General features: G+C 50.6%; 4 protein-coding genes and 1 long non-coding RNA gene across 11 annotated transcripts; 2 read left to right on the top strand and 3 right to left on the bottom strand.

The window, feature by feature from the left end:
- Nucleotides 1-18938: 18938 nt before the first annotated feature.
- Nucleotides 18939-92955, bottom strand: CNGB1 (cyclic nucleotide gated channel subunit beta 1; the record flags this gene model as incomplete). Its single annotated transcript, XM_082370226.1, has 33 exons — nucleotides 86678-92955; nucleotides 84046-84103; nucleotides 83668-83740; nucleotides 82732-82852; nucleotides 82585-82630; nucleotides 82355-82391; nucleotides 80668-80743; nucleotides 80429-80468; nucleotides 79894-80110; nucleotides 78693-78768; nucleotides 77381-77417; nucleotides 71506-71668; nucleotides 70378-70528; nucleotides 69707-70296; nucleotides 63436-63529; nucleotides 62735-62771; nucleotides 53914-54076; nucleotides 50895-51002; nucleotides 48304-48461; nucleotides 46680-46835; nucleotides 45329-45537; nucleotides 44245-44295; nucleotides 43903-43989; nucleotides 41946-42010; nucleotides 40960-41082; nucleotides 35079-35220; nucleotides 34151-34310; nucleotides 32231-32328; nucleotides 32051-32134; nucleotides 28937-29055; nucleotides 28518-28664; nucleotides 21807-22023; nucleotides 18939-19265 (listed from the first exon to the last, which is right to left on the bottom strand). Coding segments are annotated over exons 1-33 (4383 nt in total), but the record flags the coding sequence as incomplete, so codon positions are not given.
- A 206-nt stretch (nucleotides 92956-93161) lies between these two features.
- Nucleotides 93162-109091, top strand: SPMIP8 (sperm microtubule inner protein 8). The gene is given in 6 exon segments (XM_082369119.1): nucleotides 93162-94410; nucleotides 97734-97795; nucleotides 98016-98190; nucleotides 98618-98679; nucleotides 98807-98860; nucleotides 98863-109091. Coding segments are annotated over 6 exon segments (678 nt in total). The 5' UTR covers nucleotides 93162-94187; the 3' UTR covers nucleotides 98965-109091.
- Nucleotides 109092-109149: 58 nt separating this feature from the next.
- On the bottom strand, nucleotides 109150-111989 carry ZNF319 (zinc finger protein 319). Its single transcript, XM_082368951.1, has 2 exons — nucleotides 111562-111989; nucleotides 109150-111289 (listed from the first exon to the last, which is right to left on the bottom strand). Exon 2 carries the CDS (start codon nucleotides 111036-111038, stop codon nucleotides 109281-109283), a length of 1758 nt encoding a protein of 585 aa, XP_082225077.1. The 5' UTR covers nucleotides 111039-111289; nucleotides 111562-111989; the 3' UTR covers nucleotides 109150-109280.
- Nucleotides 111990-114370: 2381 nt separating this feature from the next.
- USB1 (U6 snRNA biogenesis phosphodiesterase 1) lies at nucleotides 114371-134433 on the top strand. Of its 7 annotated transcripts, XM_082369072.1 has the most exons (8): nucleotides 114371-114510; nucleotides 115381-115547; nucleotides 117348-117531; nucleotides 128147-128200; nucleotides 130524-130629; nucleotides 132189-132272; nucleotides 133326-133426; nucleotides 134071-134433. In XM_082369072.1, exons 1-8 carry the CDS (start codon nucleotides 114413-114415, stop codon nucleotides 134090-134092), a joined length of 816 nt encoding a protein of 271 aa, XP_082225198.1. In that variant the 5' UTR covers nucleotides 114371-114412; the 3' UTR covers nucleotides 134093-134433. The 7 variants fall into 7 exon arrangements, with proteins under 7 accessions (XP_082225198.1, XP_082225199.1, XP_082225202.1 ...); XM_082369073.1 differs by lacking the exon at nucleotides 128147-128200; XM_082369076.1 differs by lacking the exon at nucleotides 132189-132272.
- LOC309617210 lies at nucleotides 117539-132180 on the bottom strand. The gene is made up of 3 exons (XR_014237798.1): nucleotides 131697-132180; nucleotides 127625-127783; nucleotides 117539-118394 (listed from the first exon to the last, which is right to left on the bottom strand). It is a non-coding gene; the product is annotated as an uncharacterized lncRNA (long non-coding RNA).
- Nucleotides 134434-140237: the final 5804 nt, after the last annotated feature.

The following is a 140237-nucleotide window of genomic DNA, read 5'->3' as shown; positions in this document are numbered from 1 at the left end:
CGACCCTCACCTTCCACCTCCACCCACCAGCTCTCCTGCCATCCCTTACCTGCTCTGGTTTTTCTTTTCTTCCTTCGTAGCACTTAACACCCCTGACCTGCCGAATAATGCACTCATTTGTTGTGCCTGTTGCTCATTATCTGCTTTCCTCCGTGAGACAGAGTAAGTCCCATCACAGGTGAAGCTTTTTCTCTATTTTGTTTCCTAGTATATCTCAGGCAGCTGGACCGAGCCTGGCGCAAGGAAAGGGTTCAGTAAATATTTGTGAAATGAAGGGGAGGCCCTGCAAAACACAGAATTTCTGCTAAACAAAGATGAGAAAGAGAGAAGAGATGTTTTGGACTTTCCCGCCCCTCGGGGAGATGAGATGGGAAGAGGGAATCAGGGAGGGGCTGGAGAGAGCACGCAGGCACCCCCCTGTAGCCACTCATAAACCTATGCCCACCCCCACCCAAACAGAGAGGGGAGGACCTTGACCCCTAAGGGCTGGTGGCTGGGTGGAGGGAGACCTCCACCCCTGTCCCCGGGTGGAGCTGGGTGGTGGGGACCCCCCCCCCATCCTGGGTCCTCAGCTACCCTGAGAGCACTGTGACCCTGAAATCAGGCAGAGAGGAGCAGAGCTGTAGGATGCCTCTTTCCCTACCTGTGGCCTCCCAGCTGCCTCCAATCTGGTGGTGGGCTCTTCCAGGCACTCAGCTTTCTAAATAGAAATATCGACTGCTGAAGAAAGCAAAGGGTTGAGAGTGATGCTAAGAAAAGCAGCCTCTGCAAATGCTGGAGTGTCAAGTTCTGCTGGGACACCTCGCCACCAGGCCTACAGAGGACGGCACTGCTCACCCCACACAAGTGCAAATTCAGTCTATCCTGGCCCCGACTCTTTAATGAATCTGGTCACAGCCTGTCCTCCCTCCTCTCTCTCCCTCTCCATCTGGGTGTTAACAAGAAAAGCAGATTAGAAATGTCGCTTCCATGGCTGGTTCAAAGCTGCACGACCGGTCCACGTGCGTTCCATGCCAGCAGGTCTAATTTCCTTCCCCAAAAAAACACTCAGGTACTGGGTTTTGAGAAACCTTCTACTTATATAAATTTTGTGAGCTCGACTATGACCCGGGGTAACTCTTTTATGAGCAAAACCAAGAAATGACCAATAAAAAGGAGTTTGTTTTCCTTTGTGTTTGCAAATGGAGTCCGTGCATGTCAAACACACACAGGGCTGCCCAATTTTCTATTATAACTGGGGGAGGTGAGTCCTGTAAGGGGATTTGCAGATGGTATGGGTGAATGAGAGAAGATTAAGACTTCTTTTTCGCCATCTTATTGTTCAAGAGTAAATACTTTTAGGTTAAGTCCTAATGCTAGAAGAGTCCTTTGCTAAACAATTTTTAAATACTCTGAAAAATTATTATTGGGGCATCTTTGTTGTTAATTATAAAATAAATCAGAAGCCAAAGTTTTATTATCAGTCCATTATTTTATATCGAATGCCCTGAAATTGCTATGCGTTTTGAGGCATCCACTAAAGCCATAAGCTCATGTTATCCACATGGGTGTTCATTTGTTATTATGATGCCCTTGGGAAGTAAGAAGTGTCCCGGAATGATTGTTATGTAGTCATTGTTTTCTTTAGCATGAAGCTGGAGGTGAACAGGAGTGATTTAACTACAGAAGGAGGACCACACAGAGAGCTGAAATTCAGGACCAGCGTTAAGATGCCTCATGAATCTCATTTTCAGTCCTGTGTACTGACCACTAACGTGTCTCTAATCAGAAGCCCAAGGAATGACCACATCGTGTGTTTAACAAAAACATTTACCACAACTTAGGACTTCCTGCTTGTGATAACTTTAGCCGGGCTTAAAGAAAAACTGCAGAGGTTTATATACTTTTCAAGGTATTTCTGTTAAAAGAAAAAAAAAATCTCAAGAATTTAGATTCCCTGGAGGCAGTGACCTTAAACTCTATTTTGTTTTCAACGCGGAAAATAATCACATAAAATTAAGCTTTGCGAGAACATTTCTACGATGATTTAATTTCAACTTTTTCTCCCCTCAGTGAAACATTAACCCTAGAATCCTAACAATATTCTCTCTTTAGATGTCATGACAAGTAACCCACTTTTTAAGGGCTTTTTAATAAGCAGTCAGCAATAGTGCTGAGTGATCAGATGGTACGAGGAATTAGCAGAGAAGTTAGCAAGAAGCTTTAGAGGTTTACACCTGGAGCGCCATTAGTCAGAAATTGGGCCACACTGTTGGAAGCAAAAACCCCTTAACCAATTGGAGACACTTAACCATAGAAGTTTCTGGCAACTGGTGATCTCAGAAGAAAGGGTAAGTTGTAAATAAGCACAGCAATGAAACCCAGTTTTCACACATCAATTTATTCCCTACAGACCAGTTTAATCGAGATGAATTACCTTGTAGATAATGACAATAGAAGTTACACACAACAGATCAATTGAGATCAACTGCTCTGTGTGTGTATCTGTGAAGGCACTTATTTTGTCATTCCCGGTGGAATTATCTTAAAGCACTTAGTCAAGCGCTCGGTGGGTGCTCAGTGGAACTTCCTGAAGAATCTGAAAGTCAGTACAGTCTATTAAACTACAGAGTTATCGCCCTGTTTTTTAGGAATGAAAGACATAAACTCACTGCTTCTAGAGCAGATGTTGAGTAGAGGCGTTTAGGATGAGTGTTTAATGTTCTTCACAGCACGATGCTAAGACTCAAAGGATTTCCAGTGGTTCACTCTTGTTTGTAATGTGAAATTTTTGAAGAAACTACTTTTCCTCTGCCACTTAGTAGTGGTAATCTCTGAGCAACAAGCACACTGTGAAAATACCTGGACAAACCTAAGATATATGATTCCTTAAAGAATGTCATCCTCTGTGCTAGACACTCAGCAGGATACTTTCAATGGAGAAATTCATGTGCTTCAGTTGTGGGAAATTTCCTGTGTTATTTCTTTGCTACTTTCCTCCCCTCCATTTTTCTTAGTTCTCTCTGGAATTCCTTTGGGTCTGTTTTTTTAAATTTCTGATTTGATTCTACCTTTCTATTTTTCATCTCTCTCTCTGTTTGTTCTAGCTCGAGAAATGTCCTCAAGTTTATCTTCCAACCCACCTACTGATTTCCCCCTCACATTATATTTTTAATTCCCCAGAGGTTTTTGTTTTTTGAATATTCAGTTTTAAAAGAACATTTCAAGACTGTATTTGCATCTCATCACTCTGGGACTATTAATTATAGGGTGTGTTTTTTCTCTCTCTCTCCCTTTTCTGCTGCCTGGATTGTCTGTTTTTTCTCTCTTTTCTCCTGTTTGTTTTATTGCGGTATCTGCGTTTCAGATACAGACTTCCTGTTAGATTATTCTTGACTTTCTGTTTATATTTCAGGATGGAGCCCTACAAAGTCAATTGGAAATTGCTGTATGGGAAGAGCTTGTGACTGGAGGACTTCCTGCAGGGGGATGGAGTGGGGATCGGGACCTTTCACTGGAGGGCCTCCATTGTCAGTTTCATTAGGGCCTTTCTCTTGAGCTGGTCAACTTTCCTGGAAGTGAATAGTCCTGTCTCCTGCCTAGGTTGGATAATAATCCTGGCTACTGATATTCTGAGACCTAAGAGAGGAAGCAAGGCCAAATGTCTCATTGTTCAGAGTCAGAGTCTCACTTGATCCCTGTTTTGGGTTCAGTGCCTCAACAACCCACCCCTCTGTGCCAGGTGTTTCCAAGTCCAGATTCCTTGACATCTTTTGTCTGCTGTTGTTTCCTCTTCTATTATCTTCATCCTTATGTGTTTTTACTTTTCAAATCCTTTATAGTCATTTCATTTGGGTTCAGGACAGAATGAAAATAAATGCACATGCTCCAGCCTCCAGGCTTAACTAGCAGTCCTACTCATTCATATTTTACTTCAAGAGGTTTAATGCAAAGCACATTCATAGTAGGATCAATAGTTGTTCTGTGAGCTCCAATGAGCTCAACTGGGGGAGAGTAAAGAAAAACCATATGGTGGGGACTTCCCCGGTGGTCCAGTGGTTAAGAATCCACCTTCCAATGCAGGGGACGCACGTTCGATCCTTGGTCGGGGAACTAAGATCCCACATGCTGCAGGGCAACTAAGCCAAGTGCCGCAACTACTGAGCCCACGCACTCTGGAGCCTGCGTGCCACAACTAGAGACACGCCTGTGCACCTCAACTAGAGAAGCCCGCACACCGCAACAAAGAGCGCATGCCAAAACAAAAGATCCCGCGTGCCGCAATTAAGACCCGACGCAGCCAAATAAATAAATATTAAAAAAAAAAGAAAGAAAACCATATGGTGAAAAGATTTCTACATTCCACTGAATCTGTGGAACATCACATTGCAGGTGGCAAGAACTGTGGTCCAAGCAGCTGGCACTTCTCAGCAGACACACATGACAACGTTCACGGCAGTGTGGAGGGGCAGGAGGGCAGAAGGGTGCCATGTGATCAAACAAACCCTCTCCTACAGGTAAAATATTTTCAAGCTCAGGGAGTAGGAAGACTGGTCACTAATGTGTTTAGACAATCAAAAAGTGAGGATGAGCTTCTGGGTACAAATCCCGGCAGAGTGGGCTTCCTCACAGCAGCCCAGGACTGAGAGTTCTTCCGTTCCATATATGGCGGCTCCTTCCCACCCTTCAGCTCAGGCGTCACCTTCTCAGAGAAGCCTCCCCTAACTGCTCTTTCTAAACTAAGTACTTGTTCAATGTATACGTGAATGATGAAGCGGAGCCCATAACCCGAGTTGCAGTTTCCTCATTTGTAATGGGGAGAGTCAACACTCTCTTTAGACCTGCACGGAGCCCCATCGTGTGCCGGCACAGAGTGAGGTCTGGGGGCGCAGTGGGGAGCCAAAGAGGAGAGCCAAGCGGAGATTTCTTGGCAGGGGAGGATCCCGGAGCATTAGAGACAAAATAAAAACATACCTGACACGTGGTAAGCCCTCAATAAATGGGAGCTTTTATTACCTCTTAAAGAAAACCCCAGACTTGGAAACCTATGTAAACAAAACAAAGAAATTATCATATGCTTCAAACTTCGAAAGGATCCTCATTCTACCCAGGACATTGCTGTACCTCTCTCTACTCACAGCACCCCCAGGCACGTTTGAAATAGGATTCAGTCCACAGGATTGTTAATTTGGGATGCCAAGAGACCTAAATAGCAATAATAAAAGTTATTACTGCTTGAGTAGGACAAGAGGAAAACAGGATGGTTCTGGACTTGGAATTTCTTTAAAAGGCCCTCCAGGGAAAAGCGACAGCTCAGGGCCGACCCAGAGCAGCCCCCCAAACTCTGCCGTTGCACCTACAAAGAAAGACACAGCTCCCCAGCAAGCAGGCCACTTCGGGCTGGTCTTAGTAACGATGGGTCAGGAGAGAAAGACAATGCCCTCAGCCATCATCAATGGTGGCAGCCCGAAGAAAAGTGCTCTGGTGGAAACAGAATTTGGACAAATAAAAGGAAAACATCAGTGGCATGATCCAGAAGGGGTGGAGGATGGAGATGGTGGCAAGGAGAGGTCTGTTTCGTCCTAATTCTAATCAGTCGGCGCTGAGGGAGGGGGATGGGGAGGTGTATTCATAATCCTTTTAAGTCAGGTGGGAGGGTTGCTCTCCAGGAGGATTTTCTGTACTTCAACTTGGAATGCCACTGAATTGCATTTTAAAAATAATTTCCAAAATGTTATCCAAGTAATATATGCATTTAATTAAAATAATTTCTTCAATGCTTTATAAGTAATTCAAGCACCAGAGTTGTAACAACCCTCTAAGGATATGGATTACAGGCCCAATCACTGTTTTTCAAAGAGAAGACGGTCGCTTCCGGTCCTGAAATCTCCCTCACACGACACCTTCCCCGGCCAGCCCTACTGCCACCCCGACCTCGCGCTACTCTGTGACACCAGCCTCCAACTCTGAGGCTTCCTTGCCTCTGGGCTTCCAAGCAGCTGCCAGGGTGCTCTTTCTGGAAAGCAAATCTGTCCATGCCATTCTCTGAGCTCTACTCTTTCCTGGGCCGTCCCCACCAGATAAAGCAAACCCCTGAGTGTAACACCTCAGGCGAGGCCTTCGGAGGCCGGTCCCCTCCTTCCAGGATTGCCAGCTGTTCCTCTGCCCTGTGCCCTCTGGGCATCGGCCGCAGCAGCTGCTCTCCAGCAGCCTCTCCTCCTTCGCTCTTGCTCTTCTCTGCCTGCAAGGCCCTTCCTTCCATTTCTCAGCCTCCATGACCCTATGTGTCCTTCAGTCTCTAATGTTCCCTCACTGAAATCTTCCCTTTAAATTCCTCATGCAGCTGGTTGCAGATTCCTCTAAGTGACCAGACTGTACTCTCATCACCTCTGTTAAAGCATCTTTGATTTAAGGTGTGATTTTTTTTTCTTCATTTCTATATTCCCTAAGAGGATGTGAGTTCCCAGGATCCTTGTCTGATTTGTCTGTTTTTAATTATTGCCAGTGCCTGGCACTGTGCAAAGCAAAAAGCAAGCATTCGATAGCTGTTTCTTGGATGAACGAATGGATGAATGAATGAATGGTACCTGGTAAATGATACCTTGCAGCTGCCAGAATGCTCTTTCTGCGCAGCAAATCTGACCGACTCACTCTCTGAGCTTTATTCCTTCCTGGGCTCCTTCTCAGGTGATGAGGTTACAGTGGGAGCTATTAACAAACAGGAGGAGGGGGGCAGGGGGAGGAGAATAAGAAAAAGGGGCAGAAGAGGGAGGGGGAGGAGGAGGAGAAGATGAAGAAGAGAAGTCTAGGGGACTCTGACAAATTGCTTATTTTCACTGAGTTTCAGTTTCCTCATTTGTAAAACGGAAGTGCTGCCCGATTACCTTTGCAGGGATCTTCCTGTTCTCAGGTTCAGCCCTCTTGACTCCTCCAATAACTATTTTCCTGAGTCTCTGGCAGCTATAACCAACTAGACGGTCTTAGCACCATCTAGTGATAAACAGGCACAGCAGCGGTGAGGAGAAAGGCGGAGGGGTAGAGGATAGATGGGAGAAGGGAACCTCAAGCGTAGTTATTTCATGAGCCAGCAAGAAATGAGGCCAAATGTGAAGTTAAATCAAGAGGCCTAATTTCAGTGACTTTAAGTCCTTCAACCTGGTGATGGAATAACTAACCTCAGAACACATATGAAGCAGCCAGTTAGGAGGTCTGAAACGTGAAGACGACAACAAAACAATTCCTGAGTCCTCCTGTTCTTTTATCAATTTTGCTGCTTGTTATCCTAATTAAATCCTTACCTTGGGAGGAAATGTACTTTTGAAGCACCTATGGTGTAGAACTCTAATAACTCAGTAAAACCACACACTAAGTATTTGATTTAAAATGTACACATTTTTTCAAATTTCGTTTTTTACCTTTATCGGAGTGTGCTAAGAAACGTTAAAAATCCAAATATTGCCAGTTAACATTGTAGAAAATATTAGGGACAATTCTGAGAGAAGCAGCAAAACAATAGAAAAACTCCAGTGTCTAAATAATGCTCATGTGTAAGTTCCATTAAAACGTACTGACCTAAAAATTTTATTAACCTGATATTCGATTTCTAAATTAATTTCTAGTTGCCAAAAACAAGAATCAACCAACCAGCTGCACAAACACATAAAACATTTTTTAAAAATTGAACATATACTGAGGAGAATGACACTGAAACAACCCTCTGGGCAAAGCAAACATTTCAAAGGATAGGTATTTTATAGACACTTAAGAACATTTTAAAGGGTAGGTATTTTATAGACACTTAAGTATATAAGGGCCCTTGAATGGGGAGGAGAGAAATCAGTCCTACATTTAAACCATCTCTTTAGAGATGGGCGATCCCATTGTAGTGTGTAATTATACTTGCAAATAATAATAACCTATATCTGCAGAGCACACTACTTTATAAACCTGTTCTTATTCATCTTACCTCATTGCGGTCTGATAGCATCTTGCTAACTATTGATGAATACATTACACGGGCAGAAATTATTATTGCATGCATATAGTACGACATTGAAACTCAACCATTGCACTGCAGTGACCATATTTTGCAAACCAAAAATAAGGCCACTCGTAATGACAAGAATGTATGTGCCCATAGAGACAGAGGGGAAACTGGAACTGCCAATACACATCACCTGCAGATTACTGCTTTCTTGGGAAATTCATAATCTAGAAGTGTTAAAAGGCAGAAGCTACAGAAGGAAAACCAGTCAGTCTCTTTATGACTGGAATCAGAATCCAGTGGGTAGGTCTGGGAGACAGCTTTGAAGGAAGGGCATTAACAACATAAAAGAATGTAGCGAGTTATGGATGATGGACTTATGAGACAGGTCTGTGCCTGATTTCTATATTTCACCTGCCATTAAATGCACGCCTTAACCTGTAAGCTTACCAGATGTACCTCGTTTATGCCTGACACAGTTACATAAAGGATGATATGTTTTCTTTGGATCAGCTCAATTTTATCTGACAAATTCAAAGAGAGTTTCAAACATACAGAGCTGAAAAACAAACTTGCCATAAACAAAATATTTAAATTCTAATAATGCTTAAATATGTAACCAACACCGTTGAGAAGGCCCATTTGCCCAGTGCAAAGCGTCAAAGCCAAACAAGGAAAACAACTGCGATTAATTTCATGGTGATTTAAAATATATTAGGTTATTGTGAACAACTACCCTCTGAACTGGCACCCATTGACATGTAAATATTTCTTATTCTCCACCCCCCATTTTTTTCCATCCTGAAATTTCATTTGGAAATTGTATATCCATAGATGTCACAGTCATTACCTCTTCTTTGTTGATAAGGGTGCTCTGCTTAGAGGTTTTTATAAGAGTTATTTTTCCTGTAATGAAGACTCAGCAATTCAAGCCTGTCTTTTCAGCTTGCTGCATGTAAGTGTCCCTTGATTAATGGACATGTCAACTCCATGAGCTGATCTCCGACAACAAAGGCTCAGCTGAAAAATGTCACTTCTTATCCTGGTTGCCCGAGCACTTCTGGTTTCCAAGTTTTGTGCATATACCAGATGTACATAGTATTTCATTCTGGGTTTTTTTTAATAATAAGGAAAGTTACATTCAAGTAGATAATTGAATTATTTAATTCAATCGAAATAATTTCTTTTGTTCAAATTGAGCGCTTCATATGATGGAGGGTTTTTTTTCCCCTTTCCGTGTTTTCACTACTATCAGCTGAACTGCTACCTAGCCATTTAAATCAATGTATAGATCAATATAAACAACATTAATTTTTTTGCTGGATTCCTTCTGGAGATAAAGCCTTGCAAGAATAGAATTGTTGGAGAGGGGGAAAAAAAATAAGTCCTTAAATAAAAATATTTTGCTTTAGTAAGTCAAAGGCATAGAATCAGTTAAAAGCTAAGGCTGTGTGCTTAGTTTTGCTTGTGCTTTCGTGTTGCCAGATTCCATTTCAGTGGAAGAATCAGAACTCTCAGATTATAAACGAGCAGAATTATGGGCTACTCCAAGCTTCTAGACAGACAATATTCTTGAAAAATTACATAATTTGGGGGGATAGAAACATACCAAGGGAATTATGAAGACAAGTAGTCCCAAAGTTATATAAACCACTGGACTACCTCAAAAAATGTATTCCACAATGTGAATAAAGGAAAGTACCAAATGCCATGCTGGGGCTCAAAGAAAAGAAGGAAAGCAAAAAACTCTTCTTTCAATGCCTGCAGGGGATACATATAAAATGCAGACCTCAAAGGAAACAAGGACTGGAGTATGGGTCCATGCGTACATCATTTCCATAGCCATAAAACTCTAAAAGGTTATAAAATAAGAAGAAAGGGAATGTAAACCTAGAGCCCAGATGGCTGGACACAGCATCCAGTGGAAAGGAAGCGGAGGGTGGCATTCCAGGGCTCGCACACGAGGATGAGAGGGCTAAGGTGAAGCAGGGATATCCAAGTCACACAAATACCAAATCTAAGCAACATCGAGCCTAAAGATCAAACACCCAATAAAGAACCAATGACAGGGACTTCCCTGGTGGCACAGTGGTTAAGAATCCGCCTGCCAATGCAGGGGACACGGGTTCAAGCCCTGGTCTGGGAAGATCCCACATGCCGCGGAGCAACTAAGCCTGTGTGCCACAACTACTGAAGCCGCGCGTCTAGAGTCCGTGCTCCGCAACAAGAGAAGCCATCGCAGTGAGAAGCCCGGGCAACGCAAGGAAGAGTAGCCCCCGCTTGCTGCAACTAGAGAAAGCCCCCATGCAGCAACGAAGACCCAACGCAGCCATAAATAAATAAATAAATAAATAATAAGTAAAAAAAAAAAAGAACCAATGACAACGCATGGGGCACTAGCATTCTAATGGCACTGAGATCAGCAGTTCTGTGCTAAGTATGAGTAATAAAACACTCAACTGAATATAATATAGGAAAGCCCACTGAAGATCCCACAAATATGCAGCTTACTAATACATAGGATTAAAAGAGAATTAAGCAAGCTTTCAGCCGAAACCAAAGTTTGTGATGAAACAAAACATTAAAGAAACACATAAATTTTCTATAGCTGACCAGTTCCTTATTTTGTTATATTTTTTTCTAAAAGAGTAATCGCCTCTTCTCTTAGATATTCTGCAAACATCAACAAGGAGTTGCTGAACAACTCCAAATCCCCAAGCATACATAGCTTTGAGTGCTGTCTGTTAGTTGTGTCATTCAACATCATAACATTGGCTGACAAATTAAGAGAAGTATTCTTTTTTTTCATGCTAGCAATCTCATGCAGATATTGTTAGGGTTCCGCTATTAAACATGGGTGGGTGCCCATTGATTTCCTTCTAAACAAGTCTGAGAGATGCTGATTCAACAAGCGTTATTCTTTTTTCAGTTTATTGTTTTCAGGGGTATTACTCATATCTGGAAGAATTATCCCAGATTGCAATGGATAATTCAAATCTGAATCATACAAAGTTTCTAATCTCCTTTTTTAGTCTTCAAAAATTTCTTTTCCATAGACATCATGTAGTGATCCAAAGGAGTAATTTTAAAAAGGATCTACCTACATCTTCAGGTCTATCCTTTGAAGTAAATTTAGATTCTGATAGAATGCAAAGTATTATTTTTTGGTACAAACTTTTGTGGCTCTTCTTCCTGGTAGCTTTCTTTCCTGGTGGGTGTTATTAATTACAAATTTGCCCAAAGTCATCCAATATAGTATCCTCCGTGGAATTCAGGTCAATCTGACTTTAAAATGTTTTAAACATGGAAGTTTTCAGTATTATCTGAATTATTCATTTGGACCTGTCTGGGAATACTTCAAGTTCTTTTTTCCCTTTCTTTAAGGAGGAAAACACTTTGGGTTTCAGAAATCTGGAAATGTGAAAGGTGGGGTTGACCACCCGCAGTCTGTATGCATGTTTTTATAGAGACTATGGGGAAATAAAACTTCCCTGAATTTCTCAGGGAAAAAGCCCTGGCCTCCTGAGACTCTTCACATACCATGATAATTAGATCTGTAGTCATTTGTCAAGTTAATTGCTCACCTCTGAAAGGATGATAAAGTTCCTCTTATCTCAGGGAGAGGCCAAAGGGCTCCAGCTGGGCCCAGGTCCCTAGGTTAAGCCCCAGGGTGCCAGAAGACTCCAGGGTCATCTCCCCAGGTATTTACTTCAAAAGAGAAGTTCCAGAACTTGGAGACTGTATTAGACAGTAAAAGCAGAGACACTGACGGCTGTCTAGCTCCTGGAAAGACTATTTACATACCAAAGGGTTGGAGTTAGGTTTCAAGCCCATTTAAGTTTTCCAAGGAGAGTTTCAGAAAGGGAGGGGGATAGATAGTAACCTCCTTCCTTTTTTTAAAGCAAGGAAACATTATTTTTCCTTGTGCCTAACCTGTGGAGTGTCCAGCTACTTGCATAGGACAACTGATTCCTGGCCAGAGGTGAGGCCTGGTGTAAGTGAAGGTGATGCACTTATTATTTAGTTTAAAGTAATTGATAAGAAATCTGGCTCTGAACCAGAACACCTCATGTGTGCATTCCAAAGAAAATTAATAACAATCAATATTAAAAACCAAGCAAGCACTGACAAATGGTTTCCCAACTGGGACAGGTTCTTTCCCTCCTCCTCCACCTGCTCTGGAAAAGGGAGGGAGTGGGACATCCAAACAAAAGCCGAGGCCTGCCTTTCCAAGCTGGGAGGTGCCAGATGCCTGAGGGCCAAGGTCAGCCAGCAGTGGAGGCCATGGCCCTTGTTTACAGTGCAGGAGATGTAGGTCTCTGCCAACTGGAGTCCCCAGATAAAATTCAGGACACACAATTAAATGTGAACTTTGGATAAATAAATAATTTTCTAGCTTAAGTATATCCCAAATATTGCATGGCCCATACTTACGCTAAAAAAACAAAACAAACAAAAAAAAAACAAAACAAAAACCTCCTCTACTCATTATTTATCTGAAATTAAGATTTGACTGGATACCCTGTTTTGTTTTGTTGTTGTTGTTGTTGTTGTTTTTGGCCACGCCCTTCAGCTTGCAGGATCTTAGCTCCCCAACCAGGGCTTGAACCCAGGCCATGGCAGTGAAAGCACTGAGTCCTAACCACTGGGCCACCAGGGAATTCCCAGACACCCTGAATTTTTATTTGCTTGATCTGGCGCTCTATTTTGTGACCCCTTGTGAAACCGCACACCTCAGATTGGGACTTGAACCCAAGGTCTGGGACTTGACCCCATTGTCTTTTAATTAAAATCACTCACCTGATGTCAGGACTTACTGAAGTTCAGATTCTTTATGTCTCAGTGCAGAAGGAATTCGGCAAAGGCAAAGGGATAGGCAAGATGTAGATTTATTAATATAGGACACTTGTGAGGGATACAAGTGAGCAGGCAAGGGGGGCTCTGCCCTGGGTACTAAGTGGGAAAGCAGGTTTATTTAGGGAGATACACACTCCATAGACAGAGTGTGGGCCATCTCAGAAGGCGAGAGGCCCTGGGAGACAGAATATGGTCCATCTCAAAAGGTGAGAGCAGTCCCGAAATATGGGATGGTTAGTTTTTATGGGCTGGGTAATTTCATAGGCTAACAAGTGGAGGATTATCCAACTATTTTGGAGAAATGTTGGGATTTCCAGGAAGTGGGCCACTGCCCACTTTTTGGCCTTTTCCGGTTAACCTCGGAACTGTCATGGCACCTGTGGGTGTGTTATTTAGCATATGCTACTGCATTACAATGAGTGTATAATAAGGCTCAAGTTCTACTGGAAGTTGAATCTTCTGCTATCTTGGGCCTAGTAGGCTCTAACCAGTTTTTGTCATATCCTCAACGGCTATGTCATTCTTTTAAAGGTTGTGTCCTTTCCCTCTTCCCTCCTGTCTCACTTGGAAATAGCAACACCTCATGCCCATTGAAAGAATGAAATAAAAAGGGCACTCAAACCTTCTTTCTGAAGGAATGGTAGAGGAGCTTGTGCTCAGGTACTGAATCTAGGAAATGTTGACATCTGTAATTTATGTGTTATGGACTGAATGTATTCCTCCCCCTACCCACGCCCCACCCCACCCCGTCAAATTCATATGTTGAAGCCCTAACCTCCAGAGTGGTTGCATTGGGAGATGAATTTCTCTAAGGAAATAATTAAGGTTAAATGAGGTCATGAGGGTGGGGCCCTGATCCAATAGGACTAGTGATCTTGTAAGAAGAGACACCAGAGAATGTGCTCTCTCTCCACATACACGGAAGAAAGGCCTTGTGAGGACGTAGAGAGAAGGCAGCCTTCTGCAAGCCAGGAAGACAGCCCTCGCCAGAAACCAAACCTTGATTTTGGACCTCCAAACTCCAGAACTGTGAGAAAATAAGTTTCTGCTGTTTCAGCCACCAGATGGTGGTATTTTGTTATGGCAGTCCTAGCAGACTAAGATAATAGGGTCACAATGAGCTTATTAAGCATCCATTGACTCTTCTTACAACCCTGGGAGGATTGTTTTATTCTTCCAGCTTAGAGATGGAACTCCTGAGGCCTGGAAAGTGACTAGAACAGTGCTTGGCACATAGAATTTTTAAAAATGTTTTCTGAATGAACAAAAGTTACCCTGCGGAAGTCACACTGCAGTTCTGTGGCAGAGGCTGGACGGTGGCTTCAGGGGTCCTTTCTCTTAGCTCTTTCTGTCTCTGCCAAGGTGCTGATTCCCTGAGGGTAAATCCCTTGCCTAAGGTTTGGATTTCCTCATCTCTAATTTGGCTATAATAATTCCCCTCCTAGAAATTCCCTGGCGGTCCAGTGATTAGGACTCAGCAATTACACTGCCGAGGGCATGGGTTCAATTCCTGGTTGGGGAACTAAGGTCCCACAAGCCGTACGGCCAAAAAATAAACAAATAAAATTAAAAAAAAAAAAATTCCCCTCCTGATCTGTGCACAGCAGCATGGTGGACAAGACCACCTGAATGGAAAAGCTCTCTGGAACCCATGAAGCACAATCACCTGAGTTCTTAGCGCTTCATTGTAAAAGAAAACAATGAGAGTCAGATCAGTCTAAAGGATCATTAATGAGGAGGGGTCTGTCCCAGGGGTCTTAGCTGTTGTGTTCCTCTTCAGGACAGGGAGGGAGCTGGGAAAAGCCTGTGGGGAATAAGCCTTGATGCTCTGTTTTGGGCTGCACCCCATAGGCCTATGCTTGCCCACCTTCAAAACCAAAGAAAGAGCCCAGAGTCAGCAGCAGAGACATCAATGGTTTAACGGATGGGAGAGCTTACGTGTCTGAAGCAAGGTCCTGGAGCAACATCCCACTGTGTGCAGCCGCAGGGCAGGACATGGTGGCCGTCTTCTCTCCCGGAGGAGCGGGAGAGGGGAGATTACCAGTTATAGGGGAATTGATGTCAGGTGGGCTCATTAGTTACCAGAGAAACCAGCAGAGGGGCACGCCCCTCACGGCCCCTTTGATAAGAACAATCATTAGCTGGGGCCTGGGGCAAGTGGGCAGGAAGGTCAGTCCTGTGAGTGGGGTGTAGGTGACAGGCACTGGTCGGGCAGGGGATATACAGAGAGCAAGAGAGCAGGGCTTCCCTGGTGGCACAGTGGTTGAGAATCCGCCTGCCAATGCAGGGGACACGGGTTCGAGCTCTGATCGGGGATGATCCCACATGCCGCAGAGCAACTAGGCCTGTGTGCCACAACTACTGAGCCTGCGCTCTAGAGCCCACAAACCACAACTACTGAGCCTGTGTGCCACAACTACTGAAGCCCGTGCGCCCTAGAGCCCGTGCTCTACAACAACAGAAGCCACCACAATGAGAAGCCTGCGTACCACAACAAAGAGTAGCCCCACTCGCCGCAACTAGAGAAAGCCTGGGCACAGCAGTGAAGACCCAACACAGCCAAAAAGAAATCAATAAAAATAAACAAATAAATTTATTTTAAAATAAATAAATAAACAAAGATGGTGACTAGCACGGGGCCATGTGTGACTGCACAAATCACACACCCATGAAGGCCCTGGGCCTGGCTCACAATGGAGTGACCGTTTCAGGAGAGTCAGCCTTGGGTGGGTGTTTCAGGGTCTGTTTTTGTATGAAATTGGATTAAAGACATTCATGAATGGTGGGGAAGGTTGTGATTTATATTGTTATAATTCACATATGTCCAGGCTTTTATACAAACTATTAGTTAAAGAGCAGCGAAAGAGGTGATCACACCCCATCTCTGTGTATAACCCCAGGCAGAGGCAGAATTCAGAGAAGACAGAGCTCTGAGGGGGCTTCTACTCTATCCCAGACAGACTAAGCGGGATGGCACATCGGCTTTATTTCTTGTGCCCATTCAGACTTGGCCGTGCCAGTCTATTATTTGATCATCTCAGTGGCCCTGTACGGTGCAATGTATTATCTCCATGAGGTCACTGAGGCTCAGAGAGGTCATGGTTATCCGTGGTACATGGTCAAGCTGGGATTGGAAGCTAGGCAGTCTGAATCCAGAGTTCGTGTATGTCAGCACTCTGAACTGGCAGCATTAGAACAAGTCTAATGAGATTGAGGAAACTGTAAGCTGTGGGCTTGGTAAAAGGGCTGTTTTTGAGGGACTTAGACTCCTAGGGGTGGTTTGATAAGGGATATCACTCCAGCAACAGAAATGCAGGATGGATTATAGCCTCAAGGATGTCAATAGGAGATCAGCTAGGGAGGCTGAGCCAGAAAATAAACCTAATTTTTCTCACAAAAGTGTCTGTCATACTTGGTCAGTTTCTGAAATTAATCCACTAGCCAGGAACATTTGTCTAAATACTTTTAATTAAAATGCATTATAATAGGATGAAAGCCAGAGTACAAGTACAGTATTCATGTTTACTAAGAAAACGGATGAAAATATTCCCGATCGCTGAATACATTTGGATAATGAAATTGTAAACAGCTTCTTGGTTTTAATTTTATTTAAAATACTTATATAGTTAAAAAAATAACTTGCTGTTCATTTTCTACCAAAATGCAGGAAATGTTGAGACATTTTAAATTAGTAGAGATTCAACACACATAAATAAAAGTCTTGTTTCAACTGCAGAATGATAATATTCCTGACCTGTACCACCCATATCTTGGCGATCAACCAGTCCCATTACATTTGGGGAATAATGTCAGCCTCAAATTCAATTTATCTAATGTCCAAAGTTTGTGAAAGTGTCAAGTTTTATGAGATTTCTCAGTGAAATTAAGACACTGCTAAGCTCATTTCAAAATCAATTTTCTTTCCAGGACAATTCTTAGGAACCTCAAGAATCTCTCACTTTATATAATAAACAGTATACATTCAAGGGTTGATATCTAAAAGAATAAGTACATTTACATAAAAAAGATTTCTTATTAAGTAGGAGCTCACAGTGAAGGTGTCCTTGAAATATTTTGCCATCTACTAAAGGGCAATAAGTTTACTTTATTGATATATCTGAACTACTTGCTAAAGATGGAAGCATTCTCTATGCTTCGGTCATAGAACATATAGTACAAATATGAAAATGAGGAATGGGGATGGTAAAGAAAAAAATTAGCCAAAACCTCCATACTTCTCTTATTTAAAAAGTGTTTACCAGTGAAATTATGTCTGTACAATATTTTTTAATTACAGCATTATTTTTAACAGCATAAGATTGGAAACAATGCAAATGGCCATCGATGGGACAGCGGTTAAATGTTATGGTACATCCATACAATGGACTAGATTGCAGTCCTGAAAAAATAAGCACACCCTTTATGTTCTGATCGGAAACAATCTCCAAAATAAATCAAGTGAAAAATAACAGCAGCTCTAGTATGTTACCATTTGTGGGGGGAAAAAAAGGAAGGAAACAAGAATGAATTTACATATTTCCTTGTGCAAGCTTAAAAATATCTCTGAAACAATAAACAAGAAACTGATAACAGTGGTTGCTTCCAGGAAGGGGACCAGGGAGGTTGGGCGTCTGTAGTAGGAGGGAGAATTTTTACTGGATATCCTTTTGTACACATGTAAACATGTTATTACATTTAAAAATAAATAAAAGCTTTTTAAAAGGTCAAATAATAACATTGCTCATCACTATATTCAATATAATGATTACTCCCATCACATGATATGTCATGGACTAGCTGAATCTGCTTGTTACCCTGGGATTTGAAAATGCTTAGACCAGTCTGGGAATTCCCATATTGTTTACTTCTTTTCACAGGGGAAAGGAAAGTTCTGCTTTAGTTGAATGGATAAAAACACAACTTTGCCAGCCTTCAAAGGCCCCTTCAGTAGTTCACAAGGTTCCTGTGATTTTATATGAAATGGGCAGGACTGGAATGCCAGGTCTTTTGTATTCATCGTTGCTGATGGAAACAAATGGCCTAATACTAGTTTTTGTTTTTAATCACTGAAGAGCCATTCAGTATGCAAATATAATCCTCTCAATAAATATTCATTTCACCGAATGACTCTTTTTCCTTTTTTTTTTTTTTAAATTATAAAAGCAACACGACTTGATCTGAAGAAACCTCAGAAACTTCAGTGATGTCGGCCATGAGACTCCACCTTCTAGGCTTAAAGGAAGTTACTACCATCCTCTCTAGAGCAAGGGTGTAAAAAGCAAGTAATAGATTAATCCCTGCTGAGGAGGCTTGGGTAACTGGCAGAGCAGGTGCTCAGAAGCGCTCAGACCCCTTGCCAGTAAGCCGTTTCCATTGTATCTGTTCTAAGATAACAGCATCACTGAGAACGGAATATAGTCTGGGGGAAGATAAGTACTAACTGCCCTAAGGAGCACCGCGTTCCTCATGTGACTGCCCAGCAAACAAAAACAGCATCGGACCATGGGTCAGATGTGCCGGAATTCCCACTTTGTCAAAAAAGCAGCGTAGCTGCCCTCCCTTCTGCCGGAAAGGTTTTCCATTCTTGAAATGTGGGAGACAAATTCCTGAGGGGAAAAGCCAAACATTCAACAACCGTTTGCTTCTCCAACAAGGCTTCCCATGTGTTGAAGCCCCGCAGAAAAGTATTTTGTTCTTAAAAATAATAACAGGCGGGGTGGTGGGGGGAGGTAGGGTTCTCTAGTGACGGTGGGAACTTCGGGGCACAAACACTATGAAGTTTGTTAATTTCAAGACCAGCCCTGGGAGACAGAGAAGCTGACATCAGGGCAGGATCGCTGGCTGAGCCGCTAACTGAGGGCAACTGAGACCACTACTGCAGACCAGCGTCTTGGCCTTCTTGCGGTGCAGGGACTCCTGGCTCACGGGGAGCAGGAGAGCAGGGGAGCGAGGGGGCGGGCGGGGCGCACACCTGCCGGGTTGTGGCGCACTAGCTGCCGCCTCTCTATTCCTCCTCCTCCTCCTTTTCCTCCTTCTTCTCCTTTTTCTCCTCCTCTTTCTTCTCCTTCTCCTCCTCCCCCTCCTCCGTCTCCTCCTCCTCCCCCTCCTCCTCCTTCCCCTCCTCCCTCTCCTCCTCCCCCTCCTCCTCCTCCTCTGTCTCCTCCTCCTCCTCCCTCTCCTCCTTCCCCTCCTCCCTCTCCTCCTCCCCCTCCTTCTCCTCCTTCTCGGGGATCTCCACCAACAGGATCTGTTCGCCGGGATCCGCGCCTGGGCTCATGTGGATCCGCACCGAGCCCTCCTCGGGCCAGGCCGCGCCCCCCTCTTCTCCCTCGGACCTCCCCTGGGATGCAGGTGGCAGAGAGCCTGGGGCTGGGGTCTCCGGGGCCGCGGGCTGTTTTGGGGTAGCTGATCCCGTCTCTCCCGCTGCATCTTCCGAGCTCCTGGCCTGGAATCCAGAAAAAGTGACTCGTGAGGCAGAGGGGTCTTGGACACTTCACAGTTCCCTCCTTCTCGGACCCCTGGGACCCCTGAGGAGGAAGACAGCGCTCCGAAATCTAATAGCTGGAAGGTTGGGCGGAGCTGCATCAGGGTTATGTGGTAGAAACAATATATTACAGGGAAGTTTAAGGATTAAAAGTCCCGGTAGGATGTGGTGAAGCTCTTTGGGATATTTTAGGTCTCTGTGGAGTTGCAGGGCTGGAAGCCGGAGTGAAGTTGCAAGTTCAAGGGCAGAGCCCCATCAACGGTCACTGAGCTGTTGAGGGAAGAGAGGCTGTGACCAGGAGGGAGCGCCACCAAAGCCTCTGCAGAGCTCAGCCGGCCTGCCCTGCCCGGTTAGCTGGGATGTGAGCTCCCTGGTGAATGAGAAAAAGCTCTAAGCAAATACTAAGTTAAAGGCTGATGAGGGCAGGAGCAGCTGCGGCCTGGCCTGTTTCCCGGAAGGTCTCAAAGGTTGAGACACCGCCCCCCTCCCCACCGGCGGAAGAATGGGCTGGGTACCACTGGCATTAGGCTGAGCTGAGCCCCTGTGTCTGGAGACTTGGTGGGTACCTCCAACCTCCAGCCTGCGGGTTTCCCATGGATGGGGTTCCTGTGGGTAGAATTAGGGAATTGGGTGAAAACCCAAGCCTTTGTGGATACCCACGGCCCCTCCTGCTCTCTCTGATGTCATCTCTGCATGAGAGGAAACTGGGGAGGGAGCAGCCCCCAGAGCAGGAGGCCCAGTGGTCTGTAGGGAGTTTAAAGTGAGAGCAGTCAGCGTGCTTATGAGGAAGTCAGAGGGCGCTGAAGGAGGGGAGTTGGGTGGGGTGGGGGAGCCAAGACACTCCTAGATCCCACGGCAGCACTGTCAACTCTGACAACACACTTCCAGGGCAGGATGCCCAGATGGTGCCCATTATGGGGTCTTCTTAAAGCATCCTGCTGTGAATGGAGCCAGAAGGATCATGGGAAGTTTGATCAAGTGCTTCACTGTGTTTAAGATGCTTTTATAAAAGTATCCAAGGTATCCTGCTTCATCTCTGCTACCTCATGTGACAGCCAGGAGTAATCTGGGTCCCAGGTGGTCCTGGAGGAGATTCCCCAGGACACAGGGCTGGCAGTGACAGAGTCAGGATTTGGACCTGTGTCTATAGGTTGCTATTTAAGAGCTCCATGCACTCTGCCTTTCTGCCCTGGTTGTTCTAAAATTGCCTTTTATGAGAACACACGTGCAAATTTAATTCACATCTCCAAGTTGCCTGGGTGAAGAGCTAATACTTAGAAGCAACAAATCCCATTTCAGATAAAACCTTCCACTGTACTGAGGACATTCTCGGAGGTCATGTCCGCTCAGCCCGACACACCAGCCAGCACTAAAGACCCCAGCTTGCCAGCTCGACCCTGCCCTTGACAGTTTGTGAGCCAGACAATCACATCTGTCCTCAATTTGGGGCCATCGGTGGATGCATCTGGAGAATGTCTTGGAACCCTGGGTGACTTTGGTGTTATTCCCCAACTCCTGCTGTCAAATGACCTCTGGATGGGTCTCCTGGATCAGCCTGCATTGAGACTGAGTTCACCAGGCTCCTTTGATTTCTGTCATGTAGACTGCTGTCCCCTCCCTCCCTGAGCTTCTGCCTAACCCCACCCACCCTTTCCCAGCAGCCTCCCTAAAGGACAGTCATGAACAACCATAATTAGTGCAATCATTCTAATTGGCATTCTTGGCATTAGTCACAGAAAAAAGTCCCAGAACTAAGTTAAAAATTCCCTTTAGATTTAGGGAGTGGGGACAGTTGGCACCATGCCTGTCACCTTGGATTCTCCTTTCAGATCTTTTAAATTGTCACAGACACAACATTAAATATGAGAACATCACTGTGGTCTGGGGAGGGACATTCCCTGGCCACACCCACTGCTCCTACCTCTGCAGCAGCAGCCGGCTGTCCATTTGGGGGAATGCGCCCACCCCAATCCCCACCCTCAGTCCAGGGATGGGCATATGAGCTGGTCCTCCCCAGAGCACCACACTGAATGGCTCAGGAACTGACATGTGACCCAATTCTGTCCAGTGACTATAAGCCCTGGGACTTTTTGCTGGAGCTACTGAGAAAGAGGTACTTTCTTTCTGTGGGAGTTCCTCAGCCAGGAGGATGTGATCTTGGGGGATGTCCTCTTAAGCTCTTGGGGGCCTGCCTGGGAATGGAGCCATCCCCAAGGGAAGCAAAGGTGATAGAATGGCAGAACTCATCCTACTGGCATCATTTGAACTTTTAGATCCAGACTTGCCTGAACTTTTCAATGACTTGCTCCCATAAATTCCCTGTTTTTTCAAGCTAATTTGAGCTTGCACTGTCACTTGCATTTCTGTCACTCGCAACCAAATGTATCCTGACTGATAGGAAGAAGGAAAAATAGTCCCTAAAATGGAATGCGTGGGTCCCTAGGCCTTTTTCCTGGCACGTGGTTGAAATGGACCAGGTGGCTGTGTCTCCAACTGCATTACCTGTTCCAGCACCTGCTGCTGTCTTGCAGCCGCCTCCAGCGCAGCCAGCTCCTTGAGTCGCGCCCTGAGGTGGGCAAGCTTGCCACCTTTGGCCCCCTTGGCACCCATCTTTCCTGCTGCAGCCAGGGCGGCACTGAAGAGCTTGGGGGTGCCTGCCCGTGGAGGAAGGATGAGTACACTCTGCTCCTTGGGCTTGTTGTTATTTCTCAGCATTCTCCTGAAAGAAAGCAGCGTCCGCTAACATCACCAGCAAGCTCTGGGAGAGAATGAAGCCTCATTGGTTCGGGCGGAGTCCTTTAGTTGAGTTGTGTGATGGCGTTTGTTTTGACTAACAGTTTTTGAGCTCCTTTTCTGAGCCCAGCACAGTGCTGTTTGAGGCACCACATCTCACTGGACAATCAGAACAACCATAATGATGTGGGTCTTATTGCCTGTACCTTATAGAAGAGGCTCAGAAGGGTTAAGTGGCTTTTCTGAGGTCACACAGGAAATGATGCAGGATACTTTAGTATACGGAATCAGAAATAGGATGCCCAGATGAAAAAGAGCCCGAGCTTTCTGCTTCTCCTTCTTTTGCTTCATTGTCATTTCACCATCATCACCATCACCAATGTGGACATGAGTATCTGTATGTCAGGCTCTGTGCTCAGACCTTTACAGGCAGGCATTCTTTGGTGACCCCTGCGATCCCCCTTCCTGGTGTTCACACCTGTGTGTGACCCCCTCCCCTTGGGGGTAGTGGGACATGTGACATGCTTTCAACCAGTGGAATACAGCAAGGGAGATCAAATGTCATTTTTGTGACTGTGTCACATAGGATTGTGGTCTCTGTCTTACAAGGAGACTCTCCCTTGCTGGTTGTGATAAAGCAAGTGGCCATGTTGGGAGAGGCCTACATGGCAAGAACCTGAGGGCAGCCACTGGCCAATGACTAGCTAGGAACCGAAGCCCCCAGTCCCACAACCACAAGGAACTGAATTCAGTCAACAACCATGGGACCTTGGAAGCAGATCCTTCCCCAGTCGAGACTTGAGACGAGACCCAGCTCTGGCCCACATCCTGATTACTGCCTTGTAATGGATGCACCTAAGCTGTCCCCAGACTTCTGACACGTAGAACCTCTGAGATAATAAATATGTGTGGTTTTAAGCCACTCAATTTGTGGTAACATTGTTACGCAGCAATAGGTAACTGATATGCACTTTAAGTCTCACAGTAATCCTTACAGGTAGGTCCTATTATTCTCCCGCATTTCAAATGAGGATGTGGACGTCTAGAGGGGGTGAGTAACTTTTCCAAGGCCACACAGCTAGGAAGTGGCAGAGCTGGAATTCAAACCCATGCCTTTGACCCCAGCACCCCAGGTCTTAAGGATTACAAAGCAGTATCATGGTCATTATCTTCTTGGACGCTGACAATACTCCATGACCTGGAAAGGGCTGGGATTACTGTACCTAGAAGGGTTGGGGAAACTGAGGCTCAGAATGGGAGGAGTGACACGCCCAAGGTTACAGGAAGTGGCAGAGACAGAATTACAACCCAGATCCAATGCAATATACCACCCTGCTTCTCTAAATAAGGAGAGAATTTTCCATCAAAGGGAGCCCCAGCCTTTTATAAGGAATTCTTCATACTACAAATACGTGATGAGTGGTTTGGCTCACGAACAAATGAGTTTCCCTGCAGTCTAGCAGGTCTAGACGACTAATTGGCAAATTCATTCATCAGGGTTCCGGCCAAACTTGTTTGTTTAAAAATGAGGCCATTACTGGCTGCTTATCTAATCAGAGGCAATGGATTTAAATTGTGCATATTGATATTAATTGCCCAAGACTTACATTTTCGAGCTGGGGCTCCCCCAGGAGACCACAAACATGATAATTATCAGAGGCCTCTGCCAAACCCAGCACTGTCACCTGTGTTATTTGAGTCCATAATTCACAGCACGGCAGTCCGTGGGAAGGCTCAGCGTGGTACTCAAATGACATGAAAGAACCATCTACAGGGCCTTTGCTGATCGCTAATGGCTATCTCTGTTTTGAAACACTGAGCTGACTTCTGGGACATTTCCAGATTAAGGAAATGTATCCTCATTTTCAGATGACATGAGTTTCACTATAATTACTATATAATTCACCCCCGGAGAGAGTGGCATGCATGAGATCTTTTTGCCCCATTTCTCGGAGTGGCCAAGTCAGAGAGTGAAGCATCTCACTTCTTTGGGGCCTCAGGTCCCCCATCTGTAAAATGGGGCGCTTGGACAGAATCTCAGCAACTCAGACATCCCCAGGCCCTGTGGTTCTCAGACCCATATCTCCTTGGATGGGCAGAGCTCATCTGTGATCCCCTGCCTCTCTCCTCAAGCTTGCCTGTCCAGAGAAGCAGCCTCTGATGAACCGTGCCACGGCCCACCAGCCCCTCCTCCTTCCTCTGGCTGCCTCACCCCAGCACACCGCAGGCGCGGCCAGGAGGCAAGGCCTCTTCGGGATCCCGGCTGACTTGCTAAACCCACACCTAACCCAGCCGGAGGAATGGGTGACAGCTATGAGCGTGGCTTTTCTGAGCCATGTTCCTCTTGCAGGGGGCAGGAAGGCAGGGGGAGGGGAACCCGGTGCCTATTCTCAGACATAAGCAGTCAGTTCTCATTATCTGCGGTAGTTAAGTTCTGTAAAGTATCTGCAGACACGGAATTAGTGACTACTGAGCCATGGCTTCTGGGAGAAATACAGGATTCGGTTATGGTGAGCCTCTTGACACATTTTCATCAACTGTTCATTACATAATCTTGTCTTGTGTGTGTTTCTGTTTAAAGACATCTTATTTAATATACATCATTGATTTGTTTACAATGAATGCATGGCTCTCTAACTCAGAGAGCCCCTGCGTGGGGCGACACGAGATAGCACTTCAGCACTACACCTGGGGCCATTTCAACAGCAAAATCACCAACAAAAATCACAAAAATGTGAAAAACATGCTACATAATGGACCACACAAAGACACCTGTTTACAATATGAGCTGAAACAAGAAGGCAGACCGTCACCTTCTTCAGCTTTAGCTGGGAACGTGCACTTTAGGTGACTCAAATTTTCGCCTCTGGGCACACGTCTGCGTAAGCCTTTGAGTATTGATTTGGGATTACAAATAAATTTAGTGAGTAGGCGAATTGCAAGTATGGAATCCGTGAATAATGAGGATTGACTGGCCATCCCTGTCCCTCGGGACAGTAGGGGGAAGTGGACAGACTTGGGGGAAAGATCAGGTAGACCAGCCATTGGAAGGGCCCCATGGCTTCTCTGAGAACAGCCAGGTAAGAAGAACTACAGGGCAGCTTCCTTTCCTGGGAGACCCCAACGCCTTGTCTATATTATGCTCTAAGGCCGACACTGCATCCACTCACCTGGAAGCTGCCAGAGGGATTCTGTAAAAACTTAAGTCACAGTAAGTCACTCCTCAGTGTAAAACCCTGCATAGCCCCCATCTCCCTCAGAGTAAAAGCTAAAGCCATTGTGAGGCTTCCCCTACAAGGCCCTACCCAATCTCACCCCCTACACTGCTGCCATCCCATATCAAGCTACACTCATTTTCTTGTTGGTCTCCATGTAACACTCAGTCTGTGCCTCCTTGAGACCTTTGCACATGCTGTTCCCTCTGCCTGGAATGCTTTTCCCTGCAGGCAGCTCCCCAGCTCACTCCTTCACTCTGGCAGGTCTCAGTTGAAGTGCCACATCCTGAGAATAACTTTTCCTGACCAACTTATTTCACATAGCTCCCTCCATCACCTCTATCTCTTCGTGTGGCTTTATGTTTCCTTATGGCCTTTATCCCCAGCTGACACATCACATAGTCATTCCTTTCTCCATTGTTGGCTTCCCTGACTAGAATGTAAGCTTTGTTTGCTCCCTCCTGTGTCCCCAGGGCCTTGAACTATCAGCTCAATAAATTATTGTGCTGTATGAATGGACATGGTGAGTTTGTTCCCTTTATCATGACCACTCTCTGTACAGCTTATTTACAGTGACTGAAGTGGAAAATATGAATATGTGATAAAAGGCAAGGGACGAAATACCAGATAGGTGGGTTAAAAAGGCTTTATCCCATGGGAAAATTATAGAGAGAATTTAATGGATAAAGAGGAACAATTATTATTATTAACATGTATTGAGCTCTCCTGTGTGCCAGGCCCCCTGCTAGAGACATTCACATACACTATTTTATTTAATCATCTCCACAACAAAGTGATTACCCTTATTTTACAGTGGAGAAACTGAGACCAGAAAAGTAAAGTAACTTTTCCAAGGTCACACAGCCAGTACTGCACATGGACAGGACATGAGCCCTGTCAGCCTCCCAAGCCTATTGTGCATTTTCTACCACATCGTGCTGCTTCCATCACTCAATTTAAAACCTGATCTTAAGTGTTTGAAAGCAAAAAACTGCTTTTCTTAAAAATTACCTATTCCAGGGAATTCCCTAGAAGTCCAGTGGTTAGGATTCCAGGCTTTCACTGCTGGGGGCCCGAGTTCAATCCCTGGTTGGGGAACTAAGATCCCACAAACTGCACGGCATGGCCCCAAAAAAAAAAAAAAAAATTACCTATTCCCCAACAATACAAAATACAGATGCACAAGGTTATTCGTTGCAATACTATTTATAATTGCAAAATATTGGAAATAGCCTAAATGCCCATTCAAAGGAATGCTTTGCAGTTGTCAAAAGGAATGAGGAAGCTGTCTGTGGACTCAGTGAATGCTTTCTGGGATTTCTCGTCACGTGAGAAAAAGTCAAGTGCAAAAGAGAATCTGCAGTGTGCTATCCTTTGTGTAAGACAGAAAGGGAAATAAGCAAATATTCACAGATCTGCCTATTTTTGCAAAAGGAAACACAAGAAGAAAAAAGCAGAAACTAAGGAGATTAGATTCCTGTAAGGGGTGGGTGACAACAGGTGCGGGGAGTTGGGACTCTGAGTGCGCTGTTTCGTAGCCTCTGCCATGTTCATGTTCTACGTATTCAAACCACAAGAAATCAACAAGGGTCAGTGTGGGGGAACCCTGAAATGGAATGCAAACTGAAACACGTGAGCCTAGCTGTATTTCAAATGAACCGAACAACCACAGTAAAGGGAGGAAGACAGAGAACCAATCCAGATAACCTTGAACACAACACCTACATCATGGGTCCTCAGGCTAAAGACAGAAAGAACTGCTCTCTGCTTAGAAGGCTTTCTTCTTTCCAGTAGTATGAAATAGGAATTCTGGTGCTACTTTCTCTATATTGTAGGACTGAACAAATGAATCAATGTAATGAGGATAAAGGGAGTCAAATTTCTCAGTGTTGGAGAAGGAATTTACAAATATGGAAAAGGAGATTAGAATGAACTCTGTGACGTTGGATCGAAATTGTTAGATAGGTGGAAATAGAGACAGAGATATACAGAGATATAGATAGACACAGACAAAAAAATAGATGTTGATATATATGTATATGTATGTGCATATACATATATGTATGTGTGTGTGTATATATATATATATATATATATATATATATATATTTGCATTTATACATACAGGTGTATATGTGGATGTATTTCCCAGCTCTGTCCACTGTGGAGGCCTAGTAACACCCCAGTAGCAATGAGAGCACTTAGTACTCATATCTTAGTTTCTAAAAACCATTCCCCTCTAAAAGGAATCAAGCCTCCTTGGAGAAACGGCCATTTCCAGGGATGCAGCAGGGAAAGTATAAGATGAATCTACGGCATCTTATTGTGCCTATAAGCAAAAAAGTGCTAAAATATAACAGGGATGTAACAAAAGTTCACTATATCCAGCCTAAAGAGGTGTCCAGTGGCCAATGTGGAACAATTTAAGCATGAAAATGATGATTGTAACAGGATATTCATGGAATAAAGCAAATCCATACCATTATAAATAGATAAATGAATAATCAAATAAATGGGAAAGAAAAGAAAGTTCTTCCTTACAGTACATTGCTAGCTAATAAATGTAGAAAGCATGACAGAGTTAGAAAATCACCACTTTGCAACCATCATGGCAATCATTGCAAGGAACCTTCAATGGAGGTTGAAAGTAGTGAGGTAAAGTGAGATAAGGAACAGGAAATCTACATCATCTCAAGGTGACTCGCCACTCATTACTTATTAATTTCAAAGGGAAAAATAATAACTTGAGAGTGTGGAAACTTTAACCAAGTGATCAGAATAAAAAATCATCAGAATAGGGAGAAAGCAGCCTCTCAATATACTGTACTGAGAAGGACACAACATCACTTCTGAGTAATTCCTGCCCAAAATGCAGAACCTGAAGGTAATGATGAGAAAACATATAAACTTAAATGGAGGGACATTCTACAGAATAACTGGCCTGTCCTCTTCAGAGAAGTCAAAATCATTGAAGATAGGAAAAGGAAAATGAACTTTGATCCCAGATCAAAGGAGACTAAAATGGCAACATCATGCAGTGGGGGATCCAGGAACGGAAAAGAAGAAAAGAAAAGCTATAAAAGACACTATTGGGATGATGAACAAAATTTGACTACGGATTAGGGATGAGATAACAGTATTGTTTCAATATTGAATTTCGTGATTTTGAGAAAGGTACTACAGTTATGTAAAAGAAAGTCTGAGTCCTTAAGAAATGCACACTAAAGTATATATGGATTTCTTTTATTAAAAAAAAAAAATGTACCTGGCCTTCTTCCGGAGCAACTTCTCAGACTCGGGATAATGCACCAAAATTTCATTCAGGTCCTTCTTATCCAGAATGAAGAGGTTGGTAAACCCGTGGGCTATCACGTTAGCCGTGCGCCGGTTCCCGCCCCCAACAGCCAGCAAGCTGGGGCAGAGAAGGGAGGGAGGTGAGACCCTTAGGAGGCTGCAGTTTTGATCACACTAGCATCTTCATTTTCCCCCCTGCCTGGAGCATCACGATGGCCTCACACGGGTGCGAGCTGGGCCCACCTTGCGTATGTCGGCAGGTGCGAGTGCTGCATGCATGGCGGTTTCCTCAGACCCACCGAAGGGCCCTTGAGGACGTGGTCCCACCCACTGGCCATCCCCCCCTTCCCCAGCCTTTGCCGAGGTCCCCTTGTTTCACCCCGTTCTGACCTTATTTCTCCAAACACAGATCCAGCTTTCAGCGTCACCAGTACGGACTTCCCATCCGGGCCACCCAAGACCTGCACCTGCCCCGCCTGGATGATGTACATCTCCCGGCCTATCTCCCCCTGAAACAGAGAAGGGGGCGAGTCCCTCTGTCATCACCAAAAGCAACCACAGAAGCAGCAGGGCTGGGCCCAGGCGCTGGTGGCACAGTGCAGAGGAACCTGGGCTGGGATCGAGCCCTCCTACCGACTTGGTACGTGGTGTAGAGATAGTCACTTCCGCTCCGGGGTCTCAGTCTCCCCACCTGTAGATTGCAGGATTACGGTGGGGAGTTAGTGGTGTGATGGAAAATGCTAGATAACGAGGCCCAGGTGTAGTGGTATTCAGTAAATTTCCAATTATACGCACCCATGGAGGACCCAGAGGCATGGAAAAGCTCACAGTGGTTCATACAATCAGCTGATACCTGTGCCTCCCCCATATCCTATCAGGAGCTTGGGAGGCATTTGCTAACTGAAATAGGAATGATAACAGCTTTAATACGAATGTCCAGCATTACCTAACGCTTTTCTGTGCCAGGCGCTGCTCTAAGTGCTTTACATGACTGAGCCTGCTTAGCCCTCAACAGCCCTCTGCAGTAGGAACTCTGCCCAAGGTCACAAAGTTAAGCAAAGCCGAGCCGGGATTTGAAATCAGGCAGTCTGGTTTCATGAACCCAGAGTTCATGGTTGTTATGAACCCCCATTCATATGTTGAAATCCTAACCCCCGGCTCCTCAGAATGTAACCTTATTTGGAAATAGGGTCATTACAGATGTAATTAGTTAAAAGAAGATGAGATCATACCGCAGTTGGGTGAGCCCCTACTCCAATAGGACTGGTGTCCTTATAAAGGGACATTTGGGCACAGAGACAGGCACAGAGGGAAGACAATGTGAGGAGGCACAGGGAGAAGGCAGTCATCTACAAGCCAGGAGAGAGGCCTGGAGCAGACCCTTTGCTCACGGTCCTCAGAAGGAACCTACCCCACTGACACTTGGATCTCGGACTTCTAGCCTCCAGAATTGTGAGACAATACAGTTCTGTCATTTAAGCCATTCCATTTGTGGTACTTTGTTATGGCAGCCCTAGCAGACTGATACAATGGTCTTAATCACAAATTAAACCAAATGAATGAATGAATGAATGAATGAATAGTTTGCTTCGGACTAGAATCAGAAATACCCAGTCTGCCAGGACCTTCCAATCCTCATGCCTTCACAGACCGGTGCCCTGGCCTGATACATATTGGCCACACCTGGTGTGTTTAAAGGGAGAGAGACCAAAGACTGGTAAGTGGCTTATGCTTTTGATTTGGCTTATGCTTTTGATTCATTTGACAAATATTTCCTGGGCATCTCACACATGCATGGCCTTCTTAACAAAAAGGAAGAAAGTCTCGTTTCCCTGTTTCAGTGTCCAGTTTGACATGGGGCTGAAGTGTGAGGGGGCTATAGAGCTCACCCTCATCTCACTAACCAGCCCAGGGGTGGTCCTGGGGTGGCCTCGGGTTGTCTCAGCGAGATTGTCACAGAGCCTGACCTGTCAGCAGAGGGCGCCATTTACACATGTTCACCAAGTGTTCACTTCAGCTTCCACGGCAAACTTCCCAACAATCTGATTCATTCTTCCTCATCAGAGGTAAAGTCTACATCACCCACAAGGATATTAGCAACAGCAATGGTACCGACTCTGTGCCAGCCATGGTGCCAAACTCCGTATGCATATCTTCTTCAATTCTCACAATCACCCCATGAGGGAGATACTATCAATATCCCTACTTACCCATGAAAAGAGCCAGGCTCAGAGAGGGCCAGCCACTTCCCCAAGGCTGCACAGCTAGGAAGTGGCTCCAATGTCAGACAAGTCATTCTATTGTTCCCAAACTTCTCTTGGCCACTAAGGCTGCAGCTTTAAATTCTCAGCCATACCTTTGTCCCCATTCCCCCAGCTCTTTCATTCCAGAAACTTCACTGTTATGCAGCATACAACTTGGAAATGGGACCCTTCTGGGGCTGGGGGTTTCTGAGTCTCACAGGGGGTTCTTGGGCGATATTTTCACCCCTGTAGACACACTAAGCCTTATTAACAGCTCTGAAATCTGCTTCCTGCTCCTCCACCCCAACCACTCACTCACCAAGTGACCTCGGTCTCACCTTGAATCCCAAAAAATGGGAGCAGAAGGGGCCTTAGACACTGTCTAGCCCTGGCATTCAAACCCAAAAGTGTCCCAGAATCAGGGGGATGATGTAAAGGAGAGAAGGGAGCCTGTGGGGCAGTGGAGAGTGGTGGGACCTGTGGCATCAGGAGAGGATGACATCCCCTTCAGGGCCAGCCCCTTCTCCACTCCACATGATTCTGGCTATTTGGGAAAGTGGGGCTCAATGCTAGCCGATTTTCTGTTTTCAGCTGGAAATCTGGATTTTTATGTGAAACCTTCCAGGTTTTTTTGGCAATGCTGCGCAGTTTGCAGGATCCTAGTTCCCTAACCAAGGACTGAACCCAGGTCACGGCAGTGAAAGCACCAAGTCCTAACCACTGGACCTCCAGGGAATTCCCGAAACCTTCCAATTTTTAAAGGTTGGAGACTAATTCAAAATTTTATTTTTAGATTAGGCCAAAAAAAAGAAAAAAAAAAACCCATGAAACATCTGTGGTCTGGCTCCTATGCAAGGACCATTTGTTTGCAACCTCTGACCTATCTTACCCCTCCTCCAGCTCCATTTTCCTGACAGGAAGACCAAGACCCTGGAAGCAGGTCCATCTACACAGTCAAGACCCTGCCCCTCTTTACGCTCCTCACTTTCCTCTTCTATAAAGTGGGGCTCCTCGTCCTGGCCCCCATGGTCCCATGAAGAGGGAGCAAGGCCTGAGGCACATCTGAGTTCAGTGCCTAGAGCTGGACAGAGCCTCCTTGTGCCAAAGAAGCCAGGAGCCCTGGGGTCAGCTCACCACACTCCTCCCCTCCTGGCAATTCCGCTCTCCCCGTTATGCCTTCATAGGCCCCCACTCCAGCCCAGCTGCGACAGGCGGTGGCTGTGAATCCCAGACCGCCTTGAGGCTGCCCTGGGCCACTCACCTTCTTGCACACGTAGTCGTTGGGCAGGTAGACAACAGAGCGAAGCCTCTTCAGCATGTCGAAGATCATCTGCCGGTCACAGCCCTGGCCCCGAGAGGAGGGGAAAGGAGCCGTTTAGAGGAAGGTGTGGGCTCTGGACCTTCCAGAGTCCTGAGGGTGGGGACACTGGGCGGGCCATACCTGGAAGAGTGCCACTTTGCTGACGATGTCATAGTTCACATCGATGGCGAGGTCCATCCGCATCTTGTCTGGAAGCTGCACCATCAGCTCTGACTCGTCTGCAAATGAGACCCTGCAAGGTTCAGAGGCACAGCGGGAACCCTCCTTCACACACACAGGGCCCGTTTACACCACACTGGCGGGGACCCCAGGCACACCATTCCTCTACCACCTGGAACCACTCTAGATTGGGAGGGTATCCTCTCTGCCTCCAGGCCTTTGCCAAAGCCGTTCCCTCTGCTGGGAACAACCCCCTTCACCTGCCTGCCTAACCCTACTCATTCTGCAGAACCCAGCACTCATGTCACCTCCTCCAGGAAGCCTTCCCTTGACATCCTCCCACCTAGCTATTATGTTATCAGTCCCTGTGCCATAGCACATATCACACCCTTTACTGCAATTGCCAATGATCTGTCTTCTCCACTCACATTATAAGAACAACATTAGCAAGAAATAAAGTACATGGAGCACTTACTATGTGCCAGGCAGTTTTACAGAGTGCTTTACCAAGATGATTTCATTAAATCCTCCCAGCAGCTCAAGAGGTGCCCACTATAACCCACTTTACAGACAAGGACAGGGAGACTCCAGAGGGCAGTGACTTGCCCATGTCCATGCAGCCCAGGGGAATGGAATCAGGACCACACACAGGCCCTGTGACTTCAGAACCTATCCTGGGAGAGCAGTATGTCTGCCCACCATGGGGTCTATGGTGTGCAGCTGAGAGCCTGGCACAGAGTGAAGGTCGGTAACTGGAGACAGAAATGTACCACAGGGCCCCAGCCCCGTGCTCTGTCCACTGCACCACAATTAGCTTAGGGCTCAAGTGCTGGGTCTGTGCAACCCTGGGCAAGTCAGAGCCCTCTCTGGTCCTTAACATGTGCCCCTGTGAAAAGTCACAAGGCTGTCACTAGAACAGAATGAGGCAGTGGAAATGAACATGCCTTGGAAACTGTAGTCATGTGCTTTGTCCACAGACTTGCCAACACTCCCAACTCAGGAGACCGTGGGCCTCAAGTGTGGCTTCTTTGAGACCAGAGTGAACCCCACAGAAGCAGTGGGGGGCCCTTTCATTTTGCTGAGGGCCTTGGGAGACTCTAGGCACAGTGCCAGTGGTCCATAAGCTTTTCAGAGCCCTCCAAAACGATGTCTAGGCTCTGAAAACAAAATTACTAGCTCCCCAAAATAAAAAGGAAACAGGAAAAAATTAAAGTCAATTAACATGTAACTAACCTATTCAAATTTCACTAAGGATTCCATTTAGAATCTGTGAAAACTTCACTACATTTGGAAACAGTTTACAGGTAAGATTCTCCTACTTTGCAAGAATAACTGAGCACACCTCATCATTGACAAGAAAGCAGAAAGAGCAGTGAATGAAAATGCATTTTTTTAGCCAATTTCAGAAGCAAAGTATAACATCAAAAAATTAAAAAAAAATATATTGTAATAAACTCTAATGGAAAATAATCTGAAAAAGAATTTTTAAAAATTTACAAAATATGTATTACATGTATGGATGTGTATGAAGAGGAAGAGAGGAGAGAGAAGCAGAGACAGAGTCTTCCTTCCCTCCTGGTTCCAACTGTACTTCCATCTTCAAATGGAGATGCATTTCAAGGTGGGGGACGGCATTCGGAAGACAAGCCCTTCAAGTCTTCAGGGGTCTCCTGATGGCTTAACTTGGGCACCGCCCAAGGCCTCCCCAGGCCGCTCTCACTGAAATGTCGGGGCCAAGAGAGGCCCCCATGCTCGGGCCCTCAGGGACACGGGATGAGGCCACGGTCCAGGAAGGCAGGGCACCGGGTCGGGCGGGGGTGGGGGAGCTGGTGACAGCTGGGTTGGGGCGGGGAGGGGCGTGGGGAGGGGGCGTGGTCTTACCCAGCATGCCTTGGGAGTGCCAGGTGTACTCATACCAGGTCTTGACCCGGTTCTGCACGGACCTGGGGATCTTGTAGAAGTTCATGTACTTCACTGTGCTGTCCATACAGTTGCGGTAGTAGGTCTTTCCCGCCGTAGCGGCCCCCACCACGTCTCTCATCTGGGGGTAAGGAGGGTGGTCAGGGGAGCCGCTGGGTCAGAGCGGGGCCGGGCTCTGGGGACGTGTGTTGTGGGCACATGTACTTAACACAGGCCATGGGTACGTGCCTGCGGGGCTGGGGGGAGATCAGGAGGGAGGGAATCCCATGTCCACACACAGGTTTTCCAACGATGCTGGATGTGGAGGAGCGAGGCTGCTGGCCCACCTCAGGTCTCTGGGGCCACACAAGGAGGGAAGGCCTCCCTGGGCTGGGCTGGTTCTGGTACAACGTGGCCCCTTGGTGCCAGAGGTCACTTTGACACCACGCGCCAGCCTCCCGCCCCCTGAGGAAATATGAACCAGGGGTGCTGCTGCTTGGAGCAGAGCCCCTCAAAGGTAACTCTGAGGATCCCTGGTGGTTGCCTCAGGCACTGACTACAATATGAGCCGCACCCCCAGCACATTAGAATCCTCCGGGGGCTTCTCTCCAAGGGAACAGCCCGAATCCTCAGCCCCTGCAGAAAGCCATTCAGCCCTGCTCCCCAGCTATCCCAAAGGACTGACATTTCAAATGGGAAGCAACCTCAGAGAGGAAATGGGACCTACACCTCCATCACCACCCCTTCACTCAGCGGGTCCCAGAGCTCCAGGCTCCTAACTCTCGGCCCAGTGCTGTTTCCTGGGCTTAGTCTGAAAGGAACGGGCACAGATGGTGATGCTTCTGGCAGCAGCAAGAGGGCAAAGGGCCCTGCAGGCAGGTGGTTTGGAACAGACTAGGGACCCAGCTACCTGTCCGATCATCACGGAGAAAGCGAAGACACCTGTGAAATAGTTCAGACCCTGGAAGGCAATTTCAAAGAGCGTCTTGGGGTCGGGCAGGCCGCCGATGGTGATGAGGGTCTTCACAGCCCAGTAGTAACAGCGAATGTAACTAGGGAGAGAAGAGGAAGGGAACCTCAGTCATCACAGGCCCCGCCCTGTCGATCCTGGGCAGCCTGGCTTGGATACGTGTACACTGTACAAAAGAGAAAAAGCTTTACAGCTCATAAGTGCAAACAAACAAAACAAAACCGAAAAAAAAAAAGGAAAAAGAAAAAACCCTCTCCCAACTTCAGAGCCCTCTGCCGCTTGTAGAGCATGTTCACAGGTGCTGTGTGGTTTTGTTGTGGCTCTGCCCCGACCCTGCAGAGACATGTTGTCATCCCCATTTACAGATGTGGAAACTGAGGCTTCCGGAAATTGCTTAGAAGACTTGGCAGGAGGATAAACCAGGGTTTTCCGGCTCCTGATGCCTCGGATCCCTCAGTTTCCCTCAATATGTTTTCAATGTCCACAGTCTTTCCTTTGCTATCCCATCATGAGGTTCAAGCACAAGCTCAAAAGTGGAAGATATCTGGAGGATCCCCTTTTCTGACCCTCCCCCTTGCCTGTCCACTGACCAGATAGTGAAATTGAGGGCCGCAGAGGGAAAGGGAACACCCATGGTCACCAGCTGGCAAGTTCCAGAGCTCAGACTGGAAACCAGATGTCATCTGCTTCTCTGAGCTGGCACCCACCATCAGTAAGCCTTTGACACAAGCTCATGGATCATCGGAAAGGGAGGTATGGGTGATGGGGCCCTACTGTGTGGTAAAAGGCATAGGAAATGCCCGCACTTGTCTAATTATCACAAAGCAGTGAGAGTCCCTCCCTTTTTTTTCTTTTTTTGAGTTTTAAAGTTTTGCATGTTTGTTTATAATTACAAGTGTACATTACTCCAACAGAGCAGCCCCATTGCTATGTTCTAATTCTTAGCCATTAAGTCCTACAAAAATAAACCCAAGCTTTTACAATATCTTAAACAATACAGAACTAAAATCTTTATAGCTATTTAAAGGGATTTAGTTACCAAGGTGCTTATGTTCATACCTTCAGACCGTGCCCTCCCAGGGGTCAGCAAGGCTGAGGTCAGCAGGGCCTAACCCCAGGGCAGGCTTTCCTGTGCTTCCTGTCCTCCCACCAGGGCACAGGAATTGCCCAGGGCCTGCCCTGGCTCCAGTGTCCTGATACACCCATGTTTCCAGGGTCCCTGCTCTACTGGGAAATGGAGAACATCATCCAGTTGGCCAATCATCTGGTCCAGGAATGACCCCACATTTGTCCTCCCCTGGGCTCTGTTCACCAGCTATATATGCAGCACCATGCTTAGAGCATGGGCTCTGGAGCTGGACCGCCTGGGCTCAAACCCAGCTCTGCCACTTTCTAGCTGCATAACCTGGACAAGTTACTCATCTAGCCAAGCCTCAGTGTCCTTCCCCTGAAAGGGACATGGCAATAGAGCATCCTTCACAGGGCGATCATGAAGGTGACATGAGGTGCAAAAGAGCGCCTGGCACATGGTGGGCTCTCAGTAAATGTCAGCTATCAGAGCCTTCACTGTCACTGGTGCCGGCAGTGGGGAACAATAGACTCACCTATGTCCTCAAGAAGTTCACTGTCTAGTGGGGACAGGCAAGTCAACGTGCAATGAGCACTGGGCGGTGGGGAAGCAGAGGTTGCTGGGGAGTTGGGGCAGTGGGGGGCTCTACCTCTGAATAGCTGCGAGGCCTGGGGCAGGGCTCTGGGCCTCCTGACCCCCTCATTACCACCTGGTGCAAGAAAAATCTCAGAATCATGAGACAGGCCTGCCCTGTCAATCCCCATCATACCAGTCCTGGCCACCAGAGGGCGTGCTAAGCAGCCTTTAGGAGGACTGAGCTGGGCGCTGCCTGGGCACTGCCTGGGCTCTGGGTGCCACTGGGCCACCAATAGAAGATGAGTGATATCCACACAGCTCCTGCTTTCCCCTAAACCCTTACTGGCTGGAGAGGTCAGCCACTGGCATGGATGGCACATCTTAGGGGCTTCCCAAGTCTTCCATGCCACTGGGTCTGTGGGGACCCCTGCATGCTGCCCCAGACCAGGCCAAAGCAGAGCAGGATGAAGAAACCAAATATTAATATATAGGAACTTAGGTCCTTAAGCTCCCTGGCCTATAGCAGGTACTCAAGAAATGGTCACTATTTTGAAAGTTATTATTATGGATGATGTTGGATTTCTAGAGGAATTCTCCTTCACTACTTGTGCTTTTGCATATCCTGGGGTTCCCTACAGGATTCCATTTGGAAAAGGGTAATGCTGCCAGAAAAGTGTGCCCCTCCACTGCGGAGCAGCGAGAACTCCCCAGGGCCCTGCAGAGGGAAGTCCCGGATGGTTGGCCCTGTCCTCCCCTGCCCTGCCTGCCATTCCTCCCAGGCCTACCCGTGATGGGTGCCAGGCCCAGCTCCAGGACGTGGGTTCTTAGACTGTTGGGACACAAACCCCTTTGAAAAGCTAACAAAAGTTATTAGGAAGCTTCTCCTTAGAAAAGCCAGCATGCTCCCAAAATTTAGTTCCAATTTCAAGGGGTGGTTGTGACCCCCTTAAATCTCTGGACCCCAGGTTAGGAGCCCTTTCCTGGTGTGCCGGCTTCCCCATAAGAATGGCCATAGCTAGGAAGTGAGGTCACTGACTCCTGTCCAGGCACAGGCTGGACATGTTACATACTTTAGTTTATTTATTCCTCACGAGAAATCTGAGTGTAATCCTACCCCCATTTTATAGATGAGAAAATTGAGTCTCAGAAAGGGTAAGGGCCTTACCCGAGGCCACAGAGCAAGATTCAATGAATAGCTTCTGTTCTCCCCTTTGCACAGAATGTCTTCGAGTCCTCCCTCTGCCCCCTTGTGAGGGGATGAATGAATGAATGAATGAATGAGTGAATGAATGGTCTAGTCATGGGCTCAGGAGCAGGGCTGTGGGTGGGTTCAGCCGCGGGGAAGAGGGAGCGGGGCCAGTGGTGATGTAGGCGTGCTGGGCCCTTAGCCCCATCCCCGACCCACTCCACCCCAGAGCAGATGGCAGGATTTCCCCCCCACCCCCCCCCGCCTGCCTGGTTGCCCTGGACCCTGTGACTCTCTAGGTGAGCTCCCCTCAGGCCACAGGCCCGTCGCAGAGGGCGACAGCTGTGGCCACTGGGGCCAAGGTTGGGGCATCTGTACTGAGAAGGGACTTTCTGGACCAACAATCACTCTACAGAGAAGCCACCTTGGACACAAGTGGCCTGTTCTAGCGCCAACTGGAAACAAGCACGTGGAGGAGGTGAAAGTGTTGACAGCTGGACTGAGAGCATTTTGTGTCACTAGTGGGCACAGCCCAGGGCGAGGCAGGGCCTGCCTGAGGGGACTCACTGACCCCCTGGGCCTGAACTCCTCCTCCGCCTCTCTGTCACCACAGCTGACCGAGTGCCGGCTACGGCCTGGCACGGGACCAGTGACTCAGATGCACCTAATCCTCACAGTTACCTCTTCAAGGTGTGGAGCTCCTATTATCAGCCCCATTGGGCAGATCAGGAAACTGAGGCTCAGAGAAACGAAGTGACCTGCCCATTGCTAGCAGGTGGCAGCGCCAGGAGTGACCTCCGGATTCCTGTTGCTAAAGCCTGTGCTCTGAATCTCCAGGCTCATCCCTGACCTTGACCCTAAGTGCTTCTGTCTCCTTCCCACTCTGCCTTCCATCCTCCTTATCACACAAACCCTCTCTTGACCTTTTTTTTGCCCTCACGGACAGGTCCCTAACCCCTAACCAGTTCATCTGTCTGCTTCCTGCCTGTCCTCCCCATCCATCCTCCCATCAGCCACCATTGGGAAAATCATCTTTCTGGGATCCCCCCGGGTCCTGTCATTCTCCTGCTTAAAAGGCTTTGAAAGGCAAGTGGTGAGAGTGTAAATGCAGCTTTCAATAACCAACCAAGCCTCAGAAATGAGGTGGCATACGGGAACTCTCTGTACTTTCCAATCCACTTTTCTGTAAACCTAAAACTGCTCTAAAAAAATAGTCTATTAATAAAAATAAGAATAATTTTTTAAACACTTCATAAAATGTTCATACCCTTGGCCCTGCCATCCCTCTGTAGGAATTTATTATGAGGAAACTGTCAGACCAGAAGACAAAGATTCCTAAACACAGACACTCTCTGCAGCATCACATGTCATCATGAAAAAACTCGAGATAACTTAAATAGCCAATGACAAGGAAGGAAATGGCTAAATAATTGGTGGTATCTCTGTGTGGTGGGGCATTGGTATCATGGTTTTAAAAAATTTACTGATGGGAAAATATGCACAATATTATGTTATTCTATTTCTTTGTTGGTGACAATTCTTTTCACATTTTCACATTTCTAAAATAAAGATTATCTTATTATCCATGTATACGTTTAGTGTAATATTTCCTTTTTTTCCCAAAAAGCTATATTGACTCAATAATGTATCATAATTAACTGCATCTTAGACTCAAAGAAATGGAGTATGTTCCTGATCTTTCTTTTATAATCAGAATATATATATGTATATGAACAGTAAAAAAGAGACTTTTGCTGGTTTTGCCTAGGGCAGCTCTATCCAATAAAAATATGATGTGATCCACATATGTAATTTAAAATTTTGAGCAACCACATTTTTGAAAAGTAAAAAAATTAATTTCAATAATGTATTTCAGTTAACCCAAAATATCAAAATTAATATCATATGCACATGTAACCAATATTTTAAAAATTAGTAATAAGAGACTAATCCAAAACCTGTGTGTTCTCTACAGCTGCAGCGTATCTCAGTGGCCCTTGCACTTCAAGTACTGAACTCGGCAGCCAGTGGCTTCGGGATTGGCTCAGGTGGGAGGCTGCTCGGCAACCCGGCCCCGCCTCCCTCTCTGGATCCTTCCACACACCCTGCCCACTCCAGCGACAGAGGACCACTGGCTCCTTGACTCCACTATTTCGCAACGCCACACCTTTCTTCCTGCTGTTCCCTCCCCCCGGGATTCTCTGCTCCTTCCCTCCACCTACCCAGGCCAAGCTCAAACTTAACCTTTCAGAATTGACCGTCCCACGCCCCCCTCCCCCCACCCAGGGCACCGGGCAGATGGTACCACAGTTAAGACTCTGTCGTCATGCTGTCTGGGTTCAAATCCCAGCTCTCTGTGTGACCTGGGGAAGTCACTTCACGTCTGTTACCTCATCTGTAAAATGGGGATGCTGATGGTTCCTGCCTTGTGTGATTGTTGGGAGGATTAAGTGAGATACTATGTGAAGTGCTTAGAACAGGGCTGGTCTGTATAAGCCTTCTCCAATGCTTGCTATTATTATTATTACTATCAGTGTCGCCATCATCAACATTTGAGCATGGACCTCTATGTGTGGCAGCTCTCTGGACTGGCAAGTAGATTCCTCCTTGTTCGCCAGCTCCTCCACGGCTAGCAATGCCCAGGGAGCATGTTAAGCTGTATTCCCTGGACTTCTTCCCACACAGCCGTGCCCGCAGGGTGGAGGAGTGGACACGCACGCGCTGTGAATTGGCCAACTCAGTAGACTTTGGGATGCTGAAAGGATCTTTCTAGCAGGTCTTGTTCATGTCTGCCCCCTTTTGCCTGGCACGTGGCAGGTGCTCAGAAAATGTTAGATTAGTGAGGACGTGGAGACTTGGCCCTTGAACCTTATCATGACAATGATTCTTTGGGAGCAAGGTGGCCTCGGCAACATGGCGGCAGTGGGACTCCTTTCTGGGAGTCTTGGTACCGTGAATTATTAAGACACAGGAGGAAGACTGCGGCTCACCTGTTTCCCACGCCATCGTAAACCCAGTGAGTGGAGCCAAGGCCCTCATGGGCTGAAGCCCAGTAATACAGACATGAGTTCACATGTAAAGTGTAGAGCAGGTAGGCTGTGGTCCTGATAACCCTGCAAAAGAAGGAAAGGCATGAACACAGTAGCAGAAAGGGCGGCAATGACATATCACCCCAGGGGTCAGAACTGCAGGGAACAAGCTAGTCTTCACCTTTCCCAGAGCCCACCTCAGAGACCTCCCTGTCGGAGCTGCACGGCCCTACCCAGCTGTCTGGTGCGATGGACACTTGACCGATGGGAACCAGTGGCTGGACTGGGCCAACTGGCTGCTCTATTGAGACTGTGCTGGTTACGAATGGTGATACTTGAACAGAGAGTTCTCAAGACCGGGGGCTGGAATAGGCACAGAGCTACATGTGCAGACAATTCCAGGGAAGTGGAGGAGCTGAGTGGGGGATGCATCGGGGCGGGGGGCAAAGAAGGGACAGATGCATACAGAGAAGCGCTGCCCCATGAGAGATGGGGAGAGGAGCCCTGTCCCCGAGCGTGGCCTGGCGGGTCCTGGGTCCCAAGCTTGGACATCTGAAGATGGCCCACTGTGTCCATACAGCCACTACCCCCGTGTTTGAGCGGTTAGGGGGGTCAGTTTCCTGAGCTGAGACTAAATTGAGGCCCAGCTCCCTGGAAATGCAGGGGAGCCGTGCATGTCAACCTACGTGAGCCCTCCTCACAATTGGGGGAAACGGGACATTCCTGGTTCTCTAAAAAACAAACATCCCTTCGCAGAAGGGCCAGGAAGAGGCCTGGCTTCCGGTGAGTGGCAGTGGCGAGGGGGCCTGGGGAGCCCGAAAGGGGAAGTGATGGGGGTAGAGAATGCCTTGCTCCGTTCTTGCTGCAAATGTCCTGGGGCATGTGTGTGCGTGCATGTGTGTGTGTGTGTGTGTGTGTGTGTGTGTGTGTGTGTATAGGGGTCTCACCTGTAAATGTAGGCTTTGCTGAGGATGGATTCCAGGCGGTCGTTAAACTCGAAGAAGGCCACGTACTGGGAGAAAGAGCAAGGCATCAGGGGTGGCCCGCTGCCCTCACCTCCCAGACCATTCCCCACAGCTGCCAAGACTGAGGGTTCTTTCTGCAGACCCCCGGTGGGGGGGGGTTGGAGAGTGAACATTCAAAATCAGTGGTCCTTAGCCCTTTGAGGCCCCTCTTCCTTGGAAATTACATATAATCATGTTGTCACAGTTTGTGTATAACTTCAGGGGACTCCTAGACCTTCCAAATCCTATCATGAAACTTTTAAGGTACATGCATCCCAGGTTAAGGACCCTGTTTTCAAGGTTTACTTATAAAGACAACAATTATATAAAGAAACAGCTGCTCGCTGATCTCCTCGAAAGGCTTATTTATAATAATAAAGTGTAAGATAACTGCCCATTACTGAGCCCCTTGTATGACCGCACTTTATACACTTTACCTTAGCACTTATTTACATATATTATCCTTCTCCTTTTACAGAGAGGAAACTGGCACTCAGGGGAGTTCAGGAACTTGCCCAAAACACACAGCTGGTAAGTGACAGAGCCAGGGTTCGAAGCCAGATCACACTCAAAACTGCAAGCTCTTTCCACAATGTTACACTTGCCTCTAGATCTCTGCACACATGTTGTTTGACCTTTGAAAATAACACTGATGAAGATTCCCTGTGGGCCATGCTAGCTATCACCCCGGTGTTCATTCTAATTCCCATCTGGAGTTTGCATTGGATGAAGGACCACGGACTTGGATCCTCACCGTGGACCCAAAGAGTTGCATCCTCTGAGTCCTGCTAGATGTTAGGTGCTTGAGTTATGTTCACTACTACCACGGGGACCAAGATATGGATCCAGCCTCTGTATTTGGGGTAAAACTTGGGCTGTGGATCTAACCCTCTTCACTCTGATGTATGGCTGTAAAGCAACCTCTGCCGCCCCTGGAAGGCTGGCACGTGTCAAATAAGACTGGTGCCACTTCCAGTTTCCCTCTTCCTCTGGGCAGCCAGGAAGCTCAGAAGCAGCTTTCATGCTCAATTCCAGATATGTTTGCTTTTCATCGAGGTACTTGCATTCTTCCAGCTTTTCTCTGCCCTATTTCTCCAAGTTATTAAGGTTATTGCGTTTGCCTCTTTTGTAAATTCCCTCATTACCATTTTGGGGAAGAAGCATCAGGTATTATGTAAGGAGAAAGATGAATTTACTTGGTCTGCCAGAAAAATCCATTTGTGGGATACTGAGTGCTCTGACTAGCTGTCCACTCTGGTCATATTAAAGGATGTTGCCAGGTCTCCACTCTACACTGTGTCACCCTCACTGAGACATTGGCTCTGCCCCGGTGACAGGAGGAATGGTTGTAGTGACACTGTAATGACAACAACTAATGATGAAACAGGTGTCGGGCTGCATGTTCAAATCCATCCTGGGCACTTCCTGGCTCCTGTGACCTTGGGCAAGTCACCCAAGCTTTCCAAGCCTCTGTTTCTCCATCTTTTAGATGAAGACCATCATAAAGCAGAAGTCTCTCTGTTGAATCTCTATAGCAACTGAAAGCATAGACAGTGGAAACAGGCTGCCTGGGTTCAAATCCAGACTCTACTCCTTCCTACCTGTGTGACCTTGGGCAAGTTACTTAACCTCTCTGTGCCTCAGGCATCTCATTTGTGAAATTCTGGTACTAACAAGACTCATCTCATGCTGTTGAGGAGCAGGCACTTGTAAAGCCTCCAGAACAATATCTAACACACAGCACAACTAAGAAGCACTAACAATTGTAAGGAATTTCCCATCTCCCCTCGGGGCCACCCTTCCCAGATGCCTCCTGCTCCCCAGTGCTGCTCAGGCCAGACATTAAGATGCCACTGCAGGTGCAGAGCACGGAGGAGCTAAAGGCCTTGGATAGTCTTACCTTCAAACAGCGGGGCAAGCGCAGGAGGGGATTCACACCGAATTTCAAGTAGAGAAAGTCCAAGGGCAAGAGGCAGAGCATGTCCATCTGAAATCCCAGCAGGACACCACAGTGCATAAAACAGTATATAACTCCCAGGGTTGTGGGATGGGGTGAGTGGCAGGGGTCTCCACCTTCAATGGAAAGGTGAGGTCAGAATGCCCCTGGAGGGGCTACAATTAGGGCAGGAGGCATCCTACCAACGAGCTCCAGCCCGTGCTGGTCCTGGCGGGAACCACGTCACATCGGCCCCAAAGCACCCAGGGAGCCCAGAGACCACCTCCCAAGATCCCTGGCACACACCTTAAAGCGCTGAGATTTCAGATAATTGTTGCGCATCTCCTTTTTGTCTGTCTGGAATAAAATGGAATACTGACTGTGAAATGGTCTGAGAGCTTAATCCCTGACCCCATGGGAGCAGCAATGGAAATCCCCGAACAACCTCCACCTTCCTATTGAAGTAACATCCCCATGGATGTGTAGCAGAATGGACCAGCAGAGCTTCGATGAAAGCCTCACAGTCTACAGATAGGGAGGTCGAGCTCCCGGGGGTGGCATGGTGGGTGAGGGGGGAGGCTGTCCAAGGTCACTCAGCTCAATTCCAACTTCTTGGATGGAAAGCAGGGACACTGAGCTTATTCTCTCTTACCTGGACCATTTGCAACCTTATTCACTGAGGAGCTGGCCACTGCTCTGATCAGACCAGGAAAGAGGTTGCTCAGGGAATTCTTTTTCCTCTAAATTGTTTTAGAGGCTCAAACTCAACTTGCCTGCACACAGTGGAGCAGGCTCTGCCAGCATGGGATTTTGAAAAGTGACATGCACAGGGAGATGGGAACTCTGCCAAGTCACAATCAGGACTTAGGTTTTCTCCCTAATAAGTGCACCAGAGCACAGGGTCCCAAACTGGTCTGAGTAGTGTTGCAGGAAATGTTGATTGTCAGCAGATACCTGTGCTGAGCATTCTGCATACATCACCTCCATAGATCCTCACAGCAATGGTATGAGGTGGGAGCGATTACTATCCCCATTTTACAGATGAGGAAACTGAGGCTCCAAGAGGTGGTACAGTTGTCCTGGTTGAGCCGAGATTTGAACCAGGTCTGCCTGTTCTAAAGGCCATTCTCTAGGCCACTTCTTCATCTCTCATTCCATCAGGTGGTCCAGGAACCATTTCACCCATGAGCGAGACTTGATGTATGTAATTTGAATGTACCAAAGATGTGTGAAACAAGCAATGGTGCTGTTGAATAAGCATGGGTGGACGTCCTGAGATTTCCTTGTTCATTTAGCCTCTGGTCCATCCCAGCAGCAGGGGTCAGCCCCACGAATGCTCTGGCTGCAGGGTCTGCTCCCAGCCATCACCCCCCACCTGTCTGTGACTCACAATGACGTCCCCGCCTCTGACAAACTGCAGACGCAGCTGGAACACGGTGATGTCCAGGAGGTAGATGAGGTCACACAGGTAATCCATCAGCAGCCAGAGGTGGATGTTGTCCGGCATCTGGTAGGGGAAGGCCCAGCGCACGGGAATCAGCCAGCAGTTCCAGTTCCAGGCCAGCACCACGAAGAACAGCCACAGGATGTACATCAGGCCTGCGGGGGTGGGAGGGGCAGGAACATGCTAGAACGTCAGCCAGAGAAGGGCTCCTCGCCATGGGATGAGGGTGGGGCTTTCTTCTTCCCACTTGTCTGTCTGCACTTTCCTACAAGCACTATATGCGGCCCTTCCGTAATTTGGGGGCGGGGCATGTAAAACTATCTTTGATATAAAAATAAACCACGGCAAGGCCCTAACAAATTGAGTACTCTGAGTAGGGGATATGGGATATGGAGTCACTATTAGTTAATAGACAGCTAACCAGGAAACACTTTTGCTCTCATTCTTGTTGAAATTTTTCCAAAAATGTATTTCCTGCCTTTGTAAATACACAATAGTAAATAATGCATAGAAGATGGACAGATGGATACACAGAAGGATAAGTGCATGGATGGATGGATACTGTAGGTCACCTGGGCATTTTATCATTTATTTATTTATTTATTTTTGTTTTTACTTTTTTTGGCCACGCTGGGCAGCTTGCGGGATCTTAGTTCCCCGACCAGAGATCAAACCCATGCCCCCTGTGGTAGAAGCGCAGAGTCCTAACCACTGGACCACCAGGGAATTCCCCCCACCTGGGCATTTTAAAGGACCAATGGACACCAGGGTTGAAGTCCTGCCCTCCAAATGACTTCTTGTGTGTCCTTAGGAAAGTCCCTCTCTGGCACCTGTTCTGTCCTCCTCAGAGAAGTCATAAGGAGAAGTCAGATAAAAGAGGCAGGGAGCTCCTTTGTAAACTGTAAAGTGCTGTGCACATATGAAGCGTTGTTACTCCTCAAGAATACAAAATGGGCTAAAAGGCAAGTGAGAGGGACTTCACTTTAGATGTTGGAAGAACTTTTCCCCTTTTCTGCTCAGAGCAGCAGCTTTGGGAAGGAGTCAGGAAAAGCAGAGTAGAAAAAAGACTTGGCCAAGAGTCAGGAGTCCTGAGTCTGCCACTGACTAGTTGTGTCTTTAGGCCAGTTAACTTCTCTGTACCTTAGTTTGCTTGTCTGTTAAGATGGGTATGATCTTATGTTCCTAGTTCAGGGACCTTGTTAGTTTGGGGCCCACCCTTGCACTGCCCCCACCCCCTCCCATTCTCCTGCCCTCTCATGTGACATGTGGCAACACCCACCGCCTTCCCAGGACTCACTGGTCAGCGGGTCGATGCTCTGGGGAAACTGGTACTTCTTCCAGGGGCGGCGTTTGAACTTGCAGCAGAGCATTTCACAATAGTGTTCCTCCTCCACCTGCCCCGCTTCAGCTGGCTTCACATCCAGGGCCGGCTCTGGGGCTTTCTTGGCTGGGGCTATGGGATGACACTGTGACCCTCTGAACCAGCCCTGAGGCTCGGGTAGAGGATGCAAAGAGAAGGCTCGCAGGACTTCCCTAGTGGCGCAGTGGTTAAGAATCCACCTGCCAGTGCAGGGGACACGGGTTCGAGCCCTGATCCGGGAAGATCCCACACACCTCAGAGCAACTAAGCCTGTGCACCACAACTACTGAAGCCCGCGCACCACAAATACTGAAGCCCGTGCGCCACAACTACTGAAACCCATGCACCTGGAGCCTGTGCTCCACAACAAGAGAAGTCGCCGTAGTGAGAAGCCTGCGCACCGCAAGGGAGGGTAGCCCCCGCTTGCCACAACTAGAGAAAGCCCGCACGCAGCAACAAAGACCCAACGCAACCAAACATTAATTAATTAATTAACTAATTAATTATTTTTTAAAAAAAGAGAGAAGGCTCCCAACTGCAGACTCTGGAACTGAAGCTGAGGGGACCCTGGCACCATCCCACAACCTGCTACAAGCTCTGTGTGCTCTCCTGCAGCAAACCACACAGATCCTCTTTAATAGCAACCTGGGCACCTGCTCTGAAGCTCTTACAGCTACCAGTCTGGGACTGCTTCTCAGGAACTGCCTAAAACGAGGTGTTTCTGGGCAAGTTGGATGTTTCGGTTGAGTGTGTGCTTGTGTGTCTGTGCTTGGACCCCTTGGTTTCTCTGGAGGGCTAGGGGCATTGGTACCCAGAACTTCCACCACCCAGGGCCAGAAATCAGGAAAACATTGTTCTAGGTTTTTCAGAGCAGAAATCTCAGCTGTCTCACCTCTAAAACAAGACACCAAATGGGATCACAGTTTTCCTGTGCATCTATGGTGATGTTGTTGGTGACCTAGAGATTGGCTCTTACAGGTTTAATACGGCTATGTTTCCAGCTTTAGGAGTGTGAAGTCAGGCTCTGCTAGGTCCGCTGTTGGCACCATGAGTTCTAAGGCACAACCCTCCTGTTGAAAAGACCTAGAAAACCTCCCGGGCGAGAGAGCATGGTTCTTATCTCCTCCTGGCACTTTGAAAGCAGGAAACTTTCAGGTAACCCCATAAGAATATTGCAATGGAGGCCTCTGAAAAATAAGACTGTGTAGTTCCAGAGTGGGTTATGGACACCATCTAAGTGCAAGACCATGAGATACATCCCAGGGTGGACCACCTGCCCTCCAGTGGGAAAGGGGCAGAGGGTCAACAAGGCAACTTGCCCTGTGGGAGAGAGAGCCAAGTACAACTGGATCACTGGTCAGAGCTTTGACATTCTTTCCTCCCCTGGACATGTAGCTAAACCTGTACATAAAGGACCTCAAATTCCAGAGAATGGAGATCTGGGCTTCTCTCAAGCACCCCAACCGTTTCCTTGGGTTCACCCTCCCCAAGAATTGACAGGGGCCTTAAGGGGCCCCACCCCACCCCTGGTCAGGTGGCCCAGCCCCAGCTCTGGACTCACAGGGCTTGGGGCTCTCTTCATCAGAGGTGACATCAGGGTCGATGAGCTTCTCCTTCACCTTCTCCGTCCGCTCCTTGAAAAGCTTCACCAGCTCCTGGAGCCGGTCGTTGATGAGGGTGCCCGTCTGGCTGGCTGTGGAGGCTGCGCGGTCCTGGTCACTGAGGGAACACCACCCAGAGCTGAGCGGGCTGTGTGGGGAGGGACCCCTGCGCCCCCGGGCAAGAGCTGAATCTGTATCCCACCTGGCCTCAGGGGGTAAATCCTGCCCCAGTCTCCTTCTGACATCAAAACATCAAACCCACCTTGATATCTCCTGGGAGGAAATTCAGTCTGGGAGTAACACCCGGGTGCCCAGCTTTCAGAAAATGTACCACGAATGCTCTGATTCAGATGGGCAATTCCAAAAAAACTTGGATTCCACTTGTGATTTAGGGGGAAACTCTGGAACTCAGTTCAGGGCCGTTAGTCTCAGTTTAGGGTTCACATGAGATACAGGACAGATCAGAGAGGGGACAGGGGCTACTTTTTTAGGCTTAGGAAATAGATGATGGAAAAAACAGTGCAGGGAATTCCCTGGCGGTCTGGCGGTTAGGATTCTGCGCTCTCACTGCCGAGGGCCCAGGTTCGATCCCTGGTTGGGGAACTAAGATCCTAGAAGCTGCACAGCGCAGCCAAAATAAATAAATAAATAAATAAATAAATATTAAAAACAGTGCAGATACATTACATATTCTTTTAATTTATAGGAATTTAAACTGCATGAACTTGCAGCAAGGGAGAGACAGACACAGACAGACAGAGAGAATGAATGAGAGTCTTCCACTCAGTGTGGGTCAAGAGCCCCGGGTGAGTTGAGACGGGCGGCCGTGTGAACCAGCCTATGTTCTTTTTTTTTTTTTTTTTTTAATTTATTTTTGGCTGCGTTGGGTCTTCCTTGCTGTGTGCGTGCTTTCTCTAGTTGCGGCGAGCGGGGGCTACTCTTCCTTGTGGTGCGCAGGCTTCTCATTGTGGTGGCTTCTCTTGTTGCGGAGCATGGGCTCTAGGCACACGGGCTTCAGTAGTTGTGGCTCACGGGCTCTAGAGCGCAGGCTCAGTAGTTGTGGCGCACGGGCTTCGTTGCTCCGCGGCATGTGGGATCTTCCCGGACCAGGGCTTGAACCCGTGTCCCCTGCACTGGCAGGCGGATTCTTAACCACTGAGCCACCAGGGAAGCCCCAGCCTGTGTTCTATGTTCTCCTCTGAGTGGCCTGTGATCCTCTTGCTGAGCTGAGGGTAACACTAATGTTTACAGATCTACTGGTTTTTTTCATACATTGAGGCACTGAAACTCAAGCCAGCTACTCTTCTTGTGCTCAGCTGAGGGAGCTAGCTGGAGAAAAGCAGCGGGGGCGTCATAATGAGAGATGGCACTGGGGGACGGAGGAGACACGAGCTGCTCACCCACACCCACTCCCTCCTGCAGGGAGTAGTCACCACGCAGCCAGGGACTACGTTGCCCAGGTGTGGCCGTGCGAGCTCTCACGGGTGGACATGCTAGTGCAATTCCGGGCCTCCCTGTGGAAGAGCGGCCTGGCACTCTCCCTTTCCAGTGGTGACCAGCAGGATCTTGAAAGCCACACAAAGGTGGCAGAGCCACCGTTGGCTGGGGCCCTAAATGACTGCAGGGAGCAGAGCCTTCCACTGACCTGAAACACATCACTGGTGACACAACTATGACATATGAGACGTCTTGTTCCTTAAGCCGCTGAATCACTGAGGTCTATTTGTTATAGCATCTTAACCTACTGAGGTAATACATGGGGTTCCATGCTGACCACCTTAAGAGTTTTCAAAGGTAATTTTTATTATTATACCTGATTTCTGGCTTACTTTCTGATATTAAACCCTACCCCTACGCCTACCCTACTGCATGAGATGTGACTCCACTGTATGCTAAAATGGATCACTGGACAATACGTGAGGTTTGGGTTTTTCCTGCTTCTTTTGCTTTTCTGAGCTTTCCACAATGCTGTTAAGCATAAACTCTGTAAAATTATGGACAGAAAAAAAGACTGGAAGGAAAGTATATTGTCTCCTAAGGTCACTCCAGAAGCTGTGGCTGGAGAGGAGGTGAGGATCCCAGGCCAGAGCCCAGGGCTGGGGTATTCACTGTCAGCAGCCTACGTAGACCCTTCAGGAAAACACCTCCCACTGGCCCAGCCCTTGTGACACTTCGATGTCAGAGACACAGGTCCCGATGCCCTCGTAGTGGCCTCTAAACATTGTTCCACAGACCAGTTGCATCAGAATCACCTGGGGAGCTTATAAAGATGTGGATTCCCCAGGGCCCACTCTCTGTGGTTCTGGGCACAGCTGGGCCCAGAGCTTGAGCCCATTCTGCAGACCAGATTTTTCAGAATCTCTGGGCTGGTCAGAAGCAGCCTGGGCAGGAGACCCGGCCCTCTCTTACTGCCGGGAAGCCACTGGCACAGTCTGCCTTGGGGTGGAAGGTTCTAAAAACATCCATTCTCCTCCCAACTCACCTCCCTTTGCTTGCCCATCCCCACCCAGACTTCTGATTCCCTGAGACCCCAGAGGTGGCCCCCACTTACTCAGTGCCCTGCGGGCTGGTGGGGTCCGACCAAGCGACCACGGGGGATACGGCCGGCGACAGCATCTTGAGCTCTTCAGCCTCATCATCTTGGGAGCACAGCCTCTTCCTGCAAGAGCACAGACATGGAAGGGAGGGGCCTTCAGGGAGGCAGGGGCCGCGAGGGGGTGAACCAACTCTGAGCCCTGCAGATCACCCAGAGCGAGTCCTGGCGGGGAGGTGGGGACAGAGGATGGTGCTGCCAAAGGGTCCTCGCTTGCCTGCAGGGAAACAAAAAAGGAGAAGAGGGGACACATCCAACCTCTGGATCTCAGTCTCTGCATCCATTCAATGGCCTAGCATAAAAGTAACAGCACTGACTTGGGATCGGGCAAACCCGAATTTGCACCCCAGCCCTGCTTCTTCCCAGTGTGTGACCTTGGCAAGTTACTCAAACCCTCTGAGCTGCCTCAGTTTTCCCCCTCTATAAAATGGGACTAAATCTATCCAATTCAATGAGGTGCTTATCACTCAGTCGGGTCTCAGTTTAAACATCCTTCTCCCTTCCACCTCCCAGTCTGAGGGTACTGCCCTCCCCAGTCCACCCCATCCCCTTCTCCATCACACTACCCTTCCAGCTACTGAGAAGGTGTGAGGGCTCACATTCCATCTTATTAACGCTCCTGGAAGCTCAGCTTCTCTCCCTTTGCAGATGTGTCCCTGGCTGGAAAAGTTGACACCCATGGGCCATGAAGTCTGTTTTCCAGCTCATGGTGTGACCTGGGGAAAGCCCATCCCCTCCTGGAGTTCCCGCTTCCCTGTCTGAAGAATGAAGACTAAATTATGCCCAGGTCCCCATCATTCAGTTCAAGTCTGCCACAGAGTGCTGCATTTGGAATCACTGGTGTCTCAGCTGCTGGTGTCTAGATTTGAATCCACTTGGTACTCTTCCCATACTCAACCACCGTGACTCAGGATTCCACCATTAGGGCTTGTAAAAGGATACAGTCAGAGGGATGTGCAGCATTTGCTTTATTCCAGAAGGCTCTGAAACCACCCTATTACCTTCTGCCAACTCGCCTAGAATGGCAAAACTCATGGGTTTACCTCTTTTACACTCTAATTAAGAGGATGCCTGCAAACAAGAAGACTGGGGCAAAAATCTCACAACTGGGACTTAAACTCAGGCATCCTGCTCCCAGCTCAGTGCCCTCTCCGGGCCTGGAGAGAATCCAGAGTGTGGAACTAAATCAGCAGCTATGCTCCTCTAGCACCGCCCGGTGCCTGGCCCTGTGCTGAGCGCCTCACATACAGTAGCTTGCAGAATTTTCATAATCCTAGTAGACAGGGGTTGTTTGGGATTCACTCCAAACCACAGCCTTGCACTGTGAGAAGGGCCTTGCCCATGTGCCCCTCTGTTTTGGTGGCTTTTCTGCTCCCATCAGTTGCCCCCAGTGCTCATTCCATCCCGGACCACAGGCAGCCGCACTGGCCTCTCATGTCAGGCATCAGAATTCCTTCTTGGCGCCAAGCTCAGGCGGAGGCTTCCCAGTTTCTCACAGTCACATTCTCCTTAGCACTCTCTGGAAAAATCTTGTGTGATTATTTGTTCATTGTCTACCTCAGCCCCACTAGAATGTCAGCTCCATGAGGGCAGGCCCCTCTCAGGCTTCTCCCTGATGCATCCACAGCACCTAGAGCAGAGCCTGGCACATAAAGACATTCAGTAAATGTTTGCAAATGAATGAATGAATGATAATAAGAGGAGCCTCACAGACCCAGCTCATAAGCAAAAGGCAGGAGGCTTTGATTCTTGTCTCACGTGATCTTAGTCCCCTCCCTCCTCCCAAATATCCACCTCTAACCCAGCCTGTAGAGTTTCCCTACCCTTATCAAGGGAACAGAGGGAGGTAGACCAGATGTCTACAATTATGGTGGTGCCCTGTCTTCTGTTCTCTGTACTCTGTGCATCATTCAGTGAATTAAACGTTAGGACTGATGTGTCTGTGAGCTGTGTTCCAAGGCTGGGTGAGATTATGACTCTTTTCTCCACATCAAAATCTGGGAGCCTTCTGTTTGCTACATCCAACCGTCTCTGTTTTGGCAGTCTTCTGACCTCAGCTGAGAAATTACTCAAGGGTTCATGGATAAAAGCAAGAATTAATCAAGAAAAAAGAACCATCCCTCAATCTAGCCAGCAAAGGAGATGCACTGGCAGCTCCCCTTTAGCTTAATTAACCATTCACAAAGCACTGTACTGCACTTCACAGACTGCCTACAGCTCTAGGCAGGCCCTCTCTCAGTTACCTGGCTCAGGTTGTCCAAAACCAACTCTAACCATGCAGCAACTAACTTATCTCGAGAGGCACAAAAATGCATGCAACCCTGACCAGGAAACCCACTCTCGAGAAAGGAGCCCAAGGACAGAGGGGCAGAAGACCAAAGAGATATTTGTAGCACCACTGTGGACAGTATTCAGCAAGAGAGGATTGTTATGTCTATCCTGGCACATGGAGCTGGAGGATGTCAACACAGCATCACGATGAGTGTTAAGGAGACAGACTGGCAATACGGAAAAGGGCTCAATAAATAAGATGTGGTCTCAAACGAGACATGATCCAATCACTCCTTCAACTAAAACCACTCAAAAGCATGGGCCCACAAACAAGGTATGGAAGAGAAGGCAGAAATATAGAACTACCACCTAGAGTGGTGGGATTAGGGATGGTTATTATATCTAGTGTTCTTTGGTATGTCCACTGTATTATTTAACAATAAAATTAGCCCTGTCACATTTATTACCCCCTTCAAACGTACAATTGAGGGTATTCTGGACAGGGCTTCCTCAGAGAGCTCTTTCTAGAGCCTGAAGCCAGGAATTAGGAGAACTGAAAATGGTGGGGCCATAGTCCCAGCGCTGACAGCAACTCACTGAGTGACTTGGGCCAGCTTCTTCCCCTCTCTGGCTCCAGTGTCCTCAAATGCCAAATGCACAGGTGGCACAGTGCTATGAAAAGCCCAAGAGAAGCATAAAAGGTGACCTGAGGCTCCTTGTGGCTGATCCTGGGGCCCCAGGTGTGTCGGATTCGGCAGGAGACGGGGGCAGCGGCACGGGAGAGGGTGGATTCTCCTCCTCGTAGAGGGGATGGCTGTCAGCATCAGCGTCTTCCACCTGCACTTCCGGGTGCTCTTCCGTGGCAGGTACTGGGGAGAGGAAGGAGGGCACAGCGTCAGAGAGAAGCCAGGTCCCAGGGCCTTGCTGTATTCTACAGGGAAGCCACAGAAAACCTGCGTGGAGGGGCCTCTGGAAGCCTTGCCTCCCAACAGGGCCCACAGGAGAGACCCATGCAGGGGGCAAAACGATGCAGAGCCCAGGGCCCTCTGACCGCCACGCCCATGCCAGCCACTAACCCAGGAGCCACAGAAGCCACAGGAGCTCCTGGACACAGCCTGGAGCCCAGCTCTCCAAAACCCAGCCTGGTTTCCCTGGGCCTGGAGAAGCATCAAGGCCCTGGGGTGGGTGATGGGGGTGCATCACTCAGATAGGGCATGGGGAGCCTGGGGGTGCCACGTCCTAGGGCCTGGCCTGGTGCGGCCTGGCTCAGCTGCTTCCCCTCTCTGGACTTCAGTTTCCCCATCCCAAGGTAGGGGTGACAAGGCTCTCCCAGGCCTGTGGGGGCATGAGACATGGGGCTAAAGGGCCTCACACTCTTTTTATAGTTGATTTACCACGTTGTGTCAATCTCTGCTGTACAGCAAAGTGACTCAGTTATACACATATCAACATTCCTTTTTTTAATATTCTTTTCTATTATGGTTTGTCACAGGATATTGAATATAGTTCCCTGTGCTATACAGTAGGACCTTGTTGTTTATCCATCCTATGTATAATAGTTTACCTCTGCTAATCCCAAACTCCCAGTCCTTCCCTCCCCACCCTCCTCCCCTTTGGCAACCACCAGTCTGCTCTCTATGTCTGTGAGTCTGTTTCTGTCTTGTAGATAGGTTCATTTGTGCCATATTTAGATTCCACATGTAAGTGGTATCATACGGTATTTCTCTTTCTGACTTACTTCACTTAGTGTGATAATCTCTAGTTGCATCCATGTTGCTGCAAATGGCCTTATTTCATTCTTTTTTATGGCTGAGTAGTATTCCATTATATATATGCACCACATCTTCTTTATCCATTCTTCTGTCAGTGGACATGTAGGTTGTTTTCACATCTTGGCTATTGTGAATAGTGCTGCTATGAACGTAGGGGTGCATGCATCTTTTTGAATTATAGTTTTGTCTGGGTATATGCCCAGGAGTGGGATTGCTGGATCATATGGCAACTCTAGTTTTAGTTTTCTGAGGAACCTCCATACTGTTCTCCATAGTGGCTGCACCAATTTACATTCCCACCAACAGTATAGGAGGGTTCCCTTTTCTCCACACCCTCTCCAGCATTTGTTATTTGTAGACTTTTTAAAGATAGCCATTCTGACCAGTGTCAGGTGGTACCTCACTGTAGTTTTGATTTGCATTTCTCTAATAATTAGTGATGTTGAGCAACTTTTCATGTGTCTATTGGCCATCTCTATGTCTTCTTTGGAGAAATGTCTATTAACGTCTTCTGCCCATTTTTCAGTTGGGTTGTTTTGTTGTTGTTGTTGAGTTGTATGAGCTGTTTGTATATTTTGGAGATTAAGCCCTTGTCTGTCACATCATTTGCAAATATTTTCTCCCATGCCATAGGTTGTCTTTTTTGTTTTTTGTTTTTGTTTTTAATGGTTTCCTTTGCGGTGCAAAAGCTTGTAAGTTTGATTAGGTCCCATTTGTTTATTTTTGTTTTTATTTCTATTGCCTTGGGAGACTGACCTAAGAAAACATTGGTACTATTTATGTCAGAGAATGTTTTGCCTATGCTCTCTTCTTGGAGTTTTATGGTGTCATGTCTTATGAGTCTTTAAGCCATTTTGAGTTTACTGTCGTGTATGCTGTGAGGGTGTGTTCTACTTCGTTGATTTACATGCAGCTGTCCAACTTTCCCAGCACCACTTTCTGAAGACACTGTCTTTCCCCCATTTTATATTCTTGCCTCCTTTGTCAAAGATTGACTGTAGGTGTGTGGGTTTATTTCTGGGCTCTCTATTCTGTTCCATTGATCTGTATGTATGTTTTTGTACCAATACCATGCTGTTTTGATTACTGTAGCTTTGTAGTATTGTCTGAAGCCTGGGAGAGTTATGCTACTCTTCATTGCGTTGCGTGGGCTTCTCATTGCGGTGGCTTCTCTTGTTTCGGAGCACGGGCTCTAGGTGCGTGGGCTTCAGTAGTTGTGGCTCGTGGGCTCAGTAGTTGTGGCTCGTGGGCTCTAGAGTACAGGCTCAGTAGTTGTGGCACACGGGCTTAGTTGCTCTGTGGCATGTGGGATCTTCCCGGACTAGGGCTTGAACCCGTGTCCCCTGCACTGGCAGGTGGATTCCCAACCACTGCGCCACCAGAGAGTTGTTTTTTTTCCTCAGCATTGCTTTGGAAATTCTGGGTCTTTTATGGTTCCATATAAATTTTTTGATTATTTGTTCTAGTTCTGTGAAAAATGTCTTGGGTATTTTGATAGGGATCATATTAAATCTGTAGATTGCTTTGGGTAGTATTGTCATTTTAACAATATTAATTCTTCCAATCCAAGAGCATGGGATATCTTTCCATTTCTTTGAATCCTCTTTAATTCCGTTTATTAATGTTTCATAGTTTTCAGTGTATAAGTCTTTCACCTCCTTAGGTTTATTCCTAGGTATTTTATTTTATTTTTTCTGGTGCTGTTTTAAAAGGTATTCTTTTTTTACATTCCCTTTCTGATATATCATTGTTAATGTAAAGAAATGCAACCGATTTTTGAATGTTTATCCTGTATCCTGCTACTTTGCTGAACTCATTTATTAGATCTAGTAGTTTTTGTGTGGAGTCCTTAGGATTTTCTATATATAGTATCACGTTTTTGCATATAGTGACAATTTTACCTCTTCAGGGCCTCACACTCTTGAAGGGCCTCCAATGGAGACATTTGGAAGTTTCCTGCAATCAAGGGTAACAGGTTGTTTTTGTATTGTGTGTTATCCCTGTTTGGGTACATGTTTGGTATTTCCTTATTTTTGTACATGCCAAGAGCCCCCGAAATTCATCAACCCAACCCCTCTCCTGACCTCTGAGAGACCTCGCATCCTGAGAATTGGGTCCTCCCTGGGGAGCCTGGGTGTGGCCCTACCTCAGTCTTCGTTACCCACCCCAGTGACTGTGGGGACAGGTCTGCCCCAAGGCAGAGCTCAGAGGATGCTGAGGGGCTGGAATTGTGTCCCCACTCCCCACCATGCCTGGGCGGGACCACCCAATAGCAGCCAGGCATAGACCTGGGCGCCAGCAAGGCAGGGGCACACCCCCAAAATGGGGAGGGGAGCATTTTGAAACACTTGGATACGTGAGCTTTTTCTAATGGCCACCATGGGAAAAGCCAGCACTTTATGAAGTTTGGTGGAGGGAACGTAAGCAGACCTCAAGACTTTGGAGCGTTTGTTTTACTAACCCTAAGCTCTCAGGGGAAGAGGATGAACAGGACTCAAGAAGCTTAAGAAGTTTTGCTAGACTCACCAGAGATGCCCCAGGCTGTGGAAAACAGGAGAGAGCCACGGGGCGGCAGGGACGTCCCCCTGCTTCCCTGCAGACCTCGGGAGAGGTGAGCTGGAGGTGGGCCAGGGGCGTGGAGGCAGCCAGGACAAGGGCAGCTTCTCAAAAATGCTCAGGGCCCTGGGGTGCCCCCAGCATGGCCCCCAGGCAGCAAAAAAACACCCTGGTCTCAGCATCCATGAGGCTGTCTCACGGAACCTGGGAGGGAGAAGGTGGTCCCCTTACCCCCTGCCTCGTCCTGCACCAGACCCTGTGAACTCAATCACTCCCAGGGGAGGGCGGGGAACTCCTAAGCCTGATGTTTCATTTCCTGCCAGCTTGGGAGAGTAGAAACTCAAAGCAGAAATTATATTCGTTTGTATTATACTGATTTATAGAATAAGAATACTATAATTCAGAATATAAAGAATATTTTATGCTTAAATTGGTTTAGAGAATAATAATATTTACTGTTAAGCACTTCCTATATGCCCGCTAGGCATTAGTTTCACTAAACTCTACGTGCGTTATATATATAAACCCTTTCATCATTCCCGGCCGCTCTGTGAGGTCTCTGCCATCATTGTCCCCATTTTGCGGAGAAGGAAACCCGAAGCACAGAGAGGTTAAGAAGCTTTCAGCAGAGCCCAGATCTGGACCCAGGCAGTCTGGCTCCAGAGCTGAAACTCTTATCCCATCCGGAGGCTGGTGACCAGCATATGCAGAGGCCTCTGTCAAAATGAAACCTCGGCTGAGAGGGGCCAGGCAGCACCATTGAAATGGGAATAATGTTCTCACTACATGCTGTCACCGCCTTGTCTGCAGCATCTAAAATCATCGTGCGTTCTACTGTTTAGATTGGGCGTAGGTAGAAACCATATATAAGACCCGCAAACTATCACCGAAGGACCTGGCTCTTGATCCTAGACAGTAAAGGTTTTAGAACCAAGTCTGGGGAAGAAGGCCTTGATTTACATCTCTCTATTAATCTGTGTTGTAAATTCGACCACTACCGTGACCAATACCAAGCCTTATATAAATCCCTGTTTTTTAAATCTTTTAATTATTTGAAAGATTTTTTTGACTGACAATATTTTCTATTTCTCTACTTGTTTTACTTTTAATGGCTAATATAGGCATTTTATAAATAGCCTGTATTGGGCTTCCCTGGTGGCGCAGTGGTTGAGAATCTGCCTGCCAATGCAGGGGACACGGGTTCGAGCCCTGGTCTGGGAAGATCCCACATGCCGCGGAGCAACTGGGCCCGTGAGCCACAATTACTGAGCCTGCGCGTCTGGAGCCTGTGCTCTGCAACAAGAGAGGCCGCGATAGTGAGAGGCCCGCGCACCACGATGAAGAGTGGCCCCCGCTTGCCACAACTAGAGAAAGCCCTCGCAAAGAAACAAAGACCCAACACAGCCATAAATAAATTAATTAATTAATTTTAAAAAAATAGCCTGTATTAATGAATATTTAAACAGTGCTGCAGTAAACATCCTTGCCTATTCATCAGTAAATAAAATAAAATCATCATGTGTCAATGACAGCCGGTTCAACCCACTGTCCCAATGTGTCACTGGGACTATTTCTCAAAGTGTGGGGCCCCCAGGGACCAGAGAAGGCACATGATGATTTTAGATGGCACAGCCAAGGCAAAGGATGACAGAAGAGAACCATTCCTCCCTGTCCGGTTCTGTCTGGATCCTGAGAAGGCAGAGAGAAAGCCTCAGGTTAGTGCTGCTATGGCCTTAACACCTCTCTGACACGTCTGAATCCCCCTTTGCAGCTGGGAGAGCAGACTCAGCTATGAGCCTTCAGCAGGCCACGTACCTCACTGGAAACTACCAACTCTACATTGTTCTCCATACCTTTGTGGTTATTTCTATTTATGCCTTCTCTATATTTATGGCAGGCCATGCTGGTTTTCCATTTGAATTATAATGTAAAGCTTCCTGTTTAAATACACTCAATTAAATGAAAAAGTGAATCCACTGAAAGAAAGATAGTAAGCAAATAAATGCAGAGCTGGTACAGAATGCACAAAAATCGAGCCGCGATATAAGGGTAGAGGATGTGGAGGACCCTTTGGAGTGAGGAGATTTAGGCCTTGCCCAGAACACTGAGCCTGGCGTGTCATCCCCTGTCACGGGGTTGATCACGTGCCACCTTGCCCCAACTCTGTGCCCACCCCAAGCCAGGAGGAGGGAGAGGACGAGAGTGGATCTCTTCTTGTGAAATGTTCAGCTCGACCTGCCTGTGAATCTCAGAGGCAACCTTGCCCAGTGTAATCCAAAAACAAACAAACAAATTAAAGGGAAAATGGCAGGTCTGGTTTGAGTCAAGGCAGAAAGTGACAGGGGTTAGCCCAGAGGCACCAGTATGTCCCCCAGCACTTTGTCATCAGGCAGCAAACAGCAGGAGTCCGAAGGCCACTGCGGGGATCTTGTCACAATTAAATGGATCCAGACCGGCTCTCTCTCTGCACTGGCCCCTGAGGACGCCTCCTCTGGGTCTGCCTGTCAGCACCTGGGGGCCTCCCCTTTCCTGAAAGGGAATTTGCTGAGCAGATAACAACAGTCCTCAGAAAGTCTAGCTCCCAGCCAGCTCTCAAGGTCGGTAGATTCTGTCTGCAACGGACCTCCACATTCCTCTTCTGTTCCATTCCCCTGATTATTCTCTTCCCCCACCCAGCTCCCTGCCCCAAGCCTCTTGGCCTGGAGATCTGAGGGACTTGTTTAAACTCGGGTATGAGTGACTACCTGTATAAAAATTGATGATCTGCAAAAAGCCATGTTTAACCCAAAGAAATGAATTGCTAATTGTGGAATTTTAGGCACAGAGAGAAGGGGACTAATACCCTTCAAGTCACCACAAAGCAAGATGAAGGCACTGGTCAGCAGAGGAAGAAGGGGTGGTGTTCCATGAGCCCAAATAGTGGCCAAGACCATGGCACCCATGCAGGAAAGAGCCCAAGCCATGCAGAAGCACACCACAGACCCCAGCGCGCTGGGTGGTCAATTTCACGCTACCTAGGCGACGGATGGAGCTCCTGGTCTCCTTGGCGAAGCTGGAGTTGGACAAGGCTGTCCTCCGGAAGATGAGGACAGGGATGCGGGTGATCGGGGGGTGGTAGCTGGGCACATTGGGGAGGTGCTCCACCAGGTTTGGGGGAGCAAGCCCGGGGGTCACTTGGCCAGGTGGCTTGTCCTGGACCAGGCGATTCAGCTCCACGTCCCGGCCTGGTTTAGCCATGGTGCTGGGGGCAGGGGATCTCAGGCAGAGGCGGGACCCTGGGGACTGCAATGAGGAGCACAGAGTTGGGAGAGGCAGGGTAGGTGGGGCTCTTCCCCACCAGCGCCAACACACACCAGCCCGGTGCCCGCCTGTGCTTGCAGCAGCTGCACCCAAAGTCTGGAGCATCACTCTCGTCCCCGGAGTTCAGTGTCAAGAGCGTCACCAGTCATGCGGCTCGTCCACCCAACAGCTCTGAGAGACAGCCCTGAGCGCCCCAGCTCTGGAGCTTTCTCTGCTAACCCACCATCGTAGCATTTCATACTTTAGACTCAAAGAAATTAGAGTCAGAGAACCCAGAACTCCTCAGGCTTAGGCTCACAGACTCAAACGTTCTTAGCCTGGTAGGATTTTCCATCCCAAAGAAATCCTGGAGCTCAATTAATTTCACTTCCAACCAGAAGCAATAACTTTTCCTAGGTCCCTGTTTCCCCAAATGGGCTGCATATTGGAATCGCCTGGGCAGGTCTGGAAATGCCTGATGCGTGGGCCCATCCCCAGAGATTCTGATTTAATGGTCTGGGGTGAGGACTGGCACCCGGATTTTTAAATCTCCCCAAATGATTCCAATGTGCAGTCACGATTGAGAACAAGGGCTCAAGGCCATTGCCTCTCAAACACAAATGCGCAGAGAAATCACCAGGGATCTTGTTAACAATGCAGGTTCTGGTTCAGCAGGTCTGGGATGGGGCCTGGGATTCTGCATTTCTAACCAGCTCCCAGGTGACACCAAAGCTGCTGGTTCAAGATCCACACTTTCGAGTGGCGGCAGACAAAGGGCTGTGCTTCAGTGTTTCTCAAAGTGTGGTTCCTAGGCCACCTGCTTCCAAATGACCTGGGGAAGGGGGTGGAACCAGCCCCACGGAACCTGAGTCTGCAACCGGGTGATCCTGGTCTTGTTCATCCATGTGGGGTGCAGACTTAGTAGGTTTCTGGCAGATTTGGGTTAAAGTTAACAGAGGATGTTTTTCAAAGATCAGGTGGGGGGCAGGCTCAGGACACCTGGGGTTGAGACACCCGGGTCCAGTCCCATTTGCGTCAGTGGCTGCCTGGGACACAAACATCATTGTCATGGCCCCCATTATGGTCTCTTCTTTCAGTTCCAGTGATGCACTGTCACCCCCACTCTGCCCAGCAACCCAGTGAGCTAGGTACTGTTATAGCCCCCTCTTTCTTGATTTGGGAGCCACAGTTAAGAGAGGTCACAGAACTGGCTCCAGGTCACAGAGCGAGGAAGAGGGAGGAGCCAATAGTGAAACGTAGGTCTGTGTCCTTGACCACTGAGCCAAGTGCTGCCCACATGGAGCCTCAGTTTTCTCATCTGTAAAATGGTCTGTCTGCCTCAAAGGGCAGGTGGAGCACCACCAGTGTCTTGAGGCCTGTGGAAGTTTGCAAGGCCAGGGCTCAGTGTCCAGACATCCTCACTCCCCTAGAGTCTGTCCCCATCATCCCTGAAGTTCTCAGGATTAGGGGTGGGAGTGATAAATAATCAAATTGTGCTGGGGATCTTAGCAGTAAGGAAAAGCTCAAAAGACACAGAGTCTAGGACACGCCCTTAGCGAGCTCTGGCCCCAGTTTTCACTCAGGTACGTTACATTTGAACCAAATCCTCACTGGGCAGTAACCTAGAGAGCTGCGTTCCCAGTGAGGGGGTTGGCAGGAGAGGTTGGCTGGGAGTACGGTTTCCCCAGGCCTCCTGGGGTCCTGGGGGGGGCCTCAGTGCAATTCCCCTGGGGCCTTTGAAATACATCATCAGGCTCTGACAACGTGGCCTTAAGATGCACAGAATGGGTTTTGCCTGAGGATGGGATGGGGTGGGGGGACGAGTTGAGAGGGAGAGGAGGAGGGTTTGCCCCTGTACCCTGGCTGCCCCCAGCCTGAAAGCATCCTGGACATTCTTATGCAACCCCACCACACACCTACCTCCTGAGCTGGCGGCCGCGGCCTCCTCCTGCAGTTCCTGCAAAAGATAAAGAGGAAACCGAAGCTGTGACCATCAAGCCCTGTCCTAGCCCTAGTCCAGCCCAGCCCCTGTGGGGGGATCTACCCTCAGGATGGGCCCCAAGACTAGTCCTGGCCCTGCCTTTTTGGTCATACCCTCCAGCTCACCTTCTGGGGCACCCAGTGCACACAGGAGCCCCAGGCCCCAACACCTGGACCTGTCACATGTAATGAGGGGAAATTCTCGGGCAGCCCTCTGCGTGTGGGGACAAAGCACCTAAAGCAGCCACCACGGCACTCTCCATCCGGCACCACACTTCACAGCATAGAACTGTATACAATACTCCAGGGAAAGGTTTTTAGCCCCATTTTACAGAGGTGGCCACTGAGGCCCAGAGTGGGGAGGTGACTTGCCCAGGGTCACACAGCCACGTGAGGACTGGAGTCTAAGCCCACTGCTCCCACCCATGGCCATACCACCCGGGGCCCTTCCTGACACCATCTGACCCCTGCTACAAGCAGGGCCTCACAGCACGCACCACCCTGCTCACCTCTGTCCTGTGGGCATCTCATCAGCCAAACCCCGCCCCTGTAAGCAAAGGGGACAAGGCCCAGCCCCTTCCGCCGACTCCAGTCCAGGCCTCCGAGGTAGCTCGGGCGCCAGGCCTGGTGCTGCTCCATACCTGGTGTGAGGCGCTCTGGTGCTCAGTTCCGCCTACTCCACTCTGGTCCTCGCCGCCCTGCACCGCCAGACAGCTATCCAGCAGGACACTGTGACTGCGAGGGGGCAGGAGGGAAGGGCTGGGGTTAGGAGTGTTAAATGTTGCCTGAACTGTGCTGAGTGCCAGGCTCTGTGCCAGGAGCTGGGGCACAAAGACGCCTAAGGATAGGTCCTCGCCCTCTTGAAGCTCCCAGCACAGGGCAGGTGGCAGATCTCACATCCTGCTAACAAGTTCCCAGTCTGAGTCACACTCTGGAGCAAGTAGCTATGAAGGGCACAGCACAATTCTGCCTAGGAAGGAGGGCTTCCCAGAGGAGGTGGCCTGTGAGCTGGGAATAGGTAGGGAATAGTGTCCAGGAAAGGGGAACAGCAAGTGCAAAGAAAATCACGGAGGACGGTTTTGAGGAACTGTCCTTTGGGGGCTGACCAAAGGGCACTGTAGAGTGTTCAAAATCTATGCCCAGCATTTCCCCTCTGAGAGTCTCCAGGCAACCTTGGGGATATAGGCAGAGCAGAGAGTATGAGAAAAGTGAGGCACAGAGAGGTCAATTGGCCTGGCCAAAATCACACAGCAAATTGTCCCACATCACACAAACCTCGGACACAGACCCTGGTTTTTTCCATGCCATGAGATCAGAGCCACACTGCAACTGCTGAAGGTTTCAGGGGTCCCTGGACCAGGCAGAGGCATACATGAGTGACGGGGGCCGGGGTGAGACTATAGGGAGGAGAGAACCTGTGCCCATCTGAGTCAGCAACCCCACTCTGCTTGGAATGGGAGTCCCGTGGCCAGATCTGCTGATTTTCAAGAGGAGCCTGAACTACACGTTTTAAAGGTGGGACCTCCGCATCTCTAGATGCTGATAATTAATCCAAATTAATAGATCTATATTAACATCTGTATTATCTATATTAATATCTATATTAATATGTCAATATCCAAAAGAGCCTGTTTCCAGACTAAATTGGGCCCTGAGATGCCTGTGTGCAATCTCTGGGTTAAAATGATGACTTGGGACCAAGGGCTAATGTGATTTTTGTGTTTAGAATTAGATTCTGCTTCCTAACGGCCTCACCCCATGCCATGGACCACTGTCGCCAAGGGGCTCCTGCAGGATGTTCTTTGGCATCTGCTGCCCAGAAAACCTGAATTCCCCATCCTTTACCCAGAGGGCCAAGTCTCAGCCCTCCTGAGGTGGGTGACGAGATGGGGACGGAATTACAGCCCAGTCAGTTTGGAGCCAGCAGCCTGGGAGCAGGAATCAGCCAGTAATCATACTGTCACAGCAGCTCCCAAGGGCTGTGTGCCAGGCACTAGCCCAAGCACATGGCACACACAGTGTCTCACCAAATCCTCACCAAAATAAACCGGAGAGCCCAGCTATGACTGATCCTATTTGAGCTTAGAAATCGGAGGCTCAGAGAGGTCAGATGGCCTGTCCAAGGTCACACAGCCTGCACCAGGTGAACCTGGATAAAAGATGGGTGTCTCTGACCCCAGCACCAAGTCTTTAATACTCCACTACCTGCCTCTGAGTGTCTGCACAGCCCCAGGTGACGTGGAGGAGTGAGGCGAGTGTTTGGAGGATCCAAGCACCTAACTCACTTTATTTCTCTTCATTGCATACGCATTTCCATTGTGAGGGGCCTGAATTGTCAGAGTCACACTCTCTACCCTGCCCAGGAAGAAACAGCTTTTCTTGAAGAAAAGGGCATATTATGACTTTCATAGGGCCTGGGCACTTCAGCCTTCACGGGCTCCTTCCTTCATATATATATTTTTCAAATTCCATTTTGTGACTGCATTCATACGAAGATTAATATGTTAATATTATATATTAAAATATTCTCTTCCATCTAAAAGTGCATTTCTTGGTCTGATTTTAAAAGAAATTAAAATGTTTTGGGGGGCCTCTAAAAGTATTATGGGAACCGTGCCTTCCACACCTGACAGAGAAGCCGGCCCTGCCCGGAAGGGTGGGATGGGCTTGTGCTGCGAGGGGCAGACTAGATTCTCCTTCCCTGGAACAGATGCAGGGGCCTCCTCGGTTCTCAGAGCACAAAGGCCCAGGAAATGAACTTCCCACAGTCCCAGTCAGAGGCTTCCTGGGGTCTTGCTCATTCTAGAATCTGGCCTGGAAAGCAAGTCCCCGGGAAGCCTGCGTTTGCTTATCTGTCAAATGGGTAGGACTCATCCAGCCTGTACTGTACAGACTGGCTTATTTGAATGAGGTCAGAAGGGCCAGTGAGAAGCTCATGGAAAACTCAAAAAACCTCCCCATGTCCGGCGTCATCTGGATTCTCCACCTGTAAACACTGGTAAGCAGCTTTCCTTGTCTGTAGTACTAGGTGTCCGCTTAGGAGCCCAGCCTGACCTGGGACGGAATCCCAGCTCTGCGCTTGCTGGCAGGCCACCCGTGGATGTGTGGGCTGCTATCTCTGAGCCCCAGTTCTCTCATCTGTGAAATGGGATTAGCAGTAGGAGCCTTAGCACAACGTCTGGCACGGAAAACAAGTGCTAATCAGGTGACAGCTGTTATTATGACTGCTCTTGTCATTATTATTATAAATCCCAGAGGAGGCGGCCTTCTGCAGGTCTGTGAATCACCCACATAGATTGCGGAACATTTTGCACAAACATCTCCAGCTACCGAGACACGTAACAAGCCTTACAGTGGCCCTGTCAGCTCCACCAGGGGCTGTTTGGGGACCCATGTACCCCCAAATCATGTTGCCCCTGGTTGGCAGTATGCCTGGTGCCTGCTAAGGCCCCCTCTTGACCAGCCCAGATGCAGTGGGCCATCAATTTCTGGAAAGTTCCCAAGTCCCAGGGATTTCCAAGTAGAGAATCAGAGAGACTGGCTGAGGTGGGCATCCCAGAAGTCCTGGCTCTCCGAGTTAAAGGTGTGGGGAGTAGCAGCAACAGCCAGCTGGCAAGAGTTTACCAGCCCACTGTCCTCCCCCAAGTCACGAAACAGGCTGTGCCTCCAAGTTAAGGTCCTCACTGTTGCCTTCAGCAGACTCTTCACCCGGTACCCCAGCCCCGAAAGAAGGAAGGAGGGGAGCCCTTAGGGAGAAGCAGCCACCTACTTGGGTCTCGCTGTCTTTGCTGACAAGGACGCCCGTGGTGCAGGAGTTCAGCTGGGGGCGATGACATTCATTCCAAGCCCCAGGTCGGTGCATGCCAGTGGAGAATTGGGGGAGCCCGAGCCCAGCCCCGAGCCTGTGAGGCCAGCTCTGGAGCCAGTGTGGCTCGGGTGGCAGATGAGCCACCAATCCTTCCTGCTTCTAATCAGATTGAGGGGATGTGCGGGGAACTCTGCGGAAATGCCCCCAGGGAGGCCAGGTGGGGACCAAAAGGCTTCCGTTGCTATGAAAAGCTGAGTTGTTGCCAGCAGAGACCAGGTCGCTAGGCGACCATCTGCCCGTTACCAGGGCTCGCGCGTCATCAGTAACCCCTGTGCCTCCGCAAAGCTGGCAAAAGCATCCTTCCCCAGCCAGTGACAGCCCAGCCCACCTGTCCCACGTCTGACACCCTCTGGCCTTGGCCCTGGGATCACTGGCTCTGTCACCACAGGGCCCTCGTCCCTACCTGGGGCCCCAGACCCCAAAGTGCCCTGAGTTTGAAGCTCTGGATGAACATCTGTATGAGCCTGTGTGTGCCTGCACTGTTTGTAGATAACTGAATGTATGCGCTTGTGTCTAGTGTGGATATGTGCAAGTGTGTACACGTGTGCCCGTGTGTGTGTTGCTTGTGCATGTATGCAGGCTGTGTGTGTAAGTGCCCTGCCTACACATAAGTGTGCACATAACCCAGCATGTGTGGCTGTGTCTGTGTGCAGGTGTGTATGTGCGGTGCAGATATGTGTGTGTGTGTCTGTGTGTACTGTGCAGAGAACACGTATGTAGTTAGTGCGTGTGCCTGTGTGTGTGCACATTGGCTCACTGGCTTTCAAGTGGTGTTTTAGCTCAGGAGCTGTGACATATAAAGGGATTTGCAGGCCTATGTGTTGGGCATACGGGTTTGGTGGCGGAACAGCTCAGGTCTCTGCACTCTACACAGAGGCAGGTGAAAGCAGGGGGCAAACAGAACTGCACTAATGCGGCCAGGCAGCATCTAAGGTCTTCGTTTAGGGGAGGGGCAGTTACCTGTTAATGAGAGCATCCTGGCTCTGGAGAAGCCTGGAGGGTAGAATTAGGACTGGGTTACAGAAGCCATAGTTTTGGCAGAAGAAATAATTTCCTAAGTCAGAGGTGCATATGGATGGAATGGACAGCCTTTGAAAGGTTGTGAGCTCCCTGTTATTGGAGGCAATCAAGTAGCTGTGTGGCCTCTTGCTGAGGATGGAAAGATTATAGGTGAACTGGGCAAGCGTAGACCCAAAGTAGATGACACTAAGCAGGCTTCTAGCCCCCAAATCCTGTGTGGCCTCATGGTTTAACTCTTTCCTGACTGGGACTAAAAGTGACCCTCAGTAGGGATGAGAAGATGGGTGACTTTTGATGGAGCACTTACTCCACACCAGGTCCTACTGCATCTGTTCTCACAGCCAGCCCTCTGACCACTCAGGAGGGGCTGTTATCAACCCCTCCCCCCGTTTTAGAGATGTGGAGGCAGAAGCTCTGTGCCCATCTGCCACTTGCCCAGGTCACTCTGCTGAGAGAAGAAAAGCTTGTGCTCCTAACATTTGTGATGCTACCTCGCCTCAGGCCATGGCCACAGGGACAGGGAGGAAGTGTACGGGCCGGGGGTACCACAGAGGGCAGAGTGACAGGGACAGGGAATAATACAAGGGGATGGAGCAAGGGGACAGGTTAAACCATCTGGCCTGATCTGCGGTACAACAGCCACCTCGCTGCTCCTCCTGCCTCAGTCTCTGCACAATGCAGCTGCCAGCCTGTGTCACTTCCCTGCTCACAAACCTTCCATGGCTCCCCATTGCTCCCGGGAAATCAAGTTCAAGGCCTTCACAATCTGGCCCCACCACCTCTGAAGGATCATCTCCCACCACTTCCACGAGCTACACTGTCGCTCTTCCCGGGACATGCGGGCTGCTCGCAAGGCAGCAGTTCACTCCCTCCTCCTTGAGACACTTTCCAACTGGGCCTCCAGGCCTCACACTCTTCTCGTTTCCCTCACCCCCCATGGGCGCCTCCCCCTCCTTGGTCCTTTCTGGTTCCTCCTCGTCTCCCTGACCTCTGATCTGGCATTTTGGCCTCTCCTCCATCTACACTCACTCCCCGGGCAACTCCTCCAACCCCACTTTCATTCCGTCTATGAGATCAGACGCCCATCTTTACATCTCTGGTCCAGCCTCTCATCCCCTAACTCCACTCAGGCATCCAGCCATCTGCCCTTCTGTGCAGCCCACATTGCTCAGAATCATCTCCCTCTTAGTGGTTTCTTTTCTTATTATTCAAATATATTTGACATATAACATTTTATAAGGTATACAACATGCTGACTGATACACTTGTATATTATGACATGGTTGCCATTGTAGCGAAAATGGGCACTCTATCACGTCACCTAATTATCATTTCTTTTCAGTGGTGGGAATAATTAAGATCTATTCTCTTGGCAAGTTTGATTATAACTTTTAGCGGTTTCTGAGTTCCATTTTTAAGCTCTTACTGTAACTGAATTCTTTTGTGTGTTCTGATGTTGAAATTTTTATGGATGTGGATACAGAATCAACCATTATGGACGACAGAGCAGAATCCAGGGCAGCCTTAAGAGGGATCAAAGGCAACCATTGGGGACCGACTGTTGGGGAGGGTGTGAGGGACAGAGACAGCTCTGCGCCTTGGCTCTGTCACTTACACGGGCGGGCTGGGCGCCCACTGCCTGGGTCTGTGCATCCTTCCATGCATTCAACCAACACTGATTTGGTGCCTACGGTGCTAGGCGCTGTTCTAGGCTCTGGAGACACGGCAGTGAAGGCAACAGACAAAAATCCCCACCCCGTGGAGGTGCATTCTACATCTGTACGTGTGAGCGTGGGTGGCGTGGAGGTGGTCGCTGAGTATTAGGTACTGTGAATCCCAAGGTCATTATGAGCACAGTGGGGTCCCCCAGCACTGCCTCAGCCTTTCTGGTCAGTGCCCAGGGGCACAGCACACAGCACGGAACAAAGGGAGGAGCTCCCGTGAGCGGCAGAAAGCACCCTCACCCCAGAAGCCCTGGCAGCCCCTCCCTGGGCCATTCCTCAGCCAGGGGCATGGGTCCTTACTCAGGCTCCTCCGTCTCTTCATCCTCCTCCTCCTCTGCGTCCTCCTCCTCCTTTCGGTCCTCCTCCTCCTCCTCTGCGTCCTCCTCTTCCTTTCGGTCCTCCTCCTCCTTCTCTTCGTCGTCCTCTTCCTTTCGATCCTCCTTCTCCTCCTCTGCGACCTCTTCCTCCTTTCCGTCCTCCTCCTCCTTTCCGTCCTCCTCCTCTTTCTCTTCGTCCTCCTCCTTTCCGTCCTCCTCCTCCTTTCCGTCCTCCTCCTCTTTCTCTTCGTCCTCCTCCTCTGCGACCTCCTCCTCTGCATCCTCCTCCTCCTCTGCGATCTCCTCCTCTGCGTCCTCCTCTTCCTTTCCGTCCTCCTCCTCCTCTGCAACCTCCTCCTCCTTTCCGTCCTCCTCCTCCTTTCCGTCCTCCTCCTCTTTCTCTTCGTCCTCCTCCTTTCCGTCCTCCTCCTCCTCTGCGATCTCCTCCTCTGCGTCCTCCTCTTCCTTTTCGTCCTCCTCCTCCTCTGCAACCTCCTCCTCCTTTCCGTCCTCCTCCTCCTTTCCGTCCTCCTCCTCTTTCTCTTCGTCCTCCTCCTTTCCGTCCTCCTCCTCCTTTCCGTCCTCCTCCTCCTCTGCATCCTCCTCCTCCTCTGCGACCTCCTCCTCCTTCCCGTCCTCCTCCTCCTCTGCAACCTCCTTCTCCTTTCCGTCCTCCTCCTCCTTTCCGTCCTCCTCCTCTGCGACCTCCTCCTCCTCTGCGTCCTCCTCCTCCTCTCCGTCCTCCTCCTCCTCTGCGTCCTCCTCCTCCTCGTCTTCTTTCTCCTCTTGAATCTGAGGCAGCTCCCTGAGTTGAGGTCAAAGGCAGGAGGTGAGGTCGCCTGTAGCTGTACCCCGAATCCACCTCCTGACCCCCATTTTCAGTACGATGGACTGTGACCCCCCCCCACAGAGACCAGACCTTAACTTCCCACCCAAGACTTTACCTGGGGAGCCCTGCCTGAGCAGCCCCGGCTTCTCTCTAGTAACAGGGCTCCCTCAGTGCATCAGGGGCTGGTCCCGGCCCCCAACTGTCCTGGTGCTGACCCTAGGTCAGCCCCTGATCCTCCCTGGACCTCAGTTTCCCCATCTTTGCAATGTAGGTCATGGGCCTGAGGACCTGAGGCCTGCTGGCTTGAGCAGCTATCACCCAGCTCACAGGTGGGAACTAAGATGGTTCAGCCCCTGCGGAGGGTGACCCAGACATCACTACCACGGCTACACATTCCCTTCCCCGAGGACCTTGCAACACCCTTCTGGAAATGTGTCCTGCAGGGGGTACACACATGCACATGCAAGGAATGTAGACAAGAGTGCTTGTCGCAGAATTGTTTATAATAATAAAATTTTGGAATCAACCTAAATGGTCATCAATAGCGGACAGGTTAAATACATTCTGGCATATCCATATGATGGAATACTATGCAGTTGTAAAAAAAAAAATGAGGATGATCTCCACGTACTAAATGTGGAAAGATCTTAAGGTACATTGTTGAATGAATGTAGCAAGGTGCAGATAGGTCGGTGCATGTGATATGCTATCCTTTGTACAGAAAATGAAGGGAATCCATGCTCATATATGCTCAGATGGGCCCTGGAAAGGTACAGAAGATGCTGGCAGCCACTGTGCCCGTGGGGAGAGGGATGGGCGTCTGGTGGGAGGGAAAGGGAGGAAGAGGCAGACTTGGTCCCCGCTCTATGCCCTTTTATACCTTCGGGATTCTGTACCATGTGCCTGTTATCTTCCCAAGCACTCTTTTTTTCAGGGCTTTCTCTGGCTCCCACCTGGGCATCTGCTCCACCACCTCGCTCTCCTCTTCATCAGCTGGAGCTGCCTCTGCGCCCTGTGGGCTGCTGCTGACCTCCCGATGCTCATCTTCTTCCCAGGGAGGGTCAACATCTTCTAGGATGAGATTGGGCTCCTCTTGCTCTCCCGGGAGGATGGTGACTACAGGGGACACAGGGTGTGGGGGAGAGTGGGCCTGGGCCTCTGAGTCCCAGGGGCCACACAGGGAGCCTTGGTCACCACCAGCTACATGCCAGCTCTCAGCCAAGCAGCAGAAAGGGCACCGCTATCAGTGGGACCACTGACAACCAGGTGAGTGCTAAAGCGATGGGCTGAAGCCCACAATCACTCATCCTGTCTCCCTCCATTAGTTTTCCCTCTCTTTTTCCCCTTGAGACAGAGCTTCAGTTACAGTTAGTCTTGTTTCTCACCGGAGCCTCCTTCTTGGAGGTTTGTGCAGAAGCAGAAACTATGCTTCCGCCACAGCACTGCAGGTGATGCCAAGAGACCCAGGCTCGAAGTCCACCCTGCCACATCCAGGTGCAGTGGCCTGGAATGTCCCGAGGGATGCAGACAAAGCTTGCCCACCACCTGTTCTCTAGATGCCACCCCCTGGTGACAGCGTACTACATGCCCATAATCTCAGAACCTCCTTCTGGGAGTCTAGGAAGACTTCCTCCTGGACTAGAGGCTCCAACCTCCAAGGGAACTTGACTTTCTCGTGGAGGTGGTCTCACTTTCAACATTTCTCCACGTACCCTGGTCCCTGGCAATGAAAACACTGTGGGGCTGTGACCTTGGCAGAAGTGGGTGCAGGGGAGTCTCAACAGGAGCCTAAGCCCACCCCAAGACAGGAGAAAGGTGGAGATTGCCTGGTAGCAGGTGTTCCCAAAAAGCTCCAGCGGTCTTGGTGGCCTTCAGGCCAGGCATGAATTACTAATGGCGACTTTAAATGGAAGCTAGCCTCAAGTCTTATCCTTTGACTTTGGAAGTTATTGTTCATGGTGTAGACTAATAATATTAATAATAGTAACGGTAATAATAACAGCACCAGCTACATTTATTGAGCATTTACTATATGCCAGGCCCTGTGCTAAGTGATTTACATGGACTAACTCCATCAGTCCTCACATCAACCTTTTGAAGTGGGAATAACTATTACCCCCATTTTATTTTCCCTCTTTTATATCTTATTCCCCATTTTACAGGTGAGCACGCTGAGATGCAGGTTAATACCTTCTTTTACGGGGTGCTCCCCACGTGCCAGGCACGGGGCTGTCTGCCTTCCAAGAGTCACCTCACTCCCCACTCCTGCCTCCTGGCTTCCAGGTACCGATGGCCTCACAGAGGAGGTTACTGCCTGCCCTCCAGGGAAGCCTCCCACATGCTTCCTGAACTACGGTCCTGGCTCCCCCATACCTACAAGCAGCCCTGGGGGTTGACCAGGGGGGATCCTCCAACTGTAGCCCTGAATCCATTGGCGGGACATACATGTCACAGGTATGTGTCGTTCTATGTTGCCACCCAGTAATGTTGCAGTGTCTTCATCCTGATCAGCCCCTGAGGGTTCAAGTTCCTGCCTGACATCCAGGTGACATCCAGGGGACAGAATATCCCCTGGCCTGTGAGCTCATGAGCTTTCAACCCTGCAACCCTGCAGGGTAAGAACACTACTCTCCTCCATTTTATCGACCAGAGAGGATGAGCGACTTGTCCAAGGCCACACAGGATGCTGGAAGCAGTGCCAGGTCCCCTGACTCATTTCCCTGGTGCTATCCCAAGTGACAAACATGCCCCAGGAGCGCCTCCCTGCCATTGGCGGCCACTCCATAATGGGCGCTGGAGGCCGTCCTTGCTTGCATCCTTGCTTTCCCTTGCATTAACCCTTTCTTTTTAGGTACTAATTAGTGAGTAGGCATTTTATAAACACTTCCTCCTTTCATCTTTGTGCCAGGCCTGTCCCCATTTTACAGCCAAGGAAGAGGATGGTGCCGGAGGGTACCAGCCAGGAAGGGCAGGCAGGGGATACCAATCCCTGGGCAGGGCCCTGCCTCCCATGGAGCTCTCAGCCCTCTCTGCAGGCATCTGATTCACAGCTCTCCCGGCTTTTCCAGGGTCCACCCGGGTCACAGATGGGGCTACGATGCACCACAGGTGCTCAAACTCACTTGGAAACTGCTGCTCCATCCAGGGCTTAAACTTCACCCTGGAGTCCCTCACGGGCACACCAGCTCCCACGCGGCATCCTCTCTGCCAGCCTACGATGGCCCTCAGGGCAGCTGAATAGGGTTCTGACCCCGGCAGTGCAGATCAATAGCCCCATATGGGGAGGGAGCTGCTATTTCTAGGAGCAGCAGGCAGGAAACCCAGGAGCATGGATTCTAGGCCAAGGCCCCCGCCCGGTCCCTGGGTTGCTGGCAAAGCCCAGGCCTTGACTCGAAACCCCCATCCTCCCTGGCAGGCCTGGGTCATGATACCCACTCCCTCTGCCTCTCCCCAGTCCAGACCTACATCTTCTCCCATCTGACCCTCCAAGCACTAACTTCTCACTAACTGGTATTTCTCAAAGCATGGTCCTTGCCACTACCCCATCATCAGAATCATCTAGGGAGGTGGGTGCTTCTTGAAAATGCAGATTATCAGGCTCCCACGCTCTTCAGATTGAAAGGTCTGGGCATGGGACATCCTTCATAGCTCCCCCAGATGTGGCCTGAAGTTCAAGAACCCTTGTGTCAATTGCTTTCTCTGCTTCCAATGCTTGCTGAGCCTCAGAGTAATCTTTGTGAAGTCACTGCCCTGCTCAACCACCTTCAGTGGCTCCCCATTGCCTACAGCCTCGTCCCCTAACATCAGGCCCCAACTCTTCTAGTTTTACCTTCTGCCTCAAGGACTCTGGCCTCCAGATTAGCTGAAGTGCCCACCTCTCTCCCTGTACACTCTCACCTCCAGGCGTATGTTCATTTTATTACGTCTACCAGCTTGCCCTCCCCTCGCTGCCAGTTTGGGATCTCAGGGGTCTCAAACTCCAAGGCCTATGTAGCCAGGGAGATGGTGCATATGGGTAACTCGGAGGGTGCCACCTGCCCACAGGTGGCAGCTGCCACTCAGACTGTCCTCACAAGCACAGCGCGGGACCACTACAGCTCGATCTTCCCAGTTTTCAAGAGAAGCCAGATTTTTCTATGCAAAGCCACCTGATTTTTAAATGTTGACAACTAATTCTAATTTTTAAAATCACTCCTTGCCCCAGATGAAGACATCTGTGGAGCCAGCTGGGACCCAGGGCAACTGGCTCAGGGCAACTGGCTCAGGACCCCCGGCTAACTCCTTCCAGCAACCCCAATACCACAGGCCATATTAATCCACCCACTTCTCAAACCTAGGTACTCACTTTAGCCTCATCTGAAGCAATAATATCATGCGATCACAGGTTTGATGTGCTACCGTATGCTTTTTAATGTCAATTAAAGCACGTGCTGCTGTCCACTGGTAGTCCCCACCTCTTTGAGGCAGAGAACATGGCCAAGCCTAAGGAGATCCTCTTCGGGGAAAAGCTGTGTCCCGGGGCGGGGGGGGCGCCGAGTGTGCCAGGCACCATGCTGAGGGCTGTGCCGGCGTCTTCTCAAAGACAGTCCCCGCGGGCCTTCCCGCAGCCTCTGGTGGGAAGTCCTCCTGCTGTCTAGCCTAAATCCCACAGGCTGCCCTTGGTTGGCCTTCCCCTTGCCCTGGTGGAAAGGGGCCAACCTTGGTCTCCGAGAGGCAGTTCTGGGACTGGCTCCCCCTCACCCTGCCTGGGATTGGGGGCGGGAAGCAGGGGGTTCAAGGAGGGTAGGGGGGTCGATGGCCACCTCCTCCCCCTCCCCTGCAGGTCTTGTCTTCAGGGAACCCTTCTTCCCTTCCATCCGTCTGTCCATTTGTCCATCTGCACTCTCCCAGGCACCCCTCCCTTTTGTTTCAGAGGCCTCCAGCTGCCGCCACCCCTGAAACAAAGGAGAAGAGAGAAGGGTAGGTGTCGGGGTGGACAGGCGGAGGGAATGAATGAGCGAAAGGATGGGGAGGCTGGGGGACGGGGTGGGGGCGGGATACTCACCCCTCACCCCTCAGGGTCACCCTTGTAGTGGGTTGAATAGTGTCCCCCAAAAAACGTATATCCCAGTCCTATCCTCTGTTACCTGTGTGACCTTATTTGGAAGTAGGGTCTTTGCAGATGTCACTAGTTAAAGATCTCAAGATGAGATCATGCTGGATTTAGGTTGGGCCCTAATCCAATGACTGGTGTCCTTATAGAAGACAGGAGAGGGAGATTTGGCAGACACAGAGGAAAAGGCAGAGATTGGAGGGCAGCTAGATGCCACGGGGCACCAAGGATGGCCAGCAGCCACCAGAGCCAGGAGAGAGGCCTGGCACGTTTTCCCACTCAGAGCCCCAGAAAGAAACAACCCTGCCAACACTTCGATTTTAGGCTCCTGGCCTCCTGAACCACGAGAGAATACACTTCTGCTATTCGAAGGCACCGTTCGTGGTCCTTTGTTACGGCAGCCCCAGGAAACTGACACACCTCGGTTACTGGCCCCGGGGCTGAGTCCGCCCCATGGCTGCCCCAGGCCCACCCATGACCGGCATGCTCCAGGCACACAGGGAGGCCCTGCTACAGCTGGCTGAGACCTGCCTCCTTCCAGAGGAGCAGGGAGGAGGGTAAGAGGGCTGGGGGCTCCATCCTCAGAGCTCTCAGCGGCCCCTGGTAGGAGGGGGCACGTGGGTGCCTCTCTGTTCCAGGGAAGGTTTTCCATTCCTCTAACCTTGGCCTGGCTGAGCAGCTGCTTAGCCCAGGGGACTCTAGTCACTGCTCCATGACAACTTGCTTTGTGACCTTGGACACGTCTCTGCCCCTCTGCCTTCCCCAACAGCCATAGGCGGCCCGCGCTGGGCCCTCCAGGGTGGCCACGAGCTCGAGACTGAGCGAGCCCTGCTCTGAGCCTCCCCTTCACGACGCTGTCACGATTATACAAACCCCATCACACCCACACCCGAGCTCCACAGCTGGCCAGCCTGTGGTGGCCGCCCATGTCAGAGTGCTCATAAAGGCCACCATTGGCCCAGCGGGCCTGAGGCTGGCAGCCCTGGGACGCCACGGGCCCACGGTCCAAGGGCCTGTGTCCAGGGTGGAATAGGGCCACTGCTCCCAGGCCTTAACTCTGCTCTGCTCACCTCCAGCGCTCATCACTGGCCTGGCACATAGCAGCCCTCCATGAGCATTTGTGAATGGATGAATGAATGAATGCCCCATATACCACATGCCTTTCCAGAGGCCATGAAATGAAGGAAGAGCAGATTTTGGACCCTAGCCCTCCCCTCCTGGCCTCAGTCTGGGCCCCAGTCCTGGTGCAGAGCTGGGATAAAAGGCAGCACACACACCCCACAGGGGAGGGGATGCCCTCCCAGCTCAAGGGGTCCAGTTCCCTCAGAGAAAGCCCATCTCCCTCCTTTCATCCCACAACCAGGGACTCTGCTTAACCAAACCCACTGGCCCAGGGGGCTGTGGGGAGTTTTCACCAGGGGCTCCTAGCAGGAAAGGGGGACCCATCCAACTTGACCTCAGAATTATTTTTTCTGGATAGAAGCTGGAAGGCAAGCCAGGCTCCTGCCTACGTGTGCATCCACCCACCCCCGGCTCCCAGGAGGGGCCACCGGCCACCATCGGGCTCTGGGCCGGGCTCTGGCGACCTGGCCAGGCTGACCTGAGGCGGGGCCTACAGAACATGGGGCTCTCCCAGCTCCAGGTCCGGAGGCTCTGCCTGCCCCACGACCCGTGCACGCTCAGACCAAGCAACCCCCATGGAGACACACACGAGGACCCACTAACGTGTCACTTACTGCTCTGCACGTCACATGTCACAGGGGAGTCAGGCTCCTGTATGGGGAGAAAAGGAGAAAAAAACTGCTGTGGGCTCCTCACCGGCCTCCCTGCTTCCATCAGCCCTCCCGGCACACGCAGGTGCAAGGGGGTTTCCTCACGGCTCCCGGGACACTGCAGAAGATCCCGTCCTGCTTCTTCCCTCCCGCCTCAGAGGTCGCCCGCTCCTCCAGTCACTCCCCCACCAGGGTCACCACTTGCCTCGTCCCACCTCAGCTCCTTTGCCCAGGCTGGGCCCCTGCCTGGAATGCCCTCTCTCTGGTTCTCTGTGTATGAAAAACCTCTCCCATCCTTCCCTGGAGTGTTGTCTCAAAGTTCCGTCCGCACGAAGGCCTCTCCCCGCCAGCACCCCACCATCCCCCCGCAGCCCCATCCTCAGGGATCCCCCCCTCAGTGAGCACATCTTCACCCACTGATCGCTCCTGCCACTGGACACCCCGCTTTCCTCCTGTTGGGGAGCTCCAAAGCTGAGCTTCCTCTGCCACCCACAGAGGCCATGAACGTGGAGCCTGAAGGCTCAGCCCACGGGGAAGGGACCCTGAAGCTTCCTGTCTACCTCCTACTGCAGGGGGACTGCGATCCAGGCCTCCTGCCCCCCAGTTCCAGGTGCTTCTATGGAGATGGCCAATTGTCCCCAGGAGAGAAGGGCCGGGTGGGAGGTTCTGGGAGAAGGAGAGATGGGGGAGGCCCTGCTCCCCCCGCCCACCCATGTGGGAGCCCTAGGTCGTCAGAAATGCACACAGGGCCCACTGGCTTCCTGAGAGCCCCACTTCTTCCCAGAACATTCCAGCCCTCTCTTGTCTCTGGGCCTTTGCACATACTGATCCTCTGCCTGCAGGGCCCTTCCTACACCACCCCCTTCACTTTCACCCACCCTCTTCCTCCTCCTCCTCCCCCTTCAGTTCTCAGCTTGCAGGCCGCTTCCACTAGGAAGTCTTCCTTGATGCTCCCGGGAGGCTCCTCCTCTGCACCCCACATCCTCTCTGCCAACACCCCCCCCGGGGAAGCACCTCCCCCACTGACTGTGCCCACCTGGCAGGAGGGGCTGGGCCAGCACTTCTCAGCCCTGTGGCCACAGTGACCAGAGAGTGTGTGTGGAATGAGTGTGAGCCATGCAGACAGGCGGGCTGGGTGGGCTGAGCTCCAGCTGCAGGCTCCCTTCTTCCTTCTGTGCCCTCCCCGCGACCCAGCAACCATCCCACCCTTGCCTGAGCTCGCAAGACGCCTCCATCCACCACTCAAGGCCCCCACTCCCCCCAGCCCAGCACCGACCTGCTCCCCAGCCTTCCCACGGATCACTGGCTGTGGCAGGGCCATCTCCAGCCTGTGCAGGAGCCACGCCATCAACCTGCAAGGGGGAGAGAGAGAGTCAGAGCCCTCCCAAGGCAGGTAGCAAGCCCGCCCGCAGGTGGACTGAAGCCCCCGGCCCTGAAAACCACTGCCCCATCCCTGGCCTCCCCAGGAAATCCTCTGGCTACTGTGCAGACCCCAGCAGGTAACTCAGTCCCCCCCACCCTCCCTGCCACCCCCAAGGTGCATTTCAGGCCCCTCACACACTGCCAGGGCGGGAACACCTAGCAGTACCTATCCTGATTTTAGTTTATTTTTTTCATTTTTTTAAAAAAAATAAATTTATTTATTTATTTTTGGTTGCGTTGGGTCTTTGTTGCTGCGCACGGGTTTTCTCTAGTTGCGGCGAGCGGGGGCTACTCTTCGTTGCGGTGCGTGGGCTTCTCATTGCGGTGGCTTCTCTTGTTGTGGAGCACGGGATCTAGGCGCCAAGAGCTTCAGTAGTTGTGGCTTGAGGGCTCTAGAGCGCAGGCTCAGTAGTTGTGGCGCACGGACTTAGTTGCTCCGCGGCATGTGCGATCCTCCCGGACCAGGGCTTGAACCCGTGTCCGCTGCACTGGCAGGCGGATTCTTAACCACTGCACCACGAGGGAAGTCCCTATCTTGATTTTAAATGCATGTATCACTTGGACCAACAACTCCATTTCCTCTGATTTACTTGCACATGAACGCAATGATGCCTGTACAAGGCTATTAACTGCAGCAAAAGTGGAAACAAACCTAAATGTCCACTGAATGCTTAAATAAAAGCTGGTACATCCGTATAACATACTATGCAGCCGTTGAAAGAATGGAGCAGACCTCTATGCATAAAACCACCTCTGAGTTACGTTTTTAGGTGAAAAAAGTGAGATGAGGAACAGTATCTAGAGTTTGCTGCTGCCAGGTACGTGAGTTTAAAGGAGAAATGTGCTCAGAGCTTGTCTACGTGTAGGAAACGCGCGGAAGCAGGAGAAGCTGCTGATGTGACTGCCCGGTCGAGGGGGCGCTGCAAAGCCCTTTGAATTTTCTCTCAGGTGCATGTGTTACCTTTCTAATTTAAAAGACTCATTTGGTGGATGTTGGGCTGGGGCCACGCACTGAGCCTGCTGCTTGTGGGAGGAGCGGCATTTGCGAGGCTCACCTGGCAGAGTCCTGTGGGGCCGGCAGGGAGGAGGCCTGGATGCCGGGCTGGGGCTCTGGAGTCGGCTCCTCCTCGGGCTTCGGGGGGGCAGGAGCAGGCAGGGAGGGGCTCTCCTGGGCCTGCGGCACGGGCTCCATTTCCAAAGGGGGTCCCGGGGGCTCTGTGCAGCAGGGAGGGCAGGAGACTAAGGATGACATGGTGGGGCTCCATGAAACCCCTAGGGCACGGAGTCCAGATTCAAGGTGCCAACGTGACTGAGTGGGGAGCCCCTTGGGACCACCCCAACTCCCCTCATCATCAGACAGACACAGAGCTGAGGTGCAGGGAGGGGAAGGGACTTGTTCAGGACCTCACAAGGCTGTCCCAGGCTACTGGCTTCCCAGCCTGGACTTGGGAGGGGGGTTTAGGACTCCCACAACAACCTGCTCCCTGCAAGCCCTGAACCCCGCCCCGAGCATCCTTCAGGCCCCAGTTGTACCCCCAGCCCAGTCTGTGACCATCCCAGGCAGCCCCTTCCCAGGTCCCCTCCCTGTACCTGGACCCAAGGCGGCATCTGCAGGCTCATCTCTCCAGCCCTGGGTCGTAAACAGGAAGTGACGTCACGAAAGAAGGTCAGGTGCATTCCCTGCCCCGGCCAGCCCCGCCCACCCTTCCCCTGAATGCCCTGCCCCTCTTGCAGCCACTCCGTGGGTCCCAGGGGTGAGGACAGCCTGCTGGACTAGGTAGGCACTTCCTGGGTGGTCAGCTGCCTGCTCCTCCTTTTCCTCGACTTACCTCGGAGGTTTTCGGAGGCTGAGGCAGCATTTTCTCCAGATTCTGCTCAAGCCACCTGAGCAGCCAGGGCCTCGGCCTGCAGAGGGGCCAGAGGTCAGCCGAGCGGCCTGAAGGAGTGCCCAGCCACGCTGTCCTGACCACCTGCTGGGGTCCCAGGCCTCGACCAGCCCTTCCTCAACTCCCATTCTGCACACTGGGGACCTTGGACTGGATACTCTTAAAGGGCCTCCGGGGTGGGGGACTTCCACCAACCAAAAATTCTGACCCAGGGCTGGACCAGGCTCTGGAACAACAGGCCCAGCCTTGGCCTCCTGGGCACAGATGAGAACGGGGGCTGCCTGGGGACCCGAATGCAGCCTAGGGCCCTCCCTGTGACTGGGACAGAGAGGTCTGGCTTCATGGGTATGTGAGCAGTGTGGTCACACAGGGCCCCATACTTAAAGGGCCCATTTTTGGTTTAATGCTCTATCATCACTGTCTTAAACTCTTAATAATTTTTTTAAAGGAGTCCCACATTTTCATTTTGCGCTGGGCCCCACCAATTATGTAGCTGGCCCTGGGACAAACGTTGGGTCCCCTGATCCATCTGACCTCCAGGCAGCCCTGTCCTCTTCAGGGAAGCTCCATGCTCCCAGGGGAACCCATCCCCCAGATACGGCCCCCCAAAAAGCTGGCAAGTCCTTTGGGTGCCTTCATCCTAAATCGTTTTACTGGTCTCACAAGTCAGGGGAGTGGCCCTGGAGACCCATGACCAGGGCAGCCTCCAGGGGACAAAAGAAATAGACAGCAAACTGGAGCAATGGATGAATGAATGGAGTGTGTGATTGTACATATTCATTCATTCATTCATTCATTCATATATTCATTCATCCCTTCTGTGCTGAGTCCCCTCCGTATGGCAGGCACTGTGCTGGGCACCAGGGCGTTCAGCAGTGACTAAGACAAAAGCCCCCGTGCTCAAGGACCCGACAGTCTAATGAACGAATGAGGGAAGGAATGAATGGGTGGGGTGAATGGAGATGAAGGCATGACTCTGAATTTCCAGCAGAGACAGCAAACTGGAGGCTTCAGGTTTATTGGGGGAGCTCACAGTGTTTTTGAAAACTTTTCAATTAGTTGGCAACATCTAAAAATTAAGGATGATGTAAAACCTAAATTTCTAGCTTCTCTTGAAAAACTGGAGGATCTGGCCACACCGGGTCAGCACTCCTGCAGGGCAGAGGGAAGGGAGTTCAGTGGGGCCCCTCCCTGGAGAGAGACGTGGGCTCCCCCGTTTGCCACAGTTCCCATCCAGCCTGCCACCCGCCTCGGTCAGCTCTGAGAAGTCTGAAGCTGTTGCCAACCGTGAGACCAACCTAGGCACCCCGACGTCCCCCACGGTAGCCCAGGCCCTGCTTCCGGGCTTCACGCGGCACCCACCTACTCGAGGCCCATCTCTGAGGAGCTCATCCATGCCTTCTCCCCATCCTCAGAAGGTGGCCCCCACCCGGGGATCTCTCAGTAATCAGCACAAAAAACCATGAGCAGCACCGGACCCATCGTTCCGGTTTTGTGGATGAGAAAAGTGAGGTCCAGAAGAGATGAGAGGCATGTCCAAGGTCACACACAGCTGGTGGTGGACCCTGGGCTCTGGGCACGCTGAGCCCACCACACACACTACAGATGGGGCTCAAGGATGGGGACTCACCCATTGTCTTGGGCCCTGGGGGCCTCACTGTGTCCATCTGCAGAAGAAAGGAAGCCGGTCAGCAGCAAGAGGCCTGCCCGGAGCTCCCCGGTTAGCCCAACTCAAACCCAGGTTCGAACCCGGGCCGAGTCAGATGAGAAGCTCTGGCCCCGTGGACTCACCCCAGGGAGCAGGGCCCAACGCGACAGTCCCTGAGCCCACCCCTAAGCCATCCTGCTTCCTGGCCTTACCTGAGCCCCCAGTGCTGCGGTGCCCAAGGATCTGTCCTCCTGCCTGCTGGGACAGACAGACAGACGTGGGCAGAGAGTCCACGGCCATCAGCCTTCCTCCCGCCCCTTCCCCACCCGGCTTGCCTCAGCTCCCGGCCCCGGTAGTACCTGAGCTGGACCCTCCAAGCCAGCAGTGGCGCTCTGGGCAGGCCTGCCACTGTGGACGGGCTGCGGAACGACCTTCTCCACACCCTTTCTGAGCCAGGTCAGCACCTGGCTGCTGGGACCACTGAGAGACAGAGATACCGGCCTGCCCTCAATGTCCCCAGCCCCTCTCTGGTCGGCATGGCAGTGCACAGCATCCTAAAGAACTTGGTTTGAACCCCAAACCTCTATCTCCCCACTGTGACACTGCAGACACATCACCTCCCTCCTGGAACCTCGTGTCCCTCTCTGGAAAATGGGGGATGCCAACCCTTGGTGCCATTCCAAGCCCACCGCCATCAGATACTCAGTAAAACATCACCGTATCACCCTGCTGCCCCATTAGCCTGGCTCCAGGGGGCCCCTCCTGCACTCGGCACATGTCTTGTGCTCTGAAAGGGTTGAGAGTTTCCTGTGAGGTGTTTCCTTGTGATGGAGGCTAGTCAGCCTAAACATGAGGGTCACAGACTCACCATCTGAGGCCAGCCCTCCCCCCCCTCTGCAGACATGCTTACTTGGATAAGTACCAAGGGTCTAAAATGTCTGAGCTATCTGGGAGATTTCACGGAAAAGTCTGGATTTCTGTCTTCATTGGGAAAATCAGAAGCTCCGGCCACACTAAACCTGGGTTTCACCCAGGCACTGAGAAACCTCTGGTCCCCACCCCCCACCCCCCCAACCCCCCCAACCCCCGCTCCATTTCTCTTGGTCACATGGTCCATTTGGCCCAGGAGACCCCCTCCTCTGCCTGAGGCTCCCTGCAGCCAATTCCTAAGATGTTCTGGGCCTTTGCTTGGGCGTGACTGTAGACCTGAGAGCAGTGCCCATCCCCACCCCCTCAGTGGCTCCCTAGCTTGGCTGGGGGGCTGGCCCTGAGGAGAGGGGAGGGTGGTGCAGTACCTGTTCGCTTCCGGAACCACAGCGACCTGAGCCTGGAGGGATGTGGGTGGAGAAGGGGCAGCCTCCTGGGTTTCTGGAAAGGAGTCCCTCATACTTTAGAACTGGAGCCTCAGAGAGACCTGTTTCTACCCTGCTGGGGAGGTCAAGTCAGAGGCAGAGGAGAGGGGAGAATGCTGAGGGAGTCAAAAGCCCAGGGTTCCAGCTCAGCTCAGCTAAAATGTCCCCAGGAACCCACCCTTAGCTTCTCTGAGCCTCAGTTTCTTCATCTGTGAAATGGGTCTGCCCACCTCGTGGGCTGCTGCAAGGCTCCGAGCAGTGGAGAACACAGCCCTTCCCCCGCCTCCAGCCACCCTGCCAGCCTGGGCTTCCAGCACTCACCCTGAGGGCCCGGATCAGCCTCAGCCACTTGCTTCCCCACGCAGGCCTCCTCAGGTGGCTGGAGGGTTCAAACAAGACCATGTAAACCCTCAGAGAGACTAGCCTAAGGCAGGGGCAGCCCCTGATCCCTCTCACAACCGACCCCCACAGGATCAAACAGCTCTATTCTCACAGTGGTCTCTGTAAATCCTGGTGGCCTCACCTTCCACCTGGGACACTCCCTTCTTCCCAGCCCCAGGGGCCCCTCATCCAGGGCTGGGCCCTCACCATGCCCATCCCCCCACACCCACCCCCGCCAAGGTCCCCCCCCAGGCCTATCACATCCCCCAGGAAGCTGCCCCACTCAAGTGGCCTGAAAAGAAAGAGGAAGAGAGTTACAAGGCCTTGGGGCAACTGAGGGGAGGAGGAGGCTGGAAGAGCCCACCCCTCAGCCAGCCCCCAGCCAGCCGCTCCCTCTCATTCTGCACCAAACCTTCCATTTCCCCCCTAGTAGCTGGGCGGCCTTCAGCTTCTGCCCTCTGCCTCTCATCTGCCTCTGCAGCTGCACCTCTGCTGCTGTGTGCGCATGTGTGCAGGTACAGACAAGCATGCACATGCATACAGACACACTAACATGTGTGCACACATACACTAATACACTCACTCTCATATACTTTACACACATACACAGACACACACAAGCACATGTGTATACAGAAAGTGACACACAGACACGTGTGTATACACACATGCATACACACACGAGCTGACACAAAAATAAGTCCATCTGCTCACACATAGATGTGCACATGCAAGACACAAAGCACATGTGCATATACATTTGCATGTGCATGCATGTCCCAACACACACACATGTGCATATAGGCACATGCCCACTTGTGCATATACACATGTACATGCATGCAGATGCACACACATGCAAATATCTGCAAGTGTACAGACACAGACATACAAACATGCATATGCACACAATACATTTGCATATATACACAGACACAGATATCTGTGTGTACACACATGTACATATATATGTTCAGTCACATAAACAGGCATATACACACATACACACGCGTACCTGCACTGACACACAAACATGCACTCATGAACACATTATTTCATACATGTATTAACACACAAATACACACATAGATGTGCATACATGCACAGGTGCACAAAATATGTGTATATACAAACATGCAGGCACATACCAATATGTCCATCCATACAAACATACAAGCACAGATACGCAAACGAGCATACATGCACACACACATGAATAGATTCACAGACTCAGAAACACACACTTATACACACTAGCATGCCCCACATGCACGTGGAACTACAGGCACACGAATGCATGTGCACATATACATATATGTGCGTACATGTATGTGTGCACACACACCTGTGAATCAGCATGCATGTGTTTGTGGGCACACAGTTTGCTAATACACATGCATACACAAACATACCACTAAGAACACGAGGCACACATGTATGTACATACACCTGTGTGCACATGCAAACACATATGCACAGCAACCCTATACCTGGATAGCTCACTGTTTCCTAAACACACCCTGCATTACCCAGTAATAGCCTTTCCTCTGCCAGGAAGGCCCCACCTCTTCATCTCCTCCAGTTACGATTTGGCCCAGCCCACTGTGGCTAGGAAGCACTCCTCCACCAGCTTCCAATCTCCAAAATTAAGATGACTCTCTCCTCTGAGCTCCCAGAGTTTCCAGTCTGATACACTTCTTTGGTCCTCCCAGAAGGGTAAGCTGAGGATGCTGTTGAAGCTCCCCACCTTCCCTCATCACCTCTGTCTCCTAGAAGAATAACCTGGTTGGGTTCTCATCTGCTGACCCCCAGGGGCAATGCTTTATTCATCACTGTGCTCCCGGCACTGCATACAGGCCTGGCATCAATTAGAAGCAAAATCAAATCTGTTTGAGTTTCTGAATTGGTTGTCATCATGTTCCCGAATGAATGGGATACAGAACTGGCAAGTTTGATGTGCTTGACTGAAAGTTCTAGAGCAGTGCTGCTCAAAATGTGGTCCAGGAACCAGTGTCAGTCTGCAAACTGTTACTGGTCCACAGTGATTAAGCAGTTTGCAGCAGATTGTATAGCAACACACGGCTTCCCTCATGGAGAAAGTCTTACTGCAAAACAAATACAACTGAACTAAGCAGTGTGCTTACTTATATAGTAAATTTACATCTGGCAAGCTTCTGATCGCCTCCTGGACTGGTAACAAACAGTTCATGGATTGGCTACTTTGAGTAGCCCTAGAGGTTGGTAAACAATGGTCAGTGGGCCAAATCCAGCCTATTGCTTGTTTTTGTAAATAAAGTTTTATTGGAACACAACCAGCTACGTTCATTCATTTACGTATTGTCTATGGCTGTTTTCACACTACAGTGGCAGAGTTGAGTAATTAACGGAGATGGCATGACCTACAAAGCCTGAAATATTTACTATCTGGCTGTTTACAGAACCAGGTGACCGCCACGTTTCTTTCTGGCTCCAATTTTCTCTGTTGTGGAAGGTCGCTGGGGGCAGCTGACCTGAGCTGGGGATTCTCCGAGCGGTGAGGCCAGTGTGCCCTTCCTCACCATTCAGTTCTTACCAGGGACTCTTCCTCTAGCTCAGTCTCCTCAGGGGGTGTTTCAGGCTCCGGCTCCAACTCTGGCTCTGGTTCTGCCCCCTCCTCCTCCTCTCTCTTGGTCTTCACTGGTGTCCCTGGGGGCTGAGGCAGCACCCTCTGGACCCAGCCCAGCATCCTGACACCTGTAGGGGACCGAGTCCTTAGGCCTCTCCAGAATGCTCACAGTTGCTCCCACCATTCATGGGCTCCTTTTGTGAGTTATATATTTCTCTTTTCCTTCATCATCTTTAAAAATATTTTTGCAGTTATACCTCCAGGTATTTTCCTGATAGAAATACTCAAGCCCACAAACATATGTGTGTAAAGAGGTCGGTCACAACAGTGTTAGAGCAAAAGATGAAAAACATCCAAATATCCATCAGTAGGAGACTGGTTACTGGGAAGTACCTAATCGGTCTTCTGTAAGAGGGGCACAGATTAAATAAATTATAATATATCCAATAATGGAATATTATGGAGCCATTTTTTTAAGTAGATCAATTTGAACTAACATGGAAAGATCTACACGCTTTGGACTCCAGTCATGAGCAAATCAGTTAAATGCTCCATGCCTCAGTTTGCTTGTCTGTAAAATGGGGATGTTAATAGTAGCTATCTTGTGGAGGTTATTGTGAGGATAAAATAAACTGATAAGAACAGTGACTGGCACACACTGAGAGCTTAATAAATGTTGGCTATGACTATTATTGGATGTTAAGCCAAAATGCTAATGATAGACTATCATGTTCAGCATAATCCCATTATAAATTTTTAAAAATACATTATGAGCAGCATATGAATGGAAAATATTTTTTGTTTAATATAAGATAAAAATCAACCTATTTTCATGATTTAGACATTTTTAAGATAAAATAACAAGCCCCTTTTTTCATGGTTTACTGCAATAGTTCAGCCCTACCTTACACGGGCTCATTTTCTGGCATCATTTACTTTCAGGGAATGGGCAGCCCTGCCCTTATGACTAAATCCCTGCAGGATGGCCTGGCCCAGCGGGCGCCACTCAGGTCAATATATGCAAACTCCCAGCCTTGAAGGGCCCTTCCGAGGCCGTGCCCGGCATGGTGTATCCTCCCTCCCTCCCCCCAGCCATGGGCAGCCAAGGTATTCTCTGTCCCTCGTCTGCCAGGGACCCTGGCCACAGGCTGCAAAGGGCAGGCACAGGGCCCAGGACCTCTGCCCCAGTGCCCATATCCCCGCAGCCCCGGCCATGCTGCCTGCCCTACTACTCACAGCCCTGACTTCTGTCCATGCTCTGGCCTCAGCAGCCCAGCTTCTCCTAAGTGAAGCTGTGCTGAAGGACACAGCTCTGAGTGGGGGGGTCAGATCCCTGGCTCAGCCGCCAAAAATGTGACTTGGGCCAGACATGACACCTCTGGTCTTCCACTTCCTTGTTGGGTATGGGGGTAAAAACACTGATTTCCAAGGCTGGTAGAGCCCAAGATTGCATGTTTAGGATGGCAGATTCCACTGACCCTAGCCAGCCCAGGCAGCCCCATAAGCCATGATCACCTCATCCTCACCTCCTCCCACTCAGCCTCAGTAAATAAGCGTTTTCATCACCACTTTATAGCCAAGGAAATGGAGGTACAGAGAGGTCAGCAGACTTGCCCAAAGTGACACAGCCAGTAAGGGGCCCAGCTGAGTTTACGCTCAGGTCTGCCTGGCTCCAGGTGTCCCACATCTACCCCGGAGGTACTGACGTTTGCCCAGGATCGGCTGCTTCTGCAGGCCAGTCCTGCAAGCCATTTCCCAGCAGGCAGCAATGCTGGCTTGTGCTTCTGAACCTTCTGGAAATGACTAGGGAAGCCTTCCCCACTCCCGGTTTCCCTTCTTCCCCCAGACCCAGCCATTTCCTCCTGCACAGAAACACGTGCAGGCCCCTCCCATCTTTTTGCCCTGTTGCTGCTGATTCCACGTTGATGAGGGAGGTGCAGGCGGGAAGGGGGGCCTGGGAGTGGTACCCAGAAAAACAGCAGTGCTTGGACCACCAGCCTTTCAGAGTCTTCCGGGGAGCTGTGGAAGATACAGATTCCTAGGCCCCTCTAAACCCTCTGCAGGATCTGGAATCCGTATTTCACAAGCTGCCTTGGATATTCTCTAAGGTTTGAGCCTCACAGGGGAAGACAGAAGCCTCAGGTTTCCAGCCTTGCCGGGTTCTCCATGTCTAAATGGCTTGATGGGAGGAGAGCATGGAGGGAGTCTCATCAGGGGTCCCACCGAGCCGCCACCTCACCCTGAGTTACCTGCTCAGATGCCGTCCACCAGCCAGGAATTGCCTTCTTCCTGCCTCTCTCAGCTGGCCTCTCAGACACAGAGGGGATTAATTGGCAGCAGCCGGCCCGGCCCGTATGCAAAGGATTAGGAGGTGCTAAAGAGGGTGGGGAGGTGGCAGTGGAAGAGAAGAGATTGATGCGGAGGGAGCCGGCAGCAAACCTCAGGGGCCACCAGGAGTCGGCCCCGGGGAAGGAGCCCTACATGGCCCTGGTCTGGGGCACCAGGAGCTGCCAGGGGACCTGGTTCCCTGCATACCCTGGCCAACCCACAGAGCGGCTGGTGGGAGGATAAGAGCTTGGAGTCCCCAGGTGATTCTGGGAGACTCCTCAAGGTAGCAGCGGCCTGTCAACTCTCAGTCAGCAGTGGCAGGAGGCACATTCCAGCTCTCCAGCCCCAATGCAGGGACTCAAGCAGAGTCCCTCTGTCTCAGAATCTTCTGCAGCTTGGGCAGGGCCTCAGCACGCACTGCCTTGGGATCCACCAGAAGGGCTGGGCCTTTAGGGAGGATCCAAGGACAGATAGATGACTGCATCCAAGCCGGCCTCCTGAACTGAGGTCGAACCCTAGAGGGGGATGGCGATCTCAGGGGAGAGGGGGAGAGCGACAGAGGCCCAGCACAAAGGAGTCAGTGAGGTGACAGGACCTGGTGGGGGGCAGGGCAGTGGGCTGTTTAGCAAAGGGGCAGGGAACTTGACTTGATCACCTACAACATTTCTCGACCTTGCCTACGTGCCAGGCAGCTTGCCAGCCTTGGCACATTGAGAAAGACAGAAATAGGACCTGCCCTCACGGACCTTACATTCCAATGGAAGATTCAGAAGTAAAAAAGATTAACGATGACCTTAAAAATATTGCAGATATGTTGAGTACCATGAAAGAAACACACAGGGCAGACATGTGTGAGGTGGTGGGGAGTGGGAGTGGGCATAGGTGCCTCTATGAAGAGGGACATATTTGAGCTGAGACATAAGATCTGAGTGAATGGTGTTCCAGGCAAGGGTGAATAGAGGTCCTGAGGCTGGAATGAGCTTAGATGCACCTGAGGAACAGAGAGGGCGCCAGGGGCTTAGTGGGTGTAAGGGAGAGTGGTGGGAGATGAGGTCCAGGACAGATCAGGTAGGGCCTGTAAGTCACGGTCGGAAGATTGGGTTTTAGCTGATGGCCCATGGAAGCCCATGATGGTTTAGAACAGGGGCCGGACGCCATCTGTGCAGCTGTTTTGTAGTGGGCAGGTGTGGAAGCAAGGCACTAGTCAGGAGGTAGCGGTGGAACAAACCAGTTTGTGACTGGACGACCCCTGTCCTCTCCTTCCTGTGCAGAACCTCTGATATGCACCCACCCCCAAGGCAACGGGTGTGAGAGAATGTTCTTTCTGCCGTGCTCTGTCAATACGCCAGGCTGCTGGGGATCAGCACTCCTCCCCATGGCACCTCCAGCCAGAGAGCACAGTGAGCTCTACTGCTCACCCTGGGTGTGCAAGTGACGGCCAGCATCATTGGTGATGCTCTCCCTTGCCTCTAGCTCGACAGAAGCCAGTGCAGAGATGACGAGGCTTGGACCCAGCAGGTGGTGGGAGAGAGAAAAGGGGAGGGGAGGGAAAAGGGAGGTGTTGAGGGTGCTCAGCTTAGGCAACTGGCAGGTGGTGCCATTTACTGAAAAGAGGGAGCCTGGGGCTGTGGTGTGGAAGAGTTTTGGGGGGAAATCACGAGCTCTACTTCGTTGTCTGAGAGACATCTGAGTGGAAATGTGCAGCAGGTGTTGAGAGGTGTGTTTTGGGGGGCGGGGGGTGTCTGGAGTCTGGGAGAGGTGGACGACTGGAGATGGAAATTTTGGAGGCATCAGCTCAGCTTGTAGATGATGCTTAAAGCCACAGGACTGATTGAATCAAAAGTAAAGAAGAGAAGGGCCAGAGATGGTGCCTGGAGCACACCGGCACATTTCGAAGTTGGGAAAAGAAGGAGGAGCTAGGAAAGGAGACTGAAAGAGCTCCTGGTGGGGTAGGGGAAGAGCCAGGAAGCCGGGTTTGCTGCAGCCAAGACGGCTGAGTGTGTTGGGGGAGGACTGGCCACATGGGACCACCGTGTGAGCGGAGGCTGACCTGTGCCCCAAGGCTCGGCAACCTGGGGGCCTTGAGCCCAGCCAGTGGGCAGAGTCAGGTGGGCCTGGCTGAAGAGTAACGAGCTCTACGGTGAGGCAAATGAACGAACCTCAGCTACACCCCAGTTGGATGACTCTCGTGTGCATATATACGGAGGGAAAGAAGCCAGACTCAAAGGACCCCAATGGCCCATGCATACAAAGCTCAAATAGGGCATAATTAGCCTGTCTTGTCTATGCAAACATAGGTAGTAAAATTTTAAAGAAAAGCAGTGGTTATACTACTCGGCCAGGAGAGTGGTTACCTCTTGCAGGAGGTGGGACTGGGAAGGGGTATGCGGAAGCTTCTAGGGGCTGGCGGGGCCCTAACTTGCTTTCTTTAGCTGACATCAATTTTTTAAAACAATGTTATTGTCGTATAATTTGTATGCCGTAAAATTCACCAGTTTTAAGGGTACAACTCAATGATTTTTAGTAAATTTACTGAGCTATGCAACATCTAGTTTTAGAACATTTCCATCAGCCCAGTAAGATCCCTCATGCTGGTTAGAATCACTCCGCATTCCCCCCGCCAGCCCCAGGCAACCACTAATCTGCTTTCTGTCTCTAAACATGTGCCTTTTCTAGACATTCTATATAAATGGAGCATATAATATGTGGAGTGTTTCTGTGTCTGGTTTCTTTCATTTAGCATAATGTTTTGATGATCATCTACATTGTAGCACGTATCCATAATTCATTTCTTTTTAATTCGCAAGAGTATTCCATGGCATACAGTCTGTTTCCATGGCATAGATATATTAGAGTCTGTTTACCTATCCGCTCGCTAGTCAATGGACACTTAAGTTGTTTCCACCTTTTGGCTATTATAAATAATGCTGCTATGAACATCTGTATGCAAGTCTTTGTGTGGACATATATCTTAATTTCTCTTGGGAAGATTCCTAGGGGTAGAATTGCTGGGTCATATGGTAAATTTATGTTTCACTATTTAAGAAACTACTACACTGCTTTGCAAAGTAGTAGCCATGTTTTGACCTGACTGGTAGTTACACAGGGTCTCACTTTATAAATTATGAGTTACATTATGTATTTATGCACTTTCTGGATTTTGTTATATTTTTAACTTTAAAAGAGTTAAAAAAAAAAATTACGATGGGGTGGTGAATGAAGTCCAGGGAAAGTTTTCTTTAAGGGGTGGGACTTGGGGATGCTGCTCTGGGGCTGGATGGAGCACTGGAGGAGGAGCAACTAGGGAGCCAAATCCTACTTGAACCTCACAGTAGGGGTGCCAGGGCCCATCAGGCTCAGCACTTGAGCAGGTGTATGCAAAAGCACATGCCAAGATATGCAAATAAGTTAAGAGTCTCCCCAGGGTTTCCTCACGGGGATGGGGGGGCAGAGTCCACCTCCAGTGGTTCTTTTTTTTTTTTTTTGGCCTCGCTGCAAGCCTTGTGGGATCTCAGTCCCCTGACCAGGGATTGAACCCAGGACCGCGGCAGTGAAAGCGCTTAGTCCTAACCACCGGACCGCCAGGGAACTCCCCCAGTGGTTCTCACCTTGGTGGTGGTCAGGCCCCAGGGCTTCAGGGTGCTGGGCTTAGGACCTCATGACCTCACTTTTTTGGGAAGGCGGGAGGGAGGCTGCAGGCCTGCAGGGGGAGTATCACCTGCTAATCCCTGTCCTGCTGAGGCCACCACTCTCCCTGATCCCCTTATGCTGACCCTGGATCCTGGCAGCCACTAATCTCCACCTCTGGAGACTCAAGGACTGGCAGGCAGGGCAGTGCCCTCTTCCCTGAGGCTTGTAAGGAGGGGAGTAAGTGTCCGTGAGCCCTGCCAGCTCACAGACACTCCTCCTGGCAGGGCCTGGGGCCCTTGCCTAACACAGATGGGAGACTTGAGGCCCAGATAGAGACAGTAAGTAGTCTAGGGTCACACAGCCTGCCCTGGCCAGCCCTGGCCAGCCCTGGCATGGCCACCCCCAGGGAGACCCAGCTCCTTGTCTGATTTCCCCAACATGCCCAGCCTGTGTGAGGCCTGGGAGACAGCATCCTTCAGGAAGGCTGAAAGAGGGGTCCAGGGCAAGGACCCCTGGCAGCAGGCTCTTCTCCTCGGAGCCTCCGGTTGTCATGGTTGCCGAGGAGACGGTGCCCTCACAATCAGGCTGCAATGGGCATTGTCTCCGCAGAATGTCCCTTTATTCTCCTACTGCCTCATAAGGCACTGGGGCTCGGCCCATCTCCCTGCCTCTTTTCCCCATTGAGCAGTCGGAAGAGCAGAAAATCCCCGTAAGCCTGTGCACCTGGGGCCCGTGGCCTGCAGGTGAGGTACCACTGTGGTGGATCAGGAGCAGGGAGCCCTCCCTCCCCTCTGCCCTCACTTCCCCACTTCCCTGTCCCTTCCCCACAAAGGCCCAGCCTCCGAGGCGGCCTCCCCATCTGGTCGCCATGCCCCCTCCGTGCTCCTCCATGGCCCAAGGTCCTCTCTCCTCCTGCCCACCTCCCTACCGCCCACCTCCATCTCTCACCTCCACCTGGAGTCAGGAAGAAAGCAACGGGACTCAACAAATTCTCACTAAAGTTTAAATGACTCAAAGGCTCTGGGAATATCCACTTTTTAAAACGAAGCACTGGGGAACCAGCCATATTTTTTCTAGTTCATGTCTATCACGTCTCTCCCCTTATTTAAAACCTTTCTATGTCTCCCTGTAGAATGTTGAGTAAATGCCAGATACCTTAGCTAAGGCCAGAAGTCCATAATTAATTACCCAGAGGCAGACTGAGCTCAATTGTGAATCCACTTGCTGCTGCTGCCGCTTCCTGCTCATTATTGAAGAACAGACACAAATGGCATCTCTTTTAGACCATTCGCTGAATGCCTCAGCCTCCCCAGACACACACCCCCCTGTACTGCCCTCTGCCAGGGCCCTTAGCACATCCTCTGTGTGTGTGTGTATTTGAGCGTCCCTGACCCCACCATAGCTCCTGGCACACAGTAGGTGGTCAGTACCTGTTGGACGAGTAGACAAACCGGCACTGGCCAAGGTTGTGTTCCCACACAGAAGGGTGTCTGGTTGGGGTGTCTCTGCCCCCCCAGCCATGGCCCGCATCATCAACCTGGTGCCCTGGGAGGACGGCTCCACCCACGTGTACGCACCCCCGGCCGTCCTGCTGCCCGTGGCGCGGCGGCGCAACAAGCTGGCCGGCGTGAAGCAGCAGCTCTACCACCCAGCCCTGCCCAGCCTGCGCCGCGTGGACGTGGACTCCGTCAGGGCCTGCCTTTCCGACGAGCACTGCCAGACCACCACCTACTGCCGCAAAGGTCAGGCCACCTGGCCACCACCGGCCCCTCTGGGCCTTCGGGGAAGGCGTGGGTGGTTTGGAGGAGAGAGATCTCGGAGGGAGAAACCATGAGTGGCAGGTGAAAGGGTTAAAGGGAGTCGTCCCCGCTCTGCTCCTCCCTGCCTGGGTATCCTCCAGGTCTGAGCCTCTGTTTCCTTATCAGTAAAATGCGGACGCTAACAGTGCCGGCCTGTCAGGGCTATTTTGAGATTAAAATGAGATAAGGCATGAAGAGCACTTGGAGTAGTGCCTGGCACATAATATGTGCTCAACAATAATGTTGTTATTATTAATGGAGAGGGAACTGTGCAGAGGTCAGCAGTTGCAGGAGGAGGAGGAATAATAATAGCAATAATAACAACTTCTGCCCAATCATCTCTCCCTTTGAAAAAGGAAGAGAAAGACACCTGTCATGAAAGAGAGGTGGACATGGGAGCCTTTGGGGTAAAGGGCCACACGGGGCTAAGGAAGAATGGGTATGGAGATAGGGGTGCCACACAGACACCCACACTCATTCATTCCAGCACATTTATTCATTGCCTGCTTTGTGCCTGACACTGTGCCTGGAACAAAGGCGCTCCAGCTAGCGGGGACAGCACATGCAGAGGCCTGGAGGGGAAAAGCTGCATGAGGTGTTGGTGAACTTGAGGGGTGTGGTTGGATGGGAGGATAAGGAGTGCGGGGGCAGCAGGAGCTGTGGCTGGGGATGAGGACACAGCTCATGGAGGGCTAAGCTCAGGGGTCTGGACTTCCTGGGGAGGTAGATAAGAACCTCTGAAGACTTTAAGAAGGAAAGAGGTCTGAGCATTGGGGCCGTGGGGAGTGGGTGACCCAGAGAGACTAGAAGTGGATGATGGGGGGGAGGGTGAGTGATTAGGACACTGGGAGGGACCACAGTCTTCAGGAAGTAGTGATAGTGTCTGGCCACAGGGGAGGGATTTGGAAGGTATTTAGGAGATAAAGTAACACGATTTGGTACCAGTGTGGGTAGAGGGGCAAGAGTGAGGAGTCCAGGGTGATACCCAGGTTCAGACCCAGGTGACAGGTGGAGTGAGGGTGTCAGAGACTATAGGGAGATCTCCAGAGGTCCCACAGAGACCCCTACAGGGCCACGATGGGAAACACAAATACGGGAAGTGGGTGGGAACGCAGTGGGGGGAAGGGGTGAAAGGTGAGGTGGAGTCCCCACACCCCCCCCCTCCGAAGGGGAGCAGCTATGGGGTCCTGCTGATACTGTGTGGGAAAGGTCAGCACAGTTCTACCAATTTCCTGGCTTCCAGGAGAGGCCAGGGATCTAGATTTTTAGGGAGAGCTCTTGAGTATTGCAAGTATGTTTTTAATAAAAGCAATGGAGTCACAGTTTCAAAATTCAAAATGCTGTAACAATGTACATTTTAAAAATTCTCACTCCTCCCCCTGCCATCCCCACTTACAGGTAACCACTCTGAGCTCCTGCTGAATCCTTCCATTGTTTGCTACTGTAAATACAAACCTATTATTTTCCTCCCCAACTTTTTTTGTTAGGAACATATTCAAACATAGAGGAAGGTTGAAAGACTAATACTATGAACATTCATTACCTTCCACCTGTTTCAATTAATGTTTTGACATATTGTTTTCATTCTCTCTCTCTCTCACAAACATACACACACACACACACACACACACACACACACACACACACACACACACTTTAGCAAGCAGTTCCCAATGATAGAAACAACCTCAATACCATTATCACGTCTAGGAAAGTTAAAAATAATTCCCTAACAGCTAATATTCAGTCCGTATTAAAACGTCCCCAATTATCCCCAAAGATGTCCTTTATAGCTGTCAAAAAAATTTTGGAACCAGGGTTCAATCTAGGATTGTGCCTTGTAATTTGTTGTCATGTCTCTTGTGTCTTAGTCTAAAACAGTCTACCCACTTTCCATTTTTCCCTCATAATATTGACTTTTTAAAGAGTCCAAAACAGTTTTATTGTAGACGAGTCCTACATTGTGAATTTGAGTGATTGTTTCCTTATGGTGCTGTTTACCTTGATAGTCTATTTTCTGTAAACTAGAAGATAGGTGTAGAAGCTTGATTGTAGAAGCTTTCACAGGTGTTGGATGCCATATTTGCCATGATGGCTCAGCAGGAGGCACATAATGTCATTATCCCACTATGCATGATGCTAAGTTTGATGACTTGGTTAGGTGATGACCTGAATGTATATTCTTCTCTGCCTCCAATCGTCTCAATTTTAGGCTTTAAAGCCATATAAAGGCATATACTCTTCTGCACCTTGGAAGGTTTTGAATCAAGAACTTCCTCTACTGATTTTTAATCAAGGCATAGTGAGAATGTATCATAGTTTATTTAACCAGTCATTTAATGACAGACACTTGAGTTATTTCCAATCATTTTCTATTACAAACTATGCTGAAATGGGTAAACTTTCTACCCACATCATTTCCCAGTTGTGCAACTCTAAAGTAGGATAAATTCCCAGAAGTGGGACTATAGGGTCAAAAGGTATGTGTATTTATAATTCTGATAGATAATGCCAATTTCTTTCCATAGGCTCAAATCAATTTATAACCCCTGCTGGCAATATATGGCAATGGCCCTGTTTCTGATAACTGCACTCATTTTTGGATTGTTTCCAATCTGATATGAAAAATTGGTATCAATGTAGTTTGAATATGCATGTATCTTATTATGAATGAAGCTGAGTGTCTTTTCATAGTTTAGGGACCATTTGCATTTCTTGTGTTTGTCTGTGAACTACCTATGCAGACTGTTGACCCATTTTTCTTTTTTTCTCTTTTTCTTCTATTTTGTTTTATTTTATTTTATTTTGTCTTGATTTATAGGAATTCTTTCAATATTACGGAAATTTCACCTCATCTACAAAATAAGTGGAAATATTCTTTTCCCATTTGTCTTTTGACTTTCCTTGTGTTTCCTTATGTTGCCATGCAGAAGTTTATTTCTATGTAGTCCAAGTTATCAATATTTTCTTTAGGCTACCTGATTTTGAATTAGAGTTGGTAAGGCCTCCCCCACCCCAAGGTTATAAAGAAATTTATCCATGTTTTCTTCTAGTACGTCTATGGTTTCATTATTTTACATTGAAATTTTTTATCTATTTGGAGTTTGTTCTGTTGAATGGGGTGTGTTAAGTAAGAATCCACTTGATCTTAGATTTTTTTTAAGTTGTCAAGTATTTCAAAAACCTTTTAAAGCAGTGTGGACCAAACCTCTCCTGTGTGGGCCTGTGACCACTGGTGGACTCCTCCCTTTCTCTTTCTCCTTCAGATGACTTTGACAATGCCTACTTCACACTCCTCGGTGTCCCCAACAAACGCCTGCAGTGCTTGGTGAGTGTCCTTTGCCCCTGGCCCTGGGTTTGCTCTGGGGACCTGAAGGTCCCGCGTGCACCTAGCCCCAAGCACCTCGAGTGCTGGGCTCTACTCCGTGCACTTCCTCAGCTACCAGCTTGGGACCCTAGCCCCTTTGCATCTCCTTCAGGGGCTTCAGAGCCCCCTGGGTCAGATGGTTCAAGTGCCCCCCGCGCCCTGACTCCCTTCATCCTGGCAGGACATCACGGCGACCGGCCAGAGGCTCCGAAATAGGTGCCGCGAGGGAAAGCTGGAGCCCATCGCACCGGGCATCAACAGGGTCGACTGGCCCAACTTCACGCGCGCCATCGAGAACTGGTCCCGCTTCGTGTCCTCTGCCGGCGAATTCAAGCTGCCCTGCCCGAGCAGGAAGGGTCAGTCTACCGGCGGGGAGGATGCCTTACTGTGGGAGAGACAACTGGGCCGCTGGGTCCCTGGAGCCGGGACGCCGAGCGCTGACCGCGGGCGGGAGGCTTCGGGGGTGGGCTCTGACAAAGACAGGTCTAGGAGATAGGAGCAGCTGGGGCACTCAGAGCGGGCTGGACCCAGACAGATTGAGGTTCACGGAGACAGGGCTTGTCCTGGGGAGGGGGCGGGGCCAGGCCCGAGCCAGTGGGAGCCAGTGAGGCGGAGGTTGGAGGGCAGGGTTGGTTCTGGGACTGCCGGAGCTTAGTCCGGAGGGGGACTGGTTCTAGGAGCAGGCGTGGGCGTGGCTTGATCTAGGGGCGGGGCTCAGTTAAGAGTAGGGGCGGGGCTTGCTCTGGGCTGGCGGGGGGCCAGAGATGGGCGCTCTCTCTGCAGTCGAGAGTTTCAGCGGCTACGCGGCGCGGTACTTGAAGCCGCAGGTGACCCAGAACTGGCGGGTAGGTAGGCGCGCTGCTCCGTCCCTGGCGGGGCGGGGGTGGGAGAGAAGCGGCTAACACGGGGGTCGGGGAGGGGGAGAAGAGACCGAGAGTAAGGTCTCCCAGTGCCCAGGGCCAATATCTCCGGCAGAGAGTGCTGTGCGGGGCCTCGGCGGGGGAGTCCGTGTCCCCTCTACTCAGTGGACACCGCCCCCCAATTCCTCTGGCCCGCCCCAGTTCTGTCTTAACCAGAATCCCAGCCTGGATCGCTATGGACAGAAACCCCTGCCTTTCGACTCCCTGTAAGTGACCCCACAGACCCCGGGACCCCATACCTGGCGGAAGGAGAGTGGGGTCTTGGCTGCTTTCACCACCGCATACCTAGTGGCCCTTGAAAATGTGAGACCTAGGAAGAATTGATTGGCTCCGAAACACCACAAGAAAATTGCAACTTTAAAACGACTAAATGTTTAATTCCTACCCAACGGAGCATCCTGTCATCCAGCCCCTAGCAACTCCACCTTTCAGAGTGGAGGAGTTAAGGTGGGGCGAAGGTGCAGTGTAATCTTGGTGGGATGGCGCCTGCTGACGTGTTTGTTCCCAGAGAGGGTCACCCTTCCTCACCTCGGCCTCACCCTCCTCTCTCTTTTGCAGGAATGCTTTCCGACGCTTCGGCTCTATCTACAGGTAGGGCTCCAACTGCAGTGGGGGGGGGGGGGGAATGACCCCGCCCCCGCCCCACATTTGGCCACGCCCCCCAGTCGGGCAGCGCGCGGGCCCTCATGAAGGAGGCGCCAGAGAATTGGTACCCTCCCGGATGATGTCAGGGGGGCGCGAAGGTCTTCCCCCTGGAGAGATCTTCGCCAGGCAAAAGTGCAGCCCACTGGGAGGTGGAGGCAGTAGAGTGCCTTTCCCTCCCGATTTGGCCCAGAGGAGACCAAAAGGCAAAGACGGGGGTTAGGGGGATTGGGGGGGTGGAGTTACCTAGGAGAAGAGCAGGGACTGGAAGAGTAAACAGACATATAAGAAATATAATGGAAAGAGCCAAGAATCTGCGTTCCAGGAAGCAGGTGAAGTGGTAAGGGCTGGGACAAGTGCTCCCAGGAGAAGAATGCAAGATATTCAAGCACCTTCATAATTTGGCCATCTCCCACCTCTCCAGCCCCATTCCCTACACTTTAGCAGTACCAGACTCCTGGGTGCAACCCAAACCAAGCAACCAAGCACTCCATATCTTTGCTTGTGCTGTTTCAGCACCTAGATGATCTTTCTACCTCTGCCTGGAAAACTCCTCCTTACACTTTAAAACCCAGCCCAGATGTCCCATCCTCCTTGAAGTCTTCTCTGACCTTCTGCCTTTCCCCTCCAGCTCAAAACCCCCTCCAGTTGGTCTCCGTATGTGCATCCCTCTCCATCTTAGAGCACACAGGCTATTGCATTATAATTATTGATGAAAGTTTGCCTTCTCTCACCCGCCCTGTGCACACACAAGGGAAAGCTTTAATGCCTGCCAGAGTGGGCTCACTAAATGATTGAAAAGTGAGTAAAGCTCACGGGAGATAAAGATGAGGCAAACTGGAAGTGGGGCTTGAAAGTCAAACAGACCAGCCAAAAATATATTAAAGGAAATAGGGAGCCATTGAAGGCTCTTGAGCCATAGAGAGACAGGACAGAAGCTGTGTTTTCAGAGCCTTGAGGGCAAGAAGGTGGGTTTGGTGGGGAAGGCCTAGAGAAGGACAGCCTGATTTTTCCCCAGGACATCCTAGAGGCCCCCACCTCACCTGTTTCTTTCCACAGTCGTGTTAACTACCTGACACCCTGGCGTTAATCTGTGAAAAGGAGGCCGATCCCCAGGCTGCCGAACCATGCCACCTCAGGTTCCCCAGCAGGACAGAGGGTATATGGCGGCAGCACCCATCTCCCTAAGAGTTTAGCCTGACTGGAAATAAACCTTATGCTCCATAAGGAGGCACCACACCCGTGTGTGTGTGTGTGTGTGTGTGTGTGTGTGTGTGTGTGTGGTGCAGGGGCTGGGGGAGAATCAGGACCTCAGGACCTCAGGATGTCTTACCCTTACTTGCCTCCTGCCAACTCCTGGAGGACTGGTGGCGGTGGGGGGAGTTGGGAAAGATGTCTGGTGACCCCAGGTAGAGAATCAGGGTCTAGGCCCCAGGGCCCAGCCAGGGATGAGGTACGGAGGCAGGCCTGCCTGAGAATTAGGTTTCCTTTGTGCCCCCGTTCCCCTGCTCATAAGCCTACAACCAAGCCCCTTCCACCTCAGACTCTGAACTTGAGCCCTAAAGAGAAAAGAGGGGGCTCAAAAGGGATTTTAGACCCCTCTCTCAGAAGCCCTTGCCATCCCAGTGTGTGCTGGGGGCCTCCCTGGGCCCAGGGTTCCCCTGAAGAAGTGGAATCAGGCCCTGGAGGGTTGGCCTATGGTCTCTATTCCCTGTGAAGCAGCTGAGTGTGGAAGTAAGATGAGGTGCCCAAGCCCACTCAGAGAAGAAAGTTTCCTCTCTCCAAAGCACTGCCAATGAACATACCATGTAAGCAAAAAGTTATCTGCTCTATCCACATAGCTTCAGGACTAGCCCTCACCTGCCTACCAACCTACAGAAAGGAGGCCTGATGTGCTGGGGACAGCCGTGGGGCTCCTGGGCCAGGTCCAGAATAACCCTGCTCAAAGTTTTGGGCTAAAGAAGAGTGTCTCGGCATGGCTGGGTGTTAGAGCAGCCAGCATCAGCACTTAGCTCCAGGACCTTCCAAATACCATCCCACCTGTGGCCAGTCTGCAAGGACAGACCCAGATCAGGGTAAATAGCCGCCAAGCTCAAGAACTGTTTGAACAGGACTTCTGGTGCTAGGATCTGAGGCCTCAGGGATCCATGAACCTTCTGAAATCATGTCCAAAACCATGGGTCCACCCACATGTGCATTTTCCATGGAAAGTCTCCTTGTTTTCATCTGATTCTCAGGAGAGTCAGTGCCCACAAAGGTTAGGAAACCCTGACTTACATCCTCCTCATCCCCTTCCACTAATATTTACCGAGCACCTAGTGGATGCAAGCCTGGTCTCAGGTGGAAGGAGATTAAAACAATAATACCAGCCCCTCACCTCTGGACCCTGTGTTATACTGTTTAGAACACATCATCTCCTCCAGGCCTCATACTCCATAAGTACCCAGGAGAGTGAGCAGAACCAAAGCTACTCTATTTCACAGATGGGAAAACTGAGGCCCAGATCAGGGAAAGGCTCCAGCCAAAACCAGAACCCAGGACTCGAAGTCAGTCCCAGCACTTGTCACAGTACTCACATACAGTTTGTGCTCAATATTCGTAGAATAAGTTATTTCCCAGAATGGGGGTCTTTTGTTCAACCTTGGGTAATAAACAAGGAAATGAGTTGTTTTGTTGTCTGATATGCAGGCAGAGCCTGCCTTACAAATTCGAGGCTGATTTTAATTTCTTTTGGGGGTGGTGTTGGAGATCATCACCCTTATACCGAGGTGAGGGAGGGAGTCTGTCCTCTGTCCTGAAGTATGGAGCTCTGCTGACAACAGGGCAGGAGACAGGAGCATGGGGAGGAGGGGATGGGAAGTGGTAAGTGGATCAGAGCCCTTTCCTCCTTGGGGGCCTGTCAAGGAGGTATCCAGCTTCCTGCCATTTCATGCAGGAAGAAGCACTTTCCTCCAAGCCCAGGGGCAGTCCACCTGGATTGAACCTTGGGAAGCCATTGGCAAAGGCCCCTGAGGTATGAGAGCCACATTCTTCAGCCCTGAGTGTCCCCTCCAACATGACAGCTCAGAGAGAAATAGATTTGCCCGAGGCTCATAGCGGAGATGCTGGAGTCCTGGCCTGTGTGAGACTGGGCGCAGTCAGGGAGCTCCAGAGAGCGCGCTGAGATACCAGAGGGAATCAAGTGCCTGTGTGTCTTCTCGTGGCCCTGTTTCCTTGACACTGAATGACTGGACAAGTCCCTCTGGGAATTTGGCCCAGCAGACATTCAAGGCCTTGCCAGACCCCATGCTGGGTGCTGGGACACAGACCAGAAGACTTGCCTGCCTTAGAGGTACTTCTAGTCCAGTAGGAGAGAGGTAAACCCAGCTGATTCAAACCTGAAAGCAGAAGGTGAGAATGTGAGCACACCTAGACCATGTTCCTCAAGCCTAGGAATTTGATTAGGTCCTTCCTCACCAGTTGTACATGGAATCCTAATTTCGTAGATATAAAAATATGTGCCCAAGAATAAAGGAAATACAGAGTAGATGCACATTAACAAGTCTGATTTAGTATGCACTTGCTATTTTTTACGTGCAAGGCAATGTATCAATATTAAGCACTTTGCAGTGCCCAGGAGGTGGGCAGTTTTAGACCCATTTTACAGATGATGAAATGAACTCAGAAAGGCTAAGTGACTGGCCCATGGTCACACAGCTGGTGGTTGGCAGAGCTGGGAATTGAAGCCAGCCTGCCTGACCCCCTGAGCCTGTGGCCACCATACTCTACTGCCTTCCTGCTATGAGAGAGATGCACGCCAAGAGTCGGGGGGAAACCAGTAGGGACATTCGACCTGAGCTTAGAGAGAGGAGAAGATGTTCCACCAGAAAGTTCTCTTGGAGTTACTGCCAGTGGCAGAATCTGCAGGTTGAAAATCCCAAGAGATGGAGAGAAGCCACCCAGCCTGTGCCACTGTCTCCCCGCCTGGAAGTTCCCTCAGCCTCAGGGGGCTCTTTGCTCCTCATAGAGAGATCACAGTAGAAATCCTCCCTGTGGCCATTGCCTTGGGGACAGCCCAGCCCCCATGGCCTCACCTCCAGGCTTTTCTGGCCTGATCCCAATCCAGTACCCAGGCCCTGGGCCTCCATGTGCTACCCCTACCCCCGACGGCATCACCAGTCTCCTTGCTGTTCCAAACACCCAGGCTCCTGTCTGCCTCCTAACCTTTAGTCAACGCCTTCCTCCCACCTGAAATGCTTTCCCCATCTCTTCCTATCCAAACCTCACCCTTTCTTCCAGGCAGACCTCTCTCAAATCCTCCCTTCTCCCCAATTCTTCCCCAAGACTATGAGGACAGGAACCGTAGCTGTTTCAGGGGGACTAACTCATAGCCTCTGGCCCACAGTAGGATCTTGGGAAATACTGCACTCGCCGGCCCCTCTTATCTCTCTAACAGGATCTGGGACTCAGGAATGGGGCCTGGGGCCTCCCAGAACCAACACACGGATGTGGACTAAATGAAACAACTACTACAAAGTAATAGTTGTGTTTATTACAAAGCAACACGCAAAACACATACCCTCACCCTGGGGCTGGCAACGGGGAGGATCAGGGATGGAGTAAGGGTCCTAGCTCAGGGAGAACAGGGTGAGGGCTGGGGAGGACTCTCACAGGTAATATTTTGTACTAAGTACCAGCAGCTTTGACATTTTTGACCCTACCTTTTGATACATGAAAACCTCAAAACTCTCTCATCTGAAGTTCTACCTTCATGCCCTGCCGCGCCAGCTCAGCGTCTGGCAAACAGCCGGTGCTCAGTGATGCTTATGGATGAACAAAGGCAGGAATGCAGACCCAGAATGGGGATGGACACACACGCATGGTGAGGAGGGAGACCCCACGGGCCCCAGCCCACCTCCGCCCCTCCCCTCAACCTCCTTTTCAGGGCCCTGAAGGAGGACTGGGCATTCCTGCCAGAATCTGCAAAAATCAATAGCGGCCAAGGCTTTTCCTGGAGGCATGACCTTCAAGGAACAAAGAAAGCACCGTCTTGAGGATGGGATGCGGAGCTTATCACAGGCGAGCCTGGCCCAGGCGCAGAGGCCTTGGGCAAATTTCCAAGGCCCGAGCAGTCCACGGTCCTGTCTGGGGCCTGCTCTGGAGGAGGGATGAGGTTGGGGACTGGGAAGTCAGGTGGAGGCTCTCCATGGAGCTGCCTCTGCACAGATGGGAGGACAGAAAACGGAGGCTCCAGTCCCTCAAGGAGCTGAGAGTAGGCCCGAGGGCTGGCTGTCCCCTCCGCCTGCTGGTGAAGAGCTTTCCTGCCCCCATCAGCCCTGGTGCCAGCACCAGTCCCGGCCATTGTTCCCGGCTTCCTGGCCCGCAAAGAGTGGGCTGGAGCCAGAGCCCCAGGCTTCAGTGGCTGCCTCTGGAGGTCTGTGGGTTCAGAGCCCAGGAGGTCCCACCCCGCCGCCTATCCCCCCACCTAGCCAGACCCCACAACGCCAGGCCTCTCTCATCGCTAAGCGTACGGCTTTGGGAAGCCCCTGGACTTCTCAAGGATCAGCACAAAACACATCCTCAGGTCTGCCCTGCCCATCTCATGGAGGTGGTATGAGGCTCAGACCAGCTGGTGGATGGGAAAGGTCTTGTGTAGCAGGGTGGGCGTGGGAGAGCCCTGACGCTCAGGTAGGAGAGCTAGGCTGGCTCCCTTCTGCCTCTGACCTCCCAGTGTTCTGCTTTCCTGAGTGGCCACTACGTGGCAAACACTCCACACAGGTCATTTCACGGGACCCTCACCCTAAGCCCAGAAGAGAGCATTAATGGCTCCATTTCACAGATGAGGAAAATGAGGCCCAGAGAGATCCAAAAACCTTCCCAAAGCTTTGGTGCTGATGAGGCAGGATGGCAGAGGCAGGACTCCAGCCAGGCCTGACTGTGGTGCTCTTAACTACGACAGCACAGCACTGCCACGGTGGTTCACGAGCGCAGGCTCCACCCCTGGAGAGCAGGGTCCTCTCCCACTGCCCCCCTGGGGGGCCAAGCACAGAGCCAGCCACACAGTGGGAGTCTGACAGAGCCGTCAAGATGATGGGCTCCCTAAGAAAGTTGTCTTTGGTGGCCCAGCTTGCCCTGGCAATGACTTCAAGGACCCAGGAGAAGGGACCCCCACCCCACCCAGCAGTGCCTCTTTCCCCAGGAAGGGGAAATTATTAAGTCCAGAGTGTGAATTTATGTCAGCCTCTCGCTCTCGCTCCTCTGGCCCTCATCCACATGTCACCCCTCACCCCAAGGTACCACCCTCTTCCCATCCTGTCAGTGGTTGGGGCAAAGGGGATGACTACCCGGATATTAAAGATGATAGTGCTAGTTTGTACCCCAGCCATAGCACCTGAAATTCCCCCATGAAAATTCCACGCTCTAAGAGATGGAGCCTCACATCAGCTATGGGACACAGGAAGCGGTGGGGTTCCTGGGCAGGTAGGTGGGAGAGGTACCTGTGTGTGTGGCCGGGCACAGTGTGTAGCTGCTTAAGCCAGTTTGTGCTGTTTCTGTCACTTACAATCAAGAGAGACCAGAATGAGACAGGTGGGGAGCAGACTGGAGGCCGAGAGAGGCAGGAAGGGGAATAGGGGCCACGGGTTGATCCGGTTACCTTCCCAGAATCAGAGCGACAGGTCTCTAAGGACCCTTAGAGATCAGAGGTCAAGAACTCTGCTTCAGATGGAATCAAGGCCCCAAGAGGAACAGAGCCTGCCTGGGATCACTTATCAAAGGTCTAAGACCTGAGCCTGAACACGCAGGCCCCCAGGCCAGGGCTCCATTCACGGCCCTGGTTTTAGTCCAGGTGGGAGCCCCACTGCTTTGTGAGGGGAGGCAAGGTGGGGACAAAGGAAGAACACCAGGGCACACGCAGAACGCCACCTGTTCAGGAAGAGCAACCTGAAGCTATAAGGCACCCAACACATGCCAGTGCTTTCCAGGAGTCTCTGCGATGTGGGTGGGTTTTGCCTAAGGTCACTGAACTAGAAAGGAAGCCAGGATTCAAGCCGGGCACAGGGACAAGGGGCCCTGGGCGTCCTCGCTGAGAGGTGGACGCTTGCACACGGCTTCTCAAGGGCAGAGTCCTCCTGTGGCCACACGCAGAGGGAGTAAGAGGACCATGGGGTCCTGGTCACATCCGGGATCCCCCCTGGCCTCTCCACTAAGACTTCTGCAGCCAGTTTTGAGCTCCCTGCGGCGTGGGTAGCTCCTTGTCCTCTTTCTACCCTCACCTCCACCCCTACCTTCAGGGCAGGGGTCCCTCCTGACCACCCTCCACTGGCTCTCAGACCTGGGGGGAGTTGCTTCTACCTTCCTCTCCCCACCTCCACCCTTGCCTTTGAGAAACAGGAGGAGCTTGAGTTGCAGTTGGCCCACTGGGGGACAGGATAGGGGACAGAAGAGGGGTGCAGGAAGGCTGAGGTGGAGGCGGCTGGGTTGGACATGCAGAGGGATCACCGTGCGACAGGGTGAGCAGGAGTGGGGTGAGAGCATGGTGATCCTCGGGGGCGGCGCCTGTAGGCTGCTCCAGGCAGACCCTGATTTTCCACTGGGGCTAAGCAAGCTCTCCTGCTTACCAGGCCCAGTGCCCAGCTTCTGACCATCCATGAGCTGCCGGTCCCTCACAGATCAGCTCCCTTTACAGGGGCTGCAGTTAAACCCCAAGGATGTCAAGAGGTCACAGCCCAAGGATCCCAAGTGTCCTGCAGTTGGTACCGTCAGCATCGTCACAGCTTCCCCACCAGGGCCGCCATATGCGACTCCACTTAACTCTCACAAGAACCAAGCAAGGCAAGGGTTAACCTCCCCATTTTATAGATGAGGTAACTGAGTCCCAAAGAGGTTAAGTGACTTGCCCAAAGTCACACAACCAGAATGTTCAAAACATTCGAACCCAGCCTTATGTCCCAATCCCAAGCCTGCCACCCTGGCCTGCACACCTCACTCCCTCTCCACGACCCAACATTCCCCTCTAAAGAATGACCAGAACAAACTGTGCTTTGGTCTGTGAAGGTCAATGTCTTTACTTCTAAAGCATACATTGGACTCACTATATATTAACATCAAAAGGGCTATCTAAAATGGAATCATTCTTTTTAAAAATCCAAATTCTCACATTTTTATATAAGATCCAAAATGACATGAAATTAAACTATACAATGTTATGAACAGTATAACAACTGCTTTTAGAAAGCAAAGTGAAAGAAAAACATTAGCAGTTGGGACTGTTTTCAGCCTGGGTTCCATGTCTTTTGAGGCATTGTGACTAAAGCCAGCACCGAGGGGAAGGACCAGCCCCTCTCTGCGGGCACAGGAAAGGAACCTAGGCAGAGGAGGGGGATGAGGGCTTTTCAGACTTCTGAAGGTGAGAGTGGGACAAGACGGGTCTCCTTGCTCCTCTGGGATCTTGGGGTGGGCACTGATTAAAGTCTCCTTTTAAGACCCAGGGAAGGGGTCTGGGAGAGGGTGGGGCAGAGCTGGGTTCAAAAGAATCATTTTGATAGTAAAGATCTTCTGGCCTTCCCGAGAAGAGTCCCAGCCATCAAGCAATACCAATCGACTCCATCTACCTACCGGTTTCCTTAACAACCCTCTTCCCCTGCCCACTCCTTATCCTGGACACCCTCAGCTCCATGAGCCCAGTGGGCAGCCAGAGACCTAGGGGGACCCTAGGAGGACCCGAAGGAGAACACTCTGGCCTTGGAAGTAGCTGGATGTTGTCTAGAGCATCTTGGTAGAGCAAGACCCCTGGAGTACAGGCCAGCAGCCAGACTGATGGGGGAGGGTGCCCATGGGCTGGGAGGGCACTGTGGGGTCAGAGGCATTCCCATGGTCCTTTCACCTCCCCTACCCTGGGTACCCAGGCATGGTCTTGGCCCTGAAGCAGGGCTGGGGCGAGCTGATTAGGGCCACGCCCTTGAGGCTTTGGTTCACACAATTCAAAGGGGTGACACTTGTTCCCATCCACTGGGAAGATCACGGGCTTAGCCCTGCTTCCTCCCAGGCACCAGGTGATCTAACAGTCCCCTCTTTCACATCAGTAGTTCTGTCGGGCTGAGAGCGCGTTCCCCACCAGTGCTTGGAACCATGCCACAAAGGTGGGAGGGGCACTTCCAAAACAGTGGGATTAGCCCTGGGTGCAAAGGCTGCCTTTCCTCCTTTCCCTGCGGACAGCACTGTCCCTGGCTGAGTGAGTCACAGGAGAACTTCTCTGCCTCCTCCCTCTGGCTGGGCCAATTGTCCTCCAAGCAGACTGAGCCCACAGGTGTGCAGCACCCCTGTATGTCTCGCCTGCCAGAAACCTGGAAGATGCATCGCCCCCGGCTGAAGCTGACGGAGAGGCCGGCGGCTCACAGTTTGCCCTCCTGGTTCCAGGACTACATCACGGAGCTGGCCTTCTCCCTCAAACAGCAACCTGAAGGGGGATGCCCTACACCCAGCCTACCTCTGGAGTCCAGCCCTTCTCCCAGGCGCTACCGTGACCCTCCTCTTTCCTAACCTATCCGATTTCTAATTAGGCTGAAAGGTCTGGGAAGGTTGGGCTAGCACCACCCCCTCGTTGGGGTGGAGAGAGGCCATTGGACTTCCAGCCTGGTTCCAGGCCCCCAGAGACAAGGGAGGCTGAGGTCTCTCAAGAGAGCGAATCCTGTAATGGGAAAGAGGTCTGTGGGGTCAGGACCAGCCACAGCAATCTGCCGCCCCCGCCCCCCCCAGGCCTGTACCGGGAGTGCCAGGCACCCACACCCTCCACCTGCCCAGTGCCCTTCTGTCCTCACGCCCAGGGCCTCCCTCAGAACACCGAGCCGGTGCAGGGATGGGTGCGAGGAGGCCGGGCCGGGCCTGGTGGGGGCCGCGGCGGGGACTCAGGGCAGGCAGGCGGCTACCTGGTAGGCGCCCTCGGCCGCAGCGGCGGCGGCGCTGTGCTGCGCGCTGTGCTCCTGCAGCAGGGCCACGTCCAGGAAGCGCTCGCCGCACCACACGCACTTGAACTGCTGCTCCCGGGCGTGCACGCCCTGGTGCTTGTTGAGGTGCTCACGCTGCTTGAAGGCCTTGTCGCAGTTGGGGCACTTGTAGGGTTTCTCGCCCGTGTGCACCCTCCGGTGCCGCTGCAGGTCGGAGGCGTACTTGAAGCGCTTCTCGCAGTCCGGGCACTTGAGCGGCTTCTCGCGGGCCGGGTCGCAGCGGTGCTGCACGAACTCGGAGGACGAGAAGAAGCGGCGCTCACACAGGGTGCAGCGCAGAGGCTTCTCGGCGGCCGAGCAGTGGGCCAGCTGGTGCTTCTGCAGAGCCGACGCCCGCTTGTAGGCCTTGTTGCACACCGGGCACTTGAAGGGCCGCTCGGCCGCGCCCGGCAGGCACTTGTGCCGCAGCAGCTCGGCCGACTGGTCGAAGCCCTTCTGGCACACGGGGCACTTGAAGAGGGTCTCGAGGGTGTGCACGTGCTGGTGGTAAAGCAGGTGGCTGGGTTGCCCGAAGCCCTTCTCGCACAGGCCGCACTTGAAGGGCTCCTCGGTCTTGTGCGTGCGCCGGTGCCGCATCAGCGCATACTGCTGCTTGAAGCCCATGGGGCACAGGTCGCACTTGAAGGGCCGTTCGGCGCTGTGCGTGCGCTCGTGCTGCCGCAGGTCCGACGGCCGCTTGAAGGCCTTCTGGCACTCGCCGCAGCGGAAGGGCCGCTCCCCGCTGGGCGTGCACGGGTGCTGCAGCAGCTCGGATGACTCCTTGAAGTGCAGCTCGCACACGTTGCAGCGGAACAGGTGGTGCTCGCCCGAGTGCGCGTACATGTGGCGCACCAGGTGCGAGCGGTGCTTGAAGGTCTTCTCGCAAACCGCGCACTTGTACGGCCGCTCCGAGCTGTGCGTGCGCTTGTGGTGCACCAGGTGGGAAGACTGGCTGAAGCTCTTGTCACACAGCGTGCACTTGTAGGGCTTCTCGCCCGTGTGGATGCGCTCGTGTCGCGAGAGCTCCGACAGGTGCTTGAAGGGCTTCTGGCAGATGGGGCAGCTGTAGGGCTTGTCGGCCTGTTCTGCAGGGGCTACGGCGGGCGGAGGGGGTGCAGGGGGCAGCGAAGGGGCGGCAGTGGCCGCGGGCTCAGCCGCCTCGGCGGGCTTGTATGTCTTCTCGCAGATGGAACATTTCACGAGGCCCCCAGTGCCGCTGTGCGCGCTGTGGTGCTGCGCCAGCGACGTGAGCAGCGAGAAGCCCATCTTGCAGACGCCACAGACAAAAGGCTTCTGTTCGGCCTGCACGCACTGGTGCTCCAGCAGGTCGGTAGCCTGGTGGAAGATCTTGAGACACTGCGTGCACTGGAACGAGCGGTCATGGCCCGCCAGGCACTGGTGCTCATGCGGGCTGGACAGGTGCGCCAGGTCGTGACCGCACACGCCGCACTTGGGGCCCGGCTCGCCTGCTGGCTGCAGGGGCGCGTGCTGCGGGGGCTGCAGGCCCGGGTCAGGCTGCAGAAGGATGCCATAGACGGCACAGCCCAGGGGGTTCTCAGCTGTGCCTGGGGTCAGTGTGTGCTCGGCCAGGGCCGGCGGTGGTTCTGCGTGGTGTTGAGGCTGCGGCGGCTGCGGCTGCTGCGGCTGCGTCTGCGGCGGCTGCTGCCAGCTTTCCGACATGCTTGGGAAGATGAAACAGGGTTTGGAGAGTAATGGCTTCAGTTTCCCTGCTTAAGGTGACCCACACCAGAGAGAGAAGCTGCCCAGGATCAGGTATGGATGAGGACCTCAGACAAGGCACAGAGAGGGGCTAGTCAGGCGGCCCAAGTCATTAACCAAGACAGACTACAAGGCTCTGCCTACAGGACGGGGGTCTTCGAGGCAGGGTGCCAGCAATGGCAGGGAAGCTCTGCCTTCCCTGATGATTGGTTCTGTAGAGAAGAAAGAAATCGTGAGCTTGAGGCAGGGACATGCAGCTGTTCCCGGGGCCTCTCCCTGATCTGCCTGCACTCGCCACATTGACATAAACCACATCAGGGAAGCGAGAGGGGCTCAGGGCTGGGAGATCTGCTCCCTTCACATGCTACCAAAGACGTCTGCTGGCGGCTCAGCTCCTCCAGCAAAGGGGACGGTGGCTGTCTCCATGCCCAACCCACCTTCAGTTCCCCATCCCTGGGCCAGGCATCCCAACCTCCCAGCTTACTGTCAACCCTCTTCAATTAGCTGTCTCACTGGTGACAGTCTGGGGTGATCTGTCCACAATACAAAGAAGTCACAAGTTCTGCTCTTGCTCCAAAGAAAGAAGGAGGTGACCAGATAGGGCCCTGGCATCCAAAACAAGAATTTTAGTAACATAACTTTTTTTTTTGTAAAACACTTCTTACTTGGAAGCCCAGTACATAAGATAGATAAAAGCAGAAAGGCTCTGGTTGAGGCCTCCCTGTAGGCCTGCCAGCTTCTCTCCTGTTGCTGAATCTCAACCCAGGACACAACTGCTCATAAGAACAGACTGGGGGTCTAAGAGGCCAGGCCTCCCAGACCTGAGGGCCCCACAGCAAACGGCCTCAGTCAGTCAATATCTAAAACAACTGCATGAAACTGAGGACCATCTCAGAAACCTTCTCCCATCAGGGGCTGGCCCATACCCCTCTCAACTACCCCCCAGGCCCTCCCCCCTGACCATGTGCCTGTTCTCTCTTCACATAAGTGGGATGGCTTTGCAGGGACCTGAGCCAGTGCATGATGTGGGTTAGATGACGGGTCCACAGACCCATGCAGCCTAGATATCCACATAGCAGAAGTTCCCTAGTCTAGTCATCTCCCAGAGCACCAAAACAAGTCCTAAATCCTCTTCATCTGACAGTGTCAAGGCCTGTAGGAAAATGTAAGCAATTTCGAGTTTGCCTCTGCAATGTGGGAAGTAGCATGCTAACCACAGAGTGTTCGTCCCTATCACCTTTCCGGAGAGAACCCTGTTCCCTTGCTCCAAGTCTGTAACATTTTGGATAATCAATGGAAGGTAAAGACCACCCAGCTCAGGCAAATCTCTAACTCACCACTTTGTGGCAGCATAAGGTAATGACAGCGAGAGGGAACAACTTTTAGAATCAGATGCAACCCACTTTCAGGTTCCCAGCTCTTCTGCCTCTAACATTGAAAAGTTTCTAAGTTTTCTCCCGATGAAAAGAGAAGGAAGGGATGCCTTTACAGGCCAGCCTGTCCTCTAACTGTTCTGCCAAAGAAACATAAGAGTCAGGCTAAAAGCTGTCAACCTCAGCATCTTTCTGGGAAGGGAAGAAGTAAAGAAGCCGCTGCTCTGGGTGGAGGCAGCAGGTTGCATGAGTGAGCAGGTACTGAAGCCTCCCCAGGAAAGAGGGAAGCAGAACTACTCTGAGCGAGGTCTAGGTCAGGCTGCGCCAACCCAACTGTTTTTTTTTTTTTCCGGCATGAATGGCTGCCAGACACAGGGTCCACGGTCCCAGGCCCCCGGCTCAGCTGCCCACCCTGGCCCCCCTCCAGGAAGGTGCGGCCAGAGGCCTCTCTGACCACTCAGGAAAGAGGATGAGAGACTAGGGTGAGGGAAGCAAGCGGAGGCCCCCACCTGCGCCCCACCCCAGCCCTTCCTCTTCCCTGGGAAACCGAATGAAAGCCGATCAACTCCCTGCCGGCACTGCCCGCCGGCCCAGCTGGGCTGCCTCCTGTCAGCCCTCGCCGGGAATGGACAGGCCGCTGCGGCCCGAGGGCCGGCCCCGCGGGCGATTGGGCCCGAGAAAGGCCCCAGGGCTGCAGGCTTGGCCCGGGAGACAGCTGCGCGTCGAGGTCGGCCTGGGCCGCCCAGGAGCTCAGGAGGCCGCCGGGTCGGGCTGGAGGGAGTGGAGGGGCGGCCGGGCCGGCTGGGGAAGGGGTGCGGCGGGCGCGGGAGTGGCGCCCAGCCGCGGCCCCGGGCGCCCAGCCGCTCACCTGCTCCAGGCCGCCCGCGGGGTCAGGCGCAGGGCGAGTGGCGACCGGCTGCTCTCTCAGCCGCCCCTTTATTCCGACTCCATCCGCGGCAGCGCGGCCTACGCGCTCTGCCAATCCCCGGCCTCGCGTAGCGGCGGCGTCCGGCTCGGGGGCGGGAACGGGCTAGCGGCGGCCGGAACCGAGGAAGCGACGTGCGCGGCAGGGATAGCGGGGCCGGGGCGGAGGAGCGCTGGGAGGGCGGGCGGACGGACCGATGGCCTTGCAGAGACCGGCGGACAGGCGGGCGGCGCGGGGGCCAGGGAGGCGGGGCCGGGGGGAGGAGCGGCAGCCTGGGTGGCGGCGGCCGCGGGAGGAGCGGGCGGCGCGGAGCGAGGCCGCCCCCTGCCGGGGACCCCGCGGCCGGGCCGGGTCGGACAGCCGGGCGCGTCGGGCCGGCTCTCCAGTCGCCCGGCCGGCACGCCTCAGCTGACCCAGGGAGGGCGCTGTTTCCGACCACCCTACTCGGCCTTAAGGGAGGGGGCTCCCAGGACCCGGCCCCTGGTCCGACCCCTGAACCTGAGAGGAGGAGCCTCCTAGACTCTCTGAACTTCTGGAACTGACCCGCCTCTGACTGTTCAGCTCGCTCTTAGCGGAGGGGACCCCGGAGCTCGGACTTTGGGCCGGCTTGAGTAAGAGGCCCCGGGACCTCTGACCCCGTCCAGACGGCGAGGGAAAGGGCGAGGGCACTAGACTCCGATGAGTCTAGTGCGCTGACCTCTGACCCAGGGACCATCTGCTGCTGGGAGGTCCCGAGCTGCTGCAGACCGAGCAGCGGACAGAGAGGTCAGGGCCGAGAACGATCTGTTTAATGGGCACACGGAGGATGGCGGTTCCGGGAGGCTCCAGGTAGAGGTCAAAGCGCGGCGAGCCAGCAAGCAGCGTGGTCTGGGTGGGTAGCCTCTTTGCTCGAGTCCTGCCGGGCCCCGCCCCCGTACCCGCCCCGAGGCGGTGCTAATCCGGGCCCCGCCCCCGGGAGAACACTTCCGGCGCAGAGGAATTCCGGGTGTGGTTCGACTGCTGGCGGGCCGGCTGTGCCGTAGCGGAGGGGGTCCCCCATGAGTGCGGCGCCCCTGGTGGGATACAGCAGCAGCGGCTCCGAGGATGAGGCTGAGGCCGGGGCCCGGGTCCGGCCGGGGACTGGAGGCTGCAGTCGGTGAGGAGCGAGGAAGACTTTCTGGGGAGGGTGCGGGTTGGCACCCGGACCGGACCCGAGCTTTGGGGTGGTTGGCGGGGGGGTGCCGGGCTGCTCGCGAGGGAAGGAAAAGGGGCACCGGGGGAAAGGAGGATCCGGAGGACAGCCTTGGCAAAGCCCCGGAGTGCCCCCACCCGGCTAGGCCAAGGTTAGGAGGCAGGAAACGTGGGTTCGGGTCCAGCCTCCGCCGCTGGCCCACTTGTCTCCCGGCGCGCACCGCTGTACCACCCTAGGTCTGGTTCCTCATTTGGAGAGTGTTTTCCTTTATCCAGTAAATATTCATTGAGCACCTTCTCTGCGCCAGGCTCGGGACTGGGGACTCAGCAGTGAGCAAAACCATCCAAGTCTCCTACTTTGTGCAGCTTCAGTTCTTAATTGCCAAGCCTGGTGCATCCTGAGTGCTTTTCAAGCAGTCTCCCGGTTCATCTCACAATAGCCCTGTCAGGTTGCAGTGCACTGTACAGATGAGGAAACTGAGGCCCACAGAGGGCACATGACTTGCCCAAGACCACGGAGCTAGCAAGTGTCACTCCAGCTGAGGCCTGGCCAGTTAGGGCATGTGACCTCTGCACCACATATTGCCACTTGCCCCGTTGTTTTCCATGGGGACCACGGTCTCTGCTAAAGTCTGCCTCCGCGAGCCGTTGGGAGACCCCAATGAGACAGTGTTGGGGAAAGAGCTTTGTGGTTATCTAGAAGCTGCTTACAGCACCTGGTGAGAAATAGACACGCAGACTCACCTGGTACAAGGGGTTACAACTTTCATTGTGTGTACAGAGGTAGAGAATGCTAAGAGGCTAAATGTGCTTGATTTCTTCTTTTCTCTTGCAGGGGCCAGAGCCCCCTTCCCAGCCAGAAGTTGCCAGTACCCGACAGTGTGCTGGACATGTTCCCAGGCGCTGAGGAGAGGCTTGCAGACGATAGCGCAAAACATGGGGGCCGGGTGCGCACCTTTCCCCACGAGCGGGGCAACTGGGCCACCCACGTCTATGTACCATGTGAGTAATGCGTGAGAGGCACGTGGCTGACACTGACAGGTGCCCCTTATGGGAGGAAGCTGGCCCCAACCAGGAGGAAGAAGCCAGAAACCTCTGACACTGGTGGTGGGAAAGAGATTAACTCAACAGAGAGAGAACAAGTTTCAAGAACTAGGGAATTTTTCTGTTAACTTGGTTTCAGGTTTTCTGGTCTTTGTTTTTATATTGGGATGTAGTTGATTAACAATGTTGTGATAGTTTCAGGTGTACAGCAAAGTGATTCAGTTATACATATACATGTATCTATTCTTTTTCAAATTCTTTTCCTATTTAGGTTGTTACATAATATTGAGCAGAGTTCCCTGTGCTGTACAGTTCAGTTTTGAATTCGTTGCCTGAAATATTTTTTACTAACCCTGTGTATACTATTCTCCCTGCTCATGAGGATGTGACCAAGGGAGGGTCTAGGGCAGAGTGTCAGGGCCATCCCAGACTGCAGCTGTAGCTGGTACTTTATTTCAAAGAGGGCTGTAGGTGTGCTGGTCTCCAGTCCCACCCCACCCTAGCCCTAATGAGTGAGTGGCAGGGAGAAAATGCCCAGGCTTCAGAGTCTGACCTCACTCCACTACCCACTACTCTGTATGCCCTTTAGTAACTTGCTAACTTCTCAGAGCCTCAGTTTCCTCATCTCTAAAATGGGGATAGTAGTAATACCTATCCTCTAGGACTTTTGTGAAGATTAAATCAGATAATCTCTGTCAAGTTCTTAGCACGATACACGGAGAACGTGGTGGCTCTTATTACATTGTGTTAGATCAGGTAAACTCTTAGAACCTCCATTTCCCCATCCACAGGATGAGAATGATTCTCTATACTGCCTACTCCACAGGGCACTTGAGCAAATCGAGTAACTTATTAGTTGTGAGCAGACTGTTAACCATGCAGCTCTAGTCACATGTTTAGTTAAAAAAAATGAATAATCTGTGAAAATACAGTGGTGGTCCTTGTTGCGTTCTTTGTCTTTATGAACAATTAGGAGCATTCTAAATGTCTATCAGGAGATTCTAAATGTCCCATAAATGTCTGATTAAAGAAATGAACTGTTTCTGATTATGGGTTCCTGTGGAGCTGTAATCATGAGCTTGATTTACGTAATGAGAGGAAGGCTGGCTAACATGTAGTGTTACATGGAGAAAGCCAATGGAAGAACTGGTATGCCCTCATCTTTTTTAACAAATAAGATATATACGTTAGTACATGCACTGAGAAAAGGCTGGGGAAATAGGCATCACATTTGACAGCCTTTATCTCTAGGGCAGTATCTTGAAAGTGGGCTGTATGTGCCTGGGGAAGGGATCAAGATGATCCATTAGAGAGAAAAGTATTAAAACCTTTTTATGTATTTCTCTTTATCTCATCTTTTAAAATTTCTGTTGTTCCAAGTGTACATTTTATAACACACATAATTTTGCAGTGTAGCACATGTTTGTAATTTATAAATAAATACACATTTATTGCGGGTATGTGTGCGAGCTTGTTTGACTAATGGCCTGTGCAATCACAGTAGTTTGGAGACCACTGCTGTAGGTCATAGGATATCAGGGGCCCCTACTTTCTCTGTCACATATTTCTTTTCTCACTTGAATTCTTTTCAAAGAGCATGTATGTGTTACTTCTGTAGCCATAAATGCATATTAAAGTATTATTCAAAATACATAGACATAGGCTGCTCTCAAAAACCTTTCTCCGCCTTCTGGGCTTCATCCAGCCATGCCGCCCTGGCTAAGAGAATGGCCCACCCTCTCCACTCCTCCCCTCCAGATGAAGCCAGGGAGGAGTTCCTGGACCTGCTTGACGTGCTGCTGCCCCACGCACAGACATACGTCCCCCGGCTGGTAAGGATGGAGGCCTTCCACCTCAGCCTGTCCCAGAGTGTGGTTCTGCGCCATCACTGGATCCTCCCCTTCGTGCAGGCTCTGAAAGACCGCGTGGCCTCCTTCCAGAGGTGAGTGCCCAGTGCTTCCCTCTGCCCCTCATCTCCCTCCCCTTCAAGGCTCCTCTTCCTGTCCTGAGCTCTTGTGGGGATGGACCTGTGGGATGCATCACCCCTTCAAGCAGGCAAACCTAAAGGTTAGCACACCGAACATCTCCCAGAGCCGCCTGCTGTGCGCTTCCTCCCATGTGCCCTTGGGCGTGCCGCGTAAGCTCTGGAAGCCTCCGAGCCTTGCCTGTGTGCGGGTCAGGGGAGTGGTGGTGGCTGCCTCAGAGGGGACTTGTGAGAGTGAATGAGATCCGGGTACCCTCAACGTGGCACTTGGCGAACGATCAGAGCTCACCCCCACTCTGGTTTTATCTGCCAGCCTAGGCTTTTTTTCCCTTGACTATTTCATACCTCTTCTTTCTACTAGAAATGCCTCTCCTTCTAGACTTGGCCAGATCAAAGCACTGCTCCTTCACTGAGGCTGTCCCAATTGGTATCTCCTCCAGAATTCCTCAGTCCCAGGGACCCTGCTGTCCTGTGCTCGTCTACACCCCAGTGCTCGTTCCACTCATCCTCATGTCCATATTCGGTCATCCCCATGTCCCATCTCCCGCTTGGAGCCCAAGTTCCTGCAGGCCAGGAATGCGGCTGCTCTCTGAATTACCCCACAGCTTTTTTCCAGGTGCTTTGCTTACTATAGGCATCAAATGGATGTTTGTTGAATGACTGAGCAGGAGAGAGAGAGCCCAGAAATCCTCCTCTGGATCCTCTGAGTGTTGGTTCTAGTAGGAGCCTAAGAAGCCATCCAGGTGGTGGTTTTCTCCTCCTGGTCTTACCTGCAGAGTCCTTTCTTCTAATGAGGTGTCACACAGATCCCTGATGTGTAGCTGCGTAAGAGAGAGAAAAACAGAAGTCTTTTAGCCAAAGTCCCACCCTCGCAGTTCAGGAGGCCCGAGGCCCAGGAATTCCATAGAACTGCTCTGCGCCATTGGAGGACTGCCCATTTTGTGTAGCCCCTACTCAGGGCCAGAGGAGGAAGGGATTTGCTCCAATTCAGTCAGTTAGCCAGAGACTCAGGACTAAAACTCATCTCTCCACCTAATCCAGCCCCCATCCCTCTTTTTATTGAGTCATATGTATGTTAGTCAGGACCCTCTTGATCGCAGGTGCCAGAAATCCAACCAAAAGTGGCTTAAACAGGGGGAATTTATAGGCTGGTGTAACTAAAATGTTCAGAGGTAGCACTGGCTTCATACATGGGACCGGGAGATGTCAGATGGCACCAAGTCCTTTCCCCTTCTACATGAGAATGCTTCAGTTATCCTGCTTCTAGCTGTGTCCCTGGATAAAGGTGGAATGCCAGCTGTGTTCTCGGGCCACGTCACTTATGGTAAAAATGACTTATTAGCACGTCGTGTCTGGGCTGGGAAGACTGTGAGTGAACTAAGCCCCTCCTGGGAAACCATGGCTTGGGCCTCCCTGCATGCAGTGGTTCTCTACCTGGGCAAGTCCCTTGCTGGGACCTCTGGAAACTTTGCGCAAGGGCTATTACAAGAGATATTGCTCCCCGGGGTGGGTGGGGTGGGTGGATATAGCTTGTTCTCTTGCTCATTTAGGGAACAGCCCCTGGACCACTGGGTTGGCCCTCCCTGGTGCTGCCCTGCTGGTGCAGTGTTTCCTAGCCTGTGTCCTGAAGGAAGCTGGGCCGGGTGGCCTCTTCAGGTTTGACTGGTTGAGCCTAAGATGACCAAGAGTGGGTAGTGCACCTTTGATTCTATGGCTGTGACTGAGGGAATGCTATGCTCTGATTGTCCAGGCCTTTCAAGTACACACCCCTGGGTGGGGGCACGTTGACCACTCTACCAGCACAAAATGGGAGAGCAGTCCTCCTATATAATATCACCAGGAGAAAGGGCGTTGGTTGATGTATTAGTCAGGGTTCTCCAGAGAAACAGAATCAATAAGATGTATACAGATACACATAAGAGGAGATATGTTATAGGTATTGGCTTATGTGGTTATGGAGGCCAAGAAGTCCACTATCTGCCATCTGCAAGGAGAGAACCAGGAAAGCCGGTGGTGTAATTCAATTTGATTCCAAAGTCCTAAAAATTAGGGGGCTGATGGTGTAAGTCCTGGTGTGAGCCTGAAAGCCTGAGTACCAGCAGCGCCAGTGTTGGAGGGCAGGAGAAGATGGACGTCTCAGCTCAAGCAGAGAGGGGGAGTTTGTCCTTCCTCTGCCTTTTTGTTCTATTCATGCCCTCAACAGATTGGATGATGCCCACCCGCCCACATTGGGGAGGGCCGTTTGCTTTACTCAGTTCACCAATTCAAATGCTAATCTTTCCAGAAACGCCCTCACAGGCAAACCCAAAGATGTTTTACCAACTATCTGGGCATCCCTTAGCCCAGTCAAGTTGACACATAAAATTAACCGTCTCAAGTCCACCCCTTATCAACTTGACACTTATATGCATCTTCTTAAATCATACTGAATCTCTAAATTAAGACCACAACAAGGTCATAATTCTGCCTAACATGATACAACATCCAGTGTACATCTGAAAATGCATTAATCCCTTCCCCAGAAGAGGAGGTAATCTTCTTGAGCGATACTTTTTACTCTTCTAAAAGCCCATAACTTGAATACTCTGATGTAAAATTAACAATACTTGAATACTAGAATAAAGTCACTACATCTTAGGTTACATGATAAGGGAATAAGAGAAAAAAACAAAGATATTTGCTCAACATATGTACAGGCAAACCTTGTTTTATCGTGCTTCACATATACTGCATTTTTAACAAACTGAAGGTTTGTGGCAACTCTGCATTGAGCAAATCTGTCAGTGCCATTTTTCCAACAACAGTTGCTCACTTCGTGTCCGTCACATTTTGGTAATTCTTGCAATATTTCAAGCTTTTTCATTATTGTTATATTTGTTGTAGTGATCTGTGATCAGTGATCTTTGATGTTACTATTGTAATTGTTTTGGGGCGCCAGGAGCCACGCCCATATAAGAGGGCAAACTTAATTGATAAATGTGTGTGTTCTGACTGCTCCACCAACCTACCATTCCCCCACATCTCTCTCCCTCCCCTTGGGCCTCCCTATTCCCTGAGATACAACAATGTTGAAATTAATAACCCTACGGTGGCCACTAAGTGTTCGGGTGAAAGAAAGAGTCACACATCTCTCACTTTAAGTCAAAAGCCAAAAATGATTAAGCCTAGTGAGGAAAGGCATGTCAAAAGCAGAGGTAGGCTGAAAGCTGCTAGGTCTCTTGTCCCAGTTAGCCAGGTTGTGAATGCAAAGGAAAAGTTCTTGAACAAAATTGAAAGTACTACTCCAGTAAACACAAGGATGATAAGAAAGCGTTTTGTTGGTTTGGGGAAAGTTTTAGTGGTCTGGATAGATGATCAAACCAGCCACAACATTCCCTTAGGGCAAAGCCTAATTCAGAGCAAGGCCCTAACCCTCTTCAGTTCTCTGAAGGCTGAGAGAAGTGAGGAAGCTACAGAAGAAAAGTTTGAAGCTAGCAGAGGTTGGTTCATGAAGTATAAGGAAAGAAGCCATTTCTGTAACATAAAAGTGTGAGGTGAAGCAACAAGTGCTGATGTAGATGCTGAAGCAACTTATCCAGAAGATCTGGCTGAGATAATTCATGAAGGTGGCTACACTAAACAATTGATTTTCAATATATGAAACAGCCTTCTATTGGAAGAAGATGCCATCTAGGACTTTCATAGCCAGAGAGGAGTCAGTGTCTGGCTTCACAGCTTCAAAGGACAGGCTGACTCTCTCCTCAGGGGCTAATACAGCTGGTGACTTTAAATTGAAGCCAATGGTCATTAGCTATTTCAAAAATCCTAGGGCCCTTAAGAATTATGTTAGGTCTACTCTGTCTGTGCTCTATAAATGGAACAACAAAGCCTGGATGACAGCACATCTGTTGACAGCATGGTTTACTGACTATTTTAAGCCCACTGTTGAGACCTACTGCTTAGAAAAAAAAAGATTCTTTTCAAAATATTACTGCTCATTGACAATGCACCTGGTAACCCAAGAGCTCTGATGGAGATGTACAATGGGATCAATGTTGTTTTCATGCTGCTAACACAACATCAGTTCTGCAGCCCATGGATCAAGGAGTAATTTCAACTTTCAAGTCTTATTATTTATAAGTCTTATTATTTAAGAAATACATTTCATCAGGCTGTAGCTGCCATAGATAGTGATTCCTCTGATGGATCTGGGCAAAGTCATTTGAAAACCTTCTGGAAAGGATTCACCATTCTAGATGCCATTAAGAACATTTGTGATTCATGGGAAGAGGTCAAAATATCAACATACACAGGAGTTTGGAAGAAGTTGATTCCAACCCTCGTGGATGACTTTGAAGGGCTCAAGACTTCAGTGGAGGAAGTAACTGCAGATGTGATGGAAACAGCAAGAGAGCTAGAATTAGAAGTGAAGACTGAAGATGTGACTGAATTGCTGCCATCTCATGATAGAAGTTTAACAGATGAGGAGTTGCTTCTTATGGATGAGCAAAAGAGTGACTTCTTGAGATGCAATCTACTCCTGGTAAAGATGTTGTGAAGATTGTTGAAATGACAACAAAAGATTTAGAATGTTCCATAAACTTAGTTGATAAAGCAGTGGCAGGGTTTGAGACGATTGACTCCAATTTTGAAAGAAGTTCTGTGGGTAAAATGCTATCAAACAGCATTGCATTGCATGCTACAGAGAAATTATTCATAAAAGGAAGAATTGATCGATGCGGCAAACTTCATCATTGGCCTTATTGTCGTCTCATTTTAAGAAATTGCCATCACCACCCAGTCTTCAGCAACCACCACCTTGATCAGTCAGCAGTCACCTACATCGAGGCAAGACCCTCCACCAGCAAAGAGATTATGACTCACTGATGATGGTTAGCATTTTTTAGCAATAAAGTATTTTAAAAATAAGGTATGTACATTGTTTCTTTAGACACAATGCCTTTAATAGACTACAGTGTAGTATAAACGTAACTTTTATATGCACTGGGAAGCCAGAAAATTGTGTGACTCACTTTATTGTGGGGTTCTGGATCCAAACCCGCAATGTCCCTGAGGTATCTTGTATATATACTCGCAGACGTATTCATAACAAAATAAGGAGGAAATACTCATGACGATTATAGTCCTCATTTTTGTAACTGGTCACATGGTCATAGCTGATATTTACAACTACCTTCCACTACCTAGCTCTCTGTTCCCTTTGCCTTCAGCAAGCACCTCAGATGGTTGTGGTTCTTTACCTGGGGTAGTGACCCAAACCTTCATTCCCGAAGGGTCTGGGCCATTACTAATCCTGCCTGGATTAGGTTGTTGTAGTTTTCCATTGGCCTGAAATCAGTAGGCATGGTAATACTGAAAGATGCCCTAACAGATCTCCTGTATTCCAGATATCCTCTGCCATATCTCCATTGTGGAATAGTAGTCCAGTTTCCCCTCGGTAGTCAGGATCAATGACCCCAGCCAACACTGCAACTCTTTTGTCTGTTGATTCAAAGGTACAGGAGCCCAGAGTGGCAAGGTGGCAAGTCTCAACTTCCAGTTCAGTGGAAGCACTATGTCTCCTGGTGGAAGCATTCCTCCCTTGGAACTAAGACCTCTGGGCTAGCAGAGCATGAAGTTGTGGGAACAGGAAGCAAACATTTTGCTAATGCATCACTAGGGCAATGGTGAGTGGTACCACTCCCATTTCTACCCCGTGAATCCTGGCTACAAGAGAAACAGCACCATATGTGGCTGCTGATTCAGAGCAGATACAGATATTGTGGGTTCTGTTCCAGAATAAAATAGAGTGAATGACACGAAGTTTTTGGTTTCCCAATGCATATAAAAGTTATGTCTATAAAGTGTGCAATAGCATTATGTTTAAAAAAAAAGGTACATACCTTATTTCAAAAATACTTTATCCTTCATCTCAAAGGGGATATCTCAATATGCCCCACACCATTGGACCTCTAGACATTTCACTGAGGTAGAGGGCCCTGAATTTTAGTTGGATTTATTTCCCACCCTCTGACACACAAATGTCTTAGCAATAAGTCTAGAGTAGTTGCCACTTCCTGCTCATTAGGTCCAGTCAACATAATGTCATCAGTGTACTGGAGCAGTGTGATATCTAGTGGAAGGGAAAGGTGAGCAAACCCTCTACAGTAAATTAGGACGTAGGGCTGGAGGATGCTGTAGCCCTGAGGTAGGACAGTGAAGGTGCATTGCTGGCCTGAAAGTAAACTGCTTCTGGTCCTTATGGACAGGGATGGAGGGAAATGTATTTGCCAAATCAATAGCTGCAAACCAGGAACCAGGGGATGTGTTAATTTGCTCAAGTAATGAAACCACATCTGGAAGAGCAGCTGCAATTGGAGCCACCACCTTCAATCGTCAGTTTATGATCATCCACTGTCATCCTCCACGATCCATCTGTCTTCTGCACAGACAGGATGGGAGTTGAATGGAGATGTGGGAGTCACCACCCCTGCATCTCTCAAGTCCTTGATGGTGGCACTGACCTCTGCAGTCCCTCCAGGGATGCGGTATTGCTTTTCATTTACCATTTTTCTAGGTAGAGGCAGCCCTAATAGCTTGCACTTGGCCTTTCCCACCGTAATAGCCCTCACTCCACAGGTGAGAGAATCAGTGTGGGGATGGATTCTGCCCATTGCTGAGTATGTCTCTTCCAATTATACATTCTGGAACTGCAGAAATAACCACAGGATGGGTTTGGGGACCCACTGGGCCCACTGTGAGATGGACTTGAGCTACAACTCCATTGATCACCTGACCTCCATTAACCCCTACTCCGAGTGATGAGCCACAGTGACATTTTTGGTCTCCAGGAATTCGTGTCATTTCAGAGCCAATGTCCAGTAGTTCCCGAAAGGCTGGTTATTTCCTTTTCCCCAGTGCAGTTACCCTGGTAAAATGGCATAGGTCCCTTTGGGGAAGGCTGGGAGAAAGATCAACAGTATAAATTTGTAGTAGTGTACCAGGGTCCTTCCTCAAGGGGACCCGACCTCCCCTTCATTCAAGCGGCTCTGGGTCTGTGAACTGGCTCCATTCTGGGAATTGAAGGGCCATGACTCTGCCTTTATGATTCAAGTTAGACTTTGGCTCACTTGGCCTAGAACTTTTCTGCTTATACAGATGAAGGAAGAATTTAGTAGGCTTCCTATCTATGTCACTTCTAGAAACAGCCAACGCCCTATGTCTGCACAAGTCAGACTATTCTGATTGCTGCTTCAACTCCGCTGTCCTTTACGGTAACTACGCCCACCTTGCGGGCCAGGTATTTCCAGTTCACTCACTGTGGGCCACCTTTTGGTCCGTGTTTCAGCCATCTAACCAAACAGACCCCTTTCCAACTCCCGGAGCTGCAGCATTACATGCCGAATCTCTGCTTAGCAAGCCCATATCCGTAAATTCAGCCTGATCCCACTTTTGATCCTTCCGTCACTACCCCCACACCTTTTTTTTTTTTTTTTAATATTCACTTATTTTTATTTTTGGCTGTGTCGGGTCTTAGTCGCGGCATGCAGGATCTTTCGTTGTGGCGCACGGGCTTCTCTCTAGTTGTGGCGTGCAGGTTCAGTAGCCCTGCAGCACGTGGGATCCTAGTTTCCCGACCAGGGATTGAACCCGCATCCCCTGCATTGGAAGGCGGATTCTTAACCACTGGACCACCAGGAAAGTCCCACCCCACACCTTTAATATCCATTCCCACACACGTTCCTTGGATTTCTGCTTGTATATATTAGGAAACTCAAATAGTTCTGGAGTGTAGCACATCTCCTCATGGGCCACACATCGTACCTCACCTTTAGGGGGTCTGCTGGGACTTGAGTCTAGTTATAGGTCTAGAAGCAAAGAGGGGTGTTGGAGGTGGGTCCTGAGGGGACTCAGCATTTTCTTGGCATCTGCCTCAGGGGAGGCCATTACCATTTCCTCAGGCAATGCAGGGTTAATCCCCTCAGATAGAGGTGGGAAGGTCCATAACACCAGTGGGGGGAGGACCCTTCCACTGCGTCCAAGAAGACTCATCAGAATTTAAGGGCCCGGGCTTCCCTGGTGGTGCAGTGGTTAAGAATCCGCCTGCCAATGCAGGGGACACGGGTTCGAGCCCTGGTCCAGGAAGATGCCACATGCCGCGGAGCAACTAAGCCTGTGTGCCACAACTACTGAGCCTGTGCTCTAGAGCCCGCGAGCCACAACTACTGAGCCCGCGAGCCACAACTACTGAAGCCCACGCACCTAGAGCCCATGCTCCGCAACAGGAGAGGCCACCGCAATGAGAAGCCCGTGCACCGCAAGGAAGAGTAGCCCTCGCTCGCCGCAACTAGAGAAAGCCTGCACGCAGCAACGAAGACCCGACACAGCCAAAAATTAAATAAATAAATTAAAAAAATGAAAGAATTTAAGGGCTCAATACGCCCAGCTTCATCAGAGTTTCCCACAAGTCCCCATACTTTCCCTATCAGTGCCCTCACTTTAACTGTAAAACCCTGCTTGTTCGAGGAGTTCAACTTGTGTTATAATTCAGCAAATGGCAGGATAAGGTTCCGGGTTTGATTTTCAGCAATTTCAGCCCTGCAGCTACAGGGAATCAAGGTCTCCTTTAGGGCACACCGAGAAGCTCTTAGGTCCTTTATGCTAGAGTTGGGAATTCAATACCCTGAGCTCATCTTTTTATTTCACTACTTTGTCCAGCAACATTAGGAGCAACCAACCAACATCATTATATTCCTTAGTTTTCCAAAAATGTTCGCAAGTATCATATAGGGTCACTTAGCTCCTTGCTTCTAATAAATGGCTGATGAGGGGTATCAAGGAAGACATTTTCACATCTCTATAAACAGTTCGTGCATGGACTATCAGTGCTCTCTTTACTACTGGAGATAGAGTCATTAGCATCTTTGAATCTAATCAGATTAGCGAATTCCAGGACCCCAGAACCAATTCAGAAAACTCATCCTTAAAATTCTGTTCCTCTAGAACCATTTTCAGTGCCAAAATCTGTATTAGGGTTCCCCAGAAAAACAGAACCAATAGGATAGAGAGAGAAATAGAGATATGAGGAAATGCATTGTAGGAATTGGTTCACGCAGTTATGAAGGTCAGGTCCCAAATCTGCAAACAGCAGCCTGGGGAACCAGGAAAGCCAGTGGTGTCATTCAGCATGAGTCCAAAGGCCTGAGCACCAGGGAGGGGTGGGGGCACTGGTGGCATAATGACTGATATGAGCCTGAAAGCCTAAGAACCAAGGACCCCAACGTCCAAGGGCAGGAGAAGCTGGAAGTCTCCGTTCCAGCAGAGAGAGCATGCATTTGCCCTTCCTCTGCCTTTTTGTTCTATTCTGAAAAGTTGGATGATGCCCACCCACACTGGAGAGGGCAGTTTGCTCTACTCAGTTCACCAATTCAAATGCTAATCTTTCTGGAAACACCCTCACAGACACCCCAGAAATAATGTTTTACCAGCTATCTGGGCAACCCTTAGTCCAGTCAAGTCAATGCATAAAATTACCCTTTATAGTTGGGTGCAAACACCCCATGTCCACTCCAGGACATTCGGCAGGTGCTCTACACTTAACCAAGCTCCTGCTGGTTCTATCACCCCTTACATTTTCCCCAGAAGGGATGCACTAGGAGGCTGAAGGCTGACAGGAAAGCCAAAAGTGAACTGACTTCGTGCCCTTGGACAGGTTGTGAGATTCTAACCGGCAAGCTGGGTTGTTGTGTTCCCTCAGATGAGGGTGAGAGCTTGGCCTGGAGCCTGTAAAATCAGTGTTTCCTATAATGGGATTTGCCAAGTTGGTCCAGGAAGGGCAGGAAGTCAGTTTGTCCCTCTGAGATCACCTAGTGTCCCAGAGAACACAGGCGGAACCAGCCAGAGTCAGAGCACTTACCTGGCTGAACTTGATGGTCCCTGTGTAACTGATCTGAGAGGTGGGTGACTGGGTATTTCTGCCCCGATCTCACACCAACAGAGACCCCTCACTAAAGCATCAGGTGACAGCAAGGGCTCTGGAATCAGGCAGATTGAAGTTCAAACTGTGACTCACCAAATTCAGCCTCACCAAGCTTCAGTTTCTGTGTCTGTAAAATGGGTGCCATTATAGCACCTGCCTCACAGAGTTGTATGAGGATCCCCAAGCTCAGCCCAGGCACACAGAAATGTTCTTGTTGTTGCTTAGACTGGATCAGAATTGTCTTTTGTTAACCTGGAAAGAAAAAAACTGGCTCTTAAGTGATCTACTATCACCGACCTGATGACTTTCTCAGTTCCCATCAGTAAAGCTGAGGTAGTCTCAAATCGCTTATTGGAATCAACTGCTCTTAATAAAGTAAAATTTTTGCTAGCATCTGCGTGAAGCTATGTGTTACCTGGACTGGGTGATTATTTAAGGTCTTGCCCAGCTCTAATATTTTAGGGTTCAGCTTACCACCTGTATAATAGGGTGACAATACTAAATGTGAAATGAGTTAACTGTATTTTCAAAGTGGTGTTTTTTAATATACACTATTTTCTCTGATTTTTTTCCTTATTATTCTTCCTGAAATGTGGTCCTTCTCCTAAATTTCAGATTCTGCTTTACTGCCGACCGGGTAAAGATTTACACCAATCAAGAGAAGACCAGGTGGGTCTCCCCACTCTGCCCCCAGTTGTTTCCAGAAGAGGATTCTTTGGAGTAAAGGCTTGAGGGGGCCTTGTCTCTCTCAGTTTTTTGTGTGTTTGTGTTTTAACCGGCCCTATGACTACAAAGACAGCTGTTCCCAAATCTGAACCTTTCATTAAGAAAAATAACTCAGGGAGCACGGGAGGAGGAGCAGAGGTAGAGAACAGCACCTTGGTTTAGTGGGAAAAGCCTGAGACTCAAAGAAAACCTGGGTGCCTGCCCAGCTCTGTCTGCAATTTAACGTTGAGCTCATACCTTCAACCTCTGTGACCTGCCATTTCCAAGCTGTCACATCATCCATCACATCCTGTCACATTTCCAAGCATCCATCATTGGGCAGTTGTGAAACTCAGATGAACAAAACAAGTTTTATAAAAGCATTCAAGGATGAGATGAACATAAGAAGAAACTGTTGTTATCAAGGCTTCAAAGCAAGCCTCCCTGTCAGATCCACTCACTGGATCTGAGCTGCGTTCTGCTCTCAGCACCTCTAAGAAGAGGACTCATTTGCTCATTCATTCTATGCTGCACAAATTTGTTAAACACCGCCTGGTGCCAGGCACTTGCTGTACACTACAGATCAGCAGTGAAAAGGTCGGCATAGTCCCTGCTCTGTGGGATCTCACATTCTGCAGGGGAGACAGACAATAAACAAGGAAATGAGATCGTTAATAACTATCGCGTGAAACGATAGTCTGGAGCAAGTGGCCAAGGAGGGCGCTAGCAAGGTGGCATTTGCTGGTGACATGAGGACAAGAAGGAATCAGCCTTGGGAAGAGCTGCCCCAAGAGCCTCCAAGCAGAGGACACAGCCAAGGAGGTGACTCTGAGGAGGAAAGAGCCTGGCATGTTGGAGGAGGCCAGTGAAGTAGAACTTGGGGAGCACATGGGAGAGTGTGAGGAGATGAGTCAGGCAGGGTTAACTCCTGCAGGGCCTTCAAGGTCAAGGTCAGGAGTTTGGATTTTCAGTGTCACAGAAGCCATTGGAGGGATCTAAGCAGAGATGTGATCCAATTTACGTTTGTAAACATCAGTCCGGCCCTATCGTGTCTGTGTCTGTGGCTCCTGAGTGGAGAAAAGATACAAAAGAGCGAGGTTGGATGCAGGGAGAGCAGACAGGAGACAGGTGAGGCGCCAGTGGTGGCCTGGCTTAGGGCGATGGCAGTGGAAGAGCCAAGAAGCAGACACATTCCCGATATACTGGAGGTAGAATCAACTGGAATTACCAGTGGGTTGGGTCTGTGCACAGTAAGGGGAAGAATCAAAGTAGATTCCTGGGTTTGAGGTTTGAACAGCTAGGTAAATATAGATAAATGGCCCCATTGTCCGTGATGGGAAACACCTGTGGGAGGAAGATCAGAAGTTCTGCTTTGTACCTGGTGGATTTTGCCGCCTATGAGACCCCCGGGTGGAAGAGTCGCATACACAATTGGGTATACAGGAGAGGTGCCAGCCGGAGATAGAAATGTGGGAGCCATCGGGCTGTGTGATACTGAAAGCAGGGCTGGGTGAGATCAGCCTGCGGGGGAGGGCAGGCGGAGCCGGCTCTGCAGCCCCTGACCATTTAGAGGCTGGAAAGAAGAGAGGACGGCAGAGGAGACTGAACAGGAGGCCAGAGGTGGGGTCACACCAGGACGGTGTGATGGGTGGTCTCTTGGAAGCCAAGAGAAAAAAGGGCTTCAGGGAGGGAGGAGTCAGCTGTGTCAGATCCTGCGGAGCGGCCAAGGTGAGGGCAGAGAAGTATCTGAGTTCAGGAACACAGAGGTGGTTGGCAGCTTTGACAGGAGCGGTTCCTGGCCGAGTGGACTGAAGATGGGCGGGGAGGCGTGAGAGACAGCCGAGGGAGACAAATCATCGGAACGCAAGTTTTACCGGGAATGGGATGGGGGCTGGCTGAGGGTGTGGGTTCAAGAGAGGGGTTTTAGAGATGAGAGGGTGCGGACGGGAGGGAGCCAGTGCCAGAGAGGGAAGCCCTGGAGAAAGAGTCTGACATGGGAACGATGCCCGCGAGCCTGGGCACCACAGCCTGGGGGTCCGTAGACTTGGCAGCAGCGGATGAAGATGGCCCTGCTAGGGTTCTTAGACCCTGGGGAAGGAGGGGAAATGTGCGATTAGAGACGGGGAAGGATGGAGAGCCAGCTCGGAGAGGGGAAGCGAACTGAACTCACGGCCCAGACCTCCCTCCCGGCCTTCCTCTGTCGCATCCTCTGCCCCCTCGCGGATGGTTTCTGTTCTCAGAGGCTGCGTCTCATGCCCGTGTGGTCTCCACCTCTGTCTCCCCCCAGGACCTTTGTTGGACTCGAGGTCACCTCGGGACACACCCAGTTCCTGGACCTGGTTTCCGAGGTGGACAGGGTCATGGAGGAGTTTGACCTCACCACTTTCTACCAGGTAATCAGCAGCGTCTTTTTCTCTCCACTGACCCATCTCTAATAGGAATAAAATCAGCCTTAAAGAAACCCTTGTTAGAGGCAAACCGAAGAGCCCTCCAGAACTTGCCCGTGGGAAGTGTCCATTCGGCCAGCCCTCAGAGGACACACAACCCTGGGGAGTTGAGGGTCTGAGGTGTAGTCGGATGCAGCCCAGCGGAAGTCCAACATTTCTTACAAATCTTCTGTTATCTCTTCAATATGCATGAGATCTATGTCTTCTACTCTATAATGTATCCATGTTTATTTTTATTTTTTTAGGAAGTAGTTTTCCCCAATACTTTTTAGTCACGTTGACACTCCAGGTAGAGTTGCAGCTTCGCATACCTTCCTGTGCCTTGCCCCGTGCCCTCCAGGGGAACTTGAACTCCAAGTCGAATATCAAGGCTTTAAAGGGCCAGTAATTTTGCTTGATATATTCTTTTAAAATCAGGCTGAGAGATATAAGGATGAATTTGATTGGAGATAATTTATAGTTTTATAATTTTAGACATTTTGGTTTTTGTTCATCTTAAAAAGTATGTCATCTCTTGAAATGTTTTTGATCAGAAAACATTAAATCTGGGACATGTGTTCTCTTCCACATCCCAGAGGTAATGATTCTCTATGATATGTAAAGGAGAGCCTCTGAGAACAGGACTGTCTTAGCTCAGGCTGCCATAACCAGATACCATAGACTGGATGACTTACACAGTAGAAATTTACTTTCTCGGGCTTCCCTGGTGGTGCAGTGGTTAAGAACCCACCTGCCAATGCAGGGGACACGGGTTCAAGCCCTGGTCCGGTAAGATCCCACATGCCACAGAGCAACAAACCCCGAGCACCACAACCATTGAAGCCCACGCACTTAGAGCCTGTGCTCCACAACAAGAGAAGCCACCGTGATGAGAAGCCCGCACACTGCAACGAAGAGTAGCCCCCGCTTGCTGCAACTAGAGAAAGCCCATGCACAGCAACAAAGACCCAATGCAACCAAAAATAATTAATTAATTAATTTTAAAAAGAGAAAAGAAAAAAAAAGAAATTTACTTTCTCACAGTTCTGGAGGCTAGACGTCCAAAACCAAGGTGCCATCACGGTCAGTTTCTGTTGAGGCCTCTCTTCCTGGCTTGTAGATGGCCATCTTCTCACTGTGTCCTCACGTGATGGAAAGAGAGAGGAAGCAGCTCTCTGCCATCTCTTATATGGGCACTAATCCCATCATGAGGGCCCCACCTTTAGGACCTCATCTAAACCTAATTACCTCCCAAAGGCCCCTTCTCCAAATACCATCACACTGGGGGTTAAGGCTTCAATATATGAATTTGGGGGACACAGTTCAGTCCATAGCAGGGACCAACCCACGGCTATTTTATCTGTCTTTGGAGGGTGCTTGGGATCAACACTGAGGATCTAGTGTCCCATGAATCAGGTCAGGGATGCAGCAGGGATACCGTGACAACTCTGTCACAGAGCTGCTGTGATGTCTGAGCCTACCATGACATCCAGGTGACCGCCTGTCTCCCCGCCGTTCCTCTGCAGGACCCCTCATTCCACATCAGTCTGGCCTGGTGCGTGGGTGATGCACGTCTCCAGCTGGAAGGGCAGTGCCTGCGGGAACTACAGGTGAATTCCCAGGGCAGGAGCATGGAAGGTGCTGAACTCCAGAAGCTGGGGGGTGGAGGGGAGCTGACAGGCGCTGAGGATTAGGCGTGCAAACCTGAATCCTGGCATAGGAAATACCTGGTATAGCCGGAGACCCCAGCACCTTACCCTGCTCCTCACAGTGCGGTCCCAGACCACCTGGGAACTTATTAGCAACACTCACTCCCAAGCCCCAATCCAGATCTAAGAAATCAGAATTTAACAAGATCTCTAGGGATTTGTGTGCACGTTAAAATTTGAGAAGCCCTGCCCTAGAACACTAATCTGAGAGGATGCTGCGGGCCTCCCCTGAAGTCCTAGACCCTCACCCAGAGGTCAAAGGCTCAGGTGCTCCCAGGGACCTGGCAGGCGCTGGAAATGAGTGAAACGCACCAGGTCTAAAGAACGTCCACCCTCACAGCCTTTCTCGTATTGTGATAAGTAGGGGATATCGTTCACTTTCCCGTCAGTGCCCTCAGAGGAGCCGGTACTCACCCCTGGTGCAGGCAGTTGCCATGCAGGAATGTGGACCTCGTGTTGCAAGCACTTCTGTTTTTCAAGAGAAGCGAGAAATCTTAATTTTTGTGGGTAATCCCTCTATTTTCAAATGTTGGCAACCAATGTATTTTTTAAGAAAACATTTTGCGAGCCAAACAACACATGTGCAGACGGGACACAGCCTGTGGGCCATCATCAAGTAGCCACATCTGCTCTTGGTCTAATCATTCTGGAGGCAGCAAGGAGCTCCGGTCTCGGGCTCCAGTAGACCCAGGTCCCAAGCCTGGTTTTATTGGATTCTGTGGTCCAGGGCTCTGAGCATCCATTTCCTCATCTGCAAAGTTGGGATGATAGGACTAACCTCACAAGACTGCAGAGCTGATTAGACAAGGTAACCTGGAGAGCCTGGCGCCTGCGTGGCCCTCAGCCTGCCCTGAGCAGGCCTAACCTCTGAAGGATTTCAGTAGGCTGGCTTTGTTTGCAGTGCCCTCGGGGTCCCTGATTCCCCTTAATGTGACGGTGCTCTCCTGGTTTAAGGAAATCGTGGGTGAGTTTGAAGACTCCGAGATGTTGCTGCGTGCGCACGCTGAGCAGATCCGCTGCAAGTCTGGGAACAAATTCTTCTCGATGCCTCTGAAGTGAGCACCAGAGGCCCTTGTTGTCTTGGGCCCCTCCCTCTGCAGCCAGGCAGAGATGGAGGAACCCATTCGGACTGATGGGGATGCTGCCAGCCCCGCCACTGGGAGGCCCGGCCAAAGGTGCAGCTGCTCCTGGTCCTCCCCGGGAGCTGGTTCTCTTTTGGCCCTTTTGGGTTGCAGGTTGGGTGCTGCTGCGTTACGATCATTCCCAGAAATCACCAGTAGAGGGCAGCCAGGGCTTCCTAGTTCTAGGTCTGTGGTGGTTATGCCAAAAACAAGACACAACAAAAGATGGGGGGTCACCTGGTGAGCCCACCCAGACTCAGCCTGAATCCCCACTGTAGTCCCTCCAACAAATGGCCGCTTCCCCACAGCCCCGTGAGCTGTCTGTATTTTGATGCCATTGGCCCCAGACGAGGAGTTTTGTAAGCCATCATGCCCTGGCTCATCTCTGCTCAAGCCTGACATAGCGTGCTTCCACGGGCCTGTCATCCTCCCTCCTTGACACGGTGTTGCTTTTATTTATTTGTTTTTAGTCTCACCCCCTCCTATGCCAGCGGAGGCCATTTCAGGGCCAAGGCCCAGGGTGCTAATTTGTGGTTTAGCATCAGTTTTCTCCATTCCTTCCTCCCACTCACCCCCAGCCAGGTGCCTGGGGAGACTTGAGCAGATGTTTCATCTTGGCCTGACTGGTGGCTTTAAGCCAGGCCTCCAACGCTCTGTGACCTCTGGCTTCCCATCAGCTTCCCAAAGAAGCAGAGAGGAGCCTTCACCAGGCAGAGTTCTCTTTCTGCTGCCTCCAGCTGCCTGCTGTGGCCTGCAGGCATCCCCAGGGGACGCCGAGGAAAGGCCAGGGGCTGCACAGGGGTTTTTGTTTTTCTTCGAGCCCTCACGGGAGCAAAGGACCAGTCCTCTCCAGTTGTCATCTGATTTCTAGTGATAGAGGAAGAGACACTTTGATGTTTTAGTTTTAAATTAGGTTCAGCAAATAAAAATTGCAATTCTTATTTTGGATTTTGTTTTGGACCACTTCTCTTCAACTAGGTGCAAAGATGACTTTCCTCTGCCCCCACCTTCCCCAGCCTGCTTCACAGTTTGGCGGTACTCTCGGCAGTCTCTGTTACAACGTCTAAGGTGGCCGGGAGAGGCCTTAACGACGCCTCAGTACAGGGTGGGGTCACCCGGCCTGCCAGGCCTGCTGGCCAGAGGGTCGCACACACCGCACCTAGACCAGGGCGTAAGCACAGACATTTAGACGCAATCCTGCTATGACACTTCTGAGTCCTTTCTAGGACCCTCTCAGCTGTTCCTCCCAAGAACCCCCTGAAAAGTAAACTGGGTTGGAATGATTATTCTGCTTTTCCAGAAAAGCTGGTTCCATGACTTGCCTTGGGTCACATGAGAAATCAGGTAAGGCCCTAACCTCAATGCTGCCCTTTGCAGCCTGCCAGGCCTGCTCTCCCGTACTCCACCAGTACTCCCGTACTGGGCCCCCAAGGGAAAGACGTGGGGAAAGGGGGCCTGTGGCTCTGGCCCCCACTCTGCCTCCCGAACGTCTGTGCTTCCTGAGGCCAGCTCCCAATCGCCATGCTGAAAGACCCAGGAAATCACATTCTGTGCCTTCTTCCCCAAGCCCTGTGCATTGAGCTGCCGACTCAACTAGGACTGGCCAGTCAGTTCTTCTGGCTTTTGAGGTCACACGGGCTGGAGAGGGGGAAGCCGGCCATCCTTCCTGGCAAATCTCCTGTGCAGCCAGCACTTACTGACACCTGCCCTGTGCCAGTCCCTGACCTGGGCAGTTGGGTGAATCAGACTCCTCCGGCCCTCTGGATACTCGCAATGATGCGGGGGGATGGTGGCAGCAGACAGGGTGCAGAGAAGAATCCCCATCCCCAAACTTCGCACTTCTCAGACTGGGAGATACAAGCAAAGCCACCCAATTTCCTACAGGTTCCAACCTCAGGATGGAGGCAAGCCTCCAACAAGGCAGGTTCTGTGGGCACAGACCACCTGATCTTCCTCAGCAGGGACATGGAGCCTCCATCTCGGGCACTCGCTCTTCTGGGAGGGGGGCCCCATGTCATGTAGCATCACCATTAACAAACCCAGGAGGACAGACTGACCGGCCGGTCCCCTGGGGGAAGATGCGGCACGGATGGAATTAGAGCGCAGCGACTGTGAGAAATGGGCCAAGATCAATAACCGGCTCTTCAAGAGAGAATGGAAGGTGGTGATAGAGGAAGGAAGCAGGAGATCCACCAAGCGGGGAGGGGCAGCAGGCGGCAGGGCTTGGCGGGCGCCCAGACACTGAGAGTGCAGCTGGAGGGGGTGCGTTCATGGGCGCCGCGCTGACAGTGCAAGAGCAGCTGGGGCTCTTCCATAAGAGGAGATGTGCTCCGGAGACAGGAGGCAAGACCAGAGCAGGCTGGGGTCCACCCCTCGGCAGGCTGGCTCAGAATAAAGACACGCTCTCGAGGGGGATTTTATCACACCAGGGAGGGTGCAAAATCAACACATCTGGCCTCGGTGTCCTCAGATGTTCCCCGCAGGGCAGAGAAATCATCATCTCTCGGCCTGTTTGGCCCTTTTCCACCTGGCACTCTCCCTTCTCTCCACACGCCTCTCCAGACCACCCCAGCTTTGTTTCCAAGGAAGCGGGAAATTACCTCGGCTTGTTTGTTTATTCCCTGTCTTGGTACCAGAAGCCCAGGGGGCCCGCAGGGGGCGCCAGGGGTGGGGGTGGAGTCTCTGGGCCTGGCTCCAGCCCACAGTGCCTTTCCTTTCCTGAGCGAGGGATCTCAGTCTCTACCTGAGCCAGAATCTGCCTTTAACAGATGAGGAGGCGAACCCAAAGAAGGGAGATAACTTGCTCGAGATTGCCCAGTAAGTAAATTCGTGCTGGGCAGGAACCCCTGGCCTGGCTTCGGATCCAGAGCTGTTTGTATAACCTCTCACACCACAGCAGGGTCTCAGAATGAAACTGTGCTGTGAAATGAGGTGTCTGGGCTTTAATTCAAAAGACTCCAGGAAAAAAAGCGGGGAGGTTAGGGGCTAGATGAAAAGATAGAGGGGAGATGGGGGTGGTGTTTTAAAGCTGGGTGACTGAGAATAGATACATTCAGTTAGAGATACGTATATATAACTGAATCACTCTCCCCCTATTGCAATAGTCTTTCTGAATAAAATTTATCTTTACTACTTTAACCTCTGTCCAGCTCTAGTTCTCTTTAACAGTTTTTGGTGCCATGATTCAGATCTGGATCAGAACCACCACTGAATCCTCAGATGCGACAGCCAGGCCTCACAGGGCACACCTACCTACACTTTGTGTCTCCGGTCTGCTTGCTGGTTTGGGGATCCAGTGGTGAGGCCGACTCCAAAACCCAGTGCTCTGGATAAATGTCCATTGATGCGGAATGAGGACAGATCTTGATTCTTAGGACTCAGAGTATACTCTAGAAGCTGGGTTAGAGCCCTAGACAAGCCAAGGCCAGGTGAGAGTCCTGGGTTTCTCTGTAACAAGCTAGGTTAGAGTCCTAGGCTTTTCTGTTGGTATGAGGCTGGTCCCTGTAAGGAACAGAGGCTGGGTTAGAATCCCACGTTTTTCTGTTCATACGTGTAAAGGCACTATTAGTCAAGAACATGGGGGCTTCTTAATCAACTGGAACTCTCCTCATACTCCTGCTGACCACATGCTTCTACGGCCCTAGTACTGTCTGCTTTTGTTGGCAAAACTTGACCACAAACTCTCTTAAGCTAACACAGCCCCTCTGGGGGTCCTGGGATCTGCTCAAATTAGTCTACCGAAGGGGAAGCCCTAGGGCAAAAGGGAGCTAAAATTTCTGATGCACAATGGTCTACTTTTTTCACTTGGTATGAAGAAGCCGAAAACAGCTAAATGATTCAAACCTCATTCAAACTATTGAAGTTCTTAAATAATGTCTTCAGAAAATGTTTTCTGGGACTTCCCTGGTGGCATGGTGGTTAAGACTCTGCACTCCCAATGCAGGGGGCCCAGGTTCGATCCCTGGTCGGGGAACTAGATCCCACATGCATGCCGCAACTAAAAGTTTACATGCCACAACTAAGGAGCCCGCCTGCCTGCCACAACTAAGGAGCCTGCAAGCCGCAACTAAAGAAGCCGGCCTGCCGCAACTAAGACCCAGCGCAACCAAATAAATAAATATTAAAAAAAAAAAAAAAAAGAAAAGAAAATGTTTTCTGACCCAGGAAACCCCCTAGACACATTCACAGTGCCCCGGAGTTCCCCTCCCAGCTCTCCATGATATCTGTCCCTCTCTCCCAGAACGTCCTTCACCAGCGGCACCCCAGCCCCTCAACTCCCTGAAACTGTAAGGTTCTCCAGATCCCCACCTCTTGTAGATGAAGCTCAGGGTGTGGCTGTTACCCATTCTCAAGGGAGGCAAACAGAAAAGAGAACATTTAAACCTTGGTCTCTGTCAGAATTACATGCCATCATCAAGAAATTTCCTGGACTTCCCTGGTGGTCCAGTGGTTAAGAATCCACCTTCCATTGTAGGGAACGTGGGTTCGATCCCTGGTTGGGGAACTAAGATCCCACATGCCGCGGGACAACTAAGCCCATGTGCTCTAGAGCCCGCGTGCCACAACTAGAGAGCCTGTGTGCCGCAACTACCGAGCCCATGTGTTCTGGAGCCCGCACACTGCAACTACTGAACCTGTAGAGAGAAGCCCACAACTAGAGAGAAGCCCGGGCGCCACCACGAAAAACCCACGTACCTCAAGGAATGATCCTGCGTGCCGCAACTAAGACCCGATGCAGCCAAATTAATTAATTAATTAGTTAATTTTTTTAAAAAAAGAATTTTCCTGACTCCCAAATGAAAAAGGAAAGATTTATTGAAGATTTATTCAGTCTTCAATTGAAGACTGAAGACTGTTCTGGGAGCATACTCTCCAGATTCCCCAATTTATGTCAACTTATCCACCTATTGGTTGGCCCTGGGGATACCTCCCTTTGGCTTGGAAAGGCCAAATGGAGCACCATCCCTGAAGACCCTCAAGGGTCTCAGATGACCCTGATTCTCATTGGAGAACGAGGGAAGTAAGAGGAAAGTTACCAGGAGCCATTCCACGGGTCCCTTTTACCAAAACTGGTCGCTTGTGTATTCAAAATTGTAAACAGCAAAGAGATGAACTGTGGCTGACCATCACCATCAATTAGAAACAACACGGAAAGAGCATCTGGGGCTGGACCTGACCTCCCTAACAGCCTCTGCTCTGGCCACAAGCTTTGTACATGGCCTCAGACCAGAGCTTCGTGACACATTACAGAGAAATTATATTAACTGGCAAAATGCAAACATGTCTGAGCTCCAGACATTAGCCCAGCATTATGAAGATGTTATTTCCAGAAAATTGGAGAATACACAACACAAGCTTATGGCATTGCAGTTAAAACAGCTAGAAGGACCTGAAAATTTTAATCTATGGCAAGCTCCAAAATCACGGTCTCCTATGGATCAAGACCCTTGCTGAAATTGTAAGAAAAAAAGACATGGGTCTAGGAGTGGCCAGACCTCGAGAGGAGGGGGAAGCCTACCCCTTAAGATAGAAGTCGATCTTTCCGTGCCCCTCCGCAGGATTCCCCAATAGCACTGAAGGCCAGAAGGCCTTGAGAGGCTCTGCCCGATAATCCAAGATTAATCAGACAGGAAACGTCGAGCTCCCACTTGTAGTCCATGCACAACTCCCATTTGGACCATCAAAGCCCCCAATGGGCAAGGATGTTCGTCAGTCCAGATCTGAGATTTATCAAAATCGTGAAACTCAGATTTGCCCTGGTGTCCAATCCTAGCACTATCCCGTCTGCTATTCCTCCCAACACCCAATATTTCCCAGCCCTCAGTTTGTGTTGCGCGTTGTTTAGGATTCCCCTTTATAAGGAATCCAGTACTTGTTTGCCTTCTCCTGGGATAACCAGTAATATACCTGGACTGTTATGCCCCAGGGATTTACTGAGGCTCCTACTTCCTTCTCACACACCCTGAATGCCAGTTCGAGGGACTTAAATTCCCAGGAGACTCCACTTTAATCCCATATGCAGATGACCTCCTTCTATGTTCTGGCAGTTAGGACAACTCCTTTTGGACACTGAATACCTTTTTAAGGCATTCGCAAGAAACAGCCGTGAGGTGGCTAGAGACGAAATTCAGATATGCTCTCTGTGTGTCGGATATCTGGGTCATGATATTTCAGCTGCAGGGAAAATGATCACAGACTGAGCCTCTGCTATTCAACATTTTCCTCTCCCTGAAAGAGAAGGGCAACGGACAGGGTTTTGGGGTCTTGTGGTATATTGTAGGCCGTGGATACCTAATTCTCTATGATTGCCTCACCCCTCTATGCCATGACTGGGGAGGCACCCCCCAGACCCAGTAGTCCGGGACCCCCTATCCAAAGATGCTTTCAAGAACCTTAAGGGCTCTCTGCTTTCACCTCCCACCCTTGAACTTTCCAACGACTCCCTGTCTTTTTCCTTGTTTGTGCACGAATGAGAGGGTCATGCCCTCAGTGTTATCCTAGAAGCATAATGGACACCAAAGACCTCTGGGATATTATAGTTTGGCCTTTGACCCAGCAGCTAAGGCACATCCCCCTTGCCTGTGAGCCATGGCTACAACCACCAAACTTGTCCAAGCTACCTCTGACTGAGTATTAGGTCATCTGCTTAACATACACGTCCCTCATGCTGCACAGACCCTATTGCCTAATGAAAACACACAGTACTTTTCTGCATCTCGACTCACCTCTTATGAAATCTTACTAC

Source organism: Balaenoptera borealis, assembly GCF_965194805.1.
Source record: "Balaenoptera borealis genome assembly, chromosome: 19".
Classification (NCBI taxonomy): domain Eukaryota; kingdom Metazoa; phylum Chordata; class Mammalia; order Artiodactyla; family Balaenopteridae; genus Balaenoptera; species Balaenoptera borealis.
The sequence above is the reverse complement of the archived record's forward strand: the minus strand, read 5'-3'. Positions and strand labels throughout refer to the sequence as shown.

Bases quoted from the DNA above. Each gene is read 5' to 3' on its own strand.
- ZNF319 (XM_082368951.1), bottom strand. From the start codon at position 111,038: ATGTCGGAAAGCTGGCAGCAGCCGCCGCAGACGCAGCCGCAGCAGCCG.
- USB1 (XM_082369072.1), top strand. From the start codon at position 114,413: ATGAGTGCGGCGCCCCTGGTGGGATACAGCAGCAGCGGCTCCGAGGAT. The intron at 115,548-117,347 runs GTGAGTAATGCG...CCTCCCCTCCAG, and splicing joins CACCCACGTCTATGTACCAT to ATGAAGCCAGGGAGGAGTTC. The intron at 130,630-132,188 runs GTAATCAGCAGC...GTTCCTCTGCAG, and splicing joins ACCTCACCACTTTCTACCAG to GACCCCTCATTCCACATCAG.